General features: G+C 40.7%; 2 protein-coding genes across 5 annotated transcripts; one reads left to right on the top strand and one right to left on the bottom strand.

Annotated features, from left to right (window-relative positions):
- Positions 1 to 4,405: 4,405 nt before the first annotated feature.
- On the bottom strand, positions 4,406 to 7,356 carry LOC309862564 (uncharacterized protein). The gene is made up of 2 exons (XM_082726562.1): positions 6,937 to 7,356; positions 4,406 to 4,692 (listed from the first exon to the last, which is right to left on the bottom strand). The coding sequence occupies exons 1-2, from the start codon at positions 7,353 to 7,355 to the stop codon at positions 4,635 to 4,637; spliced, it is 477 nt and encodes a 158-aa protein (XP_082582688.1). The 5' UTR covers position 7,356; the 3' UTR covers positions 4,406 to 4,634.
- On the top strand, positions 7,261 to 117,294 carry MRPL1 (mitochondrial ribosomal protein L1). Of its 4 annotated transcripts, XR_014310582.1 has the most exons (10): positions 7,261 to 7,400; positions 32,114 to 32,225; positions 42,452 to 42,710; positions 46,071 to 46,154; positions 47,501 to 47,572; positions 51,329 to 51,440; positions 68,096 to 68,202; positions 83,454 to 83,845; positions 101,606 to 101,687; positions 117,103 to 117,294. XR_014310582.1 is itself a non-coding variant. In XM_082726559.1 (9 exons), exons 1-9 carry the CDS (start codon positions 7,361 to 7,363, stop codon positions 117,234 to 117,236), a joined length of 1,002 nt encoding a protein of 333 aa, XP_082582685.1. In that variant the 5' UTR covers positions 7,261 to 7,360; the 3' UTR covers positions 117,237 to 117,294. The 4 variants fall into 4 exon arrangements, 3 of the variants coding, with proteins under 3 accessions (XP_082582685.1, XP_082582687.1, XP_082582686.1); XM_082726559.1 differs by lacking the exon at positions 83,454 to 83,845; XM_082726560.1 differs by lacking the exon at positions 83,454 to 83,845 and having other exon boundaries at positions 7,336 to 7,444.
- Positions 117,295 to 121,896: the final 4,602 nt, after the last annotated feature.

The raw sequence follows: 121,896 nt of genomic DNA, 5'->3' as shown, positions 1-121,896 counted from the left end.
CCTATCGTATCAGGTTGTTGTGAAGATTTAAACAGTTGAAATATGTAAACCCTTTAGGAAAGTGCCTGGCACACAATACGTGTTCAAGAAGTGTTAGCCATTCTTCTTCTTCTAAAATTGTTTTAATGTAGTAGCCACATGTGGCTATAGAGCATCTGAAATGCACTTAGTCCTAGTTGTGATACACTCTACGTGTAGAATATATATAGAACCTCAAAGCATTAAAAATAAAAAATATCTCAATATTTCCTTTTATTTTTTTTTTTAAGATTTTATTTATTTGACAGACAGAGATCACAAGTAGGTAGAGAGGCAGGCAGAGAGAAAAGAAGGGAAGCAGCCTCCCCGCTGAGCAGCGAGCCCGACATGGGGCTCTATCCCAGGACCCTGGGATCATGACCTGAGACAAAGGCAGAGGCTTTAACCCACTGAGCTGGCCAGGTGCCCCATATCTTTATATTATATGCTGAATGGATATTATAAATATATTGAGTTAAACAAATTATAAAAATGAATTTTGTGTCTTTTTACTTTTTTAGAGTAGCTACTGGAAAACTTATAAGTACATATGTAATCCTCATTATATTTGTATTGGACACAGGTAATTCTAAAAAAAAATCTTAAAGCAAGAAGTTCATCTTTTTGGTTTGGCTCAAATCTGGGATACTTGTGGTATGTTTTTTGTCATAACTGAAGAAGTACTGAGGAGAAGCAAAGGAGTTACAGTGTCCTAAGTGAAGCCATTAGAAGTTGCTGCAGTTTTAAGTTGTGTTGATTTTTCCAGGAGTAATACTCCTTTCTCCTCTGAAGTGTTTTGTTCCATTGCGGGATTACATATTAAGAGAGACACAGGGCATCTAGAATATATCCTTGGTAAGCCTCCGAGGAACATGAGAAGTTTTCATCGCCATGCCATGGAAGAGAGGAACTGTGGGTGGGTAAGAATATGAGCATTTAAGTGAACATCTAATATGAACTCAGCTAAGTGAGGAGAAGATGTCAGTGGCATGACAGCGTCACTGAACACCAGGGAGCAGACTTGCCATGTGGAAATGGAATTGGAAATGGAATGACCCAAAGGGTTCAAGTGGGTCCAAGTTAGAGGGAAGATGATTTCAGCTCTAATATAGGGAGCAGCCTTAACAATTAGAGTTATCCAAAAATGGAGTGAACTACCTTGCAGAATATTCAAGATTTTGCCACCATAAATTTAAGCAGAGAATTATAGATAGGGATTAATACATCAGGTAGATAGAAAACCTCAGAAGCTTTTCAAACTCTGAGATTCCATGGTTAAGGCTCTGCCACTAATTCTGGTAGAGAGCTGCTAATTCATGCATCATGACCAGAATAACTGGAGTTCCACGATTTTTTTTTTAAAGATTTTATTTATTTATTTGACAGAGAGAGATCACAAGCAGGCAGAGAGGCAGGCAGCGAGAGAGGAGGAAGCAGGCTCCCTGCCGAGCAGAGAGCCCGATGCGGGGCTCGATCCCAGGACTCCCAGACCACGACCCGAGCTGAAGGCAGCGGCTTAACCCACTGAGCCACCCAGGCGCCCCGAGTTCCATGATTTTAATTAGTTTTTTTTTTTTAAGGTTTTTTAATTTATTTGACAGAGAGGTCACAAGTGGGCAGAGTCAGGTAGAGAGAGAGGAGGAAGCAGACTCCCCTCTGAGCAGAGAGCCTGATGCGACACCTGATCCCAGGACCCTGAGCTGAAGGCGAGGCTTAACCCACTGAGCCATCCAGGTGCCCTTGTTTTGGTTGTTTGTTTAGAAGATACAGAAGTTGGCTGGTACTAGCTCAAGCAAGCAGAGGTTATTGTGGGGATATATGGTAGATAGGGATCTCATAAGAACGCCGGAGAGTGATAGTGATACAGCAGACTTGACAGAAACTGTAACAGGAACTGAAGCTGCATCTGCTCTCTTCCTCTCAGAGGCCGGCTGGTCTCTTCTTGCAGGATAACCGTCTTCCTCCACAACCTCGTTCCGGTCTCTTCTTGAAACTGACTGGCTTCACGCAACTCTGTGCCTGCGCCATGTCTGCTCACTGATCATTTCAGCTTGTCTTTCAGAGCTTCTCTAGCCTTGAATCTACTCATGACCTTACTCAGGTTCTCCTACCTGAATGTTTCAGTCTTTCATTTTCCCCAATTCCAGTTTTAAGAGAAAAGGAATTGTCCTAGTTTTTTTCTAGCTAGATCACTCTCTACAATATAGATGGACATTCCTTGGGTCAGATAGCTTCAACTGGTCCAGATAGCTGGGGTTGGGGAATTTTATTTATGTGGGAGGGGAAGTTTCCACCAGAAACAGATGTGGGTGGGGCAGGGAGTTATTGATATTTCTGGTATCTCTACTGAGAGATGAAGGTCATGGAGTTTATACCCAGAAATTTGGGGATCCACTTCAGTTTATTCTGTGTATTTTTTTCTTGTAAGAAGGCATTTTGTAAAATGAACATATAATGTATTATTTGCCCCAGGGGTACAGGTCTGTGAATCATCAGCATTCTGTGTATTAAGAAGAGGGAGCCTAGTCAAAAGATTCTGTTTGAGACTAATGATACAAATATGAATTTTATTCTAGGATGTGTTCTAGGAACTTGTAATTCAAAGCATGGTTCATGGACCAACCGCATTAACACTGCTTAGGAGCTTGTTGGAAATCAGAAACTCAGGCTCCATCCCAGACTACTAAATTAGAATCTACATTTTAATAAGATTCCCAAGTGATCTGTATTCACATTGAGGTTTGAGAAGTGTGGCTCTAGGGTAAGTTGGTCTGGTTTAGGTCTTTTAAGTTACTAAAGGCTTTTATCAGGAAATTTCCAGTAGTATGCTCTAGCCATAAAAGAACCAAGTGCTAAGGGGTCAGAATTCTGTGAGTTGGTTGATTTTATGTAGCGCCAGGTGTTAGACATTCACCAACATTCCACTGGACAGCTCTGAATCTCCTAGTTCAATCCTGAGTTAAAATAGCCTCCCGGGGGTTGTGGGACACAGTAACTCCCATATTGGCTGGGTGTGGAGCAAGACAAAATGAGTTCTAATTTCTCACCAAATTTTCTACCTTATGACCAAGAAATTGTTATTCTAGATAGATGTTTCTGTATCAAAAAAAGTAATCCGAGTCTACAGTAAGCACAAAGAGGGAAGGCAATCAAGGACTTAGTGATGATACTTAAAATCCATATAGACAAATGGGCAGAGACCAGAAAATCTCCCAGTGGCAGCTGGACAGATTTAGAGCAGAAACCCACATATGGAAGAGCAGTTTCTTATGGAGGAGAAGATAAGGTAGGTAGATTCTGGTCCTCGAGACATAAAACGTATGGGAGTTAATGGTTTTATTGCCTATATTATATTGAGTATAAAATTGTTAAACAAAACAACTCCAAGTTCATGACAGGTATGGATGCAAACGTTTCAGGGTATTACACAGGGAGTGATTTTTAAAGTGTGGTCTCTGGACAACTACACCAGTTTTCAGCATCACCTGAGAACCCATTATAAATACAAATTCACGGGCCACACCCAGGCCTACTGGATCAGAAACTCGGGGGTATAGAGCCCAGCAATCTGTTTTAACAAGCCTTCTGGGTGACTCTGATGCATACCATTGAAGTAGGAAATGTCATCGAGTTCCTTATTTTTGTCCGATATGAGAATCCACTTTCAACTTGAACCCAAAATGGGAACTGACTCTTCTTGCAAAGGAGTTTCCAGAACAACTGAAAGATGGTTGAAGAAAGCAGAGAGCACAGATCAAGGGAACTACAGGGCTAGGCAAATATTTAGAAGCTTTTCCCAGGGAAGTTAGCCAAGCAGGCGGCAGCTGGCATGTTGCCAAGACTCCTGGAGAGTATAACTTCCTAGAAATCAACTGGGAAAAGTTGTGTTTAAAGTGAACTTTAAGGAAGTGCATGAACACAGCCTAAAGACTTTCTGCAACTACTAATAAAAGTTCTGGTATGAAGAATGTGACATCCTAGCACATGAATCCTATGTGTATCAGCATGTACTATAGTAAGAAATAAGCAGATAATGAAGAAAAGGTAACTGGACAGCATATTGATTTTGCCTTTCTGGTTAAGGGCTCCCACTGGTTCCTCAGTAATGACAAATTGTAACATTTAATGAGTGTTTACTCCGTGCCAGGTACTATAGTGAGTACCTCAACAAATTATCTCATCAGTCCCCTGTCCCAGATAAGAAAACCGAGGCCCAAAGAGGTGTATAGTAACTAGCCCTAGGTCACTTAGCTGGTAAGTGAGGATGCTGAGGTTCAGACCCGGAAAGTCTGGTTCCAGAGCACCACTGCTTAACCGAAAGCTCTACTGCCTGTCTTTGGTGAGAAGTTCATTATATATTAAATATTTAGAGGCTGAAGAGTTTCCATTTCAGAGTGTGGATTTTGTAGTTTTTAATTAAGTCTCAAACTAAAGAACCTCTTGACATGTTGTTATTCAGCAATCACTGGATTCCGGATCCCATGTGACGGATGCCGTCCAGTTCTGGGGGTCCAAGTGGGCAACCGGAGAGGTCGCACCTCTACTGCTTTAACGCGGCTGCTCCGACACGCACGGGCACGCACGGACACGCTGCTCCGAGTCCCAGGATGAGGTGTTCACGGTACCTCCTTCTCACCTGAGGCACACAGGAGCACACAGACCGGCCAGATGACCCTGCGCACAGAAAAGGAGAGTTGCAGAGGCTAAGGGAAAGCACCTTGAATACCCTTTTTTGTCTGGAAATGGATTTGGTGAACTTGCCCCAAATCCTGAATTTAGCCTCAAACGAAATTAGATTTTTTTTTTTTTTTTAAGATTTTATGTATTTACTTGCCGGAGAGAGCGCGCAAGGGCACAAGCAGGGGAGTGGCAGACGGAGGGGGGAGCAGGCGCCCCGCTGAGCTAGAAGCCCCCCGTGGGGCGCATCGTAGTGTTCCAGGATCACGACCTGGGCCACCCCGGGGTCCCATGAAACTCGTCTTTCAACCTCACGAGCGCAACGACCGTGTTGGTTTTGCCGCATCAGCGCGTCCGGGCGCGGCTTGACCCACGGCAGAGCCCCGAGTTCGTGAGAAAAGGGAGAAAGTGTTAACGGTAGATTCACGTTCTCTGAGTGTGCGTGAGTGTGCGTGAGTGCGAGTGTGTGCAACAGTCATAAATGGGTCCGGGACTTCCGAAGGGGCTGCTTAGGGTGAGTGGGGCGGGGACGGGATCACAGCGTTTCCTCCGCGCTCGGGGCACAAGCACGTGGACTGGCGGCCGGGAAACTCCCGCCGGGTCGGGTCCCGCTCCTCACGGCAGCCTCCCGGTGAAGGCAGCTCCTGTGTGTGTGTGTGTGCCCGTGTGTCTCTCTGTGTCCGTGTGTGTGTCCGTGTGTCTCTGTGTGTGTGTCCGTGTGTCTGTGTGTGTCCGTGTGTCTCTGTGTCTGTGTCCGTGTGTCTCTCTGTGTCCGTGTGTGTGTCCGTGTGTCTCTGTGTGTGTGTCCGTGTCTCTCTGTGTCCGTGTGTCTCTGTGTGTGTGTGTGTCCGTGTGTCTCTGTGTGTGTGTGTGTCCGTGTGTCTCTCTGTCCGTGTGTGTGTCCGTGTGTCTGTGTGTGTCCGTGTGTCTCTGTGTCTGTGTCCGTGTGTCTGTCTGTGTCCGTGTGTCTCTGTGTCTGTGTCCGTGTGTCTCTCTGTGTCCGTGTGTCTCTGTGTGTGTGTGTGTCCGTGTGTCTCTGTGTGTGTGTGTGTCCGTGTGTCTCTCTGTCCGTGTGTGTGTCCGTGTGTCTGTGTGTGTCCGTGTGTCTCTGTGTCTGTGTCCGTGTGTCTGTCTGTGTCCGTGTGTCTCTGTGTCTGTGTGTGTCCGTGTGTCTCTCTGTGTCCGTGTGTGTGTCCGTGTGTCTCTGTGTCCGTGTGTCTCTCTGTCCGTGTGTGTGTCCGTGTGTCTGTGTGTGTCCGTGTGTGTGTCCGTGTGTCTCTGTGTCTGTGTGTGTGTCCGTGTGTCTGTCTGTGTCCGTGTGTCTGTGTGTCTGTGTGTGTCCGTGTGTCTGTCTGTGTCCGTGTGTCTCTGTGTCTGTGTGTGTCCGTGTGTCTCTCTGTGTCTGTTTGTGTGTCCGTGTGTCTGTCTGTGTCCGTGTGTCTCTGTGTCTGTGTGTGTCCGTGTGTCTCTCTGTGTCCGTGTGTGTGTCCGTGTGTCTCTGTGTGTGTGTGTGTCCGTGTGTCTGTGTGTCCGTGTGTCTCTGTGTGTGTGTCCGTGTGTCTCTGTGTGTGTGTGTGTCCGTGTGTCTCTCTGTGTCCGTGTGTCTCTGTGTGTGTGTGTGTCCGTGTGTCTCTGTGTCTGTCTGTGTGTGTCTGTGTGTCCGCGCACCCGCACCCGCACACCCGCACCTCGGAGGACCCGGCCTGCGGCCCGCGGGCGGCTCCAGACGACCGCGGACGGCGTCCGGGAAAGCGGGCAGCGGCGTCACCCGCGATCCGGGGTTTCAGGCGACGGGACGCGGACACGGCGGCGGCGTCCGGGGAAGGACACGGAGTTGGTCTTCGTCCCGACCCCCGGCGCGTCGCTGTGTGTGGAGCGCGCGGCCGCGGGCTGACAGGAGGCGTGTGTGGAGCGCGCGGCCGCGGGCTGACAGGAATGCGTGTGTGGAGCGCGCGGCCGCGGGCTGACAGGAGGCGTGTGTGGAGCGCGCGGCCGCGGGCTGACAGGAGGCGTGTGTGGAGCGCGCGGCCGCGGGCTGACAGGAGGCGTGTGTGGAGCGCGCGGCCGCGGGCTGACAGGAGGCGTGTGTGGAGCGCGCGGCCGCGGGCTGACAGGAGGCGTGTGTGGAGCGCGCGGCCGCGGGCTGACAGGAGGCGTGTGTGGAGCGCGCGGCCGCGAGCTGACAGGAGGCGTGTGTGGAGCGCGGCGCCTCGCGCGGTCCCGCAAACTCCGGCGACTCACGAGGCTGGGAACCCGACGACTGAAGTCGGTGATGCTCTCCGGCTTTGGTTTCTCGCGCCTCCCCGGGCTCTCTCGGTGCCGTAACCGCACCGGCCTGAGCGCGGCCGAGGGCGCGGGAAAGAAGTAAACGGCACCGTCCGGGACCGCATCTCCCCGAAGCGCGGGTTCCTCCGAGGCTGCGTTGAGCGGCCGTCCCGGAACCGCGGAGCGCAGGTCCCAGCACGGAAGACGGACGGGAGCACCGCCACGGGGCCCCGGCGTCCGCCGCCGCGCGGTTCCGGGCCGGCTTGAACGCCCACCTCTGTCCCCGCCCCTTTTCCTCTTGCTCTTTCTAATCCTTCCCCCTCGGCCAATTCCGGAGAGGAACCCTTTTTAGATCCTTCCACGTGGAAGCGTAGGACGAATTTCGTCCACACCATCCGGAATGGCCAACATGGCGGCCGCCGTGAGAGGCCTCGGTAGAGGTAAAGCGGGGCGCTATCTGGGCTTAGGAGGGACCGCAGCCCCGGTACGGGGGCCGCGGCGGTCAGCCGGACGCTCCGAGCACGGTCTGCACTGGGGGCTCGAAACGCTTCTCAGGGCTCTGGGTTCTCCAGACAGTTGTTACTTAAAAGCGGTCCCTCGGATCCTTCACTTCTTCTGGCGCTGTCCTTCGTACGGGAGTCCGGGGAGGCGTGTGCCCGGCCAGCCCCGGTCACGCTCGGGGACGCGGCGAGACGCGGCCGGGTCCCCAGCGGGGCGTGGGCCGCGCTCCGTGCGCAGGAGGAGCTGCGCTTAGCGATCCGCGTCCGTCAGTGCAGCCTGTTCCAGGGGGTTCGCGCCGTGGGAGCACGTCGGGGCCGCACTCGGGTTCTTTTTTCCTTTTAAATAGTAGTTCTCGTGAACACAGAACGTATTGTTAGCCCAGGGGCGCGGGTCTGTGCACGCCGGGTTTGCACACTCACCGTCGCACACGACCCCCCACGTCCGTGTCCGTGACCCCCGCCCCCGGCCTCCCTCCGTCGGTTTTGTGACGTGAGGAGCCGCTTACGGTCGTGCCCTCCCGCTCCCCCGAGTTTCCTTCCGAGCCATTCGGATTCTCAGAAGGCGCGGCCGTGGTCGGCTTCGCCGCCGCATTGACGGTGCGGGAACGCGGTGCGGGGGCGCGGTGCGGGGACGCGGTGCGGGGGCGCGGTGCGGGGACACTGTTCGGTGGCGCGGTGCGGGGACGCGGTGCGGGGTCACGGTGCGGGGGCGCGGTGCGGGGACACTTCGGTGGCGTGGTGCGGGGACACGGTGCGGGGACGCGGTGCGGGGACACTGTTCGGTGGCGCGGTGCGGGAACACGGTGCGGGGACGCGGTGCGGGAACGCGGTGCGGGGGCGCGGTGCGGGGACACTGTTCGGTGGCGCGGTGCGGGAACACGGTGCGGGGACGCGGTGCGGGAACGCGGTGCGGGGACGCGGTGCGGGGGCGCGGTGCGGGGACACTGTTCGGTGGCGCGGTGCGGGGGCGCGGTTCGGGGTCACGGTGCGGGGGCGCGGTGCGGGGACACTTCGGTGGCGCGGTGCGGGGACACGGTGCGGGGACGCGGTGCGGGGACACTGTTCGGTGGCGCGGTGCGGGGACACGGTGCGGGGGCGCGGTGCGGGGACACTGTTCGGTGGCGCGGTGCGGGAACACGGTGCGGGGACGCGGTGCGGGAACGCGGTGCGGGGACGCGGTGCGGGGGCGCGGTGCGGGGACACTGTTCGGTGGCGCGGTGCGGGGGCGCGGTTCGGGGTCACGGTGCGGGGGCGCGGTGCGGGGACACTTCGGTGGCGCGGTGCGGGGACGCGGTGCGGGGACACTGTTCGGTGGCGCGGTGCGGGGACACGGTGCGGGGACGCGGTGCGGGGACACTGTTCGGTGGCGCGGTGCGGGGACACGGTGCGGGGACGCGGTGCGGGGACGCGGTGCGGGGGCGCGGTGCGGGGACGCGGTGCGGGGGCGCGGTTCGGGGACGCGGTGCGGCGGCGCGGTGCGCAGCGCTTCTGGGCGGCGCTTTCCTGGCGTGGCCGACCCGGCGGGCAGGACGGCGGCGCTGCCTCGGTTGCGGGCAGTTTTCCCCGCGCTCCCTGAGCCGCTGGTCGTGTTTGGGAGCCGTGACCCGTACCGCGGCTTCGCTGGGCGGCCCGTCGGGCGGGGGCGCAGCCGGCGTCACGCCTGTTGGCGCAGGAACGAGTGACCCGCGGAGACCGCAGGAGCCTCGGGGCCGGTCAGGGCGGGCCGCACGGAAGCCGCGCTCCAGGCCAGGGACGGATCGATCGATCGATCGATTGATGTTTATTTATTTACTTTCTAACGACGTCCTAGTTTCTCTCTGCGCTTCTCGCGGGAGCGCCTGCTGGGAAGACGGAGTTCTCCGTGTGGAGAACGGTGACACCGGCACGTGGGTCTTTACCGGAGAGACTCGGGCGGCGCTCTCCTGGGCGAGAAGGCGCGTCTGTCAGATAAACCGGACGCGACTGAAGACGAGCGTTCTCTCCGCGCCCCGTTTTCTCGGGGTTTCCGGGACTCCTCTCGCTCCCGATCCCGGCGCGTCTCTCCCGATCCCGGCGCGTCTCTCCGGATCCCGGCGCGTCTCTCCGGATCCCGGCGCGTCTCTCCGGATCCCGGCGCGTCTCTCCCGATCCCGGCGCGTCTCTCCCGATCCCGGCGCGTCTCTCCCGATCCCGGCGCGTCTCCCCACTTTGCGGGTTCCCCCTCCTCCCCCAGCCTCGCACCTCACCTCGCTGTGCCTCTGCGGCCGGGTCCTGTCTTAGTCGCGGTGTCCCTTCTGTAGAAATCCGCTCCTCCGCTGACGTCGCCCTCGTCTTCGGGCTTGGCTGCGTCTCCGACTTATTGTTAGAGTTCCGACCTCTTTTGAACTCGATTCTTGGGCTCGTGTGCGGATTCTCGCTCTGCACCTGTGTGTCTCAGCCGCACCTCGCACCGGTCTAAACTCGGACTCCCGCGGCGGCGTGCGCGTCCCCCGCGCCTGGCATGGGAACTTCTTCCTTGGTCTGGGCCCAGACCTCCAACATCCTCCACTCCCCCTCCTTTCCCCACACTTCCCATTAATTAGTTGACAAATCCCATCGGTTTTACCCTTGGAATAAATCCAGAATCTAACTTCTCGCCACACCACAGCAGCGGCCTTGTAGGCCGTTCCTCCTCCTTACCTGGATTGCAGTCTGTGCTCCGCAAGTAAAGTTGGTCCTTCAAGAACCCAAGTCATGTTACTCTTACGCTTGAAGCTCTGCGAGGCCTCCCCATGTTGCTTCGTCCTTAAAAGTGGCCTATGGTTGTGCTGTCTGTATTGTTACCTACTGTTGAGCGCTTCAGATGTGGTTACTCTGAACAGAATGTGTGAAAGACACATTAGATTTTTAAGGACTTAGTACCCCAAAAAGTAAAATACCTGAATTTTTTATATTGGTAACATGTTGAAATGATAATATTTTGGGATATTAGCTGTAATATGTGTTAATCTTCATTAATTTCACTGGTTTCTTTTTTACCTTTTTTAAATGTGGCTCTTAGAAAATTTAAGATTATATATGTGGTTTATGTTCTACTTCCATTGGGCAGCACTGGCCTAGGGTCTTCATATCATCTTGTGCCCGCCTTGGCCCCCGGCCGCCCTTACCCAGTTTACCTCCCTGACCTCGTTTCTGGCTACCCTCCCCCGCGCTCTGTGCGCCCTAGCCACACTGCTTCCTTGTTCCCTGATCAGCACCAGGAACATGTCTGCCTTGGGAAGACTTTCGCCAGATGGGATGAGCGTTCAAGACCCTTTTTCTAGGTCTTTGTGTGACTGATTTTCTCATTTCTTTCAAGTCTTTGCTCAGGTGTCACGTTTTGATGAAGCCTACCTTAACAATCTTACTTAAAAGTGCAGCCCACTTTCCCCTTGACTCTCCATTTTAACCACTGGGTCCCCCCCATCACTACCATTTTGTGTTTATTAGTGTTGTCTCCCTTCACTGGGACGTAAGCTCCACAGGGACAGGGATTTTTGTCTGTTTGTTCACTAAATGTTTAAAGTGGTGCTAGCACGTTTCGTTGGCATATTGTGCAGAAGAATGAATAAATCAGTGGATCTACATCGCAATGCCACCCCTCTGCCATGTGTTGTAACTAATAATACTTAAAGTAATTCGAATGCAGTTTTTGCTTTCATTTGTTCAAACTTCCTTCCTCCATTCAGTGATGGCGAATAAGCTGTACATGTGCCCTCCCCGTGATGCTTATCTTTTATGAGGTGCAGGCATGAACTGGTTAATTATTTTCTTTAATTACAATTGTTCGAAGTGATGTGAGGGACAAGTACAGGGCGCTGTAGGAGTGTTTGTGCGAGACCTAGTCTGTCCTGAGTCTTCAGGGAAAACTTCTGAAGAAGTAGTTTAACAGAGTCCCTGAAAGATCATTGGCTAATTAGGAATTAGCTACGGAAGGGGGAGTAGAAGGTGATGGCAAGAATGTTACAGATGGGGGGCGCCTGGGTGGCTCAGTGGATTAAGCCGCTGCCTTCGGCTCAGGTCATGATCTCGGTGTCCTGGGATCGAGCCTCGCATCGGGCTCTTTGCTCAGCGGGAGCCTGCTTCTCTCTCTCTCTCTGCCTGACTCTCTGCCTACTTGTGATTTCTCTCTCTGTCAAATAAATAAATAAAATCTTTAAAAAAAAAAAAAAAAAAAAAAAAAAGACTGTTACAGATGGAGGGAAGATTATATTTGAAATACCAAAGTGGTTAAAAATTACAGCGTGTCGGGGCACCTGGGTGGCTCAGTGGGTTAGAGCCTCTGCCTTCGGCTCAGGTCATGATCTCAGGGTCCTGGGATTGAGCCCCGCATCGGGCTCTCTGCTTGGCAGGGAGCCTGCTTTCCCCCCTCTCTCTCTGCCTGCCTCTCTGCCTACTTGTGATCTCTGTCTGTTAAATAAATAAGTACAGTCTTAAAAAAAAATTACAGTGTGTTTAAGAAACTGAAAGGATGGGGCGCCTGGGTGACCCACTCAGTTAAGTGTCTCCCTTTGGCTCAGGTGATGATCCCAGAGTCCTGGAATTGAGCCCCACCTGGGCTCCCTGCTCAGCCCAGAGCCTGCCTCTCCCTCTGCCCACCACCCCCCGTCACGTGTCTGTGCACGCACGTTCATGCGTGTGCTCACGCACACACAAGTTCTCTCTTTGTCTCGGTGTCTGAAATAAAATCTTAGGGGAAAAAAAAAAGCTGAAGGGAGGCCAGTGTATTTGAAGTACAGCAAGCGTGAGAAAGAGTCGTGTTAGATCCAGTTCACTATAGGTTAGAAGTACCTCATGGAGGACCTTGTTAGGAAGTTCTTCAAAGAACACGGGGAAGCCATCCAGGTGTTTTAAGGATGTGATGGTATTTTCATTTTTAAATGACCCCTCTTACTAGTAGGTAGAAAAGAAGTGGAGTAGACCAAGAGTGGAATATCGAAGGGTCTGCAATCTGTTGCCGTAATCCTTGTGGTAGGTGAGGATGGCCTGGACTGTGACGGGTGTATGGGAAGGAAAGGACTAGATGGTAAGATCTCCGAGGGAAACTGAGGATTGTGGAGCTCTAATCTTTCAGTATCAGATACAAGAAACAGCGAGGAAAGGAGATGGAGTAATGCCCATCTCACTGCCAAGCGGTTGGGGTGGGGCTGGGAGTGACTTTTGAGAACCAGTACAGATGCGGGAAGGTTCCTTAGTAGTTGAGATAATTCTCTTCTCTCTGACATTGTGAGTGAGGTTATCTGCAAAAAGTGAAGGGAGAAGTGTGTTAAAGGAGTGTGATAATGCAGGTAGACAAAGTGACTGCAGAGGGATTGAAATACAGATACGGTCTGTCTGTGCTATTTGAATATAGTTGATCCATGAACAGTGTAGGGATGAGGGGTGCGCCCCCCAACCCCAGGCAGTTGAAAATCTGCATAATAATTTTTTTTTGTTTCTTTCTTTATTGAGTCTAACCCCCAGCCAGGGAACAAGGACAGACCATGATGACTGTCACACACCCTCCCTCCCCACTCTCTGCCTTAATTTTGACTCCTCCAAAACAGAACTACCAATAGCCTAATGTTGATGGAGGCCTTGCTGATAACAGTTGATAAACACTTATTTTGTATGTTCTGTGTATTATATACTGTATTCTTACAATAAAGTAAGATAGAGAAAAATGTTATTAAGAAAATCATAAGGCAGAGAAAATACATTTACAATACTGAACTTTTATTGAAAAAAAAAATCTCTGTATAACTGGACCCACACAGTTCAAACCCATGTTGTGCAAGGGTCAGCTATATTGGTATTTTTGTAATTTGGTTTTTATTAGTGTGTCACAGTTTCATAGCTTTCTCTTGAAAAGTATAATTTCTGGTTGTCATGATTTGGGATTTTAAATAATAGTGGTTGATTGTTGGGACGCTTGGGTGGCTCAGTGGGTTAAAGCCTCTGCCTTCGGCTCGGGTCCTGGGATCGAGTCCCAGGTTGGGCTCTCTGCTCAGCAGGGAGCCTGTTTCCTTCTCTCTCTCTGCCTGCCTCTCTGCCTAGTTGTGATCTCTGTCTGTCAAATAAATAAATAAATAAATAATCTAAAAAAAATAGTGGTTGATTGTTTTATAATAGTTTGCAGTTGATGTATTCAAGAAAATTATTATTTGAGGATCTTACCAAGGTTGTAAGGTTCTTGTTTAGTACAACTAGAACTATTGTTTATTGTTTGGAAGTGTTTGCCAAATCTTGAAACGTTAATTGCTGTTCCTTCATTTACTGTGTGTGATTTTTTTTGAAGGTAGCTGGCTTCTTTGAAAACATGGAGGGTCTCCTCTTAAATTTTTGCGTACAAGCACAGCCCACTGGATTTGAGGTTTTTGAGGGCGCCCTCTTCTTCATTAGCTGTTAAAGCCCCGTGTGGTTATTGTACCATAAAGAATTCCCAACATTAAACACGTCTCTTACACTGCCCCAAATGTTATTCCTGAATTCATAGAATTCAGTTGTGATGTTTATCTTGTGCTTCAACTTTCTCTTGGTATAAGAAGGATGAAGTTACATTGTTAGGCATGTGGCTTTGATGGTGTTTGAACTGATGGTAAGTAGGAGTAGCTAAGGGAAGATACGGAGATGGTGCATCCCAGTCAAATGTAACTTTAAATGCAGTGGCACAGAGGTAGGAATTAACTTGAGGGATTCAAGGGTCAGAAAGTAGGATCCTAGTGAACAACTAGGAAAGTGTTGTTGAGTGATAGGCAGGGCCCCCCGCAGAGAAAACCTGGTGGACCTTGGTAAGGAATTTGTACCATTCTGCATGCACAGTGCTATGCATTTGGAAACTTAACTAATGAAATGGATTCACTTGATGTGTAGACGAGTATTATAATTCCCATATTATGGGTTGTTGCATGGTTTTATACAATGAATGGATTTTAAGATTAGATTTTAAGTCATTTTATGTGAATTCTAGTTGTAGAGTACTAAAAAAATTGAGTTGAAGTCTGTTCAACAGAAAAGACAATATAGAGGGCCAAAAATGTGGACACTTACTCTAATGTATAAGAAAAATGCAAAATAAGACAGTTCTCCATATTGTCTTTCATTTACTAGATTGGCAAAGACCAAAATGTTTGGTAACTTACTGTGTTGGCATAAATGTGTGGAAATAAGCTACCTTTTCATTGCCAGTTGAAATGTGTATGGCACTGTCATTATAGAAAGCAGTATTTATCAAAATTACCAATGTTCATGTCTTTTGACTCAGCAAGTTTACTTGAAATTTATTTTGTAAATACATTTGTACATGTACAAAATGAGGTTTACACCGGGTTATTTAACACAGCACTGTTTATAATAGCAAAATATAAGTGACCTAATGGTTGGTCAGTGATTAGGTAAATTAAATAACCACACAGTGGAATACTTTGCAGCTGTAAGAAGGTAAGTCTTTATGAACTGGTAGGAAATTATCACTGTAATATATATATATATACAAACTTATGAATGAAAGGCCTACATGAAATTATGTATGTACATCTCATGTAAATATGTGTATTTATATCTGTGTGTGTGTGTGAGAAAATGGACCCAACTACCTTTAAGTGAGAAAGCAAGGTGTATAGAATAGTGAGTAGAATGTTCTACCATTTTATTAAAGAGGAGGGAAAAAATATATCTACAAAGATGCACAAGAAATTGCTAACATGGGTTGGGGGCTGTGGGGGGCTAGTGGTGGGAGGAAGATTTTATTTATCTATTAGTCAGAGAGAGAGAGAGAGAGAGCGCACACGCAGGGGAGCGGCAGGCAGAGGGAGAAGCAGGCTTCCTGCTGAGCAAGGAGCCCGATGCTCCATCAGGACCCGAGATGAAGGCCGACGCGCAGCTGGCTGAGCCACCCACGCATCCTAAAGGCTTTATTTTAGTGTTTTCTTTTGCGATTCTTTAAATAAAGACATATTCTTTGTATTTCTGCATGCAAAAGAATATAATATATAGAAATTGTGAAATTCTGAATACTCACTATTAATCTTAAAGAAATAGAACATTATCAATTCTTCAGATGCCCAAGTGCCTTTTTCTCTATGTGCTTCTTCCCCAGTCGTAAGCACTTTCCCTGAATTTGTTTTATCCCTCCCTTGTTTTCTAAATAGCTTTAATGTACACACATGCATACAAATATATATATATATATATCCATAAATACAAAATTGATTAGTTGTGCATGTTTTTGAACTTTAAATAATACCAAATGAATTCTTCTGCCACTTACTTTTTTTTGATCAAAATTATGTTTGTGAAATTCATCCATATAACACATAGTTGAGTCATTTTTTTACACTTCTCTAGTTTTCCATTATAGGAATTACCACAGTTTATCCATTCTACTGTAGGTAACTGCTTGGGTTCTTTTCCGCAGTTTTGCCATTACAAAGATGTTATGGTGGTGGTGATGATGATGATGATTTATTTTAATTCCAGTACAGGTGACATATAGTGTTATGTTACTGTTTCAGGTGTATAATGCAGTAATCCAGCAATTCTGTATATTACTCAGTGGTTGTGATGATAAGTGTACTCCTAATCCCCATCACCTATTTTAGCCAGCTCGCCACCTACGTCCCCTCTGGTAACCATCTGTTTGTTCTCTATAGTTAAGAGTCTGGTTTTGTTTTTTGTTGTTTTTTTGTTTTTGTTTTTGTTTTTTATCTCTTTTTTCATTGGTTCATTTGTTTTGTTTCTTAAGTTCTATATGGGTGACAACCTATGGTATTTGTCTTTCTCTGGCGGACTTATTTCACTTGTCATTACAATTTTTAGATCCATCCATGTTGTTGCAAATGTCAAGATTTCATTCTTTTTTATAGCTGAATAATATTTCATTGTATGTACACACACACACACACACACACACACCCCAGATCTTTTTTATCCATTGATTGTTTGATGGACACTTGGGCTACTTCCAGAATTTGGCTCTTGTAAATAATGCTGCAGTAAAGATAGCGATGCATGTATCTTTTTGAATTAGTGTTTTCATACTCTATGTGAAAATACCCAGTAGTAAAATTAGTGGATTATATGATAATTCTATTTTTAAGTTTGTTTCTATTTTTAATGTTTTGAGGCACCTCCACATGGTCTTCCACAGCGCTACACCAGTTTACAATCACTAGTAGCGCTTGAGGTTTCCTTTGTCTTTATATCCTTGCCAACACTTCTTTCTTTCTTGTGTTACGGATTTTAGCTATTCCGACAGGTGTGAGGTGTTATTTCATTATCGTTTCAGTTTGCTTTTTGCTGATGATGAGTGACATTGAGCATCTCTTCTTGTGTCTGTTGGACATTTGTATGTCTTTTTTGGAGAAATGTCTGTTCATGTCTTCTACCAATTTTTTTTTTCCATTTTATTTTATTTCTTTCCAGTGTTCCAAAATTCAATGTTTATGCACCTCACCCAGTGCTCATAATACCCACCATCAAGCTCACCCAACTCCCCACCCCACACCCTCCAAAACCATCAGTTTGTTTCTCAGAGTCCACAGTCTCTCATGGTTCGTCTCCCCCTCCGATTTCTCCCAACTCACTTTTCCTCTCTATCCCCCGGTATCCTCCGTGTTATTCCTTATGCTCCACAAGTAAGTAAAACCATATGATACTTGACTCTCTCTGCTTGACTGATTTCACTCAGCATAATCTCTTCCAGTCCCGTCCATGTTGCTACAAAAGATGTGTATTCATCCTTTCTGATGGAGGCATAATACTCCAGAGTGTATATGGACCACATCTTCCTTATCCATTCGTCCATTGAAGGGCATCTGGGTTCTTTCCAGTTTGGTGACCGTGGCCATTGCTGCTGTGAACATTAGTTCTACCCATTTTTTAATTGATGTATTATTATTATGTTTGTGTGTGTGTGTGTGTGTGTGTGTGTGTGTGTGTAGTTGTGTAAGTTCTTTATATATTTTGGATACTAACTCTTTACTGGATATGTCATTTGAAAATATCTGCTCCCATTCAGTAGGTCATCTTTTAGTTTTGTTGTTTCCTTCGCTGTGCAGAAGGGTTTTATTTTGATGTAGTCTCTATCTCTATAGTTTATTTTTGCTTTTGTGTCCCTTGCCTAAGGCAATATATCTCAAAAAGTATTGCTACAGCTGATGTCAAAGAAACTACTGCCTGTTCTCTCTGCTAAGATTTTTATAGTTTCTGGTCTCACATTTAGTGGGTTTTTTTGTGTTTGTTTGTTTTTTTTTTAAGATGTATTTATTTATTTTGGAGAGAGAATGCAAGCAGGGAGAGAGGCAGTGGGAGCAGGAGAGGAGAGAGACTCTCAGGGGGGCTGCCCTCTCAGTGTGGAGCCTGACGTGGGGCTTAATCCCATGACCGTGCGATCATGACCTGAGCTGAAACCCAGAGTTGGATGCTCAACCAATTGAGCCACCCAGATACTCCTCACATTGAGGTTTTACTCATTTTGAATTTATTTTTGTGTAGGGTGTAAGGTAGTGGTCCAGTTTCATTCTTTTGCATGTAGCTGTCCAGTTTTCCCAGCATCGTAATTTTGAAGAGATTGTCTTTTTTCCCATTGCATATTCTTACCTCCTTTGTCAAAGATTAATTGACCATATAATTATGGGTTTATTTCTGGGCTTTCTGTTCTGTTCCATAGAGCTATGTGTCTGTTTTTGTGCCAGTATCGTATTATTTTGATTGCCGCAGATTTATAGTAGATCTTGAAATGTGACATTGTGATACTGCCAGTTTTGTTTTTCTTTTTCAAGATTGCTTTGGCTATTCAGGGCCTTCTGTGGTTCCAAACAAATTTCAGGATTATCTGTTCTAATTATGTGAAAAATGCTGTTGATATTTTGATAGGGATTGCATTAAATCTATTGATTGCTTTGGGTAGTATGGACATTTTAATAATATTTGTTCTTCCAACACATGAGTATAGAGTATCTTTCCATTTGTTTGTGTCATCCTCAACTTCTTTCTTTAGATTTTTATAGTTTTCGGAGTACATGTCTTTCACCTCCTAGGTCAAGTTTATTCCTTCATATTTTATTATTTTTGGTGCAATTGTAAATGGGATTTTTAAAAATTTTCTCTTTCTGCTATGTCATTATTAATATGAAGAAATGCAGTGGATTCCTGTGTATTGATTTTGTGTCCTGCAACCTTACTGAATTCATTTATCAATTATAGTAGTTTTTTATTGGAGCCTTTCCTGGTTTTTTTTTTTAATATACTATCATGTTATTTGCAAATAATGAAAGTATGACTTCTTCCTTACAGATGTGGATCCTTTTATTTCTTTTCGCTGTCTGATTGCTGTGACCAGGACTTCTAGGACTATGTTGCATAGAAATCATGAGAGTGAACATCCTTGTCTTTTTCCTGACCTTAGGGGAAAAGCTCTATTTTTCCTCATTGAGGATGATGTTTGCTGTGTGTTTTTCATATATGGCATTTATTATGTTGAGGTATGTTCTCTCTGAATCTACTTTGTTGAGGGTTTTTATCTTGAAGGGATGTTATACTTTGTCAAATCTTTTTTTTTGCATCTTTTGAAATGATACTGTGTTTTTCATTCTTTCTTATTGATGTGATTATCACATTGATTGATTTGAGAATATTGAACCACCTTGCATCACAGGAATAAATCCCTCTTGATCATGGTAAATGAGTTTTTAGATTTATTATTGAATTGATTTTACTAATATTTTGTTGAGGATTTTTGCATCTGTGTTCAGAGATACTGACCTTTAGTTCTTTTCTTTGTAGTGTCTTTATCTTGGCCTCATAAAATGAATTTAGAAGCTTTCCTTCTTTCTCTCTCTCTTTTTTTTTGGAATAGTTTGAGAAGAATACATAACTTCTTTATTTATTTATTTTTGTTCTAAAGATCTTATTTATTTATTTAATTGACAGAGAGACAGCAAGAGAGGGAACACAAGCAGGGGAAGTGGGAGAGGGAAAACCAGGCTTTCCGCCAACAGGGAGCCTGACGTGGGGTTTCATCCAAGGACCTGGGGATCATGACCTGAGCCAAACGCAGACACTTAACGACTAAGCCTCCCAGGTGCCCTGGTAACTCTTTTTTAAATGTTTGGTAGAATTTATCTGTGAAGCCATCTGGTCCTGGACTTTTGTTTGTTGGTTAGACTTTTGATTACTGATTCATTTTCATTGCAGGTGATTGATTCGTTCGTTTTATATTTCTTTCTTTTGTTTTATATTTCTTTCTGCAGTTTTAGTAGATTATATGTTTCTAGGAATTTACCCATTTCTTCAGGTTGTCCAATTTGTTGGCATAATTTTTCATAATATTCTCTTATCATGCTTTGTATTTCTGGGCTATCAGTTGTTTTCTCCTCTTCCATTTCTGCTTTTTTTTTTTTTTTAATTTGAGTCCTTTCTCTGTCTTTCTCTGCCTCTCTGTCTTGTCTCTCTGTCTTTAGTTGAGTCTGGCTCATGGTTTATTAATTTCATCGATCTCTTCAAAGAACCGGTTCCTGGTTTCATTGATCTGTTCTACAGTTTGTTTGTCTTTAGTTTCATTTATTTCTGCCTTAGTTTTTATTATTTCCTTCCTTCTACTGGTTTGGGGTTTTGTTTGTTCTCTTTCTAGCTCCTTTAGGTGTAAGGTTAGGTTGTTTATTTGAGGTTTTCCTTGCTGGTTGAGATAGGTCTGTATTGCTGGAACTTTCCTCTTAGAACAGCTTTTGCTGCCTCCCAAAGATTTTGACCACTGTGTTTTCATTTTCATTTGTCTGCATGTATTCTTTGATTCCCTCTTTGATTTCTTGGTGACCCATTCACTGTTTAGTAGCATGTTATTTAACCTTCATGTGTTTGTGTTTTTTCCAGATCTTTTCTTGTCGTTGATTTCTTCTAGTTTTGTAGTGTCGTGGTCAGAAAAGATGCATGGGATGACTTTGATCTTCTTGAATTTGTTGAGACTTGTTTTGTGAAGTTATATGTGATTTATTCTGTAGGATGTTTCCTATGCAGTTGAGAAGAACGTGTATTCTTCTGTTTGGGGATGGAATGTTCAAAATACATCTATTAGGTAGATCTTGCCCAGTGTGTCATTCAAAACTACTGTTTCCCTGTTGATTTTCTGTTTGTATGATCTATCCATTAATAGAAGTGGGGTGCTAAAGTCTCCTACTATTATTGTATTACTATTGATTACTTCCTTTGTTATCAGCTGCTTTATGTATTGGGTCCCCCATGTTGGGTGAATAAATATCTATAATTATTGTATCTTCTTGTTTTGTTTTTCCTTTTATGATTATATAGTGTCCTTCTTTTTCTCTTGTTACAGTCTTTGTTTTAAAGTCTATTTTGTCCATTATAAATATTGCTTCCATGGCTTTCTTTTCACTTCCAGTTGTATGATAAATGCTTGTCCATCCCTTCACTTTCAATCTGCATATGTCTTTTTTTTTTTTTTTTTAAGTAAATTCTACCCCAGTGTGGGGTTTGAGATCAACCCTGAGATCAAGAGTCTCATACTTTACTGACTGAGCCAGGCAGGCATCTCAGTCTGCATGTGTCTTTAGGTCTGAAATGAGTCTTTTACAGGCAGCATATAGATGGATGTTGCTTTTTTTTTTTTTAAAGTTTTTATCTATTTCCCTGACAGAGATCACAAGTAGGCAGAGAGACCCACAGAGAGAGAGGAAGGGAAGCAGGCTCCCTGCTGAGGAGAGAGCCCGATGTGGGGCTCGATCCCAAGACCCTGAGATCATGACCTGAGCCGAAAGCAGAGGCTTTAACCCACTGAGCCACCCAGGTGCCCCTGGATGTTGCTTTTCTGTCCATTTTTTTTGCTCTTTGTCTTTTTTTCTTTTTTAATTTTTTATTTTTTATAAACATATATTTTTATCCCCAGGGGTACAGGTCTGTGAATCACCAGGTTTACACACTTCACAGCACTCACCAAAGCACATACCCTCCCCAATGTCCATAACCCCACCCCCTTCTCCCAACCCCCCTCGCCCCAGCAACCCTGAATTTGTTTTGTGAGATTAAGAGTCACTTATGGTTTGTCTCCCTCCCAATCCCATCTTGTTTCATTGATTCTTCTTCTACCCATTTAAGCCTCCATGTTGCATCACCACTTCCTCATATCAGGGAGATCATATGATAGTTGTCTTTCTTTGCTTGACGTATTTCGTTAAGCATGATATGCTCTAGTTCCATCCATGTTGTCGCAAATGGCAAGATTTCATTTCTTTTGATGGATGCATAGTATTCCATTGTGTATATATACCACATCTTCTTGATCCATTCATCTGTTGATGGACATCTAGGTTCTTTCCATAGTTTGGCTATTGTGGACATTGCTGCTATAAACATTCGGGTGCACGTGCCCCTTTGGATCACTACGTTTGTATCTTTAGGGTAAATACCCAGTAGTGCAATCGCTGGGTCATAGGGCAGTTCTATTTTCAACATTTTGAGGAACCTCCATGCTGTTTTCCAGAGTGGCTGCACCAGCTTGCATTCCCACCAACAGTGTAGGAGGGTTCCCCTTTCTCCGCATCCTTGCCGGCATCTGTCATTTCCTGACTTGTTGATTTTAGCCATTCTGACTGGTGTGAGGTGATATCTCATTGTGGTTTTGATTTGTATTTCCCTGATGCCGAGTGATATGGAGCACTTTTTCATGTGTCTGTTGGCCATCTGGATGTCTTCTTTGCAGAAATGTCTGTTGATGTCCTTAGTCCATTTCTTGATTGGATTATTTGTTCTCTGGGTGTTGAGTTTGCTAAGTTCTTTATAGATTTTGGACACTAGTCCTTTATCTGATTTGTTGTTTGCAAATATCTTCTCCCATTCTGTCAGTTGTCTTTTGATTTTGTTAACTGTTTTCTTTGCTGCGCAAAAGCTTTTGATCTTGATGAAATCCCAATAGTTCATTTTTGCCCTTGCTTCCCTTGCCTTTGGCGATGTTCCTAGGAAGATGTTGCTGCGGCTGAGGTCGAAGAGGTTGCTGCCTGTGTTCTCCTCAAGGATTTTGATGGATTCCTTTCGCACATTGAGGTCCTTCATCCATTTTGAGTCTATTTTTGTGTGTGGTGTAAGGAAATGGTCCAGTTTCATTTTTCTGCATGTGGCTGTCCAGTTTTCCCAGCACCATTTATTGAAGAGGCTGTCTTTTTTCCATTGGACATTCTTTCCTGCTTTATGATTAGTTGACCATAGAGTTGAGGGTCTATTTCTGGGCTCTCTATTCTGTTCCATTGATCTATGTGTCTGTTTTTGTGCCAGTACCATGCTGTCTTGATGATGACAGCTTTGTAATAGAGCTTGAAGTCCGGAATTGTGATGCTACCAACGTTGGCTTTCTTTTTCAATATCCCTTTGGCTATTCGAGGTCTTCTGGTTCCATATAAATTTTAGAATTATTTGTTCCATTTCTTTGTAAAAGGTGGATGGTACTTTGATAGGAATTGCATTAAATGTGTAGATTGCTTTAGGTAGCATAGACATTTTCACAATATTTATTCTTCCAATCCGGAGCATGGAACGTTTTCCCATTTCTTTGTGTCTTCCTCAATTTCTTTCATGAGTACTTTATAGTTTTCTGAGTATAGATTCTGTGCCTCTTTGGTTAGGTTTATTCCTAGGTATCTTACGGTTTTGGGTGCAATTGTAAATGGGATGGACTCCTTAATTTCTATTTGTTCTGTCTTGTTGTTGGTGTATAGAAATGCAACTGATTTCTGTGCATTGATTTTATATCCTGACACTTTACTGAATTCCTGTACAAGCTCTAGCAGTTTTGGAGTGGAGTCTTTTGGGTTTTCCACATATAGTATCATATCATCTGCGAAGAGTGATAATTTGACTTCTTCTTTGCCGATTTGGATGCCTTTAATTTCCTTTTGTTGTCTGATTGCTTAGGCTAGGACCTCTAGTACTATGTTGAATAGCGGTACAAGCGGTACAAGCGGTACAATAGTGGTGATAATGGACATCCCTGCCATGTTCCTGACCTTAGCGGAAAAGCTTTCCGTTTTTCTGCATTGAGAATGATATTTGCGGTGGGTTTTTCATAGATGGCTTTGATAATATTGAGGTATGTGCCCTCTTTTCCTACACTCTGAAGAGTTTTGATCAGGAAGGGATGCTATACTTTGTCAAATGCTTTTTCTCATCTATTGAGAGTATCATATGGTTCTTGTTCTTTCTTTTATTGATGTGTTGTATCACATTGACTGATTTGCGGATGTTGAGCCAACCTTGCAGCCCTTCAATAAATCCCACTTGGTCGTGGTGAATAATCCTTTTAATGTACTGTTGAATCCTATTGGCTAGTATTTTGGTGAGAATTTTTGCATCTGTGTTCATCAAGGATATTGGTCTATAGCTCTCTTTTTTGATGGGATCCTTGTCCGGTTTTGGGATCAAGGTGATGCTAGCCTCATAAAATGAGTTTGGAAGTTTTCCTCCCATTCTATTTTTTGGAACAGTTTCAGGAGAATAGGAATTAGTTCTTCTTTAAATGTTTGGTAGAATCCCCCCGGAAAGCCGTCTGGCCCTGGGCTTTTGTTTGTTTGGAGATTTTTAATGACTGTTTCAATTTCCTTACTGGTTATGGATCTGTTCAGGCTTTCTATTTCTTCCTGGTTCAGTTGTGGTAGTTTATATGTTTCTAGGAATGCATCCATTTCTTCCAGATTGTCAAATTTGTTGGCGTAGAGTTGTTCATAGTATGTTCTTATAATAGTTTGTATTTCTTTGGTGTTAGTTGTGATCTCTCCTCTTTCATTCATGATTTTATTTATTTGGGTCCTTTCTCTTTTCTTTTTGATAAGTTGGGCCAGGGGTTTATCAATTTTATTAATTCTTTCAAAGAACCAGCTCCTAGTTTCGTTGATTTGTTCTATTGTTTTTTTGGTTTCTATTTCATTGATTTCTGCTCTGATCTTTGTGATTTCTCTTCTCCTGCTGGGCTTAGGGTTTCTTTCTTGTTCTTTCTCCAACTCCTTTAGGTGTAGGGTTAGGTTGTGTATCTGACACCTTTCTTGTTTCTTGAGAAAGGCTTGTACCGCTATATATTTTCCTCTCAGGACTGCCTTTGTTGTGTCCCACAGATTTTGAACCGTTGTATTTTCATTATCATTTGTTTCCATGAATTTTTTCAATTCTTCTTTAATTTCCCGGTTGACCCATTCATTTTTTAGAAGGATGTTGTTTAGTCTCCATGTATTTGGGTTCTTTCCAAACTTCCTTTTGTGGTTGAGTTCTAGCTTTAGAGCTCTGTGGTCTGAAAATATGCAGGGAATGATCCCAATCTTTTGATACTGGTTGAGTCCTGATTTAGGACCGAGGATGTGATCTATTCTGGAGAATGTTCCATGTGCACTAGAGAAGAATGTGTATTCGGCTGCTTTGGGATGAAATGTTCGGAATATATCTGTGATGTCCATCTGGTCCAGTGTATCGTTTAGGGCCTTTATTTCCTTGCTGATCTTTTGCTTGGATGACCTGTCCATTTCAGTGAGGGGAGTGTTAAAGTCCCCTACTATTATTGTATTATTGTTGATGTGTTTCTTTGATTTTGTTATTAATTGGTTTATATAGTTGGCTGCTCCCACGTTGAGGGCATAGATATTTAAAATTGTTAGATCTTCTTGTTGGACAGACCCTTTGAGTATGATATAGTGTCCTTCCTCATCTCTTATTATAGTCTTTGGCTTAAAATCTAATTGTTCTGATATAAGGATTGCGACTCCTGCTTTCTTCTGATGTCCATTAGCATGGTAAATTCTTTTCCACCCCCTCACTTTAAATCTGGAGGTGTCTTCAGGCTTAACATGAGTTTCTTGGAGGCAACATATAGATGGGTTTTGTTTTTTTATCCATTCTGATACCCTCTGTCTTTCGACAGGGGCATTTAGCCCATTAACATTCAGGGTAACTATTGAGAGATATGAATTTAGTGCCATTGTATTGCCTGTAAAGTGACTGTTACTGTATATGATCTCTGTTCCTTTCTGATCTACTACTTTGAGGCTCTCTCTTTGCTTAGAGGACCTCTTTCAATATTTCCTGTAGAGCTGGTTTGGTGTTTGCAAATTCTTTCAGTTTTTGTTTGCCCTGGAAGCTTTTAATCTCTCCTTGTATTTTCAATGATAGCCTAGCTGGATATAGTATTCTTAGCTGCATGTTCTTCTCGTTTAGTGCTCTGAAAATATCATGCCAGCTCTTTCTGGCCTGCCAGGTCTCTGTGGATAAGTCAGCTGCCAATCTAATATTTTTACCATTGTATGTTACAGACTTCTTTTCCTGGGCTGCTTTCAGGATTTTTTCTTTGTCACTGAGACTTGTAAATTTTACTATTAGGTGACGGGGTGTGGGCCTATTCTTATTGATTTTGAGGGGCATTCTCTGAACCTCCTGAATTTTGATGCTCATTCCCTTTGCCATATTGGGGAAATTCTCCCCAACAATTCTCTCCAGTATACCTTCTGCTCCCCTCTCTTTTTCTTCTTCTGGAATCCCAATTATTCTAATGTTGTTTCGTATTATGGTGTCACTTATCTCCCAAATTCTCCCCTCGTGGTCCAGTAGCTGTTTGTCCCTCTTTTGCTCAGCTTCTTTATTCTCTGTCATTTGGTCCTCTATATCACTAATTCTTTCTTCTGCCTCATTTATCCTAGCAGTGAGAGCCTCCATTTTTTATTGCACCTCATTAATAGCTTTTTTGATTTCAACTTGGTTAGATTTTAGTTCTTTTATTTCTCCAGAAAGGGCTTTTATCTCTCCAGAGAGCATTTCTCTAATATCTTCTATGCCTTTTTCAAGCCTGGCTAGAACCTTGAGAATCATCATTCTGAACTCTACATCTGTCATATTACCAATGTCTGTATTGATTAGGTTCCTAGCCTTCGGTACTGTCTCTTGTTCTTTTTTTTGTGGTGAATTTTTCCATCTTGTCATTTTGTCCAGATTAGAGTATATGATGGAGCAAGTAATATACTAAAAGGATGGCAACAACCCCAGGATATTATGCTTTAACCAAATCAGAAGAGATTCCCGTGAGGGGGAGAAAGGGCATAAAAAGAGGTTCAAAAAGGAAGAAAGAAAAAAAAAAAGAAAAAAAAGAAAAGAAAAGAATTAAAAAGAAAATGAATAAAGAAAAATATAAAAAAGAAAAAAATATATATATATTAGATAAACTAGTTAAACGTTAGAAAAGAAAAGGGTAAACGTTAAAAAAAAAATTTTACCAGAAGGCGAGAAAAAAAAATGAAAAAGAAAAAAATTAAATTACCTGCAAGACTAAAAAAATCACAGGAAGAAAGCCATGAGTTCCGTGTTTTGTTTTCTCCTCCTCTAGAATTCTGCTGCTCTCCTTGGTATTGAAACCGCACTCCTTGGTAGGTGAACTTGGTCTCGGCTGGATTTCTTGTTGATCTTCTGGGGGAGGGGCCTGGTGTAGTGATTCTCAAGTGTCTTTGCCCCAGGCGGAATTGCACCGCCCTTACCGGGGGCCGGGCTGAGTAATCCGCTCGGGTTTGCTTTCAGGAGCTTTTGTTCCCTGAGCGCTTTCCGTAGAGTTCCGGAGGACGGGAACACAAATGGCGGCCTCCTGGTCTCCGGCCCGGAGGACCGAGAGCCCGGGCCCCACTCCTCAGTGCGCCCTCAGAGAACTGCGCCCAGTCACTCCCGTCTGCCTGACCTCCGGCCGCGCTCCGAGCTCACCGAGCCTGCGACCGGTTCAAGGTCACCCCGAGCTGCGAGCTTGCTGTCGGCTCTGTCTCTGTAGCCGGCTTTCCCGCTCCAATACCCGCAAGCTCTGCGACACTCAGACACCCCCGATCCTTCTGTGACCCTGCGGGACCTGAGGCCGCGCTGACCCTGCGTGGGCTTCTCCCCGGTTTAGCCTCTGGAGCATGTCCCTCAGCGGAACAGACTTTTAAAAGTCCTGATTTTGTGCGCGGTTGCTCCGCCGCTTGCCGGGAGCCGGCCCCTCCCCCCGGGGTCTATCTTCCCGTCACTTTGGATTCACTTCTCCGCCGGTCCTACCTTTCAGAAAGTGGTTGTTTTTATGTTTCCAGAATTGCTGTTCTTCTTCTCTTCGATCTGCTGATGGATTTGCAGGTGTTTGCAATCTTTAGATAAGCTATCTAGCTGATCTCCGGCTAGCTGAAGTAGTCTCAGCCTGCTACTTCTCCGCTGTCTTGACTCCTCTCCCACTCTTTGTCTTTTGACTAGAGTATGTAGTACATTTATTCAAAGTAATTATTGATAGGTTTATACTTATTGCCATTCGTCACTTGTTGTATGGCTGTTTTTGGGATTTTCTGTTTCTTCTCTTCCTCTTTTCTCTTACGGTTTGTTGGTTTTCTTTAGTGATATACTTGGATTCCTTTTTCTTTTTCCTTTTGCATAGCTGTAACCGGTTTTTGATTTGTGGTTACATTGGGTTTGTATATGACATCTTATGCATATAACAGCCTAAATTAAGTTGATGGTTGCTTAACTTTGAATCCGTTCTTTGCCCTTCTCCTCCCATGTTATAGGTGTGCATTGTCACACTTCACATATTTTGTGAATCCCTTGACTGATTTTTATAGATTATTTATTTTTGCAGCTTTTGTGCTTCCTACTTTTATGGTCTTTCGCTTTCACAGAGTCCCCATTAACATTCCTGTTGGGCTGGTTTAGTGGTCATGACTTCGTTTAACTTTTGTTTGCCTGGAAAACTGTCTCTCCCTCTATTTTGAATGATTGCTTTGCTGGATATAGTCTTCTTGGCTGCAGGTTTTTTCTTTCAGCTCTTTGAGTATATACTGACCTGCAAAGTTTGTGCTGAAAAATCTGCTGAAAGCCTCCCCTTGTGTGTAACTTTTCTGTTGCTTCTTTTAAAAGTTTTTCTTAATAACTACTTTTTGGTTGGCGTGTGTTTTGGTGTGACCTCCCTTAGTTTGATTTTGTTGGAGAATCTGTGTACATCCTGGATCTGGGTTTCTGTGGGGTTTTTTTGGTTTTTGTTTTTTTCCCCCTAGATTTAGAAATTTGGGGCTCTTATTTTTTCAAGTAAATTTTCTAACCCCTTTTCTTTCTCTTCTTCTTCTGGGATCTCTGTAATGTGAATGTTATTATGCTTGATGGTATTTTGAGTTCCCTAAGTCTATTTTCATATTTATTATTATTTTTTCTTTCTCTTATTTAGCTTGATTGGTTTCCATTATTCTTTCCTGCAGGTCACGACTATGTATTCCATCTAGTGTGTTTTCTATTTCAGTTTGAGTTCTTCATCTTTGATTGGCTTTATTTTATGCTTTCCATCCTTTCGTTAAGGGCCTTACTCAGATTCTCTAGTCTTTTCTTAAGTCCAGTGAGTTATCTTTATGACCATTACTTTACATTTTCTACCAGTTTTATTTATCTACCAGTATTTCTACCAGTATTATTTATCTCCATTTTATTTAGTTCTTTTGCTATGATTTTGTCCTTTTCTTTCATTTGGGACATATTTATCTCTTTGCTCATTTTGTCTCTCTGTGTCTCTTTTCTTCTGTTAGAAAAGTCAACTATGTCTTTTGATATGAAAGTGGTGGCCTTAATGAAGAGCCAGTCCTGTCGTGTGCTGCAATGCTATGTCCCCTGTTCATCAGAACTTGGCACTTCAGGCGTGTCTCCTCTGAGTGTTGCATGTGCCCTGCTTTTGTGGCTGAGCCACGTTTGCCTTCATTCCAGTCATCTGCAATGGCTCTCTTTGCCTGTTGTGGGCAGGGTTGGGTCTCTGTGTTGTTATTGGGCCAGTCTGGGGACACTTTGGGCTTAAGTTGAGCCAGACCAGATGTTTGCTAGAGATGCAGTAGCACCTAACTGTAGCTGAGTGTGGGGGCAGGGTGCTTGGTGCCAGCAAGGTCCAAGTTGAGAGGACTGGACCTCCAGCACCAGAGACTGAGGAAGGTTGTGTTGGAAGGGTCAGATCTGCAGAAGTGCTCTGGGTGTGGATGCGTAGTGTTAGCCAGATTTGTGTGGGTCTGTAGCGGGAGGAGACCTGGATCAGAGGCGTGGATGGAGGGGGCGTTCAGCAGGAGAACAGGGGCGGGGTGCACGGTTAGCTGGTTAGGTAGCAAGAGTTGGTGCTGCTTGGGTTCCCAAAGGTGTTGGTGTGTTTATACTGCCGGTGAGGCATGCAAATGGTGCCTGCCAATAATTTTGTTCCTGGAGAAGTCTCCCAAAGATCCCCACCTCTCCAGCATATGGTCTGAGATTTGTTTATTCAAACAAACGACCCTCTCGTACACCCCAGGCATTTTTCAAACTGCTGCTTCTGTGCTGTATCTGCATGGAGGCTGTTTGTTTTGCTGTCTCTTTAATCAGGAGGATTCAGTTTCTCTTGCCCTTCTGATTCTCTCCTATCTCTCCCTCCTGTCTCTCCCATGAGCCTGCTAATTTTATTTATTTATTTGACAGAGAGAGATCACAAGTAGGCAGGGAAGGCAGGCAGAGAGAGAGAGAGAGAGAAGAGGAAGCAGGCTCCTTGCTGAGCAGAGAGCCCGACGCGGGACTCGATCCCGGGACCCCGAGATCATGACCTGAGCTGGAGGCAGAGGCTTAACCCACTGAGCCACCCAGGCACCCCTCTCCTGGTTTTCAAAGCCGAATGTTATGGGGATTGGTCTTCCCTGTGTGGGCTCCCTGGTGTGAGGGTCTGTTTCTCTCCACTTTCTGTGCCCATGGTGCCCATCCCTTCTCTGGACAGTCCTGCAGATCCAGTTAGCTCCCAGTCCTTCGTACCATAAGTGGCTTTTTCTCTACATTTGGTTGTGGAGTCTGTTCTGCCAGACTTTGGGTCATTTTCTGGTTTATTTATATTGAATTGGCTGTTACCTAGTTGTGTTCCTGGGATGAGGTGAGCTTATGGTCCTCTTACTTTGCCATCTTCCCTAGAATTCTCCTGATGTTATGATGTTGTTATTTTTGTGCATGTCTCTTAGTACACATGTGCAGGAGTTTCTCTAGGGCATATTCCCAGAAGTGGAATTACTGCATCATTGATATGTGTATGCCCAGCTCATTGAATTATGCCATATTTTTTTTTCCAAAGTGGTATTCCAATTCATACTCTTATTTACTATGTATAAAACTTACCCTTAACATTTTCAGCAATCCCAGACTTTTTCTAAAAAGTTGCCAATCCAATGTGTGTAAAACATTGCTACTTAAATGATTGGATCTAGAAACTGTTACCTTGCACAATTTAATCAAAGCACTGCTTGCTTTACTGAAGAAGTCTTGTGAAAAAAATATTATCAGCTGTAGTGAATAATATACTTAGTGATGTGGTTGATTTACATACTGGTGTAATTTTAATTTACAGGCCAACAGACTACTCTTTAAATAGCACTGTGGAATGATACTTTATTGTGGTTTAATATTTACCTGATTACTAATAAGATTGTGCATTTTCCCATACATTCATGTATCATTTGTATTTTCTTTTAAATTAGAAGCTTGTTCATCTCTTTTATTTTTTGGATTTATCTTACATACTCTGGATAATCATCCTTTGTTATATAGGTTGCTATTCTGTTCTCCCAGTTTTTTGCTTGTCTTTCACTTTCTTTAATAGATGTTCTTCACACTAATAAGTTACTTTTTGGCTAGTGCTTTTGGGTTTTGTTTGTGAAATTGTTCCCTCCTAAACAGTCATTTTCTGTTCTGAAAGCCTTTAGTTTTGCCATTCAAATGTAAATCCTTAGTCCACCTAGATTTGAGTGTGTGGTGTGAGAGGGATCTAAACATGCTCTTTTCCCTATGGATAATCCCTTTCCTTAACACCACTTAATTGAATTATTTGCACAGTGATTTGTAATAACATTTGTCACATTTCAGATATCCACATGTGTATGGGTTTGTTGCTGGGCTGCTTCTGTTTTATTAGTTTGTCTTTCCATACTTGTGCCAATAGCCAAGTGTCTTAATTACCATAGCTTCAAAACAAGTTGCTATCTGGTAAAGCAGTTCCCTCCACTTTGCTGTTCTTCAGGAGTACCTGAGGCAGCTCTGGAATAAAATGTAAATTATTAAAAAGGAATTCAGGTTACATATATGTATTCCATAATAGTAGAGCTAACATACTCTGTTGAACCTGAACCTGGATTAAGGTAAAAATAAGTGAGAACACGGGTGCCTGGTAGACTCATTTGGTAGAGCATGTGACTTTCGACCTTGGAGTTGTAAATTTAAGCCCCACTTTGGGTGTAGAGATTACTTAAAAATAAAATCTAAAAGAAAATAAATGAAGACAGGATTTTTCAGTTAGTTTAATTGGCTTTGGTTTCAAGAATTGCACTTTCTACTCTTACACTTTTTTGTTTTTAAGATTTATTTATTTATTTGAGAGAGAAGGAGCATAAGCGGGAGGGGCAGAGCGTGAGGGAGAGTGTCCCTAGCCGACCCCACACTGAGCACGGAGACAGATGCTGCACTTGATCCCCTGACCTGAGATCACGGTCTGAGCTGAAACCAAGAGTTGGATGCTTAACTGACGGGGCCACCCAGGCACCGCTGCTGTTATACGTTTTAAAGAATGGTTGAGAGTGACTGTTTTTGTTTTGGAAAACATTCATTAAGGATGTAAAATTATGGATGTAATGGTTAATATTAATATTTTACTTTTTTTTTCTTTCAAGTCTTGATACATCATCAAAAGCATAGTCTTTTCAAGATGGCTTATCAGACAGCTCTTTATCCTTGTTCTGTATGTGTTCATGGGCCCACCAGACATTTTGCTGCTGCTACAAAGTAAGTATTTTTTTTTAATTAATTTTCTTTGCTTTCATTTAAAGTTTTGATGAAAAAACATTATGCTTTGTCTCTTAAAGATGTACATGGACATACAGTTGTACAAGTTTATTATCTCTGCTTTTTGGACACTTTGCAGTTGGTAAGGAAAATATGACTTACTATAGTAATACTTAACATTTATTGAACACTGACATTCAATGACTAATTTAGTCTCTCCACGGATATTTTATGTGGAAGCTGTTGTTTTTATGTTCTTTTTTTGAGTTGAAAAGCATGACATTGAAACATTAACTTGCCTAGGTACACAGGATAGTAAGTGTTGGAGCAAGGGCTTTGTGACATAATAAGTATTTGTACTGATCTCTGCTTCCAGTTCCTAATAGAAAGCTCCTAAAACTCCTATAATCTTCTGAGGATAGGGATGCTAGGAGCATCTGTTATTCTAATATTTGGTCTTTGACCCAGTTCCTGATACAGAGTTCCTAAAACGCTTGTAATTTTCTGGGTAACAGGACCATCTTTTGTTTTAATAAGAAACTCTTGGTGGGCTTCTAGAGGGAGGCTGGTCACCAGAAAGACCAAGCCATGATTAGGAGCTTTCAGCCCCACCCATCATCCAGAGAAGAGAGGAACTAGAGATTGAGTTCACAGTTGATCATGCCTTCATAACATTCCCTGTCCTGTGAGGTTCTAAAAATTTCTGGATTGGTGAACGTATATGTGTGCCCAAAGTATGGTACACCCAGACCCAACGGGGACAGAAACTCTTGTACTCCAGACTCTTCTGGACCTTGCCCTATGTACCTATTCATCTGTATCCTTTATCGTATCTTTTATTATATAGTGAACTGGTAAATGTTAAGTAGGTGTTTCTCTGAGTTCTGAGTTATGCTGGCAAGTTACGAAGTCTGTGGAGGGGGTCACAGGACCCATTGATTTGCAGCTACTGGGCCAGAAATACCAGAGGCCTTGAATTGCAGTTGGCATCCAAAGTGGGGGCAGTCTTAGGAACTCAGTCCTTGATTTGTGGGATCTGATGTTACATCCAGGTAGAGAGTATCAGAACTGTCTTCATTTGTTGGATACTCAGCTTAAATCAGGTAATTGGTTGGTATGAGAAAAAAACCCACACATTTAATGTCAGAACTGTTGTTTCTTTTTTAACTCTCTGTGCTGTTCTATATCTTGCTTCCTTGCTTTTTACTTAATATATCTTGGGAGATTGTTTCAGAGGGAGCTCTCTAGTTGTTTTTTTTTTTTTTAATTGAGATATAATTGATATATATTAGTGTCAGATGTACAATCTAAAAATTCAGTATTTTTATGTTTTGGGAAATGCTTACTATGGTAAGTCTGGTTAATATCTATCACTGTATAGAGCTACAGTTTGTTTTCTTGTGATGAGAACTTTTGAATACTTAACTTTTCAGTAATTTTCAGAGAGGCAATACAGTAATATTAATTGTAGTCACTATGCTGTACATTACATCCCAGGGTTAGTTTTATAACTGGAATTTTGTGCTTTTGACCACTTTCACCCATTTCACCCATCCCCACCCCTGCCTCTGGTAACCACCAGTCTGTCCCTGTATCTGAATTCTCTCTCTTTCTTTTCTTTTTTTTTTTTTTTTAAATATTTCATGTATTAGTGAGATTGTACGGCATTTGTTATTCTCTGACTTATTTCACTGAGCATAGTGCCTTTAAGGTCCATCCATGCTGTCTCAAATGGCAAGATTTTGTTCTTTTTTTTATGACTGAATACTGTTTCATTGTATAAATGTACCATATTTTCTTTATCCATTGATTTGTTGATGGACACTTAGGTTTTTTCCATGTTTTGGTATTGTAAATAATGCTACAACGAGCACGCACATAATATTTCATTGTGTGGCTATACCATAATTCATTAAATCACTTCCCTATTTCCCCCCATGGCCCATGTTTATCTTTTCAGTCTTTTGCTGTAACATATGAATAATCATGTACATAGATCTTGTCAAATATTAGAATGTATTTGCAGTATAAACTCTTAGAAATAGAATTTTTGAATCAAAAGATGTATGCATTTGTAGTTTTGATTGGTAATAGGTAATAGTAAATTACCTTTATAGAGACATTGCCAATTTATGTCCTTATCAGTGAATTGTATTAGAATATATACTTTTCCATATACAGTATAGTTAAAGTTTTTGAACTTTGCCAGTTTGATAGGTAATAAATGGTATCATCAAGTTTTAGTTTATATTTTTTTGTTATTATTGAGGTTGTATATCTTTTCATGTGTTTAAGAGCCATGTAATTTTGTTAACTGCCAGTTTTTCTCTCTATATTATTTCAGCTTTAGTATATGTATTGCTGAAGTGAGCACTGTTTATTGTGAATTTTTGTTCATGTACTATTCCAGTTCTTTGTTGTTGATTAGTAAGAGTGCTTTATATATAGTAAATAAGCATATATCTGCATTATAACTTTATATTTTAACTGTTATGGTGGAGAAATGGGCCAAGTTCTGTGGGATCACAGTTGAAATGTAAATTAATTCTGCCTGAAAGAGGATATGATAAGAAGTATTTGAGCTGGGTCCTAAAAGATGGAATTTTTCAGGGGGATTGAGCGAAAAGTATTTGAGTAATACAGAAGCATGAGAGTGAATGATACGGACGAAATACAGTCCGCTGTGGCTTGAATCTAGAAGGAAGAGGGAGGTGCAGAAATGTAAATAGAAAGGAACCTTCCTTTGAGTGTTGTAGTATCTGGATTCTTTTTATTGATTGATTTATTTATTTTTTAAGATTATATTTGTTTGTTTGTTAGAGATCACAAGTAGGCAGAGAGGCAGGCACAGAGAGAGGAGGAACCAGGCTCCCTGCTGAGCAGAGAGCCTGACGTGGGGCTTGATCCCAGGACCCTGAGATCGTGACCTGGAGAGGCTTAACCCACTGAGCCATCCAGGTGTCCCTGGATTTTTTTTGTTTTTGAGAAGTTGGAGGAGTATTGGTTGTACCAGTTTACATTCCCATTCCCATCCAACAATGAAACTTTGGATATCATCAGTCTTTATTTGTTTCTTCATCCTATTTCTAATTTATATCTTTTGCCTATTTTTCTGTTGGAATATTTATCTTTTTTCCTAACTTTGTTTTTTAAAGATTTTATTTATTCATTTGACAGACAGAGATCACAGGCAGGCAGAGAGGCAGGCAGAGAGAGAGGAGGAAGCAGGCTCCCTGCTGAGCAGAGAGCCCAGTGCAGGGCTCTATCCCGGGACCCTGGGATCATGACCTGAGCTGAAGGCAGAGGCTTTAACCCACTGAGCCACCCAGGCGCCCCTTTTTTCCTTATTTTTGTAAATATTTTTAGGGATATTCATTACTTTGAGAACATTTTATCTTTAAATGTTTCTTTTATTGAATAGAAATTTTTCACTTTATGTCTTACCCATGTTCTGTTCCAGTGCAACTTTAAAAGCAACTTCACTTACCTAAAAAGGATAGTATAAGAAATTTGCATACTTAAAAAAACCTGAAAAGTCATTTTACAATTTTTTTTTCATGTCTGACAATGAGAGTTATTCAGTAGCTTGATGAGAATGATAGTATTCATAATTTTAGTTGTGGTTTCAAAGATTATTTATTTATTTATTAGCAAGAGACAGTGTCCAAGCGTGCATGCATGCTGGGGGAAGGGACAGAGGGACAGGGGAGAGAGAATCCCAAGCAGACTCTGCTGAGTGTAGAGCCTAGATCAAGTAGAGACTTGATCTCGTGATTCAGAGATCACAACAGAACCTGAAACCAAGAGTCGGATGCTTAACCAACTGTGCCACCCAGGTGCCCCTGTAGTTTTAATTTTTTAATGTACTGACTTTATAATATACTAAAAAATACTTTTTATATGGCAATTTTTTTTTTTTTTAATCAGGATCTGAGACAGGGTAGAGAGGCTTGTTCTTTTTTTCTTTCTTTTTTTTTTTCTTTAAAGATTTCATTTGACACGAGAGAGAGAGAGAGAGAGACAGTGAGAGCAGGAACTCAAGCAGGAGGAGTGGGAGAGGGAGAAGCAGGCTTCTTGCTGAGCAGAGAGCCCAATGTGGGGCCTGATCCCAAGACCCCGGGATCACAACCTGAGCCAAAGGCAGACGCTTACTGACTGAGCCACCCAGGCGCCCTGAGAGAGGCTTGTTCCTGCTTCTCTCTTCTCTCTGTCCATGTGTGTGCACATACTCATGGTTTGCCAGTGGCTGATACAGGTTAAAAAAAAGTCCACGTTAGTCATCTCTGACTTTGGTTCTGTTTCTCTGTTAATAACAGGTTGACGTATCTCAGAATTTTGTATTGACTGCCAGACGTTTTGTGTAGAACAGTTGAGACCAAAGTACCTAGTATTTATGCCCGGGAATGCACATGCCTGTTGTCACAGTGTTGAATCAGTGCAGTCAGAAGTTGAACTGGGTTTTGTTGTTGCTATGGTTACCATCAGCTTCAAATTTCTGCACTTTACCTTGTGCGTAGGATGGGGGCTGGGTTGGCTGGAAGGTTTTTCTCAGCGTTCCCGTTTTATGTTGTTTTCTGCCTTGCCCATGCAGCTGTGCGTCGGGGCTGTGTGTGTGTGTGTCTATACCCTTTCTCCTTCCCTAGTGTGGATTGTTGTTGCTTATTAGTGCTTGCTAATCTGGAGATGGGTGCAGGAGAGATTCTCTGTTTTCCAAACCAGCTTTATTTTAAGTGGGCCCAGTGTGGCTGGGCCTTTGGGATGGGGTTTTCTCAGTCTTTCTGGCCCTTCGCCTTGGGGTGTTTGTCTGCTGCTGGTCTGTGCCAGGCCCTTCCCCAGCTTTACTGTCCTGGTGGAGGACTGGTCTGTTTCCTGACCTGCCCTAAGGGTAGAAGTTTTGGTGTTTTTTCCTTCTTTCTTTTCCCTGTACCTGTGGGTGTTTACTTGTGCCCTACATGGTTTCAGGATTGCACGCCTTTTGGCAGCAGTGGCTGATCTCTGTGCCTGGACTCTTGAGGGAGGCTTTCCAGTCTCTTGGCTGCTCCAGTTTTTCCCAGGAGCATTGTGGGAGGTCTGTGGAAAGGGCCTGCAAACTGCGTGTGAACTCCTGTTGTGTGCCGATGTCCCAGGACTTTCTGGTAGCTCCAACATTCTTACCTCCTTCCTCTTATGCTCTGCTACAGGTGAGAGTGTGCTGAGTGTGCACGTGGAGTGGGAGGAGGGAGTGCGGGCTGATTCTTCTTGGATTTAATGCTACTTGGTTGCCCTGTGATCTCAGCTTTGTGATGCAGTCAGGAAAAGTTGTGATTTTACTGACTCTCTAGCTGTTAATACTCTTTCCAGTTTTTATTTTTTTTAAATTTTCATTTATTTGTATTATTGACTGGGTTTTACTCTTTTTGGCTTTCACATTGTAAGCATAAGCAGAACTTACACATTTAGTTTCATGAATAAACCAGGGTCAGAGATATTAGTGACTTTATTTATAGGATTATACTGAGAAGTGAGATGTCCAGATGTTTGTATTCTATCAATGATTGCATGCCCTAGGAATTTTCTCTTTAGTTCAGTTTAGTTTGACAGAAGTTGTGAATCACCATGCCCCTTCCACTTCTATCCCCCGGTTCCTCAATGTAAAGGGTTTTTCAGCCTTGAAGGGGCTTGGATCTCTGGGGTCACAAATCTTCAAAGGTCTTGAAGTGAACTGTATTATAGCACTGATTTTTTGTTTGTTTGTTTGTTTTATTTGAGTATGACATGGAATTATTTTTCCTTTCATGCTTTTGGGGTTAAGGGATAAATGAGACAGGGGAACATCTGGGAACAAACAGGGAAGATTATTACCTGAATATAATCTCTTATTACTCATTTAATCTATGTGGTCTGGGTACCCAGGTAACTGCAGCTAAATTCTCTTTGATTCAGACTGCCAGGTATTTTTCCCTCACCTTGGCAAAAACCTTTTTAGTATGATTTATTTTTATTCCCCAAGAATCATACTATTTAAGCGCTCCTGATAAGGCCTTACATAATTGCATGAAAAACCGACATCTTCTGGGTATGATTCTAATGAATAAAGATAGACATTTTTTGGGGGGCGCCTGGGTGGCTCAGTGGGTTAAGCCTCTGCCTTCGGCTCAGGTCATGATCCCAGGGTCCTGGGATCGAGCCCCGCATCGGGCTCTCTGCTCTGCGGGGAGCCTGCTTCCTCCTCTCTCTCTGCTTATTTGTGATCTCTGTCAAATAAATAAATAAAATACTATTTAAAAAAAGAAAAGATAGACATTTTTTGAGAGTCATGGAAAACTGCTAGTGGGTCTATATAATTAATTATTGACAGATTTTGTTCAATTGTGTGGGTTTTTAAAAAATATTTATTTATTTACCTGACAGAGATCACAAGTAGGTAGCGAGACAGGCAGAGAGAGAGGGGGAAGCAGGCTCCCCGCTGAGCAGGGAGCCCCATGCGGGGCTCGATCCCAGGACCCCGAGATCATGACCTGAGCTAAAGGCAGAGGCTTAACCCACTGAGCCACCCACGTGCTCCAGAAAGTGTTTTAAGAGTCCTATTTGATCTCTGTTATAATGATATTATGCTTTTTTACCCTTTAACTAAAACAGTGTTTTTTTGTAACTTAAAAATATTTTTACTAAATCACTTCAGATACTTGACAAAACAAGGACCAAAGTATAAATAAATAAATTGCTGTATACTCAACTCACTCTATGTATTACACTTCTGTTGGGTGTTTCATATACGAATTAATTTAAAAAACATATTTTAGTTCCTATCCATATTTCAGATATTAATTGCAATTTAAATGAACAGGTTTGGCCAAGATTAAAAATTTCATGGTAAAATCAGCATTTATGGAAAGTAAGTCTGTAGGTTATAGCTAGGACACTTACTTGTTTTGTTTATGTTACATGGAAGTATTTTACCAAGACATGCCCTTTAGACTCTTTCTTTTATTGGCCTCCCTGTTCTTTCACTAAATATAAAATAAAACTGTGATTTCTCCAGTCTGAAAGATGCAGAGTTTTGTGGAGTACTTCCAAAGTAGTTATTGAGGCATGTTGCATCCATCCACTTGGACACCTGCTTAGACTTGTCATCAGTCCAGAAGGACACCTGCACCCCATTAAAAATGAGCATTGTCATTATGTGCTGTTCTGTTGAACTGCTTATTAGCTGGAAGGATGCTGGTAGTTGTGGGAATAAGGATTCAGTGAGGACTGAAAAGTGAGAATGGAATTATACATTGGGTTGGATTTAGAGTTTCTTTTTTAAAAATTTATTTTACTGTCATCTTTTTTTTTTTTTTTAAGATTTTTAAAATTTATTTATTTGACAGAGATCACAAGTAGGCAGAGAGAGGCAGGCAGGGGGGTGGGGAAAGCAGGCTCCCTGCCGAGTGGAGAGCCCAATGTGGGGCTGGATCCCAGGACCCTGAGATCATGACCTGAGCCGAAGGCAGAGACTTAATCCACTGAGCCGCCCAGGTGCCCCACTGTCATCTATTTCTTTCATATAAATTTTATAGGACCTGTATTAGTTTTCTGTTAACGTATTACCACAAACTTTGTGCTTTAAAACATCAAACATTTTTTATCCTGTAGTTCTGTAGGTCAAATCTCTCATGGATCTCACTGGGGTAGAATCAAGGTGTCAGCAGGGCTTCCTTCCTCTCTAGAAGCTCCAGGGGAAAATCTGTTTCTTCTCCATTCCTACTTTTGAGAGGCTACCCACATTCCTGGGCTTGTGGCCCCCTTCCTCCATCTTCAAAGCTAGGAATGGCAGATTCCCTTTCACACTCAAATTTCTTCTGTCTTTTCCCATCTCTTTCAGATGGAGGTGGGAAGTACATCTGCTTTCAAGGACTTGTGTGATTAGATGGGCCACCTGGATTCTGCATCTCAAAGTCTTTGGCCCTAAGCACACCTGCAAAGCCTTTTTGCCAAGTAGATATAACATCCTTGGAAAGCCATTATTTTATGTACAGCAGGATTCAAACCTTTTTCTAGAAATACTACTTAACTGATTTAAAACTCTCTGGATAAAAGATTATAGGTGTGATTTGAAATAGTGTTGAGAAAATATATCATCTCTAGCTCTTTTTTTTTTCCCCCGGTCTTCTTAGGTTGAAATTCTTATCTGCTCTTTTATCTTACCTGTTGAATGGATTTCCTAGATATTTAGTAAACACCTTGTTAGCCTTTGATATATACCGGACCACTCAAGAACTCTTATCGTCGCCAGCATCTGTGGGTCAGCTGATCTAAGCTCGGTTAGGGTGGGTGTCTCCTAGGACTTGGGCTGGGCTTGCTGCACATATCTGAGTCTGGCATCACTTGTGAATTGTCCTGTCTAGCCTGGGGCTCTGTGGGGGCAACTCTGTTTCAGTATCTCTTTTTCTCCTGCCTAGGGGTGGCACAAGCATGTTCTTTTGGAAATGGCAGAAATACAAGCATGCAAGTGGAAGCATGAAGCTTCTTATCTGCCTAAGCTTAGGGCAGGGGAACTGTCACTTTTGCTTTATTATATTGGCCAAACTAGTCACATGGCCAGTGTTCTAAAAATACGCTCTACCCCTTTAAATGGGAGGAGCTGCAAAGTCACTCAGCAGAGGCCTTGAATGAAGAGAGGGGGTAAAGATTGGCCCCACACTCCTATGCCCCTCGCTGAACTCATCTCTGAACACCTCCCTCACAAGAAACCCGTTTTTGCTTCTTTATTTTTGGTCTCAATGATAGTACGCTTTATCTGGTCACCCAAGCCAGAAACACAGGATGTGTAGTATAAAAATAGTCTTTTTTCATCTTCATTTTTCTGCACTATTTATGAATATCTAATCCTCATCTTCTCCAGCCTGTTACCATCACTGTTCTGGAGAATGTCCTGTCTCCTGGAGAAGAAAGGGCGGGGTTGGTCTTCACCCTGCTGAGCAGAGAGCCCGATGTGGGACTCGATCCCAGGACCCTGAGATCATGACCTGAGCCGAAGGCAGAGCCTTAACCCACTGAGCCATCCAGGTGCCCCATGACTCAGTACTTTTATTATGTTGTTTCTTTGCCTGGATAGCTCTCCTTTTTAAGATAATAGCTTTGTTGAGATACACTATACATACCATACAACTCACCCATTTAAAGTGTACAATTCAGTGGTTTTTAGTATATTCACACTTTTGCCACCATCACGGTGTCATTTTTAGAATATTTTTGGTAACTTCCCCTAAAACCTCATGCCCAGACAATCACTAAATCTACTTTCAATTTCTGCGGGTTTGCCCATTCTTGATGTCTCATACAAATGGAAGCATACAATATGTGGTCTTTTGTGACTGGCTTCTTTCACTGGCATAATGTTTTCAAGCTTTATACTTATTGTAGCTTATATCAGTGCTTCATTCCTTTTCACTGCTGATTAGGATTTAAGGTGTGGATATATCACATTTTTGTATCTGTTCATCTGGGTTATTGGACATTTGGGTTGTTTTCAGTTTTTGACTATTATGAGTAATGCTGCACAATGAACATTTGTGTACATGTTTTCACTGGTCATATGTTTTTGTCTCGCTTGGGTATGTACTTGGGCTAACTATTCCTTATCCTTCAAGAATTGATATTAGAAGGTCATCTCCTCCAGAATACTTCCCTAACTTCCTAGACTGGATTTTTCTACAGCTCCTATGACATTCTGTCAAAGTACTTACCCATTGTATTGAAATCTGTTTGCATCTCTGTCTCCTCTGTTTCTCTAAATTTTTGGAAAGCAGCATCAATGTGTTATGCAACTTTGCATCAACTGAAAACAGTATAAAAGTTCACTTAATAGTTGTTCAACTAGAAACATTGTAAAGCAGTCTGTGGTTTTGAATTAAAATAAACTTAAAAAAATAAACCTTATCTTTTATTTTTTCTGCTTTATATACAGTGTCTCTTTATTTTTTATTTTTGTAAAGATTTTATTTATTTATTTGAGAGAGACCAAGATAGCAACAGAGATAGCCAGAGAGAGCATGAGTGGGGAGGAGAGGGAGAAGCAGGCCCCCAGCTGAGCAGGGAGCCTGGTGCAGGGCCTGATCCCAGGACCCTGAGATCATGACCTGAGCCGAAAGGAGATGCTTAACTGACTGAGTCACCCAGGCACCCCTATATTGTCTTTAAAAAAATTTTTTTCTTAGAATATGTATTGAGATAACTGATCTTGAATTTGTCTTTTCTTTAAGGCCTGCAAAGAAAACGAAAAAAGGTGTGAAAGGCAAGGCATCAGATGAGAAAAAAGATGAGATTGAAAAAATAAAGTCATACTCCTTTATGGAAGGTGAACCTGAGGATGATGTCTACTTAAAGCGCTTGTATCCAAGGCAGATATATGAGGTGGAGAAAGCTATTCAGTTACTTAAGAAATTTCAAATTCTGGACTTTACTAATCCAAAACAAGGTGTTTATCTTGATTTGACACTGGATATGGCACTGGAGAAGAAGGTATGTAGAATCAACTAAAATAAATTTATTTGTGAGGAGGGGCTGTATGAATTGCTGTTTCCTAATTTTTTAAAGTTTCTTGTTTCCTATAATAATTTTTGGGAAATCTTACACTCTTTCTAGACTATGGGATGAAAAATTTTGTTTTTATTTTCCAAATATAAAATTATGTTCAACATATTCTGCAGTCAATAAACACTTATCTCCTACTCACCTGAAAATCACTGGTATAAATTCAGCAAAAGTCGTGTTAAAATTAATTGAGGTATTACTGTAACTTTGAAAAATGACTTAAGGTGCCTGGGTGTCTTGTTCCTTTTCTGTAAATGAGGGTTTGAAATCAGAGTATGTTCCTTAGAGTCCTGCGTTGAGACTAAGTTTGCATGAGGAGGGTACCAAGCCCCTCACTCTTGCTTCCACCAAAATTTTTCTGCTTTATTTGTTTATATGCAGTTCCTTGGATGACTTTTGTTTATAAAACTGTACAAGTAGTAAAAATACTGAATTAGAGTTGAGGTCCATTACAACTCTAAATTTTGTCTCATTTAAGAGATCTCATTTTCGTGGAAATGGTATTTCAGTTTTTATTCTGAGGATGTCTTTTTTTGGTCAAACTAGAAGGTAGAGATTTTTGAATACAATTTAACAGCCTCAGCAGCAACACTAGTTGGACACTTGGGAGGAGGTGGTGTAGTGTAGTGCTTACGAGTGTGGCCTCTGGAGTCAGATTACAGTACAGGCCAGAATCCCGGTGTCACTACTTCCTTGTTCTTTGACTTTGGGTTTCTGGTTTAACCTTTTCAGATCTGTTTTTTCCACCTCTTTATAAAGGGAGATAAAATGCTTAGTTCAGTTTTGAGGCTCTCCCGATGGGGACGCTACCAGAACAGAAAGACCTTCCACTGTGGGTGGAAACTCCCAAAGACTTGAAAGATTCTGAGGTGTTGCAGGTCCAGACGCAGCTCTCAGAAGCTCTGTTTGGCCCACGTGGATTGAATCCCGTACATCAAGCAAGTGAGCAAAGTTGTGCTCTAGCTACAGATTCTGGAACCCTTGTACCTCATGGAGGTCGTGGTTTATGACTCTTACCCGTGCAAGTTCAGGGCCAGGTGCATGCTCCAGTCCGTGGCCGCATGGCGCCGTCAGTAGCAGGAACGAGGGATGCTCAAACTTGAGGATGCTGTGAAAGCCCTGGAGCTGGGTCCTTGGATGAAGTGAGGCCAGGTTGTAACCAGCTCACCTGCAATCAGGTTTAACCCACTGAGCCACCCAGGCGCCCCCCTGCAATCAGGTTTAAAGAGAAAACTGTGTCTCTACAGTGGGACACAGCTGGCAAGGATGAGATCTGGTTGAACTTCGTCCCAGCCTGGCAAGGAAAAACCAGCTGATGTTTGGGTCTCTGCCTTTGTCTCTGAGTCCTGATGTGGCTTTCCCTGCCAGGTTTGCTAATTAGAGAATAACATTATTAAAAAATGCTCAGTTCATTCCGTTTTTAAGAGGATTAAATGAGATAGTGCATGTAAAGGACTCGGTAAGTGTTTAATAATCACAACCAGCATTTACAGGAAACTTTCTGTGTACCAGCCACAATGCTAAGTGCTTTGCATGCATTTTCTCATTTAATCCTATAATAACCTCAAAAGAGGAAGCTGAGACAGAGAAACTGAAGTAACTTGTTCAAGATCACAAAATAAGAGGTGGAGTTAGGTTTTGAATCAAGGTCTATCTTATTTCTTAAGTTCTTATTTCTTAGAAGCAGTTTATACAAGCCATGCTGTAATTTTATTTTATAGCACAGTGTTACTGTTAGTTCTTTTATTTTAAAAATGTTGTAAGTACCCAAGATGATCACTTTCTCAGTTAACCATTGATATACTGTTGACCCCTGAATAACAGGTTTGAACTGTGAGGATCCACTTAGATTTTGATAAAGACAGTACACTACTGTAAATATGTTTTCCTTATTTTCTTCATAACATTTTATTTTCTCTAGCCTTTGTTAAAAGAATATAGTATCTAATACATAAAGCATACTAACTATGTGTTGGTTGACTGTTTATGTTATCCATAAGGCTTTTGGTCAGTAATAGACTATTAGTAGTTAAGTTTTGGGGGAGTTAAAAGTTATATGCAGCTTTTCCACTGTGCTGGGGGTAGTGCCCCAACACCTGAGTTCTTTGGCTATTAACTGTGGCTCATAATGAAGAGTTGTAGGACCACAAGCTTCATTTCATAAGTGAAAGCCGCTTGTAAACTATTAACATTGAAAGGATACTGTTGTCTTCCTAAGACATTTTTTGTTTTTGTTAGAGTGCTTATACAGCAAGCCAGTATTCCCCCAGGGGATGCTTTAATTGTGATTGCTTGCTAGTGAAAAATTTGCTGAAACTAGTTGTGACATGTTAATGGCAAAGGAATGCCGGTCAATAAAATTGAGTTGCATGTCTGATGTCAAGTGTGCTTAAGAGTTTGTTCCTTTTTGTCTGAAAATAAATCCTCAGGAGGTTATCTCTACTCAAAATAAAGTTTTGCTAAAAATATAACCTTTCAATCTGTTTAATTAGGGAACAACCCTGCTTCCTCTTTTTCTAGACCTTAAAATTTGCACCGAAACTGTGGGCCTAGACTTCCCATGTGAAGTCTCTCTAAGTGAATGAACCACAGTGCTCGACAGTTCCTTGAGTAGAAAACTGAACAAAGACGTTCTCAGGCCCTGTAGCATCTCCGCCAATATTTGGGTGTCTAAATGCATGCCATATATATTTTGGATTTTCCAACTGACTTCCTCGGTATCTCTGAAAGTGGTGGGCAATCCATGTTGTTTCAAAATAGACCCACTCAGAAGAGCCTTTCAGGCTTGGCGTTCTGTCTTAGGTTCAGGGTTAACAGAGACCTACTGAGCATATTAGCTGGATATTTTCTGTCATCCATCATGCACAGCTGTGCTCATATCCTCCTTGATGGTCTCCAAAAAAATGACATGTTCTTTTGAATTTAATTTAAGGTAGTGAATATTGATTGATGTCTGCCATGTAGAAAGCATTATCCTGGGTGCTGGGGAAGATACGGGTGCGCGGACTGTCATGTCCCTACTGTATGACAGATTGTGTTGAATGCTGTAGACATAGAAGCCAAGTGCTGTGGCACTGTGGAGGTGGGGAGAGAGATGCAGATTGTCAATATGATTTCTTACAAAAGAAAGATAGTCTCTTAGCTTTAAATTGTAATCAGTGAATAGTTCTAGACTAGAGGACATATGGTAGAATTAAAACATTGAAAACAAAGCATATCAGTTTTGTTTTTTATAGAGGTGAGGAATATAGAAAAGATGAATGAATTCTTCCATTGTTGTGTATTTAGAAAAAGGTGGAGCCGTTTGCCAGTGTTCTTCGTTTTCCATACCCATTCGTTTCAGAAATCAATAAAGTTGCTGTATTTACAGGGGTGAGTAACCTTTGTCAACTTTTCGTATCATTTTTTTTTTTACATATCGTGTAGACTATTCATGTAGTCTTACTTTTTCCATTTGAAGCAGTTAGATGACTTACTTGAGTTATGTCATTTGAGAAAGTGCTAAACCAGAATATTAATTTCATCATTATTAGTCTGCTACATTATGTTTCTCATAAGAAACTGAAAAAAAAAAAAAAAAAGAATTTGTCCTGCTGGCTCTTGCTTCCTACTGAAAATATTCTCAAACAAAAACAATGAAATTTTATTTTTTAAGATTTTTATTTATTTATTTGACAGAGAGAGGAAGAGCGTGCATGTACCCACGCAGACACACAAGCAGGGGGAGCGGTGGCAGCCGGAGAGGGAGAAGCAGGCTCCCCACTGAGCAGGGAACCCCCATGTGGGGCTTGATCCCAGGACCCTGAGATCATGACCTGAGTTGAAGACAGAGGCTGAAACCACTGAGCCACTCAGGTGCCCAGTAAAATTATTTTAAAGCAATGGGCCCAGTTAGTGCTGTGAAGACCTGGAGACCACACTTAAAAAACACCTGGTCTGGAAACCAGAAAAGTTGAGGCTGTAACAAATAGAGTCATATGGCTCTTTATTAGTCTTTTTGTATTACACACATTTGTAATGTATTTATGAATTTGTTTTGTAGAACATTTTGAATTTTCTGTATCTGCTTCGCTTTCAAGGAAGAGATGATTTACTTTTTTTCCCCCAGACAAATGGAGAATATAGCTGTGGGAAACCTACAAAACTTGAGTGACTTAAGGGAGTGATAGCATTTTCACAGTAAAACCAAATGGCATAAAAGGAACATGGAAAATAACTAATACTCTATATTTTTCTTTCGAATTTTCAGACAACTGGCTAAATTTTTTTAAAGTTTTTAATTTTAGTTAGTTACCATACAGTATTATATTAGTTTCAGGTGTACAATATAGTTTTGATTCTATAATTTCTTAAGTAACTTTCCTCTTTGGTTTGATAAGATGTCTTCATTTAAGGTAGCAAAACTAAATATGCTTTAATCGTTTACTTTTGGAAGATGATGTATTGAAGGCATTGAAGAGTTTGATTGAGCCATGTCTTAGGTTCCTAATATGTCATTTCACACGTATTTCCTCATGTGTTATTCAAGAAATGCCTTAGTCACCTACAAGTAAACTTGTTCAGGAGACAGTATCTCTGAGAATGAGAAATGATGACTTTTCACTTAAAAGTAAAAACCACAATTTTTACTTTGAACTGTGATATTATTTCTTACAAAATACTTGAAATCAGACTGAATTTGTTTAAAGATTGATGTTCAAACTATTGTATTTTTGTAGAATGCATCTGAGATTAAAATAGCAGAAGAACATGGAGCTGCATTTGCAGGAGGAGTTAATCTGATTCAGAAGGTACGGTGTTGTCTTCATGTTCAGTAGTTACAGAAAGTGCTGTCTTTGCCATCCATTGATTTAGTTCATGTGGAACCTAACCGCTATGCCTCTATCTTTTGACAGATGGTTGTAAAGTTCTGGAAAACAGGGAAAAAATTTCCTACTCTTTTGAGTCTCAAAATCAAGCTAAGAAAAAAACTAACCAGTCTGATATTAATTATGCTTGATTTATTTCATGGTTTTTTTTAACCCCTTGCTTCTTATATGTTTGTGAGAGTTTTTGTGGGTAGACTGGAAAGGGCAATATGACTCTTTATGGTTTTGAATACGAGATTTAAGATGAAGTTTAAAAGTTTGAACTCATGAATGTCACTGTTCATGTTTTGAAGATCAAATATTTGTTTTGCTTTGGAGTGAAAAACGTGATTAACTTTACAGATCACAAAGGATAGTATCTGACCTCTGTAGTGATACAATACTTCTGATTACTCTTAACTTTTACTCTCCAGCGACTTCAGAGTGGCATAGGCTTAGCACGAGGCAGTGAGTGGTTATGGAAATTGTGTTGAGAAAGTAACAAAGCATTTGTGGAGCTGGTTTGCAACCAGAATGATGTTTTTTTGTTTTGTTTTGTTTTTTAAGCGGTGAGAAGAAGAGGCATGGCTGTTGAGTTTTGAACATTATTTTTAAAAATACAAGAGATTTTCCTTAATAGTGTCTAAAATCTTCTAAATTTAATTGAAGGTTATAGAAAATGGGGCATCTGGGTGGCTCAGCCAGTTAAGCATCTCGGCTCAGGTCATGATCTCAGGGTCCTGGGATGGAGTCCTGGATCAAGCTCCCCGCTCAGCAGGGAGTGTGCTTGGGGTCCCCCCCACCCCCTGCCATGCTCTCTCTCTTTCTCTTTCTCTTTCTGTTTTCAAATACATAGATAAACTCTTAAAGGAAAAAAAAAAGAAAAAAGTTATAGAAAAACTTTTTGTTTTTAGAACAGGAGAAAGTGATTTGAAAATTTCTCTTTGTTTTGTATCCAGATTTTGATTTGGGGAAAGTTTGAACTAGGCTCTTTCTTTGGGATGTACAAGAGTGCTTGTGGTTTGTTTTTTCCCACCCCAGTACTACTCTAAATGTGGTGGGGATTCTGGATTTTAAAGGAGAGTCTCCAAAATGGCTTTTGGGAGTAGCACTAATGGAAAATACAAAGAGATTATGCTTTCATTGAGACTGGGTCAAAGTCAGAGGGTGGTACCATGTATCATAAACTTTAATAAAATTATTAAAATTCATTTAATTTTTAAAAAATAAGCAATACCACAGATTCTTTGGAATTAGAGAAAATAGAGCTTAGTTTCCGGAGCCCAGAGAACTACCTCGTCTGAACTAAGTTAGTGTACCGCCTTCCGTCTGTTTTTTTTTTTTTCCTGAAAGCATAAGAGTGTCTTGTAGAACTGTCAAAACAACAATAGAGTTTAAATGAAGTTAAATGTGAAGCAAGAAATTACTTCTCAAGAAAAAAATGGTAAGGGAGCAGGATGTGTTCTGTAGAATTAAGTTTATTAAATAAAACACATTTGAAAAAGTAACCCAAATAAGAAAACCAAGCACATTTTGAAGTTATTTGGTAAATAGAATGTTACAGGTACAGAATATCTCTTTAAGGGTACCAGTGGTGATTGATTACTAGAGAGAAAATGCCAGCTGTATAAGGCATCACTAGCATAATCTTTCAAAAGAGCTCATCCATGTTATTTTTTTATTTTTATTTTTTTAGAGGTTTTTTTTTTTTTTTTAACTGGATAGAGAGAGACAGAGAGTGTTCATGTGAACAGGGGGAGGGACAGAGGGAGAGGGAGAATCCTCAAACAGAGTCTGCCCTGAGCTCAAGACCTGAGCCAGAACCAAGAGTCAGCTGCCCAACCGACTGAGCATCCAGTGCCCTTCAACCATGTGATTTTTAGAAGCTATTCAGATTATGAGATACATTCAAGACAGTTTTGGTAAATAGCATCATGGCTGTAATTTTTTTTAACGTATTTCTGTATTTTTTAGTTAAGTTAAATGCTGTTTTACTTAACACTTACAAAATGTAGGATAAATTTACTAAATTTACTAAACTAATAGTCATTTCCTAAGAAAGGTCTTTAATAAATTCATTTTGTTTCATAACTTCATTTTTACTTGTCTCTAAAGCATGGTTTTCATTTATATCATTTTATATTCTTCCAAGAGGTGATCTTAAGGTTAACTGTAACATAACTTTTTTTTTTTTTTAAGATTTATTTATTTATTTACTTGACAGACAGAGATCACGAGGAGGCAGAGAGGCAGGCAGAGAGAGAGGGGGAAGCAGGCTCCCTGCCAAGCAGAGAGCCCGATGCGGGGCTCGATCCCAGGACCCCGAGATCATGACCTGAGCCAAAGGCAGAGGCTTAACCCACAGAGCCACCCAGGCGCCCCAACTATAACATAACTTTTAAACATAATTTTAAATTTAAAGGAGCATGTCATAAAATCCGTATTAAAAGGTCTTAGAGTAGACATTTCACATGTAATTCTTTGATGTTTCAAAATTGCCTCTGTTTTCATATTTCTATGAATAAGACCCCTGGGTTCTGGAACCACATTGCATGTGTTTGAAATTTGGGTCTGCTCTTTATTAGTGCACAGACTCAGTTTCCTATATGGTCAATATTGGTACTGGCCTCATAGCGTTATTGTAAGGACTGGCTCATTTGACATGTTAGCAGATGCTTTGTACATGTGGTAAGTGCTCATCTAATGCAAGTTGTTATTGTTAAGGGGACCATAGTAAGTTATTCAGGGAGTAAAGAATTTGGAAAAATAAGAATAATAACAGGAAGGTAAAATTCCAGAATCAGTGCTTAATTTTGCCATGGTACAAGATTTTAGGGTTCACTGTGTAAGGCCAAACCACGTCTTTGAATCACATATTATGATAATACTGTGTGCAAAAAGAACCACTGGTGAAATACTTGTTGTCCAGGCAGTGTTTTTCTAAAAACTTGCTTTTTTGTAATCAACTAAATGTTTTTGTAATCATTTTGTGAGCAACTACATGTTTAAAAGGAATATACTATAGTAGTCTAATAATTATTTCGGATGTTTGCCTTATTTAATTAAAACTGTCTTTTAAAAATTGAATATTATTCCTTTTGCTATTAAAGTGGAATTAGAGTGTGGATAAATAAATTATAAAAGAATTTGTCTTTGACCATCCCACGCCTCTTTTATTTTTAGTTATTGGAGGCAAATAGAATTTTAGTTTCAGTTCTTTGTGAAAATAATTATAGATTAGTTCTCTTGATGCTCTGAATTTAGGAAAGCAGTGCGGTCGGTAGTGATTTGAGTGTTATTAATTTTACATATGATATATTGCAAAATTTTCAGCCTTGTGTCTTCAGTTTTAATAGATAAATTCAACTTCGTAGGAGTATATGGGCCATGTGCACATCAGTGCTGTCTTCTAGTTTATTACGCTTTTGCCTAACATAACCCCACAGAAGAATTAAACCCAGTAACTGGTTTTGTTTTGTTTAAAAGGATGTGGCTATTTTTAAAAGAGAACATCAGAAAATGTTTTGGTTCTAATGGTTTTCATAATTGGTAAATGTGTTTGTAGGATGTTTGAAGGAAAGAATTGTGCTTAATGTCTCTTTTCTAAATTATAAGGGAAATTACTACATTATACTTAATTTTCAGAAGGATAAACCTTTTCATATAATCTAAGGTTTAATCTTTTCTCCCAATTTTCAGATTTTGGATGATGAAATTCAATCAGACTTTTATGTAGCTGTTCCAGAAATAATGCCCGAGCTTAACCCATTAAAGAAAAAGCTGAAAAAAAGATTTCCAAAACTAACTCGAAGTAAGGGAGAATTCTTTTTATTATTTTAATATGCTGTCAACAACTTTCTGATATGTATGTTTAGTTATAAAACAAAACTGCTAATGTAAATGTAGAGTAAATATATTCTGGTATTTGAATTTTGTGTTCTGTGAGGAACGTGTGGATTTGATTTTTTTTCTCCTTTGGCATAAATATTGGTAATCTAATCATTTGAAGACCTAGTTACTTTATAATACCAGTTCTTTAAATTTAGGCCATACTTAGGTTTGAAATTAATGATACTTACTACTCCTTAGGTATGTTACCATACTATTTTATACTTCTTTATTAATATGATATGTATGCTTATTTATGCCAGCATTCAACATATGTATATTTATATATTATAATACACATGTATATGCATATACACACACACATATAAATGCTTACTGTGTGCATGGCTCTGTAGACACTTCCCTTAAAAAACTTTCCCATTACGGATATTTCCCCCTTACAAAATCTGGTAGGAAGTAATGTTGCTACATAAATAGCCGTAGTGTAAAGTAGTATATGATAAATTCACAGGATGCCAAGGGTGTTTGGTAGAGGAGGAATTTACACATTGTTGGGGAAATCAGAGAAGGCATGCTGAAGGAGAAAACATTTAAACTATAACTTGAGGGGCACCTGGCTGGCTCAGTTGGTGGAGCATATGACTCTTGACCTCAGTCTTGTGAGTTCAAGCCCTATGATGGGTATAGAGATTACGTAAAAATAAAAATAAAATCTTTGAAATAAGTCAAGCAGAGAGAGTCAGTTAGCATATGGTTTCACTTACTTGTGGAGCATAAGGAATAACACGGAGGACATGGGGAGAAGGAGAGGAGAAGGGAATTGGGGGAAATTGGAAGGGGAGATGAACCATGAGAGACTGTGGACTCTGGGAATCAAACTGAGGGTTTTGAAGGGGCAGGGGGTGGGAGGTTGAGTGAGCCAGTGGTGGGTATTAGAGAGGGCATGGATTGCATGGAGCACTGGGTGTGGTGCATAAATGATGAATTCTGGTATGCTGAAAAGAAATTAAAAAAATAAAAAATTAAAAAATTAAATAAAATCTTAAAAAACGAAATTAAGCTGTAACTTAAAAAGGGCAACTGCCTGGCTCAGTTGGTAGAGCATGTGACTCTCGATCTCAGAGTTGTGAATTGAAGCCCCACGTTGGTGTGGAGACTCCTTAAAAAATAAATAAACATAAAAACTGTACCTTGAATACCCAGGCACCCCGAGAAGGATCTTGAATAAGATCCTAAGAAGCTTGGACTTCTATTCCCCTTTTAAAAACTCTTAGAAGTTTTAAAAATGGGGAGTTCCTGGGGCGCCTGGGTGGCTCAGTGGGTTAAGCCTCTGCCTTCAGCTCAGGTCATGATCTCAGAGTCCTGGGATCAAGTCCCACATTGGGCTCTCTGCTCAGCGGAGAGCCTGCTTCCCCCTCTCTCTCTGCCTGCCTGTCTGCCTGCTTCTGATCTCCCTCTTTCTCTCTGTCAGATAAATAAATAAAATCTTAAAAAAAAAAAAAAAATGGGGCATTCCTTAGAGCTTTAATCCAGAGAGAATTTGTAAGATGTATTGGCCTGAATCAAAACTTGAAGTTGGAAGAACAGTTTAAGTGCAATTGCCAGGACTAGTAAAGGTAATATTTAAACTGAAGTCCTCATAATGAGACTGTAGTAAGGAGATATATGTCAAAGACACTGGATCTTTGTGCTCGCAATTGGGAATGGAGAGGATGTGGGGAGGAAAGGGGGAGTCATAGGATGCTGAGATTTTGAAGCCTAGGGATCTCCTAAAAAGTTGATATTAATGGAAATGGAATAGATTTGGAAGGAAAGAGAAGTTCATTTGCTGACATAGTTTGTTTTGGGCATGCTGGATTTGGGGGAAATTTTATAGTATAAACAGAGCAAGTATTTCAAAAATGTTTTAGTAGATTCATGTTTACATTTTAATTCAAGTTGAACTAATTCATCATATTTTATGGCCATAATACTTAACCTGAATTATAGATTGTGTTCTGTATTTTAAGCAAATTCAAAGGTCCTCTCCGATTCTTTTATTGTTGTAGAATTTTGTTTGTTTATATTTGGTAACCTGCATTAAAGAACACATCCTTGTAGGTATCTGACTGTGGTTTGGTGCTTTCTATTAGGGATATCCATTATGACGGTATTTGTTTTCGTGGAATCAAACTTACATTCTTTCCCAAGTAAAACCTGAACCTGAACATTATTTTAAAATTTAAACCAGAATTACAGTTGAGTTTGATGAAAGTATTTCTCATAAATTTTTTGTTTCCAGTTAAATTCAAGCTCACCAAAATCAGATAATACTAAATATAGTCAATTAAAAGTGAAACTGAATACCAGGTATCAGTATCCAGTCATCTCCTTGGTTTGCATGGTGATGTGATTTTTCACAGAAGTTAACTTTGTCACCTTTGCTACTTTTTCATTCTCTAAGTAATCCTTTTGGTCTCTATTTTCTTTGTTCGTTAACCTTGAATTTTTAAATTACCATTTTCATCATAGAACTTGAGACTATTGTTTTTTCACTGGGAAGGTTTTCAAATTATTTATTTCAAATAAGAAAAGTGACCCTTTAAAATGTTTATTTTTTTAAATTGACTTTATTTTGTACTTTCATAATGAGTTGTAGCTTCTGTATACCATGGTCAAGTTTCTTAGGTATGTAGTGTCTGCACACCCACCCCCGCCAGCCCGAATCCATTCGCTTTAACAAAGCATCTTGAAGAGGTAGACCTTTTTCCACCTCGAACATGGTCTTTTCACCATCACCCCTTTCCTGCCCCAGGATCTGCTTAACAGCATCGGCAAAACATTTGTGTTCTTTAAACACGAAGACAAACGATTAACCTGTCAAAAATGTTAAAACAGAACACACCAGATGTGCATTAGAACAAATGAGGCTTGTATTACGCATTTTCAGAGCTTATTCCGATTTTTGTTCAGGAACATTTGATTCCCCTTATATCCAACAAAAGACTTTAGGGTAAAATAGAAACTACGTTTTGAGCAAATGGATGAAATTAAAAAACAAACAAACAGGCCCCTGCAGCTGAGCTCATTAGGTTCCCATTTTGTCTTATATTTTGTTTTACTAATGGGAGTGGGTGTAACTGTCTTGGCTGGATTGAGTGTGCACATTTTGCAGCATGTTTAATGCTGCATATTTATTCACTTTATTTTAATTGCTTACGTAACTGTAGGCAAGTTCCCTATTTTTCAAATGCACATTTGGCTGCTTTTCCTAGTATTATTTCTTTTTTATTTATTAAAAAAAAAAAAAGGCATTTCTTAGAAGAAAATGGGCTTCATTTTGCTTGTCAACTAGCTTTTTTTCTTCCAATGTAAGTGCCCCCTGAAATTCCTTCATCTCTAATATAGATATGTTTTATTGATAAATTAGATTTTAAGTTGCTAATCTGTCTTTTAGCACTTACTAAACAAAAAAATATGAGTATGAAGAATATCTTGACTTAAGGGAATTCATTTTATATTACACATATTAACCCGTGGGTGGGTATTATGGCATATATGGAGAAAGTTAAATTCTTTTAAACCATGCTAAGTTATTGGCAGGTTGATAGAAAAGGGACGTGATTAGGAAATTAGACTCTAACGTGTATTCCTTTTTTTTTTTTTTTTAAAGATTTTATTTATTTATTTGACAGAGAGAGATCACAAGATCACAAGTAGACAGAGAGGCAGGCAGAGAGAGAGAGGAGGAAGCAGGCTCCCTGCTGAGCAGAGAGCCCGATGCGGGACTCGATCCCAGGACCCTGAGATCATGACCTGAGCCGAAGGCAGTGGTTTAATCCACTGAGCCTCCCAGGCGCCCCACTAATGTGTATTCCTTTTAACGTGTAGAATTGAGCATCAGTGCTGCAGTTGGAGTATTGTCGAAAGGGTGTGGTCGCGGCCTGATCGAAGAGTATTCCTATCTGCTGAGTAGGACACCCTTTCTGTGTGGAAGTTGGTGTTGTATCATATTTGAGACTAGTGGATGTGAACTTATTGAAACCTAATGTGAAACAGCTTTAATTCATAGATTGACGTGGCGTATGTAAGAGGATTGCTTGCATTATTGAAATAATTAGAACTCTTTGGTTATATGAAGAAAAATACTAAGACATAGAGAATTTTTACACAGTAATGAATTTGAAATTTTCCCAAGTCTCCTCCCTCATGTATTAGTTTTCAAGCTGTGTATGAAAGATTCCAATGATTATTATGAATATTTCTAGTTACTAAAGATGAGTTATTGATGTATTACAGCTGGTTCTGTTACTCTTCCCTCATTTCCTTCATTAAAAACCACAATAGGGACGCCTGGCTACGGCGGCCTCCGTGCTCTTCCTCACACACACTAGGTGTTCTCCCTTCTCGCATCTTCGGACTCATTGTCCCGTCTGTCTGTGATGCTCTTTGATTGTTGGCTTGGTTCACTTCCTCATTCAGACATCACCCAGATAGAGAGGCTTCCATATCAGCTGTTACTCCCCATGCCCCCTATCACTGTATTTTTCATTATTGTGGGGTTTTTTTTTTTTTAAGATTTTATTTATTTATCAGAGAGAGAGGGGGGAGAGAGCGAGCACAGGCAGACAGAGAGGCAGGCAGAGGCAGAGGGAGAAGCAGGCTCCCTGCTGGAGCAAGGAACCCGATGTGGGACACGATCCCAGGACGCTGGGATCATGACCTGAGCCGAAGGCAGCTGCTTAACCCACTGAGCCACCCAGGCGTCCCTATTGTGGTTTTTAATATTTTTTTAGGACTTAACACTCTTAGCATCTTACTCTGGCTACCACCATGTTGTTCTCAGTATTTATAGGTCATTTTTGCCTTTTTGTTTGTTCATTTGTTTTGTTTTTTAGATTACATATGTCAGTGAAATCATATAGTATTTTCCTCTCTCTACCTGACTTACTTCACTTCGCATAGTACCCCCGGGTCCATCCATGTTGTCACAATGGTGAGGTCTCATACTTGTTTATGGCTGAGGAGCATTCCATTTACTACACACACCACACCTTTTTCTATCCATTCATCTATTGATGGACACTTGGGTTGCTTCTGTATCTTGGCTGTTGCAGATAATGCTGCAGTAAACATAGGGGTGCCTGTATATATATTTTTGAATAGTGTGTTCATTTTCTTTGGGTAGATACCCGGCTGGGGAATTACTGGATTGTATGTATTTCTGTCTTTAAGGTTTTGAGGAACCTCCATACTGTCGTACACACTGGCTGCACCATTCATGTTCCTACCGACAGTGCACAAGGGTTCCTTTCTCACCACATCCTCACCTGTGCTGCTTACTTCCCGTGTTTTTCGTACTAGCCGTTCTGGCCAGGTGTGAAGTGATGTCTCTTTGTGGTTTTGATCTTCATTTTCCTATGATTAGTGATGTTGAACATCTTTTCATGGGTCTTTCGGCCCTCTGCATGTCTTTTTTGTAAAAATGTCTATTCAGATCCTCTGCCCATTTTTAATTGGATTGTTTTTCTGGTGTTGAGTTGTGTAAGGTCTTTATATAGTTACATAGCTGTTAACCTGCTATCTGATCTATCAGGTATGTTGCATATGTGTGTGTGTGTGTGTGTGTGTGTGTGTGTGTGTGTGTGAGATATATTGCACATACCTTCTCCCACTCGGTAGGTTGCCTTTTCGTTTTGTTACTGATTTTCTTCACTATGCACAAGCTTTTTATTTATTTTTGTGTGTGTGTAGTCCCGTTAGATTAATTGTGCTTTTGTTTCCCTTGCCTGAGGAGACATATCTAGAAAAATGTTGCTGAGATTGATGTCAGACATTACTGCCTTTGTTTTTTCTAGGAGTTTTATGGTTTTAGGTCCCACATTTAGGTCTTTAACACATTTTGAGTTTATTTTTGTGTATGGTGTAAGAGTGGTCCAGTTTCATTCCTTTGCATGTAGCTGTCCCACTTTTCCCAGTACTATTTATTGAAGACACTGTCTTTTCGCCCATTGTATACCTTGCCCCTTTGTCGAAGATTAATTTGCCATGTAAATGTAGGTTTATTTCTGGGCTCTCTGTCCTGTTCCATTGGCCCATGTATCTGTTTTTGTGCCAGTACCGTACTTTTCTGATTACTACAACTTGGTAGTGGATCTTGAAATCTGGGATTGTGGTATCTCCAGTTGTGTTCCTTTTTTTCAAGATTGCTTTGGGTATTCAGGGTCTTTTGTGGTTCCATACAGATTTTAGGATTATTTGTTCTAGTTCTGTGAAAAATGTTGTTGGTATTGATAGGTATTCTATTGAATCTGTAAATTGCTTTGGGTAGTATGGACATTTTAACATACTGCTTAATTTTAATATAATATTCCTTCAGTTCGTGAGCATGGAATATCTTTCCATTTGTTTCTGTCATCTTCAGTTTCTTTCATCCATGTTCTGTAGTTTTCAGTCTTTCACCTCCTTGGTCAAATTTATTCCTAGGTATTTTATTCTCTTTTAGTGCAATTGTAAATGGGATTATTAATTTCTCTTTTTGCTATTCATTTTTAGTGTATAGAAATGCAGATTTCTGTATATTAATTTTGTATTCTGTAAGCCTACTGAATTCTTTTTTTTTTTTTTTAGATTTTATTTATTTGGGGCACCTGGGTGGCTCAGTGGTTTAAGGCTCTGCCTTCAGCTCAGGTCGTGATCCTCAGGGTCCTGGGATCAAGCCCTGCATTGGGCTCTTTGCTTAGCAGGAAGCCTGCTTCCCCCCCCAACCCCCGACCACCTCTCTCTGCCTGCCTCTCTGCCTACTTGTGATCTCTATCAAATAAATAAATAAAATCTTTTTAAAATAAATAAATAAATAAATAAGGTCTGTCTTTAAAAATAAAGATTTTATTTATTTATTAGAGAGAGAGCTAGCATGAGCAGGGGCAAAGGGAGAGGGAGAAGCAGACTTTTTTTTTAAAGATTTTATTTATTTATTTGACAGAGATCAAAGTAGGCAGAGAGGCAGGCAGAGAGAGAGGGGGAAGTAGGCTCCCCGCTGAGCAGAGCACCTGATGTGGGGCTCAGTCGCAGGACCCCGAGATCATGAACTGAGCCGAAGGCAGAAGCTTTAACCCACTGAGCCACCCAGGCACCCCGAGAAGCAGACTTCTCACTGAGTGTAGAGCTGATGTGGGGCTTGATCCCAGGACTCTGAAATCATGACCTGAGCCAAAGACAGACAATCAACTGAGGCACCCGGACAACCCTTATTACTTTTAATATTTCTTAGTGGTTTTTAGGGTTTTCTTTCTTTTTTTTTTTTTTTTTTAAGATTTTATTTATTTATGTGATAGACAGAGATTGCAAGTGGGCAGAGAGGCAGGAAGAGACAGAGGAGGAAGCAGGATTCCTGCCGAGCAGAGAGCCCGATATGGGGTTCGATCCAAGGACCCTGAGATCACTACCTGAGCCGAAGGCAGAGGCCTTAACCCACTGAGCCACTCAGGCACCCCTAGGGTTTTCTTTATAGCATTATATTATCAGCATATAGTAACAGTTTTCTTTTTTCTTACCAGTTTGGATGCCTTTTATTTATTTTTTTCTTGTCTAATTGCTGTGGCTAAGACTTCTAGTAGGTGTTGAATGAAAGTGGCAAGAGTGGACATCTTTATCTTTCTCCTGATTTTTGAGGAAAAACTTCAGTTTGTTAACCTTTGAGTATAGTGTTAACTGTAGATTTGTCACATTCTGCCTTTATTAGATTGAGGTATGTTCCTTCTATATCGATGTTGAGAGTTTTTATCATGAGTGGATGTTGAAATTTGTCACTTTTTTCTGTATCTACTGAGATAATCAGATGATTTTTGTCTTTCATTTTATATCTTTTTTGTTGTGAATGTGTACTTGGTTCTTTTCACTGAAGTATGAGCATTTTTTATTTTTGTTCACTACTCTGTTCCCATGGTGTAGAGTAATAATGTGGCACACAGTGGGACTCAACAAATACTTTTCAATGGCTCCTAACTGCATAAAGGAAAACAAAAAAACAAAAAAATATTTTGTACTATGAATGCACATTTAATGCAACATTCAGTTGATAGAAGATACAGCATTAAATTAATCAACTGAGGAATGAATTACCTATAATTTATAGATTTTTCTGGATTAGAGTAATTGTATGTACAGTTATTGAGTAACTACTACATCCCAAGCCTTGAGTGTGCTGAGTATGAACAAGACAGACAAGGTCCTGTCACAGAACTATTAGTTTTGTTTTTTGCAACAGGCAAACTGGTTTAATTTAATATTTAATCATGCTTAGATTCTCTAGTTAAACAAAACAACAAAAAACAAAACACATACCCCCAAAACCTTTCTTTGACTGACTATCCTTTCTAGCTACGATCTTATCTTTTCTGTTGTTTCATACGAAGTTTTTTTAAACAGGTGGTCTTCCCGGGTTGGGTGTCCCCACTGCCTTACCAAGTGTTAGTCTGTCGTCCATCCTTCCCTCTCACAATTCCGCTGAACTTGCGCTCAGTAGTAATCATCAGTCTTCTGCCACATTCAAAGATCTCTTCTTAGAAGGTTTTTTTTTGTTTCTTGAGACTTCTTTTATACTATACAATCTTTATTCACCTCCTTCCTACTGTTCCTACTTTGCTGTCCCTGTCTTGTTTTATTCTACTTGCTTCTTTCCTATAATGTTTTTGGGTAAAGAAGAAAAGAGAATGTTGGGGCGAAATGCCTGGTCATACAGTTTAGTACTGCTTATGTTCATTGTGGAAACTGGTAGAATTGGAGGGAGAGAAAGGGAAAGGAAGAAGGAACAAGGAGAGAAGTTACAAAGTACAGAGTACTGAGAGAAGCACAGAGAAGAGAGAAGGCGAAGAATGGAGCAATTACCTGGCAGGACGGGCTCGCAGAGGCCTAGAAATAGCAATGAGGATTTAACATTGGGCTATATTGAAAAGCAGAATAGAACAGTAGTTAATATAAACCTCTCTCAGTCCTGGATTTATCACTTACTATGACCTTGAACCAGCTTTTTAACATTTTTATGCCTCTGTTTATTCATCTACAAAATGGGTCCCATGATAACATCTCTGTCTAGTGTTTTTGTTATAGTGTATGTAAGAGCTTAGCGTGGGCTGGGTGATAAGAACAGATCAGAAATGCACTGCGGCTATTACTGATTCCCTGCAGTTCCTGAGGAAGCCGCTTGTTCTCTGCAGTTGGTTTAGGAGGAGGCATTCTTTTTCACGCCTTCATAGATCGTTTCTACTTTCACCAGTCATTTACTGAATAAGCACATAGGTAACAGCTGAGTACCTGTTGTGTGCCAGGTAGAGTACGTAGTATTGAGGATTGAAAGAGAAAAAGGTAGTTCCCGTCTTTTAGGAGATAAACTTTGAGAGGCCAGAGAGGCAAGAATAAACTGCTGCACTAAAACGCGGAAAGTGTACTCGTGTACAGCGTACAACGTGCCGAGAGGAATGGAGGACTACTTTGTAGAATCTGATTATAGGAAAGAAATAGCAGTGAAGAGGTTAAGCATGAGTAGGTATTTTCTTCTGACATGCATGGGGAGAACATTCCAGATAGAGGAAATGGCCTATACTATGAACAAAAGTATGAGAAACCCAGTTGTATTCAGGAAATTATAAATACCTTTCTGTCATTTGGCACATAACGTTTTATCAGATAGCGGTGGTCAGTGGGGTTAGACAGTGATAGGCAGTGGGCCAGATCACTGAGGGCTTTGTGTGACGTACTGTGGAGATTAGATTTGATCCTTTAAGCAGTTAGGAGCCATTGAAAAATGGTGCTCAGAAGAATGATGTAAGATTTGCATATTAGAATGACTGTGTGGGAGCTGTGTAAGTGACAGTGTGCTGATAGGGAAATGATGAGACTCTAATAGAGACCAGTAGGAGGCTAATGTGGTGGTCTAAGTATAAGATGAATAAGGACAGAATTTGAGCAGTGGCAGTAAAAGCGGAGAGGAGGAGAGCTGTTGTGGCATAGCGAGGAGGCTGAAGGAGCAGGAGTTAGGGATGAGATGTGGGGTTAAGGGAGAGGGAGGAATCTAGAATGAGTCCTTGATTTCTGTTGTGAATAACCCGGTGTATACGATGAATATATGGGAAGTGAAATAGGTTTGGGCAGGATCGTAATATCGGGTGGTGGAGGGAAGATGGACTTAGGCTGGCACAAATTTATCCTGTTTTCCGGGAAGTCCGTGTGAAGATGAAGTAGGTTGCGATAAGTAAGCACGCGCACGGTGATCTCCGGAGTGAGTAAGAAACCTACACGAAGAGACGCAGGTTAAAACTAAGTAGAGGAATAAAAAATGAAAAAGATAAACTAAAATATTTTTGTCTGAAAGAAAAGAAGGCAGTAAAGGAGAACAGAGCATATGAGATCAGCACATAGAAGACACATCAAGTGAAGACCTAAATCCAGCCATATCATTAGTCTTGTTAATTGGAAATGGAATGAATAAACATTCCACCCAAAAGGCAGGGATTATAAAACAAAGGAAAAAACAATTCAGTTATATGGTGTTTACAGGAGACACTTTATATGCAAGTACACGAATAGGTTGAAAGTTAAATGATAGCTAAAGATACACCAACAAGGTACTCCTGGGTGGCTCAATTGGTTAAGCATCTGCCTTCAGCTGAGATCATGATCCCAGGTCCTGGGATCCAGCTCCACATCGGCCTCTCTGCTCAGCAGGGAGCCTGCTTCTCCCTCTCCCTCTGCCTGCTGTTTCTCCTACTTGTACTCTTTCTGTCTCTCTCTGTCAGATAAATAAATAAATAAAATCTTAAAAAAAAATATACAGTAAGGATTAGTGACTTGGATTGACTATATTAATACCAGACAAAACAGACTTTTGAGACAAGGACTGTTATGCCAATGAAATGGGCAAATTCCTTGTAAGACACAGATCACCGCAGTGTCTAGGAGAGTAGAAAATCTCCATGGATCTATATCAGCTGAAGAAATTGAATTAGTAATTTACAGCTTCCCACAGTGAAAAGTTCAGGGCCACATGATTTCTTACTGGTGAATTCTGTCCGACATTTAAGGCAAAATAATACCAATCTATCGCAACCTCTTTTAGAAAATAATGGTGAAGAAACACTTACCAATTCATTTTATGAGCTCAGCATATCATAGGTAGATATCAGAGGGAGACAGGGATATCCTAAGCAAAGAAAACAACAGATCAATATCCCTCATGAACATAGAAGCACAAATTCCTTTTTTTTAAATATTTTTAAAATTTATTTATTTGACAGACAGAGATCACAAATAGGCAGAGAGGCAGGCACAAAGAGAGGAGGAAGCAGGGCCACTGAGCAGAGAACCCCATGTGGGGCTCGATCCCAGGACCCTGGGACCATGACCTGAGCCGAAGGCAGAGGCTTCAACCCACTGAGCCACCCTGGCGCCCCAGAAGCACAAATTCTTAATAAAATATTAGCAAATTGAATCTGGCAGTATGTTTTTATGTATATATGTAGGTATGTATATAAAGATTAGTGAACATTAACGCAGGAGGTTTATTCTAGGATTGCAAAGTTAGTTTAACATCTGAACATCAATATCATATATCATGTTAGTAGAATAAAGGAAAAAGATCTTAAGATCATCTCCCTAGATCCAGGGAGAACATTTAACAAAATCTCACAGCTGTTTTAAGAACTCAGAATACTAGAAACAGAAGTGAACTTCTTCACCTTGACAAAGCACATCTATGAAAAATAAATAGCTCATATCATTCTTAGTGATGAGACCATTAAGACTGAATGCTTTCGGGGGCACCTGGGTTGCTCAGTAGGTTAAAGCCTCTGCCTTTGGCTCAGGTCATGATTCCAGGATCGTGGGATGGAGCCCCGCATCCGGCTCCCTGCTTGGTGAGGAGCCTGCTTTCCCCTCTCTCTCTGCCTGCCTCTCTGCCTACTTGGGATCTCTGTCAGTCAAATAAATAAAAAAAAATCTTAAAAAAAAAAAAAGACTGAATGCTTTCTACCTAAAATCAGGAACAAGGTAAAGGTTTGTGCTCTCCCCACTTATGTTCAACATTGTACCGAAGGCCAGTGAAAGAAAGGGCGTATATATGGGAAAGGAAGAAATAAAACTGTCTTTATGCCCAGAAGTTAGGATTCTAAATGAGTGAATTCTAATAAGTGAATTTAGTGAGGTTACAGTATTTAAGATCAATACACAAAATCAACTGTTTTTCTATACCAGCAATAGCCAATCAAAATGAAACTTATAAAACAGTTCCATTAATAAGAGAATAAAAAAGTCAAAGGAATAGTGAGTCAAAATAAGGAATAAATTTTAACAAAATATGCAGGACCTACTTACAGAAAACTGCTAAATATTGCTGAAAGTATCAGGAATACCTAAATCATACTTAAGTAAATCAAGGGACATGGCATTGCTGTGGATTTGAAGGCTATATTGTTGAGCGGGATTTTTTCCTACATTTTATAGTAGATTTAGTGCATTTCTAGATTTAGTGTAGTCCCAGTCAAGCTCCCAGAAAGCTTAAAAAAAATTTTTTTTTTGGAAATTGACAAACTTATTCTAGTATGTAGTGGAAATATAAAGGACCTGGAATAAAAAATGTTTTTAAAAAGGAAGAACAGAATTGGAGGTCCTGCACGACTTGACTTCTGTGCCGTAGTAATCAGGGCGGTGTGGTGCGGCGTAAAGATGGATGTGTATAGATCAAACATTGAAAGTTAACGAACAGACCCACACCTAAGGAACAAACGATTTTTGACAAAGCTGCCAAGGTTGTATGGGGAAAGAATAGTTTTCAGTGACTGTTTCTTAAATAACTCGATATCCCTTTCCTCACATCAAACACAGAAATTAATTAAAAATGGATCACAGATCTAATTATAAGGGCTAAAGCCATGAAATTCTAGAAGAAAATTACAGCTCTGGATTAGGCAAAGATTTCTTAGGACACAAAAGCGTGAGCCATAGAAGAAAAGATTGCTACAATGGACTATCAAAATTAAGAACATGCCTCATGGGAAGACGCCATTAAGAAGATGAAAAGACAGTCCACAGTTTGTGGGAAAATATTTGCTGCATATTTATCTGACAAAGGACTATTTCTAGAATGTACAAAGAACTCTTAAGACTCAGTAAGAAGACTGCTTTTAAAAAGGGGCAAAAGAACTGAATAGGCAGTTTACAAAAGAAGCTGTATAAGTGGCCATTAAGCACTAGAAATGATGCTCAACATCTTGCTCCTAAGATAAATGCAAATGAACATTGACACACTTTGGTTATAGGACAAAGAGGTAGAAAAAGGAATATTTAAGGTCAAAAAAAGAAAAATTTTATTTGTTTTGGGATAGAATTGGCCTGAAAACTCAAATATGCATCATTACCCCCAGGCTATCACTTTTTTCTGGTTTCTTATTCTAACTGTACACATGCTGTATATATTTTTTCAATACCGCATCAGAACCTTCTCTTCAGTATGTTTTAATGCAAAACTGTTTCCATTTTCTTCCTAAGCCCTGGTCTTTCACACTCATAATTTCACTATGAAATCAGACTCAAAATTAGGACATTTATTCATTCTTTCAGCAAACATTTGTCCTTTTATACTCCTTATTAATTATCTACCTGCATCTAGGCAGAGATACCAAGTAGGTGATTGGAAGAGAGAGGCTGTGGCTGGAGATACAAATTTGGCAGTTATTGGTAGATAAATGGTTTTTAAAGCCACGTGTCCTGATGAGATTGCTGAGGTGTGATTGAATAGAAGGAGAAGTCAAGTGACTGAGGCCTAAGGTAGTGAAGTCCTTGTAAGTCGCCCGCCGGCTCAGCCAACGAACTGAGTGGAACCGGCAGTGAGAAGAGTGTTTCCGAGGACACGTCAGGCTGTTGAAGGAAAAGGAGGGATGCACTCAGAACTGCTATTGATAGGTCAAGTCAGAGGAACACTGAGAAATGATTATTGGATTTATCATTGTGAATGTCATTGGTGACCTTGAAAATACCATTTTCAGTGGATGATAACCTGATTGAAATAGATTTAAGAGGAAATGGAAGGAGAAGAAGTAGAAATAGACAGCTGTTTGAAAACTTAAACGCCCTTCAGGGAAGTCTTGGTCACTGGAAGACAGTATGAAGTTGCAGACTTAGTTTATTTTAAGATGGGAGATTTCATAGCAGGTTTGCAGGCTGATGACGATGATTTAGAAAAGCATGTCTAAGGAAGTTGGTGGGACAGTAGAGAGAGGGAGTGGTGGGATCCAGTGCACGAACGGAGAGGGTTGGCTGTTGCAAAGAGCATGACTCTCAATTCGCAGTGACAGAAAGGGAGGCATTATGGTTATAGATTTAGGTTAGTTAACATCATTCTTGAGCTGTCACTACGTAGAAGGTACTATTCTTTTTTTTTTTTTTTTCATATTCTATTTTTATTGAAGAGCACTGTTAGGCAGACTCTTAATTTAAAAAAAATTTTTTTTTTTTAATTTACTTTCAGCGTAACAGTATTCATTGTTTTTGCACCACACCCAGTGCTCCATGCAATCCGTGCCCTCCATAATACCTACCACCTGGTTCCCCCAACCTCCCCAACCCTGCCCCTTCAAAACCCTCAGTTGTTTTTCAGAGTCCACAGTCTCTCATGATTCACCTCCCCTTCCAGTTTCCCCCAACTCCCTTCTCCTCTCTAACACCCCTTGTCCTCCATGATATTTGTTATGCTCCACAAATAAATGAAACCATATGATAATTGACTCTCTCTGCTTGACTTATTTCACTAGAAGGTACTATTCTTAAGAAACAAGTGTAAGTAGTGATAATTATTTAACCAGGTTCCTATTTTTTTGTATACCACTATTAGCATTTACTGTTTTTATTAAGCTTTTTTTCATACTGTTTAGTATAGTTACATCAGAATGTGATACTTAAAAAAAAGTAGTATTTTTTAGTAGTTGTTCTATTTGCAAGTCCCTTTTCTCTCCATCAGTTACAGTTAGATTTTTAAGTTCCTCGTGGATAATTGCTTTCATTGTACTGAAGTGCTTCTGAGCCATACTGAACAACTCCCCAGGTGATCCTTGGAAGTAATGTATGCTGAAGATACACTGTACTTTTTTTTTTTTTAATTTATTTATTTGACAGACAGAGATCACAAGTAGGCAGAGAGGCAGGCCGGGGGTGGGGGAGCAGGCTCCCTGCTGAGCAGATCATGGGATCATGACCTGAGCCGAAGGCAGAGGCTTTAACCCACTGAGCCACCCAGGCGCCCCAATATTCTGTACTTTATATAATGAGATCTTCATGTTGACTTATGGGAAGAGTTACTAGAGACATATAAGTGATGTGTCTATAGTAGCACATCCCTTATTGTATTTCTTACTCTTCAAATAATTAAATAATTCATATTTTCTATGTACAGAATTGAAAATTTTTCAAGTTAAGGTATGGCGTCATGAAATATTAAAAACTTGTGTTTTTGTGTATTAACTTTTAGTTAAATATTAATGACTGAAAGTTGGAAGGTACAGTTTATTTTTCAAGTCTTCCGTGTGATTCTTTGAAAATTCTTCATCTTTACCTTGACTTCCTTTTTTTTCTTTCTGTATTCAGTTGTACTTTTTTCTTCCATAATGGAGGACAAAGTGACAATAGAATCCAATAAGTTGAGTTTCAATTCCTTTTTTTTTTAAAGATTTTATTTATTTATTTGACAGAGACAGTGAGAGAGGGAACACAAGCAGGGGGAATGGGAGAGGAAGAAGCAGGCTTCCCACCGAGCAGGAAGTCCCATGCTGGGCTCAGTCCCTGGGATCATGACCTGAGCTGAAGGCAGATATTACCACAAATTTAGTGTCATAAAACAGTACACATTTGGGGTGCCTTGGTGGCTCAGTGAGTTAAAGCCTCTGCCTTCAGCTCTGGTCATGATCCTAGGGTCCTGGGATCGAGCCCCACATCGGGCTCCCTGCTCAGTGTGGAGCCTGCGTCCCCCTCTCTCTCTGCCTGCCTCTCTGCCTACTTGGGATCTCTGTCAAATAAATTTTAAAAAACCCAAGAAAACAAAAAGCCGCACACATTTACTATCTCATGGTGTGTTAGGAGGGTGTGTACACCTAAGCTGGGTCCTCTGCTTCAGCGTCTCATGAAGCTTCAATCAAGGTATCAGTCAGGCCTGTGGTTTCATCTGACCCTTGACTGAGGGAGGATCCACTTCTGCACTCACATGGCTTTGGGCCGGGATTCAGCTCCTTGCAGGCTGCTAGGTTGAGGGCATCCGTTTCTTGTCTTGGGGCCCTTTTCCTATGTCAGCTTTAAACATTGCAGCTGCTTCTTCAAAACCAGTAAAGCAGAGAGTCTCCTCCAGGGTCAGCATTAACAGTTTTATGTAATGTAATCATGTGTATCTGAGCATTCTGTCTCTTGCTTAGAAGCAAGTTGTAGCTGCCATTCACACTCACGGGGAGGGGTCATGGAAGGGCGTGCAACACTCTAAATTAGTCTGTCTGCCACTTGTTTACTATATCTTAATATAGGATGAATATTTCTCTTATTCTGTCATTTTTGTTACTTGTTTATATGTAGGATTAACTTTGGATTTTTAATTTTTCTTACCAGATTCCATTGGCCGTGACATCCCCAAAATGCTTGAATTATTTAAAATGGGACATGAAATTAAGGTAGATGAAGAAAGGGAAAACTTTCTTGAGACCAAAATAGCAACAGTAAGTTACAATGGAAATTATTAAATAGCCGTCTTTGTTTTGCTTGAGTGACTGATAATTTATAATAGAACATGCCTCTCCTTTGAACTTGTTCTTGGCACCAGCATCAGGAATAGCACTAGGTATGCAGACAGATAATTTTTTTATTCTGTAGATTAAACTCGTAAATTTTAATGGTATTTGAGAATTCCTTCATGTGCCCCTCAATGATATAATATTTTTGCTTTATTTGATTATTGCATTATATATTTTTTGCTCTCTAATATTCTAAGTTTATTGAGAATAGGGTTAGATCTAATATTCTAGGTTTATTGAGAATAGGGTTATATCTTATGGAACATTGCATAAGGCTAAGCCCATAGTAGGTATTTAATACTGCCATCATGGAATTGAGTAATTTGCTTTATTTTTATGAATTGTTTTGATTATCCTTCCTTGTGTTTTAAAAACTGTCTACTTAGAGAATATGCTGGAAATCAACTTTCAAAGCTATGTTTTGGACTCTGATGTACATAGGTCAGGTTTATAGGACTTTGTTTTTAGATATACAGTTATTTGCTAAAATCTTCTTTATGCTAAGGGATCTCTAAAGTACTTTTTCCTGTTCAGTAACTATAGAATAATAGTGATATTGATAATAAGATTTAAGCAGTGCCCAGGAAGTGCCAGGCACTCTTCTTAACACTCTTCATTTCATATATTTTCTCTCTTAATCTTCAGCACTGTGAGAGGACAAATTATCATCCCCATTTTATGGATGAAGGCCAAAGAGGTTAAATAATTTTTCCAAGGTCTCACAGCTGGTGTGAGGCAGAATAGGTATTTGATTGTTGGCAGTCTTCAAGACTCCAGGCTCTTTGCCCAAAACCATCTTGCCGCAGGCCTGGAATTATTTGAGTAGCTGTTACTCCTCTTCCCTTCCTGCTCTTAAGAGGGATTCTGCGTTTTAGCCAACAGCTGGTAGTCCAAGCTAATTGAACTGCCCACTATAGACTATCAGAAGTAGAGAAAAGCACTCAGCTAGTTTTGTGGAAGGAAAGCTTGCTTTAGAAAGAGGGCAAAACAGTTTAATGCAGTCAGAGGTTGGGAAAGCCCTGTCTGCTGTCATTACTTCAGACCTCAGCACCAGTTGCATAGCATTGTGGTCTGCTAAAATCTGATGTTGCACTTTCCTTATTTCCAGAAGGCTCTTGGCAGTGCTCCTTGTTTGTTAGGGATGATAATATTGTAATGTGAAAAGCAAATGAATAAAATGGGAATTTTTAGAAAATATTCTAGAGGTGTAGAGACTTCCTTCTCTACAGAACTAAGAATACCTGTTCTACTACTTATGGGATAGCAGACTTAAAACAAGTTTCTTAAAATGTTGTGTCTTGAATTCCTGAGCTATAGAATTTATATACTAAAGAGAGGGGAGGGGGAGTGGCAGAGGGAAAGAATCTTTATGCAGATTCCCCACTGAGCACACAGTCTGACACAGGGCTTGATCCCATAGCCAAAACCAAAGTAGGGTGCTCAGCTGACTGAGCCAGCCATGTGCCCTGTTGGTGCTGTTTTGGTTAGACTTTGGAGACTTTGGGGGACTATAGGACATCTTTATAAGACTATTTTTTTCCAGGTGGATCTTTGCTTTTTGTTAAGTAACGTTTTCAATATATTCAGTAGTTAATAGTTTATGTAGATCCTGACTCAGTGTATAAGAAACTGGCATCTCATTTATTCTTCTCAACAAACACCATACTGCTTAAGTGATTACAGGAGCTCCAGGTCAGACTACTTGTATCATTTAGAGGTAGAATTTTTCTTTCTTTTTTTTTTTTTTTAAAGATTTTATTTATTTATTTTACAGAGAGAAATCACAAGTAGATGGAGAGGCAGGCAGAGAGAGAGAGAGAGAGAGGGAAGCAGGCTCCCCGCTGAGCAGAGAGCCCGATGCGGGGCTCGATCCCAGGACCCTGAGATCATGACCTGAGCCGAAGGCAGCGGCATAACCCACTGAGCCACCCAGGCGCCCCGAGGTAGAATTTTTCTTAATGAAAAATAAATTAATTTCCGTGTTTAAAGAGAATCTTTGTGTTTTAAATTTTTTTATTTTTTGAGAATCTTTTTTAATACTACTTAAATATTATAGTATTATGTAGTATAACAGATTAAGAGAGTGGATTTTAGATTTATACTGTCTGGATTCAAATCCTAGTTCCAGATTGGAATTGTGGTCCATCGCTCTCTGGGCCCCATTCCCCATTTTCCCTAAAGGCAAAATGACGTTAATGGTGATGCATACATTCGAGGCTAGGAAGGAATAGTTGAACTAATGACTCTAAAGCAGACTTCTACTTCTGGCTAGCATGAAGTAACAGGGACCTGATTACTTTTTCACCTGGGATAGTCAGCATTACCTCGATACCAAAACCAGGCAAAAAATATAGTCCGCTATCATTCATGAAAAATAGATGTAGGGGCTCCTGGGTGGCTCAGTGGGTTAAGCCTCTGCCTTTGGCTCAGGTCATGGTCTCAGGGTCCTGGGATCGAGCCCAGCATTGGGCTCTCTGCTCAGCAGGGAGCCTGCTTCCTTCCCCCTCCTCTCTCTCTGCCTGCCTCTCTTCTTACTTGAGATCTCTCTCTGTCAAATAAATAAATAAAAATTTTGGGAAAAAATAGTTGTTAAAATTATAAATTAAATTTTAGCTAATAGAATCCAGCAATATATATATATAAAAGGATAACATGTCATCACCAAGTAGGGTTTATCCTAGGAATACTAGTTCATTTAACATTAAGTGATCAATCATTAAAATTCACCATATTAACAAATTATAAATAAAAGCCATCTGATCATCTCAGTAGATAGAGAAAGCATTTGAGAGAATCGAACCTTCATTTCTGATCAGAAAGTCTCAGCACACTAGGAACAGAAGTTAATGCCCTCAACCTGACAGAAGGCATCTAAGAAAAACCAACAACTAACATTATACTTGGAGGCGAAAAACAATACTTTTCTTCTAAGAACAGGAGCAAGTTAATGATGTTCACTTTTACCACTTCTGTTCAGCACCGATCTAGGGATTTTAGGCAGTGCGGTCAGGTGGGCACTTGAGTTGTTTCCATTTTTTTGCTATTACAAGTAAATTACAAGCAAATACTGTTACAAGTAAAGAAAAATTATAGTAATATCAAAAAATAGGAAATACTTAGAGATAAATCTGACAAAAGATGTGCAAGATCCATACATGAAGATTTCAAGACATAGCTGAGGGAAATTAAGATCTAATAAATAATGAGGTGTACCATGTTTATGGGTCAGTGAATCCGGTGTAAGTAGTGAGGTGTACCATGTTTACGGTCAGTGAATCTGGTATTGTTAAGATGTCAGTTGTCCCCAGAGTCATGTGTAGATGCAGTACATTCTTGATCAAAATTCCATTTAGCCTTTTTCTTTTGGTAGAAACTGGCAAGCTGATTCTAGGATTCACATGGAAATACAAAGGATCTAGAATAACTAAAACAACTTCGACAAATAGCAAAGTTAGAGATCTACCTGATTTCAAGATTTATAAAGCCAGTGGTATTTAAGGCACTGTGGTATTGACATCAAAAAAGATGAAATGATAGTGGAAGAGAATAGAGTCCCCAAAACCCAATGGGGTTTGTTTGTTTGTTTGTTTGTTTGTTTTGGACAGCTGACTTAAAACATGTTGCAAAGTCATTTTTAATGGAGAAACATTAATCTTTTCGAGAAATAGTACTGGAACAATTGAATATCTGCATACAGTAAAATGAACTTTGACCCATGACATATCATATATAATTAGCTCAAAATGTATCAAAGACCTAAACATAATGCCTAAAATTATAAAACCTGTGGAAGAAATAAAACCTGTGAGTTAGAGAGTGATTTTTTTTTTAGATGTGAAATGAAAAGCATAGCATAATCCACAAAAGAAGAAATTAGTAAATTGCACTGTATAAAAATAAAAAGCATTTGCTCTTTAAAAGATGTTATAAGAGAAGATAAATCACAGGCTGGGATAAAATATTTACAAATCATCTAACTGATAAATCCATAATGTATGAAGAGCTCTTAAACTTCAATAATAATAAAAAAAACCCAGCTTTAAAAATGAGCAAAAGATTTGAACATACCTGATCAAAGTGTGACAAACACATGGCAGACAAACAGATGACCAACACATTGAAAGATGCTCAGCATTATTAGTTGTTAACAGAAATACAGACGAAAACCACTGTGAGCTATCACTGTACATCTGTGGGAATAATTAAAATTAGAAAAACGGACCATAGCAAGTATTGATAAGGATGTGGAGAGATTGGAACACTTACGCTATTGTGGCAGTGTAAAATGATACAACCTCTTTGGCACATTTTGGCAGCTTAAGAAAGTTAACATCCAGGGGTGCCTGGGTGGCTCAGTTTGTTGGGTGGTCAACCCTCGATTTTGGTTCAGGTCATGATCTCAGGGTCCTGGGATCGAGCCCCGCACAAAGCAGGGAGGCTGCTTCAGGACTCTCCCTCTCCCTCTACTCCTCCCCCACTTGCCTGCTCATTGTCTGTCTCTAAAATAAAGAAATATATCTTTAAAAAGAAAACAAATTTAACATCCACCTGCTAGATGATCCACATTTCACTTTTAGATATTTATCCGGAAGAAATGAAACCATGCCCACACAAAGACTTAGGAACAAATGCTTATGACAGATTTATTTGTAATAGTTAAAAATTGGAAACATTCCACATGTCCATTGACAGGTGAATGTGTAAATAATCTTTATTTTATCTATATAATAGAATATTCTTTAGTAATAAAAAAAATTGATATGTGCTTCAACATGGATGAACTTAAAAATGATTATACTGAGTCATGGGGCGCCTGGGTGGCTCAGTGGGTTAAAGACTCTGCCTTCGGCTCAGGTCATGATCTCAGGGTCCTGGGATCGAGCCCCGCATCGGGCTTTCTGCTCAGCGGGGAGCCTGCTTCCTCCTCTCTCTCTGCCTGCCTCTCTGCCTGCTTGTGATCTGTCAAATAAATAAATAAAATTCTTTAAAAAACAAAAAACTGATCTCCCTCTTCCCATATATTAAAAAAAAAAAAAAAGATTATACTGAGTGAAAGCCAGAGGAGTACATATTGTATGATTCTGTTTATATAAGATTCTGGCAAACGCAAGTTTATATAGTGTACTGATGGATAATGTGATAGCAAACAGACCCGTCATTGCTGTGGGCGTAAGTGGTTGGGGGGGGGGGGATTACCAACGGGCACACAGAGTTTGGGGGATGACTGACATGTGTGTTATTTTGACTCGTGAGGTTTTCGTGAGTATATGCATATGTCAAAACTTAATAAACTGACAGTTTAAGAATGTGCAACATATCCTGTGGAATATTATTCGGCAAAAAAAGAAATGAACTGTGGATACCTGCTGTACTGTGGATGATTCACAAAAGCTTTATGCTCAGTGAAAATCAGACATAGAAGCCACATACTATGTGATACCATTTATATGAAAAGGCAAAACTATAAAGCAAAAAGTAGCTGTGTGGTTGCCTTGGGCAGGATGGAAGCAATAAGTTTAGGCATTAAGAGTAAATGCATGAGGGATCATCTTGGGGTGATGAAGATGTTTTAAAACTGACTTATGGTTATTGTTGCACAATCTGACAAGCTTACTAAAAAAATCAAGAAACATAAATTAGAAAATGGTAAGTAATACGATATGCAAAATATACCTCAGTCAAGTTAAAATGTTCAGTGTATCGAGTATATCTCAATATAGTTATTTAAAAAGGAATAAAAATGTTTTTACAATTGTATTAATACAAGTACTTGAATTTTATTTATAATTATCAGAGATAAAAAAGATTTTGTTTTTAAAGATTTTATTTATTCGACAGAGAGAGAGATCACAAGTAGGCAGAGAGAGAGAGAGAGGAGGAAGCAGGCTCCCCGCGGAGCAGAGAGCCCGACATGGGGCACAATCCCAGGACCCTGGGATCTCGACCCGAGCCGAAGGCAGAGTCTTTAACCCACTGAGCCACCCAGGCGCCCTGATAAAAACGATTTTAAAGCAAAGTAATATATCTTTTTCAAAAGTTTGAGATTTCTGAGGGATGTTATTCTTTTTTTAAGATATATTTATTTATTTGAAATAAATAAATAATATTTATTTATTTGTAAAAGAGAACACAAGTGGGGGGGGCGTGCAGAGGGAGAGAGAATTCCCAGGCAGACTCCCCACTTGGGGGTCCATCCCAGAACCCCGAGATCATGATCTGAGCCGAAATCCCAGAGTTGTTTTCCCAACCGACTGAGTTGCCCAGGCGTCCTGAGTGATATTATTCTTACTATACAGTTGGAAATATTGAGGTATTGTTTTTTATTCATTTATTTTTGCCACCTGTGTGATAATGAGGACTGAATTTAGAAGGAATATGCAGATAAAGGAGGACTGACAGCAGCACATGCCTATTCGGGGTCCTCATTGTGGTGTATAGAAGGAAGGAAGGTATCTAGGTCAGGGGTAAAAAACCATAGCCAATGGGCCAAATCCTACTGCGGACAGTTTCTGTACCGCCTGTGAGCTAAAAATGCGCTTTACAACTTTAAGGGGTTGTAAAAAATAAAACAAAGAATTTGCTGCAGAGATTATTTGTAGCCTGCAAAACCTGAAATATTTCTATTCTGGCTCTTTAGAGAAAAGGTTTGCTGATTCCTGATCTAAAAAGATGTTTTTTGGAAGAGTGAAATGTATTAATTTTGTGTTTGTGTTTGCCTATAGAAGAGAGATCTGTCTTACTTCAGTTAAATCATTTTGACACCACTTGTTAGGATTCTCAGAACTGCCACATGGCTTTAAATCCAGTATTTAAATCTGGTATTGATGTAATAGGAAATTGATCTTGATTAGTTTCAGCTGGCTTTCCTTCTGTATCAAAGTGATAAGCATAATCATTTGAATGATCTTCCTTAATTATCTGACTTGAAGGTTAGTATCTTGGGTATTACAACTCAACTTCTAATGCCCTTGTATCTCAAACCTGTACAAACACTCTTATAGCCAGCCAGTATCTTAACGTTTGTCAACAGTGTTACTTATAGGTAAATTAGGTTTTTTTGCTAATCTTTCCTACCATTTGTGCTATAATCTCACATTCATGAGATTGGTTATGACTGTCAAATAAATTAATAAAATCTTAAAAAAAAACAAACCCACCTTTATAAAAATTCACTCACACACAAGATAGGCCACACATACTGTTCCATACCTTTCTTTTCCACTTAAAATGGCTTGGATGTCTTCAGAGATGCAAAGAGATCTGTTCTGATCTGATCTGTTCTTTTCAATGGTTGCATATTCCCTGTGAACATGTACAAATATTCATTTCTGGTTGATGGACATTTAGATCATGTCCAGTGTTTTGCTATTACAAATAATATTTTAATGACATTCTTAAAAATACATATTGCGAGTTTTTTTCAAGTATACCCAGAAGGCGAATTTCAAGAAATAGAATGTATATTGAAAATGTTATTGTAAGTATCGTTAAATTGCTCTCTAAAATGTTCGCATTACCTTGTAATTCATCCAGTAGTGTTATAGTGCCTCACGTACTCAGCAGAATTGGGTATTACTGAATGTAATCATTTTGTCAGTTTGTTAGGTGATATATTACTGGTGTATGTGTGAGTGAGGGTCTACTTTCAAAAGTAAGGTAAACATTACCATTGTTTTCTCCTTTGGTTAGAGTCTTCCATTCTACCTAAGATTCTGAGTTTCCTCATCTGTTCCTCCCTGCCATTCCTACTCCTGTTTCCTTACCTTTCTGGGCCTGCTCTGATTCTCCATTACGCTCTCTTTTTTTCTTTTTTTTTTTGTGAGAAGGCCTGTGACTCCTTTTACGGTGGACCCTGTCTGACTCACCTCTATTATGACTTGCTCTTTTTTACCAGTGCCTAGTAAATGAAATTGACAAGAGCTACGGTCACTGAAGGTGCTTGTACGATTGAAGTGTTTATAAACACTGAGATTGCCTGGCATCTAATTACTAAAAATAAGGCCTTTTCTACCCAGTGTTTGGGACTGATTTTTCTGACCTATAGTGTATTAGAGATTTCATCCTATATGAAAAATATCTTCATTTATTGATATTTTTAAACTTTATTTTTTGAATAGGAAAGATTATTAGTTCATTTATAACCTAACCAAAAACAAAAAAAGAAAAAGAAAAACAATAAACCAAGTTAACGTGTTTTGTTTTTGTTTTTTAAAAATTTTATTTATTTGAGAGAGAGAGAGAGAGAACATGTGCAGGGGGAGGCGCAGAGGGAGAGCGAGGAGAACAAGCAGATTCCCTAATGAGCAGAGAGCCCGAGGTGAGGCTCCATCTCAGGACCCTGAGATTATGACCTGAGCTGAACTCAGCCATCTGAGCCACCAGGGTGCCCCCAATTTAACATGTTTTATTTAATAATATTAAGTACTGACTCTGTCAGACATAGAGTGATACAAAAAAGAATAAGACCTTTTTTAAGAAAGACACATCTAATAGATAAATGTGGAAATAATTATATAATAAAGTGTCATAAGTGTAATAATAGATACATATAAAATATGAGGAAGCTGCACAAAAGAAGCAGTGATTGAGGTAATCATGGCATAGAGTAGATCAAGGATCTTCTGGGAGGAGTCTGAAACATATACCAGGTATAGTAAGGGTCATGATTCGTATTTTAAAATAGTGCACAACATGATGTGTGGACGCCTGCACATCTGCACTGGTTTAGCTGTTTCAAAGGGACCAAACAGCAGTGATGTAACCACAGTAGAAAGTTACTTTTCTCCCAAGTTGAGCTGGTGGGCAGTTTAGGGCTGTTATGTCCCAGAGTCATCCAGGGGTCACACACTTTTTTCCCCATCTCTTAGGGTCTTTTACTCTGTGTGGTTGAATCTGACTGATAGCATGTCTGATTTGTAGCCTATGTGAAGGAGTCAGGACGCAGGTGGAGAGCAAGCAGCTTTCTTTCAAGCATGTGAACCACTGACCGCATCAATTCTGCCCCATACCAGGGTTCAGAGCTTATGCACATGGCCTAGCTCCTGAGTGGCCATGTGCCCAGAAAAATGTCATTTAAAAGAAGACTGGTTGGATTTAAGAGACAGTTAAGGCTTTGGCACAGCTGAGGAGCCAAGAAACCTAAAAGAATAAGAAAATAAAAGGAATTTTTTTCATTTTGTTTATTACTCTATCCCCAATTCTTAGCCTAGAATAGTACCTGGCAAATAGTAGATGCTCAATAAGTAATTCTTGATGAATGAATATACAAATATACAAATAATAAAAGCTACTGCCAGTTGAAGGTCAGTTAGATATAAAGACATTCTTGGGGCGTCTGGGTGGCTCAGTAGGTTGAAGCCTCTGCCTTCGGCTCAGGTCACGATATCAGGGTCCTGGATCGAGCCCCGCATTGGGCTCTCTGCTCAGCAGGGAGCCTGCTTCCTCCTCTCTCTCTCTGCCTGTCTCTCTGCCTACTTGTGATCTCTGTCTGTCAAATAAATAAATCTTAAAAAAAAAAAAAGAAAGGCATTCTCAATGTATATATAGTGAATCAATGTCTTGTTTTATAAAAATTTGATTGATACCCAGCTTTTCGAACAGTCCTAATGGAGTAATATTGAAAGTGAAAATTTTAATTCCTGGAATTTCTCAGGATGAGAGAATTAAGAATCCTGTCCTTTATTTATAGAAACACTTAGCCAGGTGTATATTTTGACATTACACAAGAAAATTAAACTGTGTCAAGGTATTATAGCATAAACCTGCCAGAATAAAGACTTTGAAGTAATTTTCAAAGGGTGCCTATTAGTATTTTATAACATACCACAAATCCATTTTATGTTAGCTGTGAGGCTTTCAGAATATGCCTTGTTTTTTCCCTCACTGATAGATTCCTTGTGTGATTTAAGATACTTGGCTTCCAGCCTTTTTTTTTTTTTTATTTCTAAGTGTAATTAAAGGACAGCTGCATTATTGATTGGCTTTCTTATTATTTTCCCTTATTATAAGGTAAGAGTTCTTTCTAATTTTCTATTAATGTGGAATTTCCCATTTTACGTAGAGACACATAATACTTTTATATTTGTAAAATACGCAAGTGTTCTGTCTTTGTTTCCTTTCACGTTGGCTAATGTTGACCGCTTCACATATTTCAAAGACAGGTGTGGTGATGTCGTAGCTGCTGAGAATGATGGTAGAGATTAAGGGACAACTTTTTATTAGGAAAAAATTACTAGAGCTATAAAATACGGCACATTAAGACTTGTAGTAGGAAGCAGATATCTGGAACGGAGGACATGCACTGTAGTTTAAAGGAAAATTTGCAGTGTGCTTACTTGGTGTATTTAACCTATCACAGTATTTAATACCATAATAAATTATATTGCTCTCATAGCCCATTATATATACTCCTAAAAGAGCCTATAAAATCAACCCCATGTCTCTGTATATATGTTTTAAACTAGCAACTAAGCAAATTTTTTTTTTTTAACCTGGCCCCCTCAACTAAGCTAACTTTTATGTCGAATCCAGTTTATTAGAATCTCATATATATGGAAGTACTCACTGTAGTTTCCATGGGTTTTAGGCTTTGATTTTGAAATCAGTTCTAATTGAAAAATCTTTTGTGATTAACATAGTTGGATAAAGTTTGAGGGTAAAAACAGATTTGCTTTGTGATACATACTCACCCTTTCAAAGGGTGCAGTGTACTGTGAGTCTGCTTAGTTTCAAATTTTTTTTTTGTAGTCTTGTTTCCTTTATTAAGTGTTTTTCTGTCAGCACAGCAACTTGCTAGAATTTTCCACGCTTTATGGAAAATGTTTGGCCTTTGAAAGAATGGTTCGTGAAGACCTGCTATCCTTCCAGTCAGCTTTTTCTGTTTTAATTTTTCACTTTGAAGGAATTCTTTTCAAGTATACATGTACATAAAGTGAGGGTTTTAAAAAATGACTTTCCATTATATTTTCTGAAAAAACATAAAATCAGGGATCTTGATGTTTTATCTTCCCTTTCTCCTAGGACAGTGGGGGTCCTGGGTTCATAGCACTTTAGAAAAGAACATCTGAAGGGCAATTAAACTGTATTCATTATGTTTCCTGTAAGAAAGTAAAGAAATTTAATACTACACATTTTCTTGGAATTTATTGCTTTATAAATTCTTACCTCTACTTAAGCTCCTATTTGTAAATGTCCTCAATGTCTGCATATTTTTCTTCAGTTTTTTATTTTGAAAGTTTTAAATGAATGGAAAAGTTGAAAGAATAGTAGAATGAACACCTACCTGTATACTGTACGCTCATCACCTAGATTCACTAATTTTTCCACATCTGCTTAGAAAAACTAGTAAAAGCGGTTTGCTTAGAGAAAGTAATAGATATTTTTTATTTTCTGAAACAGAGAAAATTAAGTTGCAGACATTTTAACATTTCACCCTTAAATATATTCTCACTCGGAGCCCAAGTATAGAACATTCCCCTATATATGCTTTTCAAAGTAGTTTAGTATGGCTTTTAGAATTTGTTTATTGGTACCTTTTTCTATTTATAGTTTATTGATTTGCTCTTCTTTTTATCCTGTTACCCTGAGATTTTTGCTATTGTTGGTTTTCTAGTTTTCTAAGTTTTATATCAGATTTGTAAGTTTTCTTTTTTGTTTGTTTTAGGTTTTAATTTAAATTCTAGTTGGTTAACCTTGAGGATGATTGGTTTCAGGAGTAGAATTTAGTGATTCATCACTTACACAGAACACCCAGTGCTCATCCCAACAAGGGCCCTCCATGAAAATGGAGATTAAGTGAATCTATATGTGCTGAATGCTGAGAAATCCTTCCTCTATCCCCTGCCCTCACCCCCCCCCCCCCCAGTCACTTGGCTTTCAGAACTCTGGCAGGGGGCCTAGATGAGGCTTGGTTCAGTAATTGTAATGGTGATGATGATGGTCCTAATCTTAGTAATAATAGCAGCAGCAATAGTAGTAAGGTTTGTTTTCAGGTTCCCCTTTTCCTTCTTCTTCCCCCTTTTCCCTTAACTTTTTTTTTCTTTTAATAGCTCTTTGAAGTTTTTCTTTTCTATTTTCTTCCTCCCTCTCCTTTTTGCTTTTCTTTTTTATTTTTTTAGTTCTTTTCTGCTCATCCCTTCCTCTTTGGCTGTCCACCTACATATTGGAAAGATGAAAATAGAATTAAATTTATGGGAAAATTAGCATGAATTAGTGAGAAATGAATACCACAGAAAGTTTTTCAGGGGCATTCAGGCTAATTAACTTTGATTACATAGGGTGTCTAATCACAAAATTGTTACCTGGTAGATGCTAACTGAGTTAATAATGCTCTGTCATTAACAAATCACAAACATTTATTTTAAAATGTTTTTAATATAAAAGTTTGTTTTCTAAAGATATTAAAATGTTTTCCTATAACATTCATTTGTTACATTATAAACTTTAAAAAAAAATTTGATTGTGAATTATTACTAATTCTAAATTAGTGGCCTTAGTAAACTTATTGTGAAACATTGATTCATCCTTTGAGTGAATGGAGTCTACTCTTCCTATTTATTTTTCTTATATTACATGGGCTTATATTACAGGACAAGTTCCTATTACCATACTATAAAACCAAGTAAATTAAAGAGAGTATTCTAAAACAACTACATACTTTAAATTTGTTCTGTTTCACTTTAGAAACCATTTCTGTTCTTTTAATTTATTAATATGTACCCCTTCAAATAACAATGTTTGTATCCTTTGGATAATTAGAATATAAAATCTGGAATGATTTGGACTGAGGAAGACTTGTAAAAGCTTCAATAAATAGGATTAAATTTTGAATATCTTTAAAATATACATTATGTAATAGACTGGCTTTGACTTGACCAGTTATCATAGCATTAAAGAAAAACAGCTATAGTCCTTTTACAGTCGTATAAATAACCAGATTTTGAAGACTTGCAAATGATAAAAGTATCCACAAATAAAACCTATGCTCATTTTCTAAAAGGGAAAAAACAGGGTAAGACAGCTTGGATTTATGTTTATAACAAATCATGCCAAGACCTGATTTAACTAGTGTTTCTTGTTCAGGTTTCAAAAATACTTGGATCTTTGACACACTTAATATAAAGGCAATGTCTTTGATGTGCTTTATTCTCCTTTTTAAAGTTGTAGACATGGTTCGTTTATAGATTTGTATCATTATGCTTTGCTTATGTAATAATGAATTGTTTTGTGGCAAGAATATTGTTTACCTGGCAGCTGATAAAAGCCGAAGTCTATTTTAACAAAAATAAACAAGTTCAGGGTAAGGGAATATAAACATAGTAAAATCTCGTGTTGAAATCAGAGCTTCCAGTTGTAGTGAACATGTTACAGCAGGAAAAGTGAATGTGTTGAAGTTCGCTTAAACAAGATATGGATAATGTAGTACGTGGAAATTGAAGGCTTATTTTGTAGCAGCGAGGCCCATAAGCTGTAAAAGTGGCAAGCAAAGAATATTGCTTAAATCAGTCCGATGCAAGCCAGAGTTGGAGAAAAGGTGGTCGCTCATTGGCTTAGAGCTCTCTACCACTTCCCCTTCTCTCTTTTCTCCATTCCTTCCAGTTGGTAATTAACTTTTCACTTGTTGCATTATTTCTGGTATACTAGTGTTCTGTCTCATAGGTAAGGGAATTATAAAGACAAGAAAATAAACTGTAGAATGTCAAACTCAAATTCTGTACTTGTTCATTCTCATTAAAAAGAAGGAAGTGGATTGGTGGTAGATCTTAGATCTTCAAGAGTATGGGGCTAAGAAAGAGGAGAGAGAAACTAATATTTATCCAGCATGCAATATGTGGCAGCATCTAATCCTTGAAGTATGTTATATCCTTTGGATGGATAGTCATCCCTTTTTTTTTTTTTTTTAAACCAGTAGTAGTATTAGGTCAAGAATCATTTATTATCATTCCCAATTTTCTTACCTATATTGTCATGAAATTAGAGAATTGGGAATTTCCCCTTCTACCAGATATAAATAGTAATGTAAGAAAAACTGTATCATTTAAAAAATGCTAAAAACAATCTGAGGGGTTTGAAGGGGCAGGGGGGGTAGGAGGTTGGGGGAACCAGGTGGTGGGTATTAGAGAGGGCACGGATTGCATGGAGCACTGGGTGTGGTGCAAAAATAATGAATACTGTTATGCTGAAAATAAATTTAATTTTTAAAAAATGCTAACTTCTCTCTTTAATTCATTGCATTAACTCAATAATGTAGTGATCATTGATTAGTAGAATAACATGATGAAAAATATGTGTTTCAAAACATGTAAAAGGTGGTCAACTGATTGGCTTTCCTTTGTTAATCCATTTGTTAATGAGTAGTTTTCAGTATACTGCACACACGTCTTTCTTTTGTTAACTTATTTCGAAGACCAGTGATTAGTTTGCTGGCTTTCACTGCAGTCTGTCTTTATCCAAATGCTGGGAGAGGAAATTGAGTGGGTCTGAATGTGATTCCTTATGAGTTTCATCAGTGTTATTTTCAACCAGTAACATTCACTAGTGTAGTATATATAGTAAACAGTAAAACACCAATAAGATCCTATTATGAATTATTAAGTACATTAAATAGAAACATAAAATTCAGCATTTTCCAAATAGCTTTAACGTAAGCAGTGATGAAAGCCGCTGTTACCTGAGAGCATCCTCCTTCCCCCATTTAGATTTTGATAAAGTTAGGCATTGGGTTTTTTTTTTTTTTTTTAGATTTTATTTATTTATTTATTTGAGACAGAGAGAAAGCACAAATGGGGCAAGGAGGGGCTGAGGGAGAAGGACAAGCAGACTCCTCATTGAGCAGGGAGCCTGAGGAGGGCTCAATCCCAGGACCCTGAGATCATGACCTGAGCCAAAGGCAGTCGCTTAACTGACTGAACCACCCAGGTGCCCCCAAAGTTAGGAATTTGTTAAAGTGATGTAAGGCATAACTCATACCATAACTTGTCTTTTGCATGCATTTTTATATATTTGGAGACAGATGATATATTCTAATACAGGAGTTGGCAAACAGTGGTTCTGCGAGTCTGTTTTTGTACCACTTGTGAGGTTAAAATAATCTTTTAAAGGGAAACAAATGGAATGTGCAGCAAATGTCACATGTGGCCTTAAAAAGCCTAAAATATTTACCATCTGGTTCTTTGCAGAAAATGTTTGCCAACCCTGAAGTAGAAATACGTAACACCTAAGTCTGGAGATCTGGTTCCAGGTGATCCGGTGTAATCACGAGCCAGCCGCTCTCACATTGAATGCAGCTGTTATAAAACCTGGACAGAAGGCGTGGAGTAGCTGTTCAAGACGCTGAACAGTAAATAGTGACAGACAAAGTAGGGAAGACCAGAATTTGAAGGACAGCCCTCACCTCAAAATGAGTTTGTCATTTTTCTCTTGTGTCGTTATGAACTGGACTCACCGTAACCCAAAACGGGGTGCGGCGTCAGCGCAGGCGGAGCTGCAGTTGGAGAAACCCTTCCCTTCAGGCCGGGGACGTAGAGATCGTGAATCCTAGTGCAAACAGTTGGTGCTGGGAAGGGCACAGGTATCTAAAGTTTGGGAAGAGAGAACCTTCCTTTCGGACTGGTGGCTCTGTGCTTACAGGAGGGGGAGGCACACTGTCTTAGCTTCTTTTCTCTGTCTTGTCATTTGGCCCCACTGCAGGAACAGTTACAGAGAATAAGTGGCAAAATGGGGCAAATACATTTTGTTTTTCTGGCTGAGGTCCCAGAGGAGAGCCTTAGGGAACCAGAAAGTACTGGGAAGATCGAGAAGAGGGGAGAGCCTGGGAAAGGGACCTCATAAAAATCATTTATGAGCTACGAGAGATGAAATGAAAGGAGATAACAGAGGAAAGAAAGAACTTACAGATAGATCATAGGAATTCTCCAATCTGAAAAACAAAGACAAAAGATTGGAAAAAAAGAGAAAGCCTTAGGGTCCTATGGGCTAATAACAAAGATCTAACTTTTGTAATATTGGTGTCCCAGAAGGAGAGGAAGCCCAGTACAGGTCTTGAACTCACGTGACCCTAAATCAAGACCTGAGCTGAGATCAAGAGTCAGATGCTTAACGGACTGAGCCACTAGGTGCCCCTAGAGTTGAAACATTTAAAGTGAAATAAAAACTTACATAAATATCTGAACACACATTTATAGGAACTGTATTGAAAATCACCAGAAGCTGGAAAAAACTCAGTTGTCCTATATATGAATGGATTAAAAACCACATCTGGTATATCATATGATGCAATACTGTTCAGTGATTAAAAAGGGTGTGAACTGTTGATAGAACTTAAGTGAATCTCAAAAGGTTACATTCTATAACCCAGGTGAAAGTGGTCTCAAAAGGTTAGACACAGGCAACAAGAGATAAATGGGACTTCATCAAAATTTAAAACTTTTGTGCATCTAAGATCACTATCAGCAGAATGAAAAGGCAACCAGCTGAATGGCAGAAAATATACGCAGATCACGCATATGGCACGAGACGTGTATGTAGAATATGTAGAATATGTGAAGAACTCCTGTACAGTGGTCCCCCCCACACCCTGATCTGTGGTTTCACTTTCCGCAGTTTCAGTTCCCCACAGTCAACAGCAGTCTGGAAGTAGGGGGTCCTCTTGACGCATTGTCAGGAGGTCAGTCATGGTCTAACGCTATGTCGCAGTGCCTGTGTCACTCGCCTCACTTAATCTCACCATGTGGGCATTTAAAAAAAAAAAATATATATATATATATATATATTTGTTTGAGAGAGAAAGAGACAGCATGCAGTGGGGAGCAGCAGAGGGAAAAGGAAAGAGAGAATCTCAAGCAAACTCCCCGCCGAGTGTGAAGCTTGGTGCAGGTTTGATCTCTCAACCCTAAATTCATGATCTGAGCCAAAATCAAGAGTTGGACACTTCACTGACTGAGCCACCCAGGTGGCCCACCATTAGGCATTTTATCATCTCCCGTCAGCACAGGAAGGGTGAGCATAGTGTAGTAAGATATTTTGAGAAAGAGACCACATTCATTTAACTTTTATTACAGTATATTATCATGTTATATTCTTTTTTATTATTATTCATTTTTTATTGTGCCTAATTTATAAGTTAAACTCTACCAGAGATATGTATATGTCGGAGAAAACAGAGTATAGAGGTTTGGTGCTCTGCAGTTTCAGGCATTCACTGGGGCTCTTAGAACATATCCTGCATTGATGGGGGGGCCACTGTTCCTCAGTAATAACATGATAAATAATTCAAAAAATAAGCCAGAGATCTCAATGCACATTTCTCAAATAAAATAGACAAATGGCCAATAAAGACATGAAAAGAAGCTGAGCATCATTAGCCAACAGGAAAATGCAAATTAAAACCAAAATGAGATACTGCTTTACACTTAATGGGATGGGTATTATAAAAACAACAATAACGACAACCAAAAAAGCGCCGAAATCCAGAAACAAATGTTGGCGAGGGTACAGAGAAATTGGAACCCCTGTATGTTGGTGGTGGGGATGTCAAATGGTACCATTGCTGTGGGAAGTACATAATAATTCCTTTAAAAATTAAACCTGGAATTACTATAGATTCTAGTTAGAGATAATATACTCCAAAGAATTGAAAGCAGGAACTCAGACAGGTGTGTGTACAGCTGAGTTCATAGCATTACTCAAATAGCCAAAAAGTGGAAGCACCCCAAGTATCCATGACAGATGAATGGATAAGCAAAATGTATATTCAAGCGTACTTTGGACATATTTTAGGTTCAGTTCTAGACCACTGCAATAAAGTAAATATTGTAGTCAAGTGAATCAAATGAATTTTTTGGTTTTCTACTGCATATATGTTATATATGTTTATACTATGCTGTAGTCTGTTAAAGTGTGAAATAGCATTGTGTCTAAAAGAACAATTTACATACCTTAATTAAAAATTCCTTTATTGCTAAGAAATCCTAACCATCCTCCAAGCTTTCAGTGAGTTGTGATCTTTTTGCTGATGGAGGGTCTAGCCTGAATGTTGGTGGCTGCTGACTGATCAGGGCAGTGGTTGTTAAATGCAAGGTGGTGTTGAATCAGTCAACAGTGAAGTTTACTGTATCGATCGACTCTCTAACAGTGAAAAAGTTTGAAATATTGTGAGAATTACCAAAATATCCCAAAGATATGAATTGAGCAAATGCTATTGGGAAAATGTACCAGTAGACTTGTTCAACATAAAGTTGCCACAAACCTTCAATTCATGAAAAACACAAATTATCTGAAGTACAGTAAAGTGAAGGTCAGGAAAACAAGGTATGCCTGTATGTGCAATGGGATTTTATTTAGTCTTAAAAAGGAAGGAAATTCTGATGCATGCTTTTTATATAACATGTATGAACCTTGAAGACATTATGCTAAGTGAAGTACACCAGTTGACAAAGGCTAAATACTATGATTCCACTTGTTTGCGGTACCTAAAGCAGGCATATTCATAGGGACAGGCCGTAGAATGGTGGTTGCCAGGGCCCGGGGCAGGGGAGAATGGAGAGTTAGTGTTCAGTGGGTTTGGTTTTAGATGAGGAAGATGGAAAAAGTTCTGAGATGGTTGGTGTTGAGAGTTGCACAACCACGAGAATGTGCTTAATGCCAGCCACGTACTTCAAAACAGTTAAGATGGTAAATTTTATGCTATGTATATTTTACCTACCACACTTCTAAAAGATTACAAAGGAAAGAAAACAAAGCTTCTGTACTGTTACTCCATTTGTATGACGTCTTTGGGAAGACAACACTGTGGTGACAGCAAGGGTAAGGAGTGGCTAAGAGAGATGAGATGAAGTTTTTTTGGTTGTTTATCATGTATTTGGTGGTGGTCCCTCAAATATATGTGTGAGTTAAAATTTATGGAATTGTACACTTAAAAAAGGCCAGTGTAACTGCCTTTGAATCTTGAAAATGTAGTTAAAAATATCTAAGCTGTAACAACATAATTAGCCTGTTGCAGCTGTGGTGGTGGCGACGGTGGGGGTTTTGCTGTCCCGCTATCACTATGAATGAGTCTCATTTCAAAAAAAACATGAGGTAAAGTGTGCCTTATGATTTGTAGCATCATAAAGGACTGGTTTTGTAATTTTAAATGCTAAACTGAAACTAATTTTTTATTAACAAGTATATAGTAAAATATTTGAAAAACATTAAATAGTATAAGAATATAAAATTCAAAGATTGCCTTTGGTAACATTTTAGTACTTTTCATTACTGCTCTGTCTCTATGCTTGTATTTTTTGTTTATGTAGTTGCTATCATACTATATATTAACTTTTGTGTTCTCTTTTTTCCTTGAGTATTGTTTCTTGAATACTAAAATTCTTAAAAGATACAATTTTAATAGCTATATCATAATGTCATGTAGATATATCATAATTTATTCAACCTTATTCCTTTTTTGGGGCATTGAGACTGTTTCTGGTATTTCTCATTTTATATATCATTCCTGTGAACATAAGTTCATGTCTTTCGTATGTGCAGAAATACAGTTCTGCGTATAAGTGTGTAGCTCTTTATTGGAAGATCTGAATTTCGTGGGATACAAGCATGGAATACTTTCCTCCGTTCTCTGATTCTAGCTGAGCCATATGTATGATTTCCTTTCTCTGTTCCCTTCTCTGGCACGTTAGATAGATCTCATAATTCCAGTAACGGACAGTAATCAGAAGTGCGTCTGGTCCAGTTCAGGACTCTGATCTCCAGGCACAGATTTCCCTTGCTCAGTTTGGAACCGGGCTTGTATGGCTCAAATGGTCTGAAGTGAGGAGGGCTTTGTTAAGTTCTCACTCCTACTTCTTCCCACTCTAGACATGAAGAGTCCTGCAGTGACGTGATTCAGTTCTGAAATACCTTGCCCCAGTGGCCTAGGCAGGCTTGATTTTTCTGGGGGAGAGGCCTGATGAAGGGAATAAGGGAGAAATGGCACATGCCTCTGCTTGCCTACCTAGATTTCTTTCTTTCTTTCTTTTTTTAAAAAGATTTTTATTTATTTATTTATTTGACAGACAGATCACAAGTAGGCAGAGAGGCAGGCTGAGAGAGAGAGAGGAGGAAGCAGGCTCCCCGCTGAGCAGAGAGCCCGATGCGGGACTCGATCCCTGGACCCTGACATCATGACCTGAGCCAAACAAAGGCAGAGGCTCTAACCCACTGAGCCACCCATACACCCTTCTATCTATATTTCTTACCCCATGTTGATCATTGCTACTTCTCTGGCCAGCCCTTATTGGCTTGATGTCCTTCATAGCACGTGTTCAGCCGGCTAGTTTCCTCTCCTGAAAGGTGACCCTGTCTTTACAGAGTCGTTTCTTGGAGACTTGCCTCCTCACTTGGCTTGCTTCTACTCAGCTGGATGTTGATTATAATGGGATCTTTTTGGCACCTTTAATTGTATAGGGTGCTACATGCCTTTTTTGCTGTCAGATTTAGGACCGAATCATCATTCCTGAAGAAGCTTCCAGAAAAGCCTCATACAGCATCTTCCAAACACGTATCTAGGCTTAGGACAGCTGTTGCTGAGCATTTTTCCTACTATACTTAACCTGGCAAAACATTTTTTTGTTTCTTCTTCGTAGGAGATAGCTACATAGTAGAAGTCTCTCAGCACCCAACAAAGCTTTCTATTAACAAAACAAAAATCTTTTTTATCTAGCAAAAATTAATAGCTGCTTTAGCCCATTCATTTCCTCAGACATCCTTCAGTCTGTCTTCACACCAGAGGTCTGTAAGCCGGCCTGTGAGCTCTTTCTGGCTCTTCACCTGTTTCTTTAAGCAAGTTTCACTGGAACACAGTTGCAAGTCATTCATTCATGTATTGTGTATGGCTTCTTCCTTGCTAAAAGGGCAGAACCGAGTAGTTGCAACGTAGACTGTTTGGCCTGCACAGCTCAAAATATTTTCTGTCTGACCATTTATAGAGGAAGTTTGCTAACTCCTGTTTTACACCCTTCCTGTAGAATTCTTTTTTGTTGTTGTTTTAAGAATAAAATGTATATATTATTTATTTACACTGAAAAATTCTGACCATTAATGAGTAAACGGTATAGAGACATTGCAAGATCGTAGAAATATCTTGCTCAACAGACATTCCTCTAGTTTTTAACATTTATTGAGGATTCTTGCCCAAATCTGCCCATATCCTGATGGTTACGAACTTTACAACTCCACTACTCCTTCTAATACATTTTGGAGGGGGGAAATCTCATAATTCAGAAATCCACAATAATAAAACAATGTTGAAAACTGCAATAAAAACACAAATGAAAACAACCATCTTTTCTAAGAACCACAGGACTATAAATTCAGGAAGGACATAAAATTTTTAAATGACTCAAATTTATCAAATTATATGCATTAAATGTACAGTTTTTAAGTATTTCAATCCTGTCTCATTAGAGTGGTTTAAAAAAATCATGCCAAAGAAATCATGATTTTTGGCTTAATCCCAAGTTACGAATATTAATAATTTGCCCACAGTGCATGTGGCATCCTAGATACAATAGGTGATTTTATGAACACATTTGAGATCCAGTACATTATGAATTTATGACTCAGAAGTTCCCTTAAATATTTTTCAGTGGTAGAAACATACAGAGTAGTTACATGGGGAAATAATGCGCGCAAAGTGTTCTGTGTTTTTATCTTAGAGACACACCGTAGAGGTCTCAGGTTATTAAGACAACATCAAAAAATGTTTTGCGTAGTTAAGAGTCTGTTTTGGGGATTGGGAAATAAGAATAGCTTTCCCTTTGGTTTAAAATACTCAACAGTTCAAGTCATGAGCCCGAGAAGGGCGCGGCCTCGGGGGCAGTTGAGTCAGGGAGAAGAGAACGCCCGCAGACGCACACCTGTTCTCCCGACGCCGCCCCCGGCCGGGGATGCTCGGGCTCCACGTGACAGGAACTGTACGGCCACTTCTATGTCAGACGGCTCGACGTTTCCGAGTATGAATGACTTTTTCATCTTAGTAACTTTGAGACGCTTTCCCGGTGTGCAGCGTAGGAGTCCCCGCATCCCAGCTGCAGCGCCGCAGGCCGCGGGCCGGCCCATGCGCCCCGGAAGCAGGACGGTGGAGGGTGGGAGCAGCGGCCATCGCTCTGTCGGCGGCGGCACGTGCAGCCGAGCGCAGCTCCCTCCCGACCGTCGACGGCAATCGCAGCTGCGGGGCGTGCAGCCAAGCCCAGGCCCCTCCCGACCGTCGACGGCAATCGCAGCTGCGGCACGTGCAGCCGAGCGCAGGCCCCTCCCTACCGTCGACGGCAATCGCAGCTGCGGGGCGTGCAGCCAAGCCCAGGCCCCTCCCGACCGTCGACGGCAATCGCAGCTGCGGCACGTGCAGCCGAGCGCAGGCCCCTCCCGACCGTCGACGGCAATCGCAGCTGCGGCGCGTGCAGCCGAGCGCAGGCCCCTCCCGACCGTCGACGGCAATCGCAGCTGCGGCGCGTGCAGCCGAGCGCAGGTCCCTCCCGACCGTCGACGGCAATCGCAGCTGCGGCGCGTGCAGCCGAGCCCAGGCCCCTCCCGACCGTCGACGGCAATCGCCGCTGCGGCGCGTGCAGCCGAGCGCAGGCCCCTCCCGACCGTCGACGGCAATTGCAGCTGCGGCACGTGCAGCCGAGCGCAGGCCCCTCCCTACCGTCGACGGCAATCGCAGCTGCGGCGCGTGCAGCCGAGCGCAGGCCCCTCCCGACCGTCGACGGCAATCGCCGCTGCGGCGCGTGCAGCCGAGCGCAGGCCCCTCCCGACCGTCGACGGCAATTGCAGCTGCGGCACGTGCAGCCGAGCGCAGGCCCCTCCCTACCGTCGACGGCAATCGCAGCTGCGGCGCGTGCAGCCGAGCGCAGGCCCCTCCCGACCGTCGACGGCAATCGCAGCTGCGGCACGTGCAGCCGAGCGCAGGCCCCTCCCGACCGTCGACGGCAATCGCCGCTGCGGCGCGTGCAGCCGAGCGCAGGCCCCTCCCGACCGTCGACGGCAATTGCAGCTGCGGCACGTGCAGCCGAGCGCAGGCCCCTCCCTACCGTCGACGGCAATCGCAGCTGCGGCGCGTGCAGCCGAGCGCAGGCCCCTCCCGACCGTCGACGGCAATCGCAGCTGTGGCGCGTGCAGCCGAGCGCAGGCCCCTCCCTACCGTCGACGGCAATCGCAGCTGCGGCACGTGCAGCCGAGCACAGGCCCCTCTCTACCGTCGACGGCAATCGCAGCTGCGGCACGTGCAGCCGAGCGCAGCTCCCTCCCGACCGTCGACGGCAATCGCAGCTGCGGCGCGTGCAGCCGAGCGCAGCTCCCTCCCTACCGTCGACGGTAATCGCAGCTGTACCCCTTTTCCTGGTACTGTGAGTTCCTTGGAGGCTTTTCATGAATGCGTTATTCCTCCGATCACATTGGGGCACAGCATATCGTCCTCCAGGTGCGGGGGTGGGAAATTGCAGGCTGGGAGCAAGAGCAGGGCATACCCTCCCCCGTTTTTCAGGCACCCGGACTTCTCCTGCATGAAATTGCAGGTGAACCCAGCCTTCTGTGCCTGCAGGCCGACTTCGCCCATGGACCACCCGCCCCCCGACACCGTGGGCCTCGGGTGGCCGTTCCGCTGTCTCCGTCTTCCCGCCTGGCTGCAGGGGGACCCAGAGGCACACGGCGTCTGGGGCCCAAGTTGTCACGAGTACAGGAGCCGCTCCCTCCCGGGGAGCGTCAGACCCACCCTCGGGGGTACAGTACTTCAGGAGGGGTAGGTTCCATTAGACGATACCCTTTTCCCAGAACTTTCAGAGACATTTCCCCCTGATCCGTCTTTGATATTTGTGACTGAGAATCTTGGTCTCCTCTGTGGTGATAGGAACGTTCTTCCCTTGGTCGGCATAAGCGTATTTGCAGATTTCCCTTAAATCCGTCTAGTTTCTGGCCTTTGGTGCTCAGCTTTAGGGGTTGGCACCAGGCCCACAGGATGTGAAGCACGTTGGGTGATGCCAGTTTAGAAGGTAATGGAGGAATTGGGATTTTCTTCCAAAGCCTTACTTTTCCATTGTCTTGTGCCTTCTCTTCTGAGCAAGAAACTTTGTCTTCTTTCATAGGTTCTTTTCATTTGGTCCCGCTCGCGAGGTCCTTTGCAACTTCGGTTCACCGGAAGCCTGTGTTTCTCTCTGGCTTCTTCTGATACCGGTTAGGATGGGCCAGCCAGAGAGTCTGCCCTCGACTTTGTGGGGTTCTCCTTTTTGCCTTGTGCTTTCTCCACATCCAAAGAGAAGTCAAGGGTGACAAAAAGAAAACTCTTACTTCCCCTGTAAAATTCTTTCTAAAACCTAGATCAGATACACCAGTTGTCCATCAAGAAACATTAGTTTTTCACTGCTTGCAGTTCTAAATAAAATCTTCAGTTTTACATTCAAATCTTTCTGTAGTCTCCAATCACTATGTCGAGTTCAAATTCAGTATTTCTTGTTATTTTCAGTGATGCAGGCTGAAGGTTGGCAGCTTACAGGCTGAATTTGGTTCCCCGTACTTACTGGGCCCAGGTAATGGCTTTGTTTTGTTTTCTTGAGTGAGCATTTACAAACTAGATGATATCACAAAGAAATTCAGATTTCTAGTTCTTGACATGTCAAGAGTTCTGTTAATACTGGCCCCACAGCCCTCAATGCAACAGTCCGTTAGTACCGAGTAGCTTCCTGCCTCCTCTGTACGGAGTGGTACCGTCCAGCTCTGCCCAGCCCGTGTCACACAGGTGTGGTGGGTATATGTACTCAGACCTAGCGCTCCCCAGTCCTACATATTACCTCCTCTGGCCACTGTGAGCATTTGAGTTGGCAATGCTGGGGCTAGATATAGCGAGCCACCTGATGGTCACCTGTTCTGCCCTGTTATGACGTCGCCTCCTGCTGCTCCTTCCTCCTAGAAGATCACCATTGTCCTGCAGAACTCTTCATCCTTTAAGACTCAGCAAATCGTTACGACTCGTGCGTCCCCTTCTTTGGGTAGCCTTCTCTGTCAAAGTCAGTCACTTCTACCTCTGTGCCTTTGTGCTCTGTTGTTCATGTCAGTTAGAGTGGCACCTATGATGTTGTATTTTAGCTACCAGATTGTAAATTCCTTGAACGCAAGGTTTGTATCTTGTTCATCTTTTGTTAGTAGTTCCCAGCGTGATGATGGATATAGCGGGAACCAAGAGGGGGTTGCTGAATTGTATGGTGATACCACCTAAAAACTTGGAAGGCAGTAAAGGATTCACTTGGCAGAGAGGAAGATTCATAATTTTCCGACTTAAATGCATCTTCTTTTCCATGAAGCGTTTTACTTGGGTTCCTCTTTTTCTGCCCTGTGTTTGTAACAAATTCATTTGTGTTTTCCTGGCAACTGATACTTCATTTTTCATAAATACGGGTTACCAATACTTAAAAACTGTGTCCAGGGTCACAAGCTAATAAGTAGTGTAAGTGGGCTTCAGGTGCAAATTTCTCTGCCTTTAGAGCTGATGCAGACAGCTGCTAAGCTGGTGCTTACCAGGGGTGTGTGCACTTGGATAAGTTACAGAGTTTTCCGAGTCTCCATTGTGGTAGTTCCTATCTCAGAGGATTCTTGGGAGAAATGAATGAGAATATTTACATAATGCTTAGAATAGAGCTTGGTGCAGAGTATTTACTCAATAAATAGAGCCACTCAATCAATTATTCTTATTATTACTTTCCTTAATTTTGTATAGGAAACCACAGATTATCTTCCTTTTCTTGGTTGTGACTGTTAGAGGAGTCGTGGTGATTAAGACTATTGGCCCATCTACAGAAACTGTATGCCATACCATCCTTTATTTACTCTTAGAATGTTGCATTTGTGGGGCACCTGGGTGGCTCAGTCATTGGGTGTCTGCCTTTGCCTGAGATCATGATCCTGGGGTCCTGGGATCAAGACCCACATTGGGCCCCCCACTCAGCGGGAAGCCTGCTTCTCCCTCTCCTACTCCCCCTGCTTGTGTTCCCTCTCTTGCTGTCTCTTTCTCTGTCAGATTAATAAATAAAATCTTTTAAAAAATAAAGGACCAAAAGGACATTGCATTTGGAAGAGATTTTGGAGACGATGTTCTAACAGGTGCTTGCCACAGGAGCATCCTCTCTCCGGTTTCCAGTCAGAGATGCTCATGCATCGATGGGCTGTCAGAGCATTTACGGAGACGGCAGCTGGCCACTTTAGGAGGATCTTGTGATTGTTAAAAAATCATGTGTACATACTTCACTTGTTGTCATTTGTTTTTTAGTTTTAGTCCCCTGTAAAAGGTAAAAAATTAAGTCAAATCCTTTTCCTACACTGTAGTCCTTAGTCCAAAATATTTTGACTTACCTTTGTCTAGCAGTTCTCAAAGTACAACTAGGGATCCATTTTAAGTGGTACACTTTCCTCAGAAGCCTTTCTCTTCTCTTGCCCTTTCTTTAAACAGAGAATCCATTGAAGACCCTGAAAGCATAGGCTAATTCTTTTGTGTGCCTTCTGCAGTTTTCTGGAGTGAGTTTTGATAACCCAAAAAATGTTTAAGAATCATTGCCTTGGCCGGGGGGTGGGGGGGAGCTAGAATGGTGATGTAGTAGGAGGACCCTAGGCCTGCCTTGTCTCTCAAATACAGCTCGATAACCATTGTATCATTCTGAATACTCAAGAAATCAGCATGAGGACTGATAGAACAAACCGCATAGTTAGAGGGAGAGGAGAGGTCACTTCTGGGAACGTAGAAAGTGCTGAGATATGGTTTGAGGAAGACCGATTGCGGTGCTGGGGAGGGAACGGAGCCCTGGTTGCAGAGAAGGGCTAGAGAGAGTGCAGCACGGAGGCATAAGCACAAGGAGAACACCTTCCCAAAGCTGTTGGCTGGGGAAAAGGAGAGGGGCTGAATTTTGTGGGATTTTACAACCAGCGGGGCTTCAAGACTGGAGTTCCAGAGGTTCCCCTGTTGGGTTGTGATAGAGACCTGAGGACACTGTCCCACTTCTGGAGCTGTAGCAGGCAAACAGCTCTGGTGCTGACTCTCTGAGAATCACTATCTGAGAGTTAGGCTATGTGAGAATTGCCTAAGGGCTGTGGGTAGAGACTTCGCACTTCTGGGGGAGCTTCCTTGAGAGGGGGCATTGCTGCTTCATGGACAGAAGAACTGCTGAGTGCCACTTCCCTACCCTGCCCCTCTGCAGAGCTGCAGGGACCCCTGCCGAGAGCAGCTAACTGGTACACCCGGTTTAGCCTGCCTGCCCCCCCCAAATCCTGTGCCCTTTAGTCTGGTGCCACTGTCCTTCTGGACAAACCTGCATCTGTCCCAGCACAGTGAGACCCTTTCCCAGAAGACCGGTGCAGGTCCCTGTCACGCCAGTCTTTGAAGTTTGGAATTTTAAAAGTCATCAGGCCTTATTAGATTAGAGCTCAAGATGTGCTGTGCTGCTCCAGGCAGGCAAACGACCCAGAGACAGGCACTGTGAAATCAGGGACGAAAAATGTCTGTGACCCATGAGGGGCAATTATTCACTCCAGAATTGCTTCCCTGAGAGTAGCAAGCACAGACTCCTCTCTGAGGGACAAAGCCAGGCTGGTACCACTTCCCTCCCCTTCCTCTTGGCACAGACCAACTTCGGTAAACAACACAGCACCGGCACTGGCTGCCTTACCTGTGCCCCTCCCTCCCCCCACCAGACTCTGCTGGAGCTACTTTCCTAGGGCAAGACCAGCACAGTGGGCCCTTCCCCCCAGAAGACCAGCACAAACCCCCACATGTACCATGTCTGCTGACTATAGAGTGCTGCAAAGCTTCAGTTCTAGTGGAAATAATATTAGGTCTCTTTTAGAAAGTTGACCAGAGCATACTTCTTTGAAACTTGCCATACTCTGATCAAGGTCCAAACACTTCCCACTATAGGCAGGAAGAAGTTCTGCAGAGGACCGACCTGAGGGACAGAGCAGCAATAACACAGCAGCAGGGTGCACGCAGCACACAGCAGAGACACTTCCTGAAGAGCCAGGCCCTGAATAGTAAATTACCTCTTCTTCATAAAGCCATTACTCTCAGGTTTAGGAAACATAACAGGCTTTCCTAACACCCAGAAGACAAAAACTTAGACAAGATGCCAAGACAGAGGAATTCGTCTCAAAAGAAAGAACAAGAAAAGGTCATGGCCAGGGATCTAATGTCTCCTGAGGCGAGGGAAACAGAAGCAAACATAAACTGTTGAGCCTTTGTCAAGATAAAAAGCTTCTGCACAGTGAGGGAGCAGCAAAACTAAATGTAGCCTTCAGAATGGGAGAAGATATTTGCAAGTGACATACCTGATAATGGTTAATATCCAAAATGTATAAAGTACTTACAAAACTCAATACCCAAAAAACAAATACTCCAGTTAAAAAATTGGGCAGATGGGATGCCCGGGTGGCTCAATTGCTTAAGCAGCTGCCTTCGGCTCAGCTCATGATTCCAGCGTCCTGGGATCAAGTCCCACATCGGGCTCCTTGCTCCGCAGGGAGCCTGCTTCTCCCTCTGCCTCTGCCTGCCTGTGCTCTCGATATCTCTCTGATGAATAAATAAATAAAAATCTTTTAAAAAAATGGGCAGAAGACATGAATAGACATTTTTCCAAAGAAGACATCCACATGGCCAACGTGCATATGTAAAGATACTCAGCACCCTCATCATCAGGGAAATACAAATCAAAACCATAGTATTACCTCACGCTTGTCAGAATGGCTAAAATTAGCACAGGAAACAATAGATGTTGGTGAGGAATTGGAGAAAGGGGAACCCTCTTCTCACTGTTGGGGGGAATGCAAGTTGGTGCAGCTACTCTGGAAAACAGTGTAGAGGTTCCTCAGAAAGTTAGAAATAGAGCTACCCTGCCATCCAGCATTGCAGAACAAGGTATTTACCTAAAGGATCACAGAAATACTGATTTAAAGAGATACATGCATCCCAATGTTTATAGCAGCATTATCAACAATAGCCAAATTACAGAGAGGGGCCAAATGTTCATTCGCTGATGAATGAATAAAGGAAATATGGTAAATGTATACAATGGAATATTACTCAGCCATAAAAAAGAATGGAATCTTGCCATTTGCAAGGTGGAGCTAGAGAACAGTATTATGTTAAGTCAAAGACAAATACTATATGATATCACTCATGTGGAATTTAAGAAACAAATAGGTGAACATAGTAAAAAAAGAGGCAAACCAGAAAACAGACTCTTTAAAAAAAAAAAAAAAGATTTACTCATTTTGGAAAGAGACACAAGTGGGAGGAGTAAAGAGAGGAGGAGAGAAAATCTCAAGTAGACTCTACACTGAGCTTGGAGCCCAACTCGGGGTGTAGTCTCACAACACCAGCATCACGACATGAGGTGAAACCAAGAGTTAGATGCTTAGCAAACTGCCACCCAGATGCCCCTGCAGACTCTTAACTATAGAGAACAAATTAAGGGTTGTGTAGAGGTGGGTAGGGGAATGGGTTAAATGGGTGATGGGTATTAAGGAGGGCACTTGCTGAGATGAGCCCTAGCTATTGTATGTAAATAACGAATCACTGAGTTCTACACCTGAAACTGCTATTACACTGTATGTTAACAAACTGGAATTTAAATAAAATCTTGGGGAAAAGGAATCATTGCGTTAGACATGCATGGCTACAATTTTCTTTGCACTCATCTGCATCTCAAAGGGCTGAAAAAATGGTCAGGAACCGCTAATTTTTAGTTTCCTCATCATTGTAAAAACTGAAGACAAAGGTTAGGAATTGCATGGAAAGAGGAAAATCTGAGAGTTACAGCAAAGAGAGACATAGAGCTCACCTGGATCCACTGAGCCTCCACCCAAACATCCTTGGTAAGTCTTCATCTCATCAGCTTAGGGATTTCTTTCTTTCTTTTTTTTTTTTTTTTAATTTAATTTAATTTAGCCAGCATATAGTACATCATTAGTTTCAGATGTGGTCTTCAATAATTCATCAGTTGCATATAACACTCAGTGCTTAATCACAACATATACGCTCCCCAATGTCCATCACCCAGTGCCCCAGCCTCCCCTTCCACCTCCCCTCCAGCAGCCCTCAGTTTGTTCTCCAGCAGCCCTCAGTTTGTTCTCCAGCAGCCCTCAGTTTGTTCTCCAGCAGCCCTCAGTTTGTTTCCTGCAGTCAAGAGTCTCTCATGGTTTTCTGCCTCTCTGATTTTTTCCCATTGTTTTCCCTCCCTTCCCCTATGGTCCTCTGCTCTATTTTTTATGTTCTATGTATGAGTGAAACTATATTTTGTTTTTCTCTGATTGACTTATTTCACTTAGTATAATACCTTCCGGTTCCATCCACGTTGATGTAAATGGTAAGTATTCACTTAGGAAATTATTTCTGACGTTATAAGGGATGTTACGCAGAAGGTAGGATTCAGTAAGGTAGTTTTTCTTGAAACCGTTGCTGCTACAGAATGAGGAGTAACTACCTTGTCTTGGGGTGGGCTAAACATAAATAGTATTGTAACTGTTGGGTTCAAAGGCACATGTATGCAAATACAGTGCTGGCCGTAGCTCAGGCTCCACCAGGCCCAGTTTTGTTTAGCTTTTTTTTCTTTCTTTCCTAGTATACCAAGTCTTATGCTCTGATACTGAGAATAATATCCTCTCAAAATGGCCCATCCTTACCTCCGTAAGGCTACAAAATGTCATTGCATGAGTGCACCGTGGAAGTGCCGAGTAACTGAGATGTAGGTAGAGAAGCTTGCAAATGTTGGTTTCCTGAGTTATTGTCAGCCCAAATACATTTTCTATGCAAGGTTTGAGAAAATTTGGGGTGCCTGCGTGGCTCAGCCTCTGCTTTCGGCTCAGGTCATGGTCTCAGGGTCCTGGGATTGAGCCCCACATTGGGCTCTCTGCTCATCAGAGAGCTTACTTCCCCCTCTCACTCTGCCTGTCTCTCTGCCTACTTGTGATCTCTGTCAAATAAATAAGAAAGAAAATCTTTTTAAAAAAAGTGCATGCATACTTTTTTACCATAATTAGCATCAACAGTTAATTAAATAATCATAATTACTGTATAAACCATGAAATATATAGATTTTTCATAATTTTGTATAGTATCTTAAAGTAAAATGAAGTATGGTTATAAATATTTTAAAATTGAACAGAGGACACAGTACTAAAGATTAGTGGTTCTGGAATTTGGACAAAAATGTAAACTATGTTTAAAAACATTTTTACAGGGGAGCTTGGGTAGCTAAGTGGGTTAAAGCCTCTGCCTTCGGCTCAGGTCATGATCCCAGGGTCCTGGGATCGAGCCCCACATCGGGCTCTCTGCTCAGCGGGGAGCCTGCTTCCTCCTCTCTCTCTGCCTGCCTTTCTGCCTACTTGTGATCTCTGTCTGTCAAATAAATAAAATCTTTAAAAAAATTTTTTTTACGTATTTTAAAACTTAGTGAAGTCCTTGACATCATCCTAATAATGAAAGTCGTAGAGGAATTATTTGTTTTGTATTTCTCAAGCATATGTTGCATGTGTTCAGCATCTTAACTAACTGTAGGCAGTATAAGTCCACAAAAGTATAGTTGAGTTTAGTATATTATTTAATATTTTATAGTATAACCGTGTAGAGCATAATTTAATAGTAAATAGTAAAAGCACATATCAGGCATCTGCTCTTTCTTGTATCTATTACTTTCCCAAATTTAAGGTAGCTTTAGGTCTTTAACAAAGGGTGAAGGAACTTAACAGAGCTGTGGTACCGGCTTCGGTTGATCATAGGACCATTTGATTAAGGTGGACATTTGAGAGAGGAACGAAGGGAGACACAACCCTGAGTTTTTCTTTCATTTTGTTTTGTTTTTTAACATAGCATAGGTAAGGTGCCTTTTCTGCTAGTGAACTACTTGATTAAAGCCTGTAAGTTCTCTGGACTTAAGAATGTGAATTAATAAGCATTGCTTGATTTTTTCCCCCCCTCTCAGAATTCCCACTTACAGATTGGCTTAAGTGAAAATTCTCCAATAATGTCCAGACCTTCTCATTCAGGGTTTGGTATTATATCTTGTCCAAATGAGTGTCAAATAAATGTTGTCTGGTGATAATGAGAGTAATTTTTTTCATGAAGATTTCTCTCCATGCTGACGCAGCACGTTTCTCATAAGGGATCTCAGAATCACTGGAGAATAGAAATCTTGCTTGAATTTCCAACTATTACCACGATTCATTTAGCAAAGTATAAAATCCTTTAAACATTGGGATGGAATGTAGCTGATTTTAACTATTTTAGAAGAGTAACATGGTACACATAAGGACTTTTCCATAGTTGTGAGCTAGCTTTTAGAATTTTACGTATATACAGTGAACACACTGTATATTTACTTACTACTGTTTTCATTGAAGAGCAGGATATTTGTTATTTCATAGAGCATTAGCATAGCGTCCTGGAAATGCCCCTGTAGCAGGGGTGTGTTGTGTGAATGTGTGTAGTTAAGTGGTTTTATTTTGTACTCCCGAGAGCATGAATTTCTGGACATTTTCATAGTCTCCTTCAAAAGTAAATCAACAACAGGGGTGCCTGAGGGGCTCAGTGGGCTGAGCGTCTGACTTCCACTCAGGTCAGGTCATGACCTCCGGGCCCCACACGGGGCTCTGTTCTCTGTGCGGAGCCTGCTTGTCCCTCTCCCCCAACATTCCCTGTTCATGCTCTTTCTCTCTCCCTCAAATAAATAAAATCTTAAAGAAAAAAGAAAAGAAAGTGTATCAGCAAAAAACTTCAAGAAGAAATATTCCTGAATCCTTGGGTGTAGGTAGAGATAACGGGATGGTATATTCTGCCTCAGGTTGTACTTTGGGGAAAACACTTGGAAATCAGGAATCTCAAGTAGAGCAGCTTGAAAAAACTTGACTGTGATATGTTTCATCAGGTAATTAAGTCTTGACATGTAACCACCTGTGAGTGTAGCATTCTTTTTTTTTTTTTTTAATATAATTTTTTATTTTTTATAAACATATATTTTTATCCCCAGGGGTACAGGTCTGTGAATCACCAGGTTTACACACTTCACAGCACTCACCAAAACACATACCCTCCCCAATGTCCATAATACCACCCCCTTCTCCCAAACCCCCTCCCCCCAGCAACCCTCAGTTTGTTTTGTGAGATTAAGAGTCACTTATGGTTTGTCTCCCTCCATTCTAAAGGAAGAGAGATGGAAGTTTTTTCTTTTCAGTAGGTCGCTTAACAGATGAAAATAATTACTGATACAGTTACCAAAAGTTGTATTATCGTTTCATTTTCACATTATTAATGTTATATATCCTTTTCTTTCAGCTGGATATGCCAAGTGACCAGATAGCTGCAAATCTCCAAGCAGTTATCAGTGAAGTCTGTAAGCACAGACCAGTCAATTTGGGTAAGCGATTTGCTGCGGTATACCCCCCTAGAGTTCGGGGATTCTTTAAAAATGTAAAATATTAAGAAAACAAGAGCAAGTACAATGTACAATAGCAGCAATATTTTCAGGGGTTAAATAAATAAAATTTATCCAGAGGATTCCTAATCCTAATCGAGAGGATTCCTAATGACCTTATTAACCAGTTGTAGTTGTTTGGAGAGGAGACCTCTTTAACATTAATAAGGAAATCCTAAAATCTTTGTAAATTCCATTATTTCTACCATTCAGTATTAACTTTGAAAGAAAATTGTAACTGATTGCCTTAAACTTGCAATAGTGTTGAATAGAAACTAAAAGCATTTATGAAATATTTTGGAGCTAGATTTGTCTCTGGCTTTAGCAATTGTCTTTCTTAATGTTACTTATTTTTTCAGAAGAACAAAGTTTTTCATCATGTCATAAGACTCACTTCTTGTAAACTGGTAATTCCTGCACAGCCGTGAAACTTGATGGGGATGTGGAGGCTGTTCATTGGCTGGAAGCACAGAGCCAGACCCTTACTGTTGCATTATGTGCCGCATATCCTCTCCTCAGACAGGCTTCACTGCTGGCCGGCTGCGGCCCAGAAAGGGTTCATTGTACTCAGTAGACTCTTCGTCTCTAGCCTTACCACGATAGGACTCTGTCAGGCTTAGTCTTATAACCAACTGTATAATCAAAACACAATCTTAAGCTATTTTTTACCTTCTTTGGAAGTTAACACACTGGTGAATAAAGACCTCACTTGTTAATTCTGCTGCCATAGATACGGCCGTAGTACTTAGTGATTGTGCGTGTACGCATTCTTACGTGCCACGGGGCATTTTGCTTTCAGTATAGGATCTTCTGAGACTGACAGGAGTGAAATGATGAACAGCAAATCTCTAAAAGCAGCGTGTGCTCTTTTTGCCATTTTTTTTTCTTTTTGCCATTTTTAAAGTTGTGTATTAATATAATTAATATACAATATCCTTTTAGTTTCAAGGCTACAACATAATCAACATTTGTATACATTACAAATTGATCACCACCGTAAGTCTAGTTACCATCTGTCCACATACAAAGGTAACACAGTAATGCTGACTTTATTTCCTGTGCTGCGCATCACATCCCCTTGGCTGATTGATTTCATAACTGAATGTTTGCTCCTCTTGATTCCCTTTACCCGTTTTGTCCCCTCCCCAGCTTCCTTCTCCTCTGGCACCCACCAGTCTGTTCTCCGTATCTGGGAGACGGGGTTTGGTTTCATTAGTTTGTTGTGTATTTTAGATTTTACTTATCCGTGAAGTCATTGATATTTACCTTTCTCTGTCTGCCTCATTTCACTTAGCAAAGTCTCCTCGAGGTCCATTAATGCCACAAATAGTTAGATTTCATTCTTTAATATGCCTGAGTAATATTTCATTGTGTGTGTGTGTGTGTGTGTGTGCATGTGTGCGCGCACGTGCACCATATCTTTGTTCCGTCACGTATAGATGGACGCTTAGGTTGTCTCCTGATCTTGACTATTACAGATATGCTGCAAGGAACTTAGGGCTGCATATATCTTTTCAAACTAGTGTGTTCATTTTCTTCTGATACATACCCATAAGTGGAATTGCTGGGCCATATGGTCATTCTTTTGGTGGTTTTTTGAGGAATCCTCATACTCTTTTCCAATGTCTGCCCTAATTTACATTCCCACTAACAATGCATGAGGGTTCTCTTTTTCTCCACGTCCTTGCCAACATGTTATTTTTGATAACAGCCACTCTGACAGGTGTGAGGTGATAGCTCATTGTGGTTTGGATTTGCATTTCCCTGGTGATGAGTGATGGTGAGCTTTTCATGTGCCTGTTGTCCTCCTGTGTGTTTGGGAAATTGTCTGTTTAGATTCTCTGCCCAATTTATTTATTTATTTATTTATTTTTTTATTGTCCTTCTCAGTCTTTTTGTTTTGATCTGTTTGCCTCACTTTCTTTCCTTTTTTTTTTGTTATTTCTTTCTTTTCAGTGTAACAGAATTCATTGTTTATGCACCACACCCAGTGCTCCAGGCAATCCGTGCCCTCTCTAATACCCACCACCTGACTCCCCCAACCTCCTATCCCCCCCCCGCCCCTTCAAAACCCTCAGATTGTTTCTCAGAGTCCATAGTCTCTCATGGTTTCCCTCCCCTTCCAATTTCCCCCAACTCCCTTCTCCTCTCCATCTCCCCTTGTCCTCCATGCTATTTGTTATGCTCCACAAATAAGTGAAACCATATGATAATTGACTCTCTCTGCTTGACTTATTTCACTCAGCATCATCTCTTCCAGTCCCGTCCATGTTGCTACAAAAGTTGGGTATTCATCCTTTCTGATGGAGGCATCATACTCCATAGTGTATATGGACCACATCTTCCTTATCCATTCATCCGTTGAAGGGCATCTTGGTTCTTTCCACAGTTTGGCGACTGTGGCCATTGCTGCTATGAACATTGGGGTACAGATGGCCCTTCTTTTCACTACATCTGTATCTTTGGGGTAAATACCCAGGAGTGCAATGGCAGGGTCATAGGGAAGCTCTATTTTTAATTTCTTAAGGAATCTCCACACTGTTTTCCAAAGTGTCTGCACCAACTTGCATTCCCACCAACAGTGTAAGAGGGTTCCACTTTCTCCACATCCTCTCCAACACATGTTGTTTCCTGTCTTGCTAATTTTGGCCATTCTAACTGGTGTAGGGTGGTATCTCCATGGGGTTTTGATTTGAATCTCCATGATGGCTAATGATGATGACCATTTTTTCATGTGTCTGTTAGACATTTGTGTGTCTTCTTTGGAGAAGTGTGTGTTTATGTCTTCTGCCCATTTTTGGATTATCTGTTTTGTGTGGTTGAGTTTGAGCAGTTCTGTATAGATCTTGGATATCAGCCCCTTGTCTGTAGTGTCATTTGTGAATATCTTCTCACGTTCTGTGGGTTGCCTCTTTGTTTTGTTGACTTTCCTTTGCTGTGCAGAAGCTTTTGATCTTGATAAAGTTCCAGAAGTTCATTTTCACTTTGGTTTCCTTTGCCTTTGGAGACATGTTTTGAAAGAAGTTGCTGTGGCCGATGTCAAAGGGATTACTGCCTGTGTTCTCTTCTGGGATTTTGATAGATTCCTGCTTCACGTTGAGGTCTTTCATCCATTTGAGTTTATTTTTGTGTATGGTATGAGAAAATGGTCGAGTTTCATTCTTCTACACATAGCTGTCCAATTTTCCCAGCACCATTTATTGAAGAGACTGTTTTTTTTCCACTGGATATTTTTTCCTGCTTTGTTGAAGATTATTTGATCATAGAGTTGAGGGTCCAAATCTGAACTCTCCACTCTGTTCCACTGGTCTATGTGTCTGTTTTTGTGCCAGTACTGTGCTGTCTTGGTGATCACAGCTTTGTAGTAAAGCTTGAAACCAGGAACGTGATGCCCCCAGCTTTGTTTCTCTTTTTCAACAGTTCCTTAGCAATTTGGAGTCTTTTCTGCTTCCATACAAATTTTAGGACTGTTTGTTCCAGCACTTTGAAGAATGCTGGTGGAATTTTGATTAGGAGGCAATGAAAGTATAGGTTGCTCTAGGCAGTATAGACATTTTAACAATGTTTATTCTTCCAATACACGAGCGTGGAATGCTTTTCTATCTTTTCGTGTCTTCTTCAGTTTCTTTCATGAGTGTTCTGTAGTTCCTTGAGTACAGATCTTTTACCTTTTTGGTTAGATTTATTCCAAGGTACCTTATAGTTCTTGGTGCCATAGTAAATGGAATTGATTTTCTAATTTCCCTTTCTATATTTTCATTGTTAGTGTATAAGAAAGCAACTGATTCCCATACATTGGTTTTGTATCCTGCCACATTACTGAATTGCTACATGAGTTCTAGTAGTTCGGTTGTGGGGTCTTTTGGGTTTTCCATATAAAGTATCTTCTCATCTGCGAAGAGAGAGTTTGATTTCTTATTTGCCAGTTTGAGTACCTTTTATTGCTTTTTGTTGTCTGATTGCTGTTGCTAGGACTTCTAGTACTATGTTGAACAACAGCGGCGAGAGTGGGCATCCTTGTTGCGTTCCTGATCTCAAAGGGAAGGCTCTCAGTTTTTCCCCATTGAGAATCATATTCTCTGTGGGGTTTTCATAGATAGATTTTATGAAGTTGAGGAATTTTCTGTCTCTCCCTACAGTTTGAAGAGTTTTAATCAGAAACGGATGCTGTATTTTGTCAAATGCTTGTCGGCATCAATTGAGAGGACCATGTGGTTCTTCTCTCTTCTCATTGATTTGTTCTATCACACTGATTGACTTGCTAATGTTGAACCACCCTTGCATCCCAGGGATAAATCCCACCTGGTCATGGTGGATAATCTTTAATGTACTGTTGGATCCTATTAGCTAGCATCTTGTTGAGAATCTTGGCATCCATATTCATCAGGGATATTGGTCTGAAATTCTCCTTTTTGATGGAGTCTTTGCCTGGTTTGGGGAATAAGGTAATGCTGGCTTAATAGAAAGAGTCTGGAAGTTTTCCCTCTTTTTCTATTTCTTGAAAGAGCTTCAGAAGAATAGGTATTATTTCTTCTTTGAATTTTTGTTATAATTCCCCAGGGAATCTGTCAGGTCCTGGGCTCTTGTTTTTTGGGAGGTTTTTGATCACTGCTTCAATCTCATTAGTAGATATTGGTCTATTCAAGTTGTCAATTTCCTCCTCTTTCAGTCTTAGAAGTTTATAGGTTTCCAGGAATGTATCCATTTCTTTTAGGTTGTTTAACTTATTGGCATATAAGTGTTGATAATACTTTGTGATGATTGTTTCTGTTTCCTTGGTGTTAGTCATGATCTCTCGCCTTTCATGCATAATTTTATTAAGTTTGGTCCTCTCTGTTTTCTTTTGGATTAGTTTGGCCAGTGGTTTATCGATCTTATTAAGTCTTTCAGAGAACCAGCTTTTAGTTTCATTGATGTGTTCTACTGTATCTCTGATCTACTGTATCTCATTGACCTCTGCTCTAATCATATTTCCCTTATTGTGCATGGGGTTGGCTTAATTTGTTGTTGATTTTCCAGTTCTTTAAGGTGTAAAGAGAGTTAGTGTATTCGGAATTTTTCAGGTTTTTTTAGTGAGCCTTGGATGGCTATATTTCCCCCTTAGGACCGCCTTTGCCATTGGTCCAGGTTTTGGACCAATGTGTCTTCATTCTCATTGGTTTCCTTGAATTGTTCAAGTTCCTCTTTGATTTCCTGGTTGATCCAAACATTTTTGAGCAGGATGGTCTTTAACTTTCAAGTGTTTGAATTCCTTCCAAACTTTTTCTTGTGATTGAGTTTCAGTTTCAAAGCATTGTGGTCTGAGAATATGCAGGGAATAATCTCAGTCTTTTGGTATTGGTTGAGCCCTGATATGTGACCCAGTATGTGGTGTATTCTGGAGAGAGTTCCATGTGCACTCAAGAAGGATGAGTATTCTGTTGTTTTAGGGTGGAATGTTCTACATAGATCTATGAGGTTCATCTGGTTCAATGTGTTGATCAAACCACTTGTTTCTTTGTTGATTTTCTGCTTAGATGATCTGTTTGCTGTTGAGAGTGGCGTGTTAAGATTCCCTAAAATTAATGTGTTCACATCAATATGACTATTTTCTTTAACAGTTGGCTTATGTAGTTGGCTGCTCCTATGTTGGGGGCATAAATATTTACAGTTGTTAGCTCTTGTTGGATAGACCCTTTAAGAATGATGTGTAGTGTCCTTCTGTATCTCTGACTACAGTCTTTAGTTTAAAATCTAATTTATCTCCCAGCTTTCTTTTGAGGTCCATTGGCATGAAAGATGGTTCTCTATCCCTTCACTTTCTGGGTGTATCTTGAGGTTCAAAATGTATCTCTTGTAGACAACATATGGACAGGTCCTGTTGTTTTTTCCAGTCTGCAACCCTGTGCCTTTTTATGGGAGCACTTAGGCTGTCCACATTGAGAGTAATTATTGAAAGATAAGTTTTTATTGACATCATATTGCCTGTGAAGTCCTTGTTTCTATACATTGTCTCTGTATATTTCTGTTCTGTATCACTCTTGGATTCTTTCTTTTATAGATCCCCCTTAGTTTTTCTTGTAGTGCTGGCGTGGTGGTCACATAGTCTTTTAGACCTTGCTGGTCTTGGAAGCTCTTTATCTCTTCATTCATTCTGAATGTCAGCCTTGCTGGATAAAGTATACTTGGCTGCATTTTCTTCTCATTTAATGCCCTGAGTATGTCTTGCCAGTCCTTTCTGGTTAGCCAGGTTTCTGTGGACACGTCTGATGTTATTCTGATGCTCCTTCCTCTGTACGTAAGGAATCTCTTTCCCCTATCTGCCGTTAAGATATCCTGTCTGAATTTATGATTCGTGAATCTCACAATTATGTACCTTGAGGTCTTTCTAGACTTGTTGATCTTTGGGAGGGTCCTCTCTGCCTCTAGGACATGTACACTTGTTCCATTTCCCAGATTAGGGAAATTTTCATCCAGTATTTGTTAAATTATATCTTCTAGTCTTCTCTCTTTCTCCATCCCCCTCCGGGATCCCAGTAATTGCATTGGAATGTTTCATTGCATCATTTATTTCCTTAATTCTTTTTTCATGGCTTCTATGTTGTTTGTTCAAGGCCTCCTCCTGGTCCTGCTTTTCTATCATTTTGTCTTCTAGATTACTAATTCAGCCTTCTGCTTCGGTTACTCTCGCTGTTAGAGTATTTAGATTAGAGTGGATCTTCTTGATAACATTTTTACCTTCTGCTAGATGGCTCTCACTTCCACTTTTAGAGATTCTATGTTGCCACTAATGGTCTTCTCCAACCTAGCCATTGCCTGAACAATTTTTACCCTAAATTCCATTACCAACATATGGCTTATGTCCATCTCCAATGATTCTGTGGCAGAAGTCACAGTCTCTGAATTTTTCCTCTTTTGGGTGTTCTTCCTCCTAGTCATTTTGGTGAGAGGTGGTTGAGGGGATATAGAGCTGAATATACGGAACATGATCCAGTCAAGATGCCCCTTGGAAAGTTTTGGAGCAATTGGAAGTTACCACCAATAAGAAAGAAAAATGATAAAAAGAGAAAAAAGACAGGAAAAAAAAAGAAAAAAAAAAAACAGCCAAAATGAGTCCCCAAAGTAAGATTTATAATATACATAAACTGAAAGTGAACAAACAGAAAGACTAACAAAAGTAAAAGACAAGAAAGAGAAAAAAGAAAAACTCAGCCAAAATGAACCCCAAGAATAAGATTTATATGGTAGTAAAACAGAAACAAATATACAGAAAGAATAAGATAACCGAGGTATGCCTGGGTGGCTCAGTTGGTTGAGCGGCTGCCTTCGGCTCAGGTCATGATCCCAGCGTCCTGGGATCGAGTCCCACATCGGGCTCCTTGCTCGGCAGGGAGCCTGCTTCTCCCTCTGCCTGCCATTCTGTCTGCCTGTGCTCGCTCTCTCTCCCTCTCTCTCTGACAAATAAATAAATAAAATCTTAAAAAAAAAAAAGAATAAGATAACAGAAAAATAAGATGGGAAAGTGGTTATTAACCCTTGATGTGGGCAAGGAAGGTTATTTCAGTATTTCCTGGGGGTATCTTTTTATCTTTGTTAAAGGACTCAACTTTGCAGAGATACAGGGAAATTAAAACTGGCTTATGTACAGGAGTAGTATTGAATAAGAAAAAAAGGATTACCTTGAAGCTTACTATATCTATATATATTAAAAAAAAAAAAAAAAGAAAATGAAACCCAGGTATATGTATAAAAAAGTTCAAGTTCAAAAGTTGTTAGGTAATATGTTGTATTTAATATCTAGTAATGGTAAGTAGGTTAAAAAAATAAAAGAAGAATTGTGAGAACTAATTGTAAAAAGTTGTATCTATGAAATATACACGTTTTAGGGCAATACTGGGAGCTTAATATATTGTTTTCCCCTATGTTGGGGTTTTACAGTTTTATGGGGACCCTGTGGTGGTTGTCCTCTCGTTCTTTTGGCTTGTCTTCTGGGGGCAGGGCCTGTGTGTTATTTTTCAGTCAGTCTTGCTTGGTCTGAGTCACCCTGCCTTCTATCAAGGGTCTGGGCTCTGTGGAAACCTGTTTTTCAGGTTTTTGTACTCTGGAGGTTTTTGGTTTGGGGCAGCTTTTTGCAGCTTTTCAGAGGGCTAGTGCAAAAAGTAAACTGTCTGTACTCAGTCCTTGGCCTCAGAGAGAAACCTCAGTCTGATCCCCCCTGGATGGTGCAGAACACACAGTCTCCCCCTCTGCAATCTCCGCTGAACACCGTAACCTTGGAGGCTGATGCAGACTCCAAGCCACTGTCTAATGGTTGCCCGATGTCCCCACTTGTCTCTGCACCCCTCGTGCCTCTAAAACCGCAAGTATATTGGTCTGGGGGTGCCCGATCCTGGTGGCTGTCAGTACTGCTGTCTGGGGTCCACACCCATGACCTGGCAGCAGTGCAGGTTGCAGAAGCCTACGGGTTCAAAGACTGCCTGCTGGCGCCCACACCAGGCTCTCTGGGGCAGGCGTGGATGCGAGCCCTGAGGCTATGACCGTCCTGGGACCAGTGGGCTTAGGACCGTGCCCGTGGCCATCTGATCCCACCCGTTGCACCTGAAGACCCTTTGTTCTCTTTGAGCGTTTTTCATTAGACTCCAGGTTGATGCTGGTCCCCAAGCATGGGACATTTTCTTATTGGGGTATTACTTTCCAGTGAGTCGCTTGTGGTGGCTTCCTCATGCTTCTGTCTGTCCTCTGATATCAGTCCAATAGTTGCGCTCTGCTTTACCTCTCCACTGGTGTCCTCGGCCTCCGTAGAGATCCGCAAGTATGTAATCTTCATCTCAGGCTGATTTCACGGGTGTTCAGAGTGTTCTGGTAGACATTTAGCTCGCCTCAGGGGACTGATTGAAACAGGGTCTCCTGCTTCTTCACCATCTTGCTCCTTCCCTGTCCCCTGCCACTTTACTGAATTTGTTTATTGGTTCTAATTGGTTTTTGGTGTAGTCATCATTTTTTTTTTTTATCTATAATACCATGTCTGCTGCAAACGGACAATTTTACATCTTCCTTTCCTACATGTTGTTGCCTAAGTGCTGTGACTAGGAATTCCAATGCTGTGTTGACTAATAGTGGGGAGAGTGGGCATCCTTGTCTTTGTTCCTGATCTTAAAGGAAAGCTTCTAGCTTTTCATCATTTAGTATGATATTAATTGTGGGTTTGTATATGACCTTTAGTATGTTAAGGTGTATATGTTCTCTCTTTACCTGCTTTGTAGATAGTTTTTATTGTAAATGGATATGACTTTTTGTTAGATGGTTTTTCTACATGTATTGAGGTGATCATATGATTTTTATTTTACATTTTGTTAATCTGTATCACATTGATTTATGCATGTTGAACCATCCTTTCGTCCCTGGAATAAATCCCACTTAATCATGGGTTATGATTCTTGAATTTGGTTTGCTAATACATTGTGGAAGACTTATGCATATATGTTCATCAGGGTTATTGACCTGTAATTTTCTTTTTTTGTGATGGTGTTGTTTAATTTTGGTGTCAGGGTAATAATACTGGCCTTATAAAATGAGTTTGGATGCATTCTGCCCTTTTCAGGTTTTTGGAAGAGTTAAAGGAAGTTAGGTACTAAATCTTCCTTAAATGTCTGTCAGAAATCACCAGTCAAGCCATTTGGTTTTGGCTTTTTGTTTGTTAGGAGGTTTTTGATTACTGAGTCAGTTCAGTCTCTTTTCTATTATCAGTTTGTTCAGATTTTTTTGTTCTTCCTGATTCAGTCTTCGAAGTTTGTTTGTTTCTAAGTATTTGATAGGTTTTGCTAGCTTATCCGGTTTGTTGACATATAACTGTTCATAGTAGTCTTAGGATTTTGTATTTCTGTGGTATCAGTTATAATTTTCTTTCATTTATGACTTTTTCTTGTTGAGTCTAATTAATGATTTGTCAATTTTGCTTATCTTTTCAAAGAACCAGCTCTTAGTATCATTCGTTTTTTGTTTTTTTTTTTTTAAGATTTTATTTATTTGTTTGACAGAGATCACAAGTAGGCAGAGAGGCAGGCAGAGAGAGAGAGGAGGAAGCAGGCTCCCCGCTGAGCAGAGAGCCCGATGCGGGACTCGATCCCAGGACCCTGGGATCATGACCTGAGCTACAGGTAGAAGCTTAACCCACTGAGCCACCCAGGTTCCCTCATTTATTTTTTTCTATTGTCCTTTTAGATCTATTTCATTTCTTTCTCTTTTTTTTTCCATTATTTTCCACTCTAATATTTATTTATTTAAAGATTTTATTTGTTTATTTGACAGAGAGATCACAAGTAGGCAGAGCAACAGTCAGAGAGAGAGGGGGAAGCAGGCTTCTCGCTGAGCAGAGAGCACAATGCGGGGCTCAATCCCAGGACCCTGAAATCATGACCTGAGCCGAAGGCAGAGAGGTTTAACCCACTAACTCACCCGGGCGCCCCAACTCTGATATTTATTATTTCTTTTCTTGTACTAACTTTGTGTTTAATTTGTTCCTCGTTTTGTAGTTCCTTTAGGTATAAAGTTAAGTTGTTTGAGATTTTTCTTGTGTTTTGAAGTAGGCCTGTGTTGCTATAAACTTCTCTCTTCCAACCACTTCTAATGCATCCCAAGATTTTTGTATGTTGTATTTCTGTTTTCACATGTCTCTAGGTATTTTTAAATTTTTCCTTTTATTTCTTTGATGACCCATTGTTGTAGCATGTTATTTAATCTGCACGTTTTTGTGTTTTTCCCATTCTTTTTCTTGTAATTGACTTCTAGTTTCCATATTATTGTGGTCAGAAAAGATTCTTGATATGATTTCAGTCTTAAATTTATTGAGAGTTGTTTTGTGGCCGAACCCATGATCTACCTGTTTGGAGAATGTTCCATGTGCACTTGACAAGAATGTGTGTTCTGTTTTTTTTGGTTTGTTTGTTTGTTTGTTTTTAAAGATTATTATGTATTTATTTGACGGACAGAGATCACAAGTAGGCAGAGAGGCAGGCAGAGAGACAGGGGGAAGCAGGCTCCCTTCTGAGCAGAGAGCCCGATGTGGGGCTCGGTCCCAGGACCCTGAGATCATGACCCGAGCCGAAGGCAGAGGCTTTAACCCACTGAGCCACCCAGGCGCCCCAAATGTGTGTTCTGTTTTGAATGGAATGTTCTGTGTAAATCTATTAAGTCCATTTGGTTTAATGTGTTGTTTACGGGTGATGTTTCCTTATAGATTATCTGTTTAGGTGATCATTGATGTTTAAGTGGAGTGTTAAAATCCCCTACTATTGCTGTCAATCTTTTCCTCAAGATTATCAATATTTGTTTTATATATTTTGGTCCTCCTATGTTGGGTGCATAGATATTTATAATAGTATATCTTCTTGCCAGGTTGACCCTTTTATCATCTATGAAATGACCTTCTTTGTCTTTTATTACATTCTGTTTTAAAATCTGTTTTGCTGGGGTGCCTGGGTGGCTCAAATGGTTAAACGTCTGCCTTTGGCTCAGGTCATGATCTCTAGGGCCTGGGATCTAGCCCCACGTCCAGCTTCCAGCTCAACAGGGAGTCTGTTTCTCCTTCTACCTCTCCCCCTGCTTGTGCTTTCTCTCTCTCTCTGGCTCAAATGAATAAACAAAATCTTCAAAAAAATAAAAAAAAAATAGAATCTGTTTTGTTGGGTAAATTGAGCTAAACCAGCTTCTTGTTTGTTTCCATTTACATGGAATATCTTTTTCCGTCCCTTTACTCTCAGTCCTTACTTCTTTTTTTGTTTGTTTTCTTTTTAGATTTTATTTCAAAAGCTCCACTTTTGTGCTGAGTCTCTTATAGGCAGGGTGTAGATGAGTCTTGTTTTGGGGTTTTGTGTGTGTTCTTTTTTTAAGATTTTATTTGTTAGAGAGAGAGAACACGCAAGCGAGCACAAGCAGGGGGAGTGGCAGGCAGAGGGAGCAGCAGGCTCCCTGCGAATAAGCAAGGAGCCCAATGCGGGGCTCCATCCCAGCTCCCTGGGATTGTGACCTAAGCCAAAGGGAGATGCTTAACCAACTGAGCCACCCGGGTGTCCCTTGTTTTTGTTTATAAATCCATTCAGCTACTCTCTGTCTTTAATTAAAGGATTTAGTCCATTTACATTTAAAGTAATTATTGATAGGTGTGTACTTATTGCCATTTGGTTAACTGTTTTCTGGGTGTTTTTATTGTTCCTCTCTGTTTCTTTCTTCTCCTTTTCTATTTCCTCCTGGTTTGTTAATTTCCTTTAATGTTATGTTTAGATTCCTTTCTCATTTTCTTTTTATATTTGTGACAAGTTTTTCTCTTTGTGGTTACCAGGAGGTTCACATATACCATTCTATGTGTATAGCAGTCTGTTTTCAGTTGGTAGCAACTTAATTAAAACTCATTCCAGAACTCTGCATTTTTATTTCACCTTCTGTATTTTATGGTCTTTATGTCACATTTTATACTTTTTCATTTTATGTATCCCTTAACTAATTATTATAGCTTTAGTTAGTTTTACCACTTTCTCTTTTGACTTTTCTGCTAGCTGTATAAGTAAGTAAATGTATTACCTTTACAATATATTTTCCAGTGAGATTTTTACTTTAGTATATTTTCTTGTCATTATTAATAGTTTTCATTTCAGCTTAAAGAAGTTCCTTTGACATTTTTTTAAAGACTTTATTTATTTATTTGTTTTATTTATTTATTTGACAGAGAAAGAGAGATCACAAGTAGGCAGAGAGGCAGACAGAGAGAGAGGAGGAAGCAGGCTCCCTGCTGAGCAGAGAGCCCGATGCGGGGCTCTATCCCAGCACCCTGAGATCATGACCTGAGCCAAAGGCAGAGGCTTAACTCATTGAGCCACCCAGGTGCCCCCATCTTTTGACATTTCTTATAAGGTTGGTTAGTGATCATGAGCTCCTTTAGCTTTTACTTATCTGAAAAACTGTCTCTCCTTCTATTTTGAATGATAAGCTTCTTGGTGGATTATTCTTGGTTATAAGTTTTTTCCTTTAAGAACTTTGAATATGGGGACACGTGGCTCAGTGGGGTAAAGCCTCTGCCTTCCGCTCAGGTCATGATCCCAGGGTCCTGGGATCGAGCCCCACATCGGGCTCTCTGCTTGGCCGGGAGCCTGCTTCCCTCTCTCTCTCTGCCTGCCTCTCTGTCTGCTTGTGATCTCCTTCTGTCAAATAAAAAACTTAAAAAAAAGAACTTTGAATATGTCTTGCTGGTCAATTTGGCCTTCAATGTTTCTTCTGAAAAATTTGCTGATAACTCTATGAGGTCCTTTGTATATGTCAAGTTGTTTTTTTCCTGCTGCTTTTAAGAACTCTCTCTTTAACTTTTGACATTTTAATGAAAACATGTCTTGGCGTGACTCTTTGGTTTCATCTCTTCGGAACTTTCTGACCTTGGATCTGGATGTTGATTTCCTTCCTGAAGTCAGGTTTTTCAATCATTACTTCTTTGTATACGTTTTCTGCCCCTTTCTTTTCCTTCCGGGACCCCTATAATGAGAATGTTATTCTGCTTGATCTTGTCCTCTGTGTTCCTTAAGCTATTTTTACTATTTAAAATTCTTTTTCCTTTTTGTTCCCTTGTCTGGGTGAGTCCTCTCCTGTGTCTGCCAGGTTAGTGCTCTGTTCTTCATCCAGTCTACCGTTGAACCCCTCGTGTGTAGGCAGTTCAGGAATTTTATTCTTCAGCTCGTGAGTTTTGTTTGGTACTTTCATGTATTTTCTCTCTCTTTGTTGAAGTTCTCCTTGTGTTCGTTCATTCTTCTCCCTAGTAAGCATCTTTATGACCATTATTACTTTGATCTCTTCATCAGGTCGATTACTGATCTCCATTTCGTTAAAGTCTTTTTCGGAGGTGTTGCCTTGTCCTTTTGTATTGAAATAACTCCCTCTCCCAGTCTTGAGGGAGTGGCCCTGTGTACAAGATTTTCTGTGGGGCTTAGAAGTACAAGGGAGCCATGTGCTCAAGGGGCATCCCCTGTGTGGACTTCACACACCTGTCGGCTGTGTGTGGGTTGGGGTGAAATGGGTGTGGGGTGCTTGTCTGTCTGTAGGCAGTGGAGGAAGGAATGAAGGAGCCGGGGTGGGGTCTCACCTGACTGGCTGTGCAACAGGTTGCATTTTTGGGTGTGGCTGCTCATCTGGTTGGTTGTGGTTTGGCTGCAGCACGGTGAGGTAGTAGCGCATGGGGCTCTGCCCCCCCCAGCTGTGCTGTGGCTGGGGAATGGGGGCGCAGAGCATGCCCAGTGGCATTAGGTTAGAGTGGGGTCGCCAGCATGGCTCCCACCAGCACAGACATGAGCAAGGTTAAATGAGATTGCAAAAATGGCAGCTGCCTGCACTTTCATCCCCAGAGAGTCTCAGCAGGTTCCTGCTTTTCAGGTTGCTTTAGGATTAATAAGGGAGTTTCCTTCACATACAGTCCAGAGGCTTTTCAGACGGCTTCTTTTTTGCACGAGGTTGTGGAGTGAGTTTGTATGTGAACCTAAAGTCCATTCTCTGTTCTTTCCAGTTCTATGATTCTGGATGCACCCTGTTGGTTTTCAAAGCCATAATTTTGGGAGCTCATCTCTCTGGTACAGGACACAGTGGTTGGGGTGCCTGGTGTGGAAGACAAAACCCTTGGTCAGCAGGGAAAAGTTCTGTATTTTTGAGATCCCTCCTGATTGTCGGTAACCTTGCCTGGGATGGGGCTTTTGCAGAGAGTGTGATCTCTGACTTTTCTGCCTCTCTCAGTGCAGCCCTTTTATCTTCTGTTATGGATATGCTGCTCATGTAGTCCTCAGGACTTCTTTGAGGAATGTATTCATATGTAGTTGTAGATTTGCTGTGTCTGTGAGAAGAGGTGAGTTAAAGATCTTCTTATACTGCCATCCTCAATTATCCGTCTTTTTTTGGGCGTTTTAAATGAAGTCCCTTAATTGTTCTTATGAAAAGCCTTTTAATTTTTAGGGAATTTTTACTAAATGTTCAGTAACACAGAGTAGCATCGGTGCTGTTTCAAATCAATATTTAGAATATTGCCATTAAATGTAAATATCACCACCTGCTCCCTTCACTTTCAGCTTTGCAGTAAGATAAATTCTAGGTGGTCATCTTCTGGAAGAGAGAAATTAATTATTACAGAATGTGTAGCTTCAAGGATAGTATGCTAGAGTACAGTTAGTCTTCTACTGTAGACATGAGATGATATTCCTTGTAATTAAAAATATTACTTCAGTAATATCAGTACTTTTCAAGGGGAAAATACAATGTAAGTTTTATAAGGTTTGTTGTATGTTTCTACTGGCTCTATTTTTTTCTATTCTATTTTTGGAATAAAATAAAAGTTGATTCTTGTCCTTGTTTCCAGGACCTTTCGTGGTACGAGCTTTCCTTCGTAGTTCAACAAGTGAAGGTTTGTTACTAAAGATCAAGCCATTGTTGCCTAAAGAAGTAGAAACCGAAGAAAGTAACGAGAAGATGCCCAAAAATATTCTATTATGAAATTATTTTCAGTGGATTAAGAAGCAACAGAGAAAATTATAAAACTATATAATTTCTACATTTGGTGTCTTGTTATTTCTTCATCATTGTACTTGACAGTGAATTTTAACACTTGGAAAATCTTACAGCACTTACTTTCTTTCTTTCTTTTCTTTTTTTTTTTAAAGATCCTATGTATTTATTTGAGAGAGAGAGAGAGCACGAGCAAGGTGAGGGGCACATTCACCACTGAGCAGGGATCCTGATGTGGGCTTGATCCTGGGCCTCCAAGATCATGAACTGAGCCAAAGGCAGACGCTTAACTGACTGAGCCATCCAGGCATCCCACAATACTTTCAAAAATAAGAAAATAAAATTTTCTCTGTCTAAACCTATATTTTAAATCTTCCTAAATTGTCTTCTTAGAATTCAGATTCTGCATGCTGGTAATTATAGCAGCAATTTCTAGCTTAATAACTTTCCCTTGGGAGCCATACTATTCTGAGAGAAAAGTAATATTCTTAATTTTCATGAGACAGAGAATGACAGAGTCATGAGCTATATCACAAATATGACTATTTTCTACAGAAAAAGTGTGGCATATGTTTATTCTAAAAATTCTAAATGTCATTTGTGGTAGCATGAGTATAGAAAATGAGCTAGACATTAAAACGTGGGAGGGAAATCTTTTCTTTTAGGAATTAATTTATAATATTTGTGGGTTTTTTTTATAATAACAGTAGTATATAACTTAATGTTACCTTGCAAAATACATACAGTGAATCATGTTTTCACATACTTAACCTCATTTGAGCTTAAATTCCTTTAATCGCAACTAGTAGGTTTGGTTAATGTTTGTTGAATGAACATCCCATGATGTAGATAGAAAAACTTCATTTAATGGGAAGAGTTAGGCTAGGAAGTTGAGTGCCTTTCATCTAGAGTCAGTTTGCAAACTGTGGTTGGTCTTTAAGTATATACTGGTAGGTGACAAAATGGAAAACACAAGGATAATTTTGGCGTGCAGTTGCCCACTGTCCTTTGTTTGGGATGATGTCCTTTACTCAGAGACTATCTTTTGTTTGCAGATGTTCGCATGCTGCTTCCGTGAAGTGATAGTGTTGAAGAGTTCTTTACTCTGTAAAGAGTATTTTGGCAATTCCCAAACTGTTTCTGAAACACAGGTAGTTGGAGAAGTCCCAATGACCGTGAGCAACCATGGCACCTCATTAAGCTTTGTTCCACAGGAAAATTAAAATTTGAGGGCTGTTTATCAAAAATAAGCTTTTTTAAAAAAAAGATTTTATTTATTTATTTGAGTGAGAGAGAGAGAGAGCACATGCGGGCAGAGGGATGAGCAGACTCCCTGTGGAGCAGGCGGCCTGACGCAGGGCTTGATCCAGGACCGAGCGGTCATGACCTGAGCCAAGGGCAGATGCTTAACTGGCTGAACCCTGCAGGCACCCCACCAAAACCAACTTTAACATGAACTCCAAAACAGTAGTAGTATTTTTTGTTGCGTGCCTGCTGCTGTCTTGTGTTTTACCTGCATCCTCTGCGCAGCTCGCTGAGGGACGGCTGGGCCTCCCGCCTGCAGGGTAAGGAATTGGAGACTTGTGTGAGCTCCCGTAAAGTAAGACTCAAACCTAGATCTGTCTGATTCTAAAGTCTGTTCTCTGAACCACATAACAGGGTGTTTGATCTCCTTTTTACATATTCTAAGAAAAATCAAACTGTTTAGCTGAACAGTTTAAAATTGTAAAAACACTGGATAATTATACTTCAGTGTCTTCGTATCTCTGGCTACAGGGTTATGGCAAAGCTGTGTAAACAAAGTAGAAATTAGAGTGTTAGAAGGAGCTCTATGAGAAAAGAGTAGTGTAAGATGGGGAGAGAAAAAGGTACTTGTTTTCCCCAGTTACTGTTTTTTGAAAGCTTACTGATTAATCACTATTTGAAGATCCTAATTTAGAATAGACGTTCTATTACTATATTTATAGATCTTCTGATTAGTAGATTAAGCGTACTCCTATGATGGAAAGTTTTAAAAACTAATAAATATAAAAAAATAAATCTATTCATAATCCTACTACTCAGAGATAACCAGCATTAATATTTTGGTGCTCTTCATTGTCTTTTCCAATCAACAGAGACAGAGAGAGAACATGCACATACGATGCTATAAAATAAGAATTTTTCCATATTATTTCAAATCTCATGCGGAAAGCATCATTTTAATGGTTGAGCAATATTCCATCCTATTGATGCTGTAATTTATGGAATCATTTCTTCATTGTTGGACATTTGACTTGCTTTCAGATCCCCCTCCTCTGTTACTTACAGTGCTTTGGAGAAAATCATGGAGTATAATTTGTTTTCCTCTCTATTCCTAGCAGTGATATTCCTGGGTTAAAAGGTATGATATGGCTAGAAGTCTTAATTATGTCTTAGAAAAGTGCCTTTGTGATCAGAACAAGGAAGTACGGTTGGAAAAGTTGCTCTGGGCAAGAACATTCCAGGGTTTTATTAACTGGCCTGTGAATAAATTATTCCCTACCCTTCCATTAAGCATTTTTCCTTAACTAGAACTAATGTTGAGTTGGGTGTTTATAATGGTTTATTTCTGGAAAAAAATAGAACCGTGCTAGATTACCCTTAATGTAAATATCTTTCTCTTTTGTATTATCATTTTATATTCTTCTTAGAGAACAGAAAATTAAATCTTCTATTTAAAGAGATTAAAAACTTAAAAATTGGGGTGCCTGGGTGGTTCATTGGGTTAAAGCCTCTGCCTTCAGCTCAGGTCATGATCCCAGGGTCCTGGGGTCAAGCCCCACATTGGGCTCTCTGCTCGGCAGGGAGCCTGCTACCTCCTCTCTCTCTGCCTGCCTCTTGTGATCTCTCTCTGTCAAATAAATAAATAAGATCTTAAAAAAAAAAAACTTAAAAATTTTATACTAAGTACCAGGGATATCCAAACTTTAGCCTGCATCCAAGGATATCACCTGGTAGGCTCACAGTCACAAATTTCTGGGTTCTGCTTAGCAGTCGTTGGTAGCCCTTGAAAATTTTCATTTCTAACAAATTCCCAGGTGGTGATACTGCCGTTTCATGGGACATCCCTGCTACTTACCAATGGCTCTGTTAATCCTGGCTAGATTAAAAAACAAACAAACAAAAAACAACTCTGGCTGTGGTACCAGCAACAGTTTATTTAAAAATTCTAGGGGCACCTGGCTGGCTCAGTAGAGCACACAACTCTTAATTTCAGTGTTGTGAGTTCAAGCCCCTTGTTGGGCATGGAGCCTACTTTAAAAAAAAAAAAAAGAAAAGAAAAAGAAAGAAAGAAAAATTTCCACAGGTAATTCTAATGCATCAGGACTGAGATTCACTGGTATATACAATTAGGTTATAAAGAAAAGTAAAATTTGCAATTAAAATAACAAGTATCTCTTAAAACTGGGATAGTAAAAAGATAATGTACCAAATTTAAGAACCAGGATTAATTATGGGTTTCTGGTCTATCTCTATGTGTAAATAATTTAAATTCTGGGTTCTCTGTGAAAAAAAAAAAAAAAAACAGTTCAAAATCTGGAATCTTCTGTAAAATAAGGACACCATAAAATGATCACCACTATACTTTCTGACAAAATTTTATGATATACTTTTTGCAGGTGGCATTTCATGTCGCTAGAAGTTATGTAATATAACATTAATTAATATTACTAATATAGACATACATGTGAACTTAAGTTTAATGGTACGATTACGAATTGGCTAGTGAAGGACCAGATGCTTGGCGGGAGTTGGGGGCATTTATTCCTCTAGTGATTGTTTTTCTGGAGCAAGCAGTTAATCACAGTGTCCAGTAGGTGGCGATCATAACCTATCATACAACTTTAAATAGCCTTGAGCTTATTGGTAAATACTTGTTTTTTCATTGGACTATAAAGATAAAAAAGCAAAATTACTGTATAGACCACTTGGACCTTTGTTTTATAATAGGTCTTTTTTATTTATTCATTTTATTCTGTTTTGGACATACCGTGGAGTTTGCTTTAGTTGTCGTTGTATGTAGTGCGTTTTGTTTTAACTTTTATCATAGAATTTTTCAAACATACAGTAAATTTTTAAATTTTTTTTTAATTTTTAATTTTTTAATTTATTTGACAGAGATCACCAGTAAGCAGAGAGGCAAGCGGGGGTGGGGGGGGGGGAGCAGGCTCCCCACTGAGCAGAGAGCCCGACTCGGGGCTCGATCCCAGCACCCTGGGACCATGACCTGAGCCGAAGGCATTGGCTTTAACCCACTGAGCCACCCAGACGCACCTCGAACATATAGTAAATTAAAAAAAATAAGGAACACCTGTTCACTTATCAGTCCGCTTCAGCAATTATCAGCGTTACCCGCAGTCGTGCTAGTTACATCTATCCCGTTCATCTATCCACCAGCCCCCAGTTTGTCCTTACAGCTGCTGGAGTAATTAAAAGGAAGTCCCATATATCCAGAGTCAGACGCCTTATCCATTAGGCTGCATGGTTCTCTGAAAAATCTCATCTATTGTATCTCTTAACCTATAGCGTTTTAAGAATAATCAAGCTATAATTACAAGAATATTTTAGGTCCTAGAACCCATTGTTTTGGTGTTCCACTGTGGCCATTGAGGGCTTTAGTTTTTAT

Source organism: Mustela nivalis, assembly GCF_964662115.1.
Source record: "Mustela nivalis genome assembly, chromosome: 4".
In the NCBI taxonomy this organism is placed as follows: Eukaryota; Metazoa; Chordata; class Mammalia; order Carnivora; family Mustelidae; genus Mustela; species Mustela nivalis.
The sequence above is the reverse complement of the archived record's forward strand: the minus strand, read 5'-3'. Positions and strand labels throughout refer to the sequence as shown.

Coding starts and splice junctions, on each gene's coding strand:
- LOC309862564 (XM_082726562.1), bottom strand. CDS start 7,355: ATGGTGTGGACGAAATTCGTCCTACGCTTCCACGTGGAAGGATCTAAA. Junction 4,693..6,936: donor GTCGTCGGGTTCCCAGCCTC/GTGAGTCGCCGG, acceptor TTCTGTGCGCAG/GGTCATCTGGCCGGTCTGTG.
- MRPL1 (XM_082726559.1), top strand. CDS start 7,361: ATGGCCAACATGGCGGCCGCCGTGAGAGGCCTCGGTAGAG. Junction 46,155..47,500: donor AAGTTGCTGTATTTACAGGG/GTGAGTAACCTT, acceptor GTATTTTTGTAG/AATGCATCTGAGATTAAAAT. Junction 47,573..51,328: donor GAGTTAATCTGATTCAGAAG/GTACGGTGTTGT, acceptor CCCAATTTTCAG/ATTTTGGATGATGAAATTCA.